Below are 144179 nucleotides of genomic sequence, written 5' to 3'. Positions count from 1 at the left end.
GGATTCTCAGAGCTCAAGTGCTTCCACATGCCACCTCTCCATCACCACAGAGCCCATGCCCCACGTGTGCCCTTCCTGTATCTCCCAAAGAGGTTAGGATCCCCCCACCCTTCCCGTTTTGGAGATGCCACCAAGGATTTGTGGAGAGGCCAGTGAAAATGTTTCACAGTTTGGAAAAACAGTGAATAAACAGCATTTTTCAATAGGAACAAAAGCAGAATGCGGTGTTCCTTTTCTCTATGGGTGTGGAAGTGTTAAAGGCTGTTAAGCTCTGCTGAGGACGAGGTAAAAGGAGTCCCCAGCACGTCTGTAGCAGTTGCACCGATGCCTGCAGGTACATGTGTTATCTGTAGCAACACAATACTTCTGCAGAGGGCTTTGGGAAGTGTGAGAATGAAACAGACTCTTTTTAATCTCATTTATTTCCTCAGGCCATCTGGATTTAGTAAACACTCAAGACGACTGACAGGAAAAAGTTGAACCTTAGCACTAACAGGTTCATATGTGCATTAAAAGCCAGGACTTTCTGCACTCCAAGCATTGGCTGGATCATTGGCTTGCTATGAAGCCTTAATAGCTTTTCTGCAGTTTATATGTCTTAAAGTAGGCCCAGCTCTGACTCCTTGCCTCATGGGGTGTTGGGAATGTTTATTACTTATTGCTGAGAGTGGACAGCATTACTGAAAAAAAGCTCTCAGACTTATCCAAGGCTCATTAAACCCTTGCGAATTTGACTTGTGCAAAGTCATTCTCAGGAGTTACCTGTTGATGTTGCTTTACACCTTGTGTGAGAATGGCAGAGCTGAGCCTTTCAAATGGTTTCCAAATGAATCTGCTCTCAATGTGGTCAGGAGAATCTTAAACTGGCTTCAGTGGAAGCATGGGATGTGGTCCAAAGTAAAAGGATCGGCGCTCTGGGAGTTTGAATGAAAACTAGTAACTAATAAATGAAAAGTACTTTTGTTTATCCATGCTGGCAGGCAGCCTGTCTGTAGTGGGAACACCAGTGCCCAAGCATGTTCTTTATCCCTTTGGATTTATACGATGCTAAAATGGGAGCCTGGCCAAGGCAGGAGGTGCCCCTGCCACAAAAAGCAAGCTTAGCTCTGAGAGCCATTTATGAAATCTGTGTGAAACAGAGCTCCCAGCTCCATGAAACCTCCCTCTTTGCCTGCTCCTGTTTGTGTCTGTCTAGCACAGACTTCCATTAAAGAGGCTGCTACGTCGCTGACCTCGGTGCAATGCTGAGTATGGCAGGAGTATTTGGATGTAAATTCTGCAAAACACCAGCTAGAGGCCTAAATGCTTTTTGGTCTCATAGTCCTTAAAGTTCCTTCACTGAGAGGATTCTCAGATGGTTGAGTCCACTTGGCTCTTGGCCTTGAAGTAGCACTAGGTGTCCAACCCACCAACCCTTGTGTGACCCTGTACCTACCCCTCTACTTGCTGGTGTCAGAAAGGGGATGAGTAAACCATAGGTTCACTTATGCTCTCTGGGGTTTAAAAGTAAACTTGTAAACCTTGATTTATTTTGATGTGAAGGCAGCAGAAAGGTTAAAGTGGTATTTTTCCTATATTGTCACCTATCTGATGCTTATCTATAGTCCTGCTGTGAGTCTTGTGTAGTTTTATTGAAATTTGTTATGGTAAGTGTTATGAGAAGGGAGATTTTCCTCTTTATTGTTCCTGATCCAGAAAACTGACGATGCAAATATTCTACTTAGACTTCAACATGTATTTTAACATTAGGAGTGTATTAACATTAGGAGAAAGAGCTATTTATTGCCTTTTCTTGGGGTTTACACTCAAGATACTGGGTTAAATGATAAAATTGGGTGTAATTATTGTATGAATGAAAAGCTGCTGGAGGGAGTTTTGAGGAATCATTCAGCTGAGCGACACCTTAAATATGTTCCTGATTTTTGCGCCTGAGCACACTAATTACAAAACCCCCCACAGCTGAAACTTGTGTAGGACATTTTATTCAAGCCAGGCATATATTAATAGCTGCTACAGCATGATACAATGCAATGATAAAACAATCTTTAGCTGCAGCATCATGGAGGGGCTTTTTAAATTGCAGACAAAAAGCTCCCACCTATTGCAAGGCATCTTGGCCAGCTGCTTCATGTCTTCCACTGGAGGTGGTTTCATGCAGGCTGGTGAATCTGAACCCTGGTTTGACACCACCTCAGTCTGAGGTTGAGCCATTTGAATTTCACGGGTATGCAAAGTGATTGGGATGGAAGGTGTGGGGGGAAGAGGCTTTCAGCTAGTTAGAGCCTTACACTGCTCTTGGTATGATGCCTCCTGATGGGAAGCAGTCTAATAAAGCTTCCATTTTCAAGTTGAGATAAAAGCATTACCTATCCAATAGATCTGTGTGTAGAGACTAATGCCTCTGCGCTTTGTTTTCACGTATTATATGTACAACTGGCATTAATTGTTACATTTTCCTTATGTTTTTCCAGTATGTTTTTAATCTCTGCAGGCTGTATTGATTTTTTTCCTGTGTTGCTTCTACACTTGCCACCAGGACCTCCTTGTAGATAAGGTGTTTCAATTCAGCGTGTGATATTTCTTGGGAAAACACTCTAAAACACTTTTTTTTCTTTTTAAATGTGTTTTTTTTTTCTTCTCTCCCCCCTTTTGCGATGTATTAAAAGGAAGATGTTGGAAAAGAATTCAGAGCACAAAGCAGGGACTTGGAATGCCCTTTCTCTTTCAGCAAACCCTTTTATTCTACTGTGAGGAATGAAACGCTCCTGTTACAGCAAACACAGACTTGTGTTTTACAGCAAAAGCTGTTTAAAAGGTTATACACAGACTGTACACAGAGTTGAGCTTGGTAACAAGAGCGTTTCTGTGTTGCTAATATTGAGAAGAGAGCACTTATTCTGAAGTCACAGTTGTTACTGAAGGAACCTTCCTTTTAGTGCTTCTGTCATCTCTTTAATTCAGAGCTGAGGGGGTTCTGGTTGGAGAGCTAGGAGTTAAGGCAACATATTAGGATGTCACAGAATATGGCTTGGGGGCTACAAAAAGGGTGTCCTTGTTCCTCTTGCCTGATGGATGATGATGGGGCATAAAGTTTGACGTGGGGTGGGTAAATCCAATGGTCCCAGATAGAGAAATCACAGTATTTTTTAGGTTGCTAAGGTTTATGATGCATTCCTTAAAAAAATTAATTAAAATTCATCATTACCTCAGCGCATACAAAAAGCAGACATGAAACAGTCTGAAAATACTGTGGAGGTGGACTCAGCTGCCATCTCCAGGCAAACAGAGCTGCCAGAGATGGCTTGTGGTGAATTGTGATCGCCAGTGCTGTGCAGATGTGATTTACGTCCCTGCCACGCATCTCCCACCCTCCCAGCATCCCAGGCAATCCGAGTGGCTCTGCCAGAAGGCAGCTTTTCCCTCAAGCATGCTGCCCTCACCTGCCCGACCACAAACTGAGTTGCTGGAACTTGGTATGAGCACAATTCTCCTTGGCACAGCACATCTAAAACAACGTGTCCCAAAGCCCAGCCAGAGGCACCCTGTGAAGGCCCCACAGAGGGGCAGGGGTGCTCCTGCTCCCCCACCCTGCTTCCTCAGCCAGCTGCTGTGGCAGCCCGGGGTCACATCATTCAGTGGCAGGTCCTGGGCCATCCAAATCACTGCTGAGCCCTCTTCAGTTATAAATGCAGTGGTTTCATTTGTCTGGGGAGGCAGAACCTTGTTCTGCCCTGTGCACTCCCCTGGGCACACAATTGCTGCCCTCTCTCTTTCCTGGTGTGAACTGTGTGAGCCTGCTGCCTTGTCTGCTGCCTGGACAGTACCCTGCTGGTTTCTGGATGTGTTATAAACAGGCTAACCCACATTTAGCAGTTAGGAAACTGTGCTTGGAGCATCATGCTGTGCACTTCCCACAGCCTGTATGATGTGCAAGCCAGCAGCCTTGTCTGCCTCAGCCATGAATCATTATCTGGGCCCTTCAGATCCACTGCTGCTCATTAGGTCTCTTTCTTTAGCACAACAGGGTCCACATGTGCACCCCCAGCATGTCAGGGACCCTCCTGGCTGATGCTGCCAGGGTGATCACACACACACACAAAACCAGGGCTCCCCAGAGATGATTTTGGTAGACCACTGGAGCTAGTTCAGCTCCAGACTGATGCTGCTCTGGGGAGTGGAGGACAGGGAAAAACAAGCTACTCTTGTTACCAGGTGCAGTAAAGACTCAAACCTGTTTCTCTCCTATTTATTTATGCCCTGTGTTTGGGTGTGTTCGGCTGCTTATGGGCCCCCCACAATGTGTGCTGGGAGTGACTGCACTGCATCCACTGCTTTTGCCAGCACTTATGTGGTGATCTCACTGCTCTGGCTCAGTTCTCAGGGCAAGATAGAGCAGAAAAAACTCCCCTTCAAAGCTCAGGGTTCAAAATCAGACCAGTATCTCCCACAGCACTTTATTGCCTGGGGAGCCTATCTCAGCTGCGCCTCCTATGCCACCAGCCTGAGATGCTCCAGCATCCAGCCTCCCACAAGCAGGAGGGGGAGAGGAGATGAACTTCCCGCCAAGCACCAAGACAAGGGAAAGAGCAGCAGCCTGAGCCTCTCCCAGTGATGCTCATTCTTTCATGCACAGTGAAAGAAATTGCCACGAGTAGGTCAAAGAGCTGTGCTCTGTTGTCATGGGCTGTACCTCGGGCAAAACGCAGCTGAAGGAAAAATCAGACACCTTCCAACCCAGTCAGCTTGGATCTTAAGCAGAGTGAGCAATGTTAGAGCAGAACAGCATTTCCATCTGATGTCCCTAAATACAAGTGATCAATTTAGAAAATAATTTAATAATAAAAAATTCAGCCACCTTAATCAGAAACAAGCCCTGATTCAACACAGATGTACCAAAAAAATGTTTTGAATTTTTAAGTCTACACCCCAACCCCAGAGAGCTAAACACTGAATCGTCACCGCTCTGAAATGCTTGTTGGCTCCTGGAAAGTTCTCCAAAAGGTGAAATGTGCTGTGGTTTGTTTTGCTTCCAGACTGATCTAACTAACTGTTCGAACTTTCAAAGAAACTGTGTAGGAGTCTGACATTTAAAAGAGTGGGGAAGAAAAAAAAAAAAAAAAGAAGGTGGGGGAGGAAGTTGAATTTGAAAATACATTTTTCTGCCCCCCTCCCCGAAGGAGAGAGTTTCTGGAGCCCTGCTGGGCTGGCAGTTCCCCCTCTGCTGTATGCAGAATTTCCATGTATGCATACACATGCAGATATATAATAGAACCATATAGAATATATACTATGATATATGCAATAGAATGTAGAATATAAGCTTATATATGAATACATGAGCTTATATGCATGCATAATATAAGCTATGATATATGCAAGTGTATCCCTCATCTGTTTAAGCATTTCTATATTTTGAGACACATCGTGGATGCGAATCAGTTGTTTGAAAGCACAATGAAAAATTTGCCAGAGCCTATATGTAACTAATGAAAAGGTGTCCCTAGGTACAAGCTTTCTGAAATTTAGCACAAGAGAGGAAAACTTGCTTTTTCCTCAGGAAATCATCACCAGGCAATACATATTCTTAGAGAAAGTTGGTTTTGTTTTCCCTTTCCATACTGGCATAGACAGACTCACATAAATTATCTGGATTTAGATAAAAACTCCAGAGGTCTGAATGCTGGCATACAAATGGCAAAGTTCCCTGTAATGTTGTTGAGCAGGTGACCATGGGTTGCTCAGCACAGCTTCACTCCCAGGGCCCTTGCAGCTCCCAGTGGAAGGTGCAGGTCCACACTGAGTGCCACAATGATGCTGTTATGGCTGGTAAGAATTCAGCTCTCAGAAACTGCAATAAATGCCTCGTTCAGGAGGAATCTGGTGGGTGTTGCTGAGGCTCGTGGCTGTGAGGTGTGGAAACAAACCATTAGGTTAAGTCCTCTCCCTTGTCAGCACTGGATGTGGGCTGCTGTCCTCCAAAACTGGACTCACACTAATTCTTCTCACTTATGTCATGCTTCCCATTGAAGTAAAATCAAACTCCAACGCTGTTCCTTTCTCTGAGCTTCCCTCTGCATCCTGTCTCTTTTGTTCCCAACAGAGGTTGGGAATGCAGGCTGCTCAGGATCGCAGCTTTCAGCACCAAGGCTTAAACTGAAAATAGTGCCTTACTGGTGAGGTGAGAGACAAAAAATATCAAATAGAGGTTAGAAAATGCATTTTCAGGGGCTTCAGTAAAAAAATGCAATCCTCAGAGGGTATTAACTGATACAACTATCTGCAGAATTTTTTTAAACTAAGTTAATATTTTGATTTATTGGAGAAATACAAATCAAGATCTCTTTTCCTTAAATAATTTCAATTTTAACATTTTTCTTTCATACAAGAAACTTGTAAATCTCCTAGTTTTATTTTTCCTTTTTTTTCCTCGCAGTAAGATGAGCTAAGAATGTTCAACAAAAATTTTTAAAGATACTTATTTACATGAAGTAAAATTAAATATGTTATGTAGAAACAGGACAGTAACAGGCTCTCTTTTCATTCCTTTTTTGATTTTTGGTTGTCACCTAGAAATTTTAGGGGTATATGCTGCTAAAATTATTTCAGGACTTACATCTTGCATATTCCAGTTATATTTAAAAATATTTAATATTATCTTAGTGGCATATTTTTTGTTATCAAGAATGACAGTCATTCACTTCTGCGTGTTTTTAATGCTGGGGTTTCTTACGTCTGGTTTATAGCTAACAAAAAGGTGTGACCTGATTTGCACCAAATTCCCTCATAACAGCAAGAGTTTATAATAAAACGTGATTGTGAAAGTGAGGGAAGCATTAAATATAATGGCAGAAAAATCCTTTTGATCATTCAGAATAGGATAAGCATGAAATGCAGCTATAATATGAATGATAATCTGAAGGGGGAAGTAGCAGCTGAAAGACTGAAAGAATTTCAATTAAAACATACTAAGCTTAACTGATGGTGCAGATAAAGCCCGGAGATACAGCAATGACGGGCACTCCCCACATGCCAGTGCAGATTCCCCGAGCACACCGAACAGTTCAATTAAAAATGAATTTCGATACAATTGTTATTTTACCCTGACAAACAACCGCAGCAGAAAGCCTCATTTCACCTTCCGAGCTCCCGGCGCACAAAGCGTTTCCCTGTCGGGTATTTGGGGCATTTACCCGCCCCGGTTTTGTTCCAGAGCCGGTAAGGGACCCTTGGAACGCGCCGCAACGAGCGCATCCCCGCGCTGCTCCTTTGTTCTGGAATTTTATCCCGAGCTGTCACGGGAGGGAAGGCGGCGGCACAGCCGGAGCCGCGCTCGGCGCAGGAGCGCTCCATCCATCCCTCCATCCATCCATCCATCCATCCATCCATCCATCCGTCCATCCATCCATCCATCCATCCATCCCTTCGGCTGTGTGTCACTGCCCTCTCGTGGCTCCCGCGCCGCGGGGACACGGGCACAGCCGGCCCCACGCGGGGACACGGGCACAGCCGGCCCCAATATGGGACACGGGCACAGCCGGCCCCACGCGGGGACACGGGGACAGCCGGCCCCAAGAGAGGACACGGGCACAGCCGGCCCCAAGAGAGGACACGGGGACAGCCGGCCCCAAGAGAGGACACGGGCACAGCCGGCCCCAAGAGAGGACACGGGCACAGCCGGCCCCAATATGGGACACGGGCACAGCCGGCCCCAAGAGAGAACACGGGCACAGCTGGCCCCACGCGGAGACACGGGGACAGCCGGCCCCAAGAGAGGACACGGGGGACAGCCGGCCCCAAGAGAGGACACGGGCACAGCCGGCCCCAATATGGGACACGGGCACAGCCGGCCCCACGCGGGGACACGGGCACAGCCGGCCCCACGCGGGGACACGGGCATAGCCGGCCCCAATATGGGACACGGGCACAGCCGGCCCCTCGCAGGGACACTGCCACCCGCGCCCCACTGCGCCTTTGGGCTGCTCCTGCACCCTCCGGCAGCCCTGGGGATATCGCCGTGGCCGTCACCCCCGCAGGTCCGTGTGGCGCGGGTGACACCCTGGAGCGGGGACAATCCCGGCCGGGGACCCGCACAGCCCGGGCCCGCAGCCGGCGGGATGAGCGGGGACAATCCCGGCTGGGTACCCGCACAATCCGGGCCCGCAGCCGGAGGGATGAGCGGGGACAATCCCGGCCGGGGACCCGCACAATCCGGGCCCGCAGCCGGAGGGATGAGCGGGGACAATCCCGGCCGGGGACCCGCACAATCCGGGCCCGCAGCCGGCGGGATGAGCGGGGACAATCCCGGCCGGGGACCCGCACAGCCCCAGCCCGCAGCCGGCGGGATGAGCGGCGCTGACCCCGCTCCGGTCCCTCGCCGCGGTGCCTCACGCTCCTGTCGCCTACCCGCGCAACAAAGGATGCTGCAGCCCTGCCTGCGTGGGGCTTCTGCAACAGTCAGGGGCTATGGGCTGTGTGATGGCTACTTCAATACCTAATGGAGCATTTCAAAGTTCCCCTGTGATCTATACATACGTGGCATTTAAAACATCTTTCATGTCTGTTTTGTTCTCATAATATTTTGGTTTTCCCCCATCAGCAGCCTCTTCCTGCCCCTTGCTCTGCCCCCAAACCGAGCAGTGCCTCTCTCAAGCTGCAGCACTCTGCTCAGGAGCAGCCAGGTCGTGGGCAGCTGCCCAGGGAGCTTCCCCCACACACATCACAACTTTCTCTCAGAAATTAAGTTTCTACCTTTCTCCTAGTCCCGAGTGTGCTGCCAGTCACACTGATTTGTACCAAACTGTGCAGTACACGTGCTCTGATACAGAAAATTGTGCCTAATTCTGAATCTCAGTCGCTTATCTAAGACTGGTGAGGAGTCAAGCTGTGACCATTACATTCAGATCACTTATGACATAACTTGATTTAAACACGTATCTCAAGAAGCATAAACCTGTGTCTTCTGACTTTACTACAGTTCTAGATGATGGTAAAAGTCAAAACCACCACTGTAATTACCCATCTATTTCTCATTGTGTTTTCTGTAGTGCCCATCACTGTAAAACCTAGGATATGATGTTTGAAAGTTAAATAAATGATGTGGAACTTAGATCTTTGTTTCAGCCAGGCATTTTTTACAGCATCAGAGCTTGAGTGCAGACTAAGCCTCGTCTGTGCACCATGTCTTTTATTGCTTCCTTGCTTGTACAGTGCAGCTTGGGGATTTTAAGGGAGGGGAGGGTGTATGAATTGCACAGCTCTGTACCACAGATGGAACAGATCCCTGATGTAATTCTGCTAAAGTAGGAGAGCTGTAAATGAGAAGGGGTTTTGCTCAATGTTTAGTATATCCATTTCACCAAGCAGTGCTCTGCCCAGCCCCTGAAGCCTCGTGCTGAGAAAGAGACAGCTGGTGGAGAGCACTTGTAGGTTTTAAAAAAAATTAACTGAGCAAGTGTCATGTTTCCTTCTTCTATTTTTTGTGTCTCTGTAAGACTATGTAGACATCATTTTTTATTTTCAGGGACATAGCAAATCAGAACCATAGCAGGTCTGAGTTTTTCCTCTGATGCCCTCCAAAGGTGTGGGAGTCTTCCATTAAGATGTTGTCGAATCACTGGTTTTATCTTCTGCTGATGCTGAACTGATGTGCCAAGTGTAGGGAAGTTTCTTATAAAGATGTTTTTCCAAAAAACAAAATAAAAAAGGAGGAGAAGAGGCACCATGACTCTACGTTTCTGTGGGGTTCTTACTGGTTGGAAATTGTGTCAGTGGAATTGAGGCAGCTCATGGAGGTAGCTGCTACTTCTGCCTGCTTTCCCAACTTTTCCAGCCATGTTAAGAAGAAATGTATCTGGTCTTGGAAAAAGGTGGAGGGAAGCAGATGGATCGCAGGAGCCAGCAAAACTTCTACTGGGACCATCCAACACATCTGGTCAGGCAGCTCTGCTACATTATTAACATAAAAGTGTGCACACACAGTTCTCAGTCTTGTATTTTGTGAATCATTAAATGGTACCTTTCAATACAAACTAGGATACCTCATTTTCAGTCTTCAGTATTTCAAGTGCCTCTAGCATTGAGTATAAAGGTGTGGAGAGAGGAGTTACTCGCCTGCTTTGTGACTAAAATCCCAAAGGACCAAGGGCTAAGGGATGTTGAGCACCCATTTCAGTCGGTGTTCCCATTGCAGACCACAGAAAGTTGCAGTTGCTGCCATAGAGATGTCAGGTGCGTGTCCAGTGGTGGGAAAAGCTGAGGGACTTTGTGTCTGCAGCCCCTTGCTGTGACTGTGAGTTGAAATGCAGCTCCCTTTGCACAGAAAAGGCAGTGAGAGGGGCTTTCTTTATTTGCCTAGACTGGAGTAAATTCTGTGTTGCCACGATTTTGCTTTTCTGTGATTCCTGTCCTACTGAACCCTATCTTGCTGCTCACTGACATTTTCTTGAATACAACTGTTACAGTCAGAACAAAAGGTGAATACTCAGAGATGTTTTTGGAAGCTGGTTGCAAAGGCCAGGTTAATGGTTATTGTGTGCTAACACAGACTCTGACCCAAATGGTGCAGCCAGAGCAGTGCAGAGCATGGCTGTCATCTGCTCACACAGCACAGGATGGCACAGCACAGAGACGACCTGGAGTAGTGCTGTCTCCTCACTGCCTCATCTCTCATTAGCAGCAGCCTCTACAGCCAGAGATGCTTCTTTGGAAACTTAAAAAGTGAGCGTGAATGCTGTTCAAAAGCCTGCTTGTTAGAAGACTAGAAATGAGTGGCAGCCTGAGCCAGAGAGATATAGAAGACTTTAAATACATATATATGAATCATATATGCCAGCCTATAAGCCAGGGTGTATAGAAACTGACCTTTCTCTTTCATCACTGCAGAGCAAACAAACTGCAGAATTTGCTCCATCCATGTGTACTTGTCCCCTCTGTGCTGTCTGTCCCAATGTCACACGCTGCAGCTGCATTTGGCAGCTTGACTCCCTCCCTCCTCCCTCTACTCCTTCTGTCCTCTGTCAGCCAGCACAGCAGGGTACCCATTCCTCTATCCTCCCTGTTTCTTCACCAAAAATATGATCCAGTTTGTTCAGGTGCAGGGGTGAGTCCTGATCAGTTGGGCAGGGGCAGGGTAGATCAAAAGGCATAGCAACACCTTGTAGGAGAGCTGTCAAGGCAGTCCCAGTTTTACTGGGACAGACAGTACATCTGTCTCAGATACAGAGGTTTAGGTGGATGGATGCTTATCTGGAAAGGCAGAGATCCTGCTCTTGGTGGAAGAAAAAAAGTTATGGCCAAGGAGAGAGAGAACAATGTAAAGATCTACCACTAAAAAAAGGCACACAAATGGAGTGCTTAGACCTGGTCTAATTCATGTTCAGGTATCAAGATTTGAGGTCACACTCAATGTCAACACATTTCCACGGTCTTTTTTGAGGATATATCTGCTCCAGCTTGAAGAAATTCCTCAAGAATTTCTTGACCAAATTTCAAATGCTTTTCCATTTGGATTCCCCAATGTTGGGGCACTTTAATATTCAGCTGGAAAGAGTGCTGGGGCATGTTGTCTAGACTGTGCTTTTGCCAAGCAATATTGGACCAGGCCCTTAATGTCCCCTTCCATCATGGTATTTATGATTCCATGACTTTGTGATTTGTTAGCTAAATTGCACAGAAAGTTAATGTTCTCAAGGCTGAAGATCTACATTTAGTTTTTCCTTGAGGTAAGCAATCTCCATCAGAAAATATATGGTTTTCACTCACAGAAGTAAACAAACATTCTACATGAAACTGATGCATAAAATAAGCAAAAAAAGCACCCTCCTGTGAGTACAGCAGCCTGCTAGAAGTCCTGAGTAAGCAGCATTAGAAATCTATTACTTCATGGAGGCTGGAAATGGTTTGCTTAATATTTTTAGCCCAGTTGACAGTTTTGCTAACCTCTCTCCCTTTAGAACATTTTTCATGTAAATACTTTTCAACAGTAAGTATAGAGAAGCAGAGTGGTGAAGGAGCAGGGAAATGTAAGAGGAGCACATGAAACTGGCAGTGCAGGAGCTGAGACCTGTGAAACACCAACTCTGCAGCCTGACCTCCACCTGCTCTCTAGTGGATGCCTGCCCGGGGAAACTTCAAAATTCCCCTGCCTACAAATAAACCTGATCTCCTCTGGGCTGCACACACATGCTTCATGCACACTGTCAGCACACAGCCCACCTCAGTGGGAGCCCTGGCCCCCCAGCACAGCAGCTCTGACCCCTAAACATGAGTAAGAGGAGCCCACGTGTTGCAGACAGGCTCCTCAGTGGTGCCTCTGAGCACCAGATCCATGGTGCCTCTTGTGCCCAACTCCAAAAGACCCAGGTGCCACTCAGGATAACAGGCTTCATTTCAGTGTAACACTGAGATCTAGTCATGAAATAAGAGTGTGAGCTCTTTGTTTGTTCTTGACTGCTGATTTCAGGCATTCACTGAGGAATAACGATCCCAGAAGAAGACAGGCAGTTATTTAATCAGCCTTTTTCTCATTGCTCCAAAAGAGATTTTTTTCCTATAAGTTTCCAGATAAAGGTGAAACCATGGCCACTGAGAATTACAGATCACAGAAAGGTCAGGCTGCAGGAACACTCCCACCTGCATGCCCTGAATCCTGCACAAAGTATTTCCTGAGCCTAAAAAGCAGGAAGAATGGTAAAGACTCACTGTAATGGAAATTCTGAACATGCACTAAACCACCAGGCATTAAGGGAGGTTTAGGTGATGGGGCTGGGGAAAAGCATTATCTGTGAGGAAGTGATGTCATAACTGGGAAAAGCATCCCTTTCCTTTGTGCTGAGGAGCAGCCTTGCAGGAGATCAGTGCTGGAAGGGGCTGTGCCAGGAGGCTGTGATGCCTCTGCTGTGAAACATCTCTGAGATCCTGCTAGAGAACATTCCAGCTAGGACAAGGGACAGACTGATGAAAATCACGTGAAGTTGTGTGATATTTGCTGTTTTCTGGCAGATTGGGTTGTTGGATGATTCAGCTATGAGCAAACCTCTGTCTCCTCCCTGCTGTAACATCAAATTACCTTCACTTCTCCTCTCTCCCTTCCTGTGCTGCTTATTTGGATGGAGGTTGATGACCTGGCATCCTTTATTCATGAAAGGAGCCCTGTAATATATGTACATTTGTTCTATGTTCATGGGGTTAATTTATTTTTGGCAAAAAATGCAGAGAAGCAGCACTGAAGATAGAAATCCTGTATTTTCTTCCCCAGAAACTGTGTTGCCCATGCTGCAGTGGTTGTCCTGCAGAATTTCTCCTGCCTCATCTTGAACTCCACAGGGAATTTCAGCTGCTTGCACAGTCCTTGGCCTTGCTGAGATCAGGATAACAGCAGCAGCCTGTTATGCTAGCCTGGTAGGTTTTACAGCTTCCCCTACCGCCTCCAGGCTATAAATTGGGTTGGGGGAACCAAATTTTTTTCCCTGGGGAACCTCAGGGAATCACAGCTGGTGACTGATGTCATCCCCTTCTCACTACCCATGGGCAGAGGATCTGTTGTCTTCAGCAATTAAATGGTGGTTTAAAAACTGGCTATCTATCCCTCTTATAGCAGGAGGTGTCTCTTTAATTGTGAAACTTAACACCATCAGAAAACTCCTGTTTGTCCCACATGAGCTATTATGGAACTTTTGAGAAAGAAGCTGCATTTGTCATTGGGGAATAATAACTCTTATTTATAGAGTACCCCATGCATGAAATCCTCTGGGCAACTAACAAAATACAGTCTAGCTTTTAAAAAAAACAACAAGTAAAGTCTGAAAAAATATCTCCATGTAGTCCAATAAATGCCAAGAGGGGTGAAACAGTTTCTTAATGTTTTCAGACCAAACATGGCCAGCAGTAAATGAGTGTCAAATGGATTTTTAACAGACATTTTCTGGAGTTGCTTGGCTATCCTCTTCCAGACAGTTGGTAGCAGTGTGGGATGATCAGAAAATGAAGAGAGAATACAGCTGAAGAGGTGATGATGTCTTGACCTTCAGCTCATCAGAGCACCCCTTCCATCTCTCAGCAACTTTCATCTAAAACTACTGGAAGAAAACTAATACAGGGATGGCTCTGCTGAACACCAAGTGACATCAATTTTACCCTCAGATGTGGCAAATTAGGAGAAAAGGCCACCTATTTAAAATATTTCCGGGTAAAGTCCTGAGATCCCATCCCAAGGGAGGAAATTTGGGGTTTTCCCTTCAGTTTATGTGAGCAGGGCAGGGCCCATTCTCTGAAGGGGCTGAAGTCACAAGGAGATCTGAGGATCTGCTGGGCCACCCTTGAGGATCTGCTGGTCCCCAGTGTCAGGGGTGGGTGTCACTGAGCATTACACAGAGACAGCACTGGGGGAAAAGTGTGAGAAAGGACAATAAGTGTGAGAAAGGACAATAACATCCAATATTCCTTTTTATCCCTGGCTGGAATACATGTGAAGATCCAGATCTGGGGACCAGAGCCAGAGGTGCTCTCCGTGTCAAGGTTCTCATCTCTACCTGCTTTTTAAAGAGAATAAGAGTGAATTCAGGATGCTATCAAAAACCAGATGATAATTTATGCAGGTACAATGCATCTCTTAATATCTTCCTTCCAACCACATTTCCTGTATGTTGCAGCTTTTATTTTAATTATTGCATTCCAAATGACTTGCCTTTCAGTCAGCAAGACCGAAAGATCTTGAAAGACCCCAGAAGTAATTTATGAGCAATTATCTGATTTTCATTTTTAGCAGCCTGTACTGTTTCGGTTTCTGTCACCTTGGAATATTCTTCTCTGCAGTGTAGGTAATTTAACTAATAGGAGGGACACCCATTTAAAAGGGGGCTTTCTAATGACAGGCCCTGCTGAGCCTGCTGACACTGGTGCTGGTAGTTGGAATTATTATGGTGATTCTCAGCATTTTCATTAATCTCTTTTGCATTCTCTGGGGTTTTTGAGTTGAAATTTGCCAGGCAAGGTCTTAGCAAAGTAACAACTTTTATTCTCTTTCCTTAGGGCCTTTTTTTCCTATTGTGGGAGTCTATTAAATAAGTTAAAAGTAGTTCACAAAACTACAAATGAAGATGGTGACAACAGGCTGAAGGCATACATAGGGAGAGCAATGGCTGTCTGCTGGAGCAGTGAATTCCCCCTTTCTCAGACTCTTGTCCTGAACATCTGGGTGGAGGAGGGTGATGGAGTGGCAGGAATGAAATGCATGCAAAGAGCCCTGTGAGGGCTGTCAGATGGGTGTCCCCCACCTGGCAGGACACGCAGAGCTGGATGCAGAGCACTCACCTTCCCTCTCTGCTTGTCCAGGCACAGCTGAGGCGTTCTCCAGCAAAAGTTGGAGGGTGGGGTAAGATTGTCAGTGGGGCAGCGCAGTCACATCCATTGTTCATGCTCTCTGTCCACCAAGTGGCCGCTAAGTGCAGGGAATTCTCTGGTCTGACAGTGTTGGCCAGCCCTGAGAGGACAGGGAGCTCATGGAAGAGCTGGTGGGACCAAAGCTGTTGCATTCCTGAAGCACAAGGGCTCCAAAGGGTTCCCTCTTGGACAGATAGCCCCACAGAGGTGGTGGAACCCTCATATCCCTTGTCATCCCCAGCTGGGCAGAGGGTGCCCACAGCTCTTGCAAACCAAGTTAACCAGAGATGCCCTGGCAAAATGAGCATTTCCTCATGCTGGTCACTGACAGAAATAATCTGTTTTCATCCTCCTTGTGTTAAATTTGCTTATTGAGACTCCTAGTGATTGAGAAGATGAGAAAATCCCACTTTTTACCTGTACAGCGCTGACTGCAGGAGGTCCCATTTTTGTGTGGAGCATTTGGGCGCTACCATAATCCAAATCACATTTTTGTGTTTATCTTGTCTTCCCTTTGATCTTTCCCACACTGTGATTGCTGATAGATTCAGCTAGCTTAGAAGCAAATATTTGTTGCAGCTATGCTCTTCCATAAATAGAAATTGTATACTTTTAATTTTATTTTTTTAAAGTGTGTATCTGGAAGCAAAAGGGAAGGAAATCACAAGCATTTAGAGGGGCACAGGATGTATGCATGTGTCCCATGTCTGCACTAGTGCCAAGCTGAGCACAAATACCACTGCTGTTCTCAGCAAACATCAGAGCCTTTAGACATTTAAACATTCAGCATGCAGAGGAAGAAAAGGCATGGCAGCTACAGCTAACTGGGAAGTTTTGTTTTATTTCTCTCTCTGTTCCTCTTGAACGCGCTTAGAGGGGATGGCTCAGAGGATTCAAACTTCCTTGCTTGCTTGTAGGGAAAAAAAATCATCCCTGCTTTGGGAACCCAACTTCTCTACCCAAGTAGGAAGTCACAGATGTAACACATCAGTAGGTAAGAGGAATGCTCACCTTGCCCCCACCCTGGCACATCAGAAGTGAAACCTAGGTCAAATCTTTTCATGTGTTGCTCATAGTTTCTTTAAAATAGTGTTGCCATTGATGCACACCAACGTGATGAAGATTTTTTCATGTATTATTAATGCATTTCTTTGTACCATGTTCCCAAAAAAAAAAAAAAAAAAAGTTTTGATTTATTCTACACCTTAAACCCAATGTGACAAACTAGTGAGATGGCAGCAGGCTGCCTCTTTCTTTCTCCAACATTTGAAAACTGAACTTAAAAGTCTGGAATTATACTCAGATGCATTCCACTCTTGTAATATTAACATTTTTTTTATTACCTGAACTATTTTCCCTGTCTCCCTTGACTCCCACAGCAGGGACTCTCATATTATTTCCTGCAGTGTTCCACCCCCACTTTCAGAGACCTGGATTTGAGGAGCTGCCCTACCGTTTATCAAAGCTTTTCCCTTGGTCATCAGAGAGAGTCTTGTCTGGTTTGGGCTCTATGAAATTGTCTGCTTCTACTTTTTTCCTTGCTTTTTCTTCCTCTTCTTTGTATCGAGTTATCTGTTCACAGCTGAGTAATCTCAGTAGAACTGCGGGGATGGAGATCTTCTTGCCTCACGTCAAAGATACAGAACCTTTTTCAGCTGAGCCAGGCATTGGCAATACAGACAGGTATTTATAAGTGCTCACACAAAGTAGGCATGAGGTGTCCTCTGTGGCAATTCCTGTGCAATATTGTATTGATCATATATACCTCTGACCTCCTCTCCTGCCCTCTAACCCTGCAGTTCACCTCCAGCAAGACTAACTGCTTTCTGTCTTCTTTACTGCTCAGTGCCTCTCAAGCTGCAACCATCTTTCAGGGAAAAACAAAAGAAAAGAAAATAAAACTCAAACAACACTCTCAAATCAGAAAAAAAAAAAAAAAAAGCTCTTTGTTTCTTTTCTTCAAGATGTAGGATTTTCTCCCAAACCAGGGCTGTAAAATATATAATATCCATTCCTAGCTGAGCTGATGTATTTAAATCTCAGTGGATTGTAAAACACATTAAATCATCACTATATTTATCCCACATAGATTTGGAAAGCATTTGTTTGACAAGAGAGAAAAAAAATATTAAGATTTAGGTAGGTTGTGAGATAATAGATTAAAAATTGCCAGTATTGTTGTACAGAGAAAAATCACAGATCATTTCTCGGTAAAACCAGTGCTACTAAATTTATAGACAGTGTCCGTCATCAGTAAATATTTTAAGGATATGATATTAGTTTAAGTGATCCAACTGCAGAGTGGTGTGATATGACTCTAAGCAAACATTTTTGTTAAACTTGCTTGGGGGCTAAATTCTTTGTGAGCTTTCAGCTCTCCTGTTGGTGATCTTTTCTTCACAAAGCAAAGCCCCTTCCCTGCCTGTGCTTTACTTCTGAAGCTCTTTAAAACCATTTCTCCCTGCAAGCCTTTCTGTGGTGCAGGGATGGATTTCACACAGGTGGAAATTTTCGGTTGTCCCTAATCTCTGTCCATTTGTGTGACAGTCCCCTGTGTGGGAGCTTCTCAGAATAGAAATGAGTCTCTCCTTCCTGAGAGTTTGGAAATCATCTAGCCCAAATCAGCACCTCTGATAAAGATGCTGACACCAGGGTTGCAGATGGCTATTATTTATTTATGTTCTTGTAACAGGGTAATGGAGTGCCCTCACCTAATATTAATAGAAATACCTTTTGACAGCAACTATGTATATGTAAGAGTACACATAATGGGAACACTACAAACTTCACTAATTAGGTCCTCTAATATTTTCTTAAACAGAAATCAAAATCTCCTTTATCTCTATTTTTTTTCAGCTATTTGGGGAAAGAAAATAATTTTTCCCCATAATATAATTGTCACATTTACTTTAAAAAAATAGAGGAAAAAGACCCCTCTTCTGCTGTGTTTTTATGTTGCAGCCCTTTCCGATCCTGGGCACTTGTGGGGAAGCTAACCACTTTCTGTGGCTACTCCAGGTGACAACTGCAATCACAAAACACTGATGTTTGCTTGAGATCCTGAGATACAGGCAAAAGCAAATTTGGAATGCTAAGTGGAATGCAAGGAGACAAAATCTCATTCTAAGAGCAACACTCGATCTGCTAACCTGACACTGAAAAGGAAACTCATGTGAGCTGTATATACCAAACCAAGATTTACCAGCATGGCTCTCTTACCAGAGGGTTGAAGGAAAGTGTATTGCTCATGGTTACAGAATACAAAATCTGCAAGGTATTAGAGCACATTTTGTAAACATGAGAAGTGGACAAAACTATAGAATAATTTATACATACTTTTTCCCCCCTTCTTTTTTCTGACAGCATAACTCTGCCCATACTGTGCTGAAAAAAAGGGTTTTCACAGATTTGTGATATTAACTGTTGAATCTATATTTATAAGTTTCCATGATGTTTCTGTAATAATAAGATTATTAACCTCCTTTTTACTTAGTATGAGGCACTAAGGCAATCAATGCATGAAGCTCACCCGCCTGTAACAGTGGCTGGTTCATTAGCCAGGGACTGCTGTAAAGACTGGTGTGAACATTATGGAATCTGCACTTATTTTTAGCAGGGACTTGATATTCTGTGTAAATCCAGCATGAGAAAGGGGAGTGGATTTCTCCTTGGCAAAGAATCCTTTCCAGAATGGCCTCATTCAAACACTTTATATCTATTCTTTCTAGTCCTGCAGCCTAAGGTGCTGGTGAAAAAGCATGAAAAGCACAGAGAGGGTTTTTTGGTGAAACTGATCCTCTGTTTTGAGTGATGTCCGTGGAGTGTGGTTCTACCAACAGCTGTGCCCATTGAATGCTTTGTCTGGTTGCCATTTTTGGCAATTAGCTCACCAGAACATCATGTTGCGTTCTTTCAAAAGCCTCACAAAATCTTCAGACTTACCTTGCTCGTGTTGAATTCTGCTCTGTCTTTAGTATCTCCTTTCCTTTCAAGTGAGACCAGGTTAGACGGGGAGGCAGCTCCCAAATCCTGGATCTCACACCCTTTTGAGAATCCCCCACCTTGGTGACACCCAGATCCCTTGGTGGGCATGGAGTGGCCTCACCATCAACGTGTGGTCACAAGGGCCCTGATTCAGCACTGGAATCCCACCCTGTCACTGTGTGGGGCAGCCCCACACCAATGGCACAGTGCTGAAAATGTTGCTTTGACAAGGACAGGTTGTGAACATTTTCAGTTCTTAAGCTTTAATTAATCAGATTGGAAGTCGACTTGATCAACTGAGGAGCTTGCAACAGCATGTGAAAGTGACAGCTCTGGAAAATGCCATCATTAGGAGAATTTCCATAGTGTCTGTGGCTCTCCATCAGCAGGCAGACATCCCAAAGCAATGCACACAGTATTTTCAAATTAATATAAAGTGTATATGAGCGGCCTTTGTAAGTTTGCTGTATATTCAAGGGAAGCTCAAACTGAGGCTCTGACCTGAATTTGGAATTGAGTGCTCCTTTCAGTTAAGTAAAAGCTCATTTTTCATGACTAGAATCCATTTATTAGGTGAACCAAAAACCCCATAAGCAGACAGTTTTAGGATTTCAAAGTGCCTTCATACAGGTTCTAGGAAACAACTTGCAAAACATGCAGGAATTTATACAGAGATGTTTAATAAATCAAAGAGACACTTACAACAATGAACATCACTCAGTTTAGGTGATTAGTTCTTTACAGTCATTAGGATTGGAGACCAGAGTGTGTGGACTAGTCTCTTTTTATAGATGATTGATGGGATGAGAGAGATCAGAAACAATATTGTAGACAACAGATGAACAGAGAATATTAAAAAAGCAATGGGGGGAGGATTGAAGCCCTGCTGAAAGATTAAAGAATAGAAAGAAGTACAAATGAGCAAATCAATTATTGTGTGAAGATTTCTAGGATGCTGTTTAATTCATATTGGCCTGTTCTATATTTAGTTTCCTCACAGTTTCTTTTTTTATTGATGTTTCTTTTAGTTCCCTCTCTGGAATCTGATTCTAAGATGCATCATTGAATCATCCTTTGAGGGGAAATGTTACAAAATGAGACCCAATCTAGCAAACATTTTCTGACATGAGCCGTCTTGCCTTAACTAAGCAAAATTCAATGGTGCTGTTTCAGAGTATGAAAATCACTCAAAGAAAAAAGTTTGGAAATATGGGCCATGGAGGGGGGTACATTATTTTGGGAGGGAAGGGCAGAGAAGGAAAGGGAAGGGGTAACTTCAGGCATACTTTTTCCTTCCTGTAGAATTTAGTTGAGTAGCCAGTATATGGGGCAGGATCCTGGAAGGATGGACCACAAATGTCCAGAGTAAAGTGGATTTATGTGCAGCATCTGTCTGTCAGACCCCCTTGCTGGATGCAATGCCAGGAGCTGGGCAGCTCCCCCATGGGAACATCTGTTCAGGACCAGCTTCAGGGGACAGGGAAAATGGGGTTTCCAGCTTCTTCTCCTGCCTGAAACCTTCATTTCCAGAGTATCCTGTACATGCTGTGAAAGATCCTTCCCTCAAGGAGGGTGTTTGCTCTGGTTTTCTGGGGCCCAGCTCAGGTGCACAAGTGAGGATGTCAGAGAGGAGAAACATTTGTGCTAGGGAGGCACCATGGTAAAGAGAAAAGTGAAAATAAATACAGTTTTTAAAAATTATATACTGTTATAACAGACCACAGACTTTAAAATAAGGTAACCATATCGCTTTGCTGTCTTCAACATGTCACTAAAGAGCTGAGATCAGGCTGTTCAGGAATCAGTTCCACTTTGGAGCACATTTGCATTAGTTTTAACAATAAATTATTCAGTTTTTCAATGCCTGGCTTAGGAATTATAACATCACTGTAATTACTTTTAATGTAAACACTGATACATGCTGCCATCCATACTAGCACCTCCACATTCCAAATTTGCAGTGAAAGCTTAGGGGCCATCTAAACCTACTGTATGAGAAGGGCTGCTTTGCACACAAAATATAAACTTTTTCTCAGAAGGTTCTTTTTAACAACAGCCAAAAGAATTCACTGATATCCTTCTTGTGAAGTATTTCATAGGAACATAGTGACTCTTGACTCTTTTCTTCTTGCTGGAAGACTATGATGCTTTACAGGGAGATTGTCAATCAGGATGTTCATGTTATTACCAAGGGTTAGGAAAGGAGGAACTTGACAGCTCCTATCATGAAACATTGTCATGGTAGGTTCATATAAAAATTTCTCAACCTTAAAAATGCTCAACTTTTGAGGCTTTGAGAAGTCTGGAGTGAGAAAACCACAGTGACTTTCCAGTGAGCTGATACAGTTGTTGGCTCTTAAGAGAAGGCTCACTGGACACTGTCTGCATTTCCCTTTATGAACTCCAAACCCTGATTTTTCATGGTGCTGGGTCTGTCTATTCCCAGTTTTTCCCTTTGAAGTCTGTGCTGGTGGTGTGGGCACAGAGACCCACTGGGCTGCAAACACCTTGCTTCCATCACTTCCACCAGGTCTGGCTCTTCGTGCCTTCCATCAGTGTATCTTTAAAGCCAGCAAGGTTTGATTGCAATGGGAACAGAAATTGGAGATTGGAAAAGGTTAAAAAAAAAGATATTTGGTAGCTGCTTGGCCAATAAAAGGCTGATAAAGAGGACCAGAGGGAAGAAGGCAAACTGTGCTGAATGCAGTGAACTAGGAGGAAGAACAAGTTGAAACTTTCACAGTAAGGTAAAGATAAATTAAGTGGAAACAGGACACAAAATCCCTTAGGATCTGCTCACAATTCCAGTGACCAGCTTACAAAGTATTACCCATGTGGTTATTGATCTGGTGCTCACATTCGCATTGCTGCTCAAGAGACAACTTTATCATCTGAGAAAGTCTGATAAAAGCCATGATCAGTTTTATTTGTGGTTGCCACTGCTATATGAAGAAAAGTGCAAACTATACTGTGTTGTTTCTGTTACAAGTTTCAGAATCTTAAATTACAAAAAAACCCCCAACTTATTTGACTCCAACTATGTTAAAAATGAGCTTGAATACTGACTCAGTGTCTACAGAAAAAACAGCTTTTCAGAAAGAAAATACAGGTCAAGTATAGATCTGAGATGAGGCAGCAAAAAGAGAAATTGTAACCTGGGGAATCTGAGCTTGAAATAAATCAACATCTTTATGCTCAACCAAATTGGCTCTGCTTATCACACCAGGCAGGCCAAGTTGAACCTGAAACCAAGATAAATACTACATAAGGCTACTCATGTCACACTTCCACAGGGAGAGCAAGAAGTTAAGGCAGAGTCTGCCACCAGGTACAGTCTTCCAGCTGGCCATTCAGAGGAATAATTCTGTCTATATGCACTAATGACCATTAGACAAGATATGAAAATTTAAAATCTGATTTATATACTTCTTTTGTGTGCTGCAGAAAGAAATCTAAAAATTTTAGGAGAATGAAATATTTGCATAGCTCTTACTGAAAATTCTTTGGCTCTGTCAGAACTGCATAGCTGTGCTCATGACATTTGTGCATCTTTGCACCTGAAGTTACTTGTCTCTGTTATTTCAGTCATTCAGACAATTCATTGAACAGCATAATTAATTATTCTGCTGAAGAATTCACAGATATTTAGTATGTGTATTACTGTATGAACCTGTTGGATTCCTTTCCTAAAAAATGATGACTCAATGAAAACTTTGTGAGTCCTTTTTAAAGTAATAACACTACAGCAAATGGGAAGAAAAATAATTTTTAAAATTGCAGTTATTATTTAATGATGTATTTTGGCGGCGTGTCTTGGGTTTTTTTTTAAACTCAGGTGTTTTCTAATTTGTGATTGCCTCTAATGCATGCAAAATAGCATGGGGGCCATATTTTATTACATCTTTACTTGTATGAGTTCCCTCAGATTAAAGTTCCTGCTCTCCACTTTGTCTGGAGAATCACCAATGGGGCCTGTGGAGGAGGTGTTTGGTAACTGGAGCAGAGAGACTATATTAGCTCTACCTTTGCAGTCTAAAAATATCTCTGTTTTAGGATGGTTGGACAGAATTTGGCCCTTGGGATTTATAGCCTAGGCAGGTTAAGTGAGTGCTGTGCACATTAAATGCAGACTTTGAGGTAGGCCATCGCATCTTTCCTAAAATGATGTTACCCTACGGTCAGATTTTTGTTTGTTTTTAATACTCTGTAAATTTACTACAGGGGCTTTGATGCATGTTTTTCAGCTTGAAAGCAAAACTGTCTTCCTTCATCCACCACTTTACAATTTTAATGCTTTTAGCAGGCAGCTCCAAGACACAGAAATGGGCTCAGAAAGCAGCACAGCTAACAAGAATATCTGGAGCTCTTCTAGGGAAGATTTAAAAGAGAACCCAAGAGGCCAGAAGAGGACAGAAAATCTTTTAGCTGAGCATCTGTCAGTCTTTGAATGAGTGCATGGACAATGCTCCACCGTGGCAGGTTGTTCTTCAAGGTGGTGTTTATGCACGTTCAGAGGAAGTTTGGTACCAAATCAATGCCAAATAGAGGCTGCTGGTCCTGGTGTGCATCCCTGGGGTGGGATTGCCTGTCTCTCCAACCAGCTCAGCTTTTTGCAGCAGCTTTGAGCTAGCATAAAGCCTTTGATGAGTTACTTCTGGTTTATAGCAGGATGGATGAGGAAAGAGCCCTCTTACACTTCCAACAGAACTTTCTGCTGCCTGCACTCATTCTGTTTTTTGCTTGTTTGATTGTCTTGAAATTTTTAACTGTACTTTTGATCTGAACCCAAGAATTGAAACCATCACTGGGAATGTGCTGCTAGAGAGAATTATGAAGCAAAATGCAACCACAACACTTTAAATGTTGATTTAAGGGATGTCTAGACCTCACGCTGGCTTTCTGCACCAAGATGAATTTCTCATAGAGAATACCCCTCCTCCACTTCCCAGATTTTATATTAAAAGTCAATTCCCTATACTCTCTCTCAACTCTAGTCCTTCTGTGGAAAGAGGAATAATAGGGCTTCTGCTTTCTTATTTTCATTTGCAGTTTGGAAAGGGCTTGTATTTAATGGAAGTGGAGGGAACACTAAAGAGGAAGCATGAACATGTGTAGGGCTTTTGAGTTATTAGGTTAATTAAAGAAAACCACAAAATGGTAGCAGTGTAAAAGACCAAAGTCAAAGCATCCATATTCCATGGCATTGCTGTTGACTCTGAAGAAAGATGTTCTTACCCTTGAAGAGTGTGGCTTGTGTTCCTGTGGGCTGATGCCAGCAAGAATTTCTAGAACTTGTGCTTTTGTTAGATTCACATAGTAGATGTTTTCATCTTGCTTTTATCTTTGGAATTTTCTCTCTTCTCTCACAGCTGTGGTGATTTGTTTATTTTGGTGTTAATAACTAGATCTGCAGTTAGTGTGTCTAACAGCATAATAATCCACATGCACCAGACACACAGAGGTAGATTCAGCACAGAATATTCATTTGTGTTGGAGGATGGAGAGGAGTTCTCAGCCAGGAAGGGTTTGAAATGCTTTCCAGGATCAGAATTCAAGTGATCTGTACAGTGGCAGAAAAATATCCAAGAGTAATATTTTTTCAGTGGAAATTCCCATTTTAAGGGGAAAAAAAGAAGGACAAAGTAATGTTTCTGATGTTTATTCTGGCAACCAAAGTTGCTCAAGCATTATAGACTATAATACTCAGTAGTAATTCCAAATAAATCATTTGAGACTGCAGTCTTTTAGGCTGGTTATTTTTTCCTTCTTTTATACTAGACATTACAGCTAGGACAGGGTATGTCTTTTGCCTGGAGCTGCTCATTAACACAGGAAAAAATAGTGAGCCAGAAGAGTTTATTATCTAAACAGACAGGACATAGTGAAAGTAGAGAAGTTACTAGCCACACTCTTATGATGGGAATGAAGGAGTATTTAGAGGAATTATTTGTTCAAGGAGGTATCAACAGTGATGCAGAAAAGCCCCAGCCCACCATAGTCCTGATCCAGTACTTCAAACTTTTGTTTTCATCTATTTGTTCTCAATTTAAAAGGATTTGATGGTTTTTATATTTTTCCCCTCCATGTTTATTGTTGGAAGACATCTAAATTGTCACAAAGAAATGCTTCATGTCTGATGTGCAAGCTAGGATGGGCTTGGAGATGGAATAGTCAATTCCCCCAAGAAAAAAGAACACCTGTCCCTGAGTCCTGCACCACCCTTGAAGCCTTTTGCCATGCACAGCAATACACTTTATGCATTCCCATGCCCAGAGGGGGTGGCCATATCCTGATGGGCAAGGAAAGCAAGACGTGCATGTGGGCTCACAACTTTGAAGTGTCAGAATGGTTCCAAAGCCTATTTTCAGTTTCTTGAAGCTCCCTACTGAACATATTTCTGGATATAGGAAAGTGAAAGAAGGATTTTCACTTGTTTAAACTTCAATCCATCTCCTAAAACCAGAAGGAGTTGCAGGGAGGTTTGCCTTCCCATTGGGTCTGACATGAGGACCACTTTGGCACTGTCAGGGGGCAAAATAAAAATGGATCCACTGAACATTCTCACTGGTCAAAATCCTCCTGGCAACACAGAGAGAGCAGCAACCCTGTGTCTTGCACCTTATTGTGTAGATTTATGTGGTATTAAAGGACCGTGAGCATTGTGCTAGCTCTCTGCACATGGAGGATTTCACTCAGCAGCTTGAGAAGGTCAATTAAGTATTATATAGCACCCAGGATAACAGGGTAAGATCACTAGGTGCCATGTAACATTTTTTTACATATCATGAGCTGTGCACAAGGGCATATCTAACTAAAATGCATAGGAAATAGCATCACACAAATATGATCTACATTTTTTCTTGATCAAAGAGGCTGAGGAAAAAAATAATTAAAAAGTAAAAGCCTTATGCAATGAGATTTAAAAGAAAACTTCCGGGGCTGATAAGACGCATCTGGCACAACTTCAAAGTCCATCAAAGTACATATAATCAATGTTTGTCAATAGCAGTTTTGCATCCTTTAATTTATCTTTCATGGATATAAAGCATGATGTTATTAGGATCCAGTCCATACCTTAATTCTGTTTGAGATTTGATGAATCAGGGCTCTATTAAAATTCAGTGCAAATCAGCTTACTCAAGGACACATTACATAAAGTCACGTGTTATCTAACTCCTTTTATCTTTCTGTCTTTCTAACTAGTTAAAGAATCTGGAATTTCATAAACTTCTATTTGTGGCTGGCCACCAACATACTGACTCAAACACATATTGCTTGTAGGCACCTGCTTAAGGTATGCACATGTGGCATAGTCAGGATACCAAATGTCTTTGTGTATTTTTTGGTGTATGAAATCTCCTTTAGGAATGTTCATGCTCCAGAGCAAGGAATCATCAGAAACAAAGTTCTCTGGCATCCAAATTTCAGCATCTGCCACTGTAATCAAGCACTCACAACTGTTTCTTTCACCACAAAATCACATTCAGGACGGGAAATTTTTAAGCCCTTGGGATTTCACTGCTTTCTTCCTTATATTTCAACATGTGAACACTATTTTTATCACTTTCTGCCTTTTCATGTTCTAAACTGTCTTGGAGAAAGAATGGTCACTTCATTTGTTTTTGTGACATGCAGCACAAACAATATCTGATCAGCAAAAGTTTGTCAGCATTTCTGCTACAGGAGGTTGTTTATTCTTGCAGAAATTCTCTGATTTCCTGAGTAGCTACCATTGTTACAAATGCTTCAGCCTCAGGAGAATAAAGGTTACTCAAGAATTTAGATTTTTTATTAAAAAAAAAAAAATCCTGGTTCTCACATTAGTGGAATAAATCTTGAGGACATGAACTCTGATTCACATCTGAAATTTAGAAAATAACCAAATAACACACTTTGATGCTCTTAAAAATAATATATTATGTAACAAGATCTCAATGTTTTTCAGGTGAGAGAGAAGTAAGTATGATTCATACTTTTTTCCAATTTAAAATAATAGATGAAAGATAATTCTAATACAAGGTAAATGCTTGTTTTTATTGTTAATTTAATCTGTTCCCATCCTTGTTACTTACTGATTTGAAACATTTGCCAGTGGTCAATACAGTGATTATCTGGACAGGATGCAATTATTTGATCAGGACAATCTGTTGAACATTAAACAATATTTGAAGCATGGTTAATTATTTGCACTGAATTAGCTCAGCCTCAAAAGACTGTGACTCGTCTGAAAAATCATAAGCAAGAAGAAAAAACTAATTTCAAGAAAAAAACAAGGATGGCTAACAGTGCTTTGACACTTCAGGTTCTTCCACTGGTTATTCTCCTAGGGACCACATGTTTGGGTGTGAGTATGTTTTTATTCTCCTTTTCTTTCTGTGTGGTAGCTCTGCTGTATCTGCATTTCAGGCCACTGAGGTGACCAAGATAATGCATCATAAGAGGGGAGCCCCATGGGTTTTTTTGAAGCAGACATCTAACAGTGTCTAGGAATGGCTCTCCTGAGTTTACTGAGTGGCCACACCACTCCGGGTGGTCTGTGGTGGGGAGCATGGTCCCTCTCCTGGCCCTGGGCACTAAGAAATGCTCCAAAACCCTGGGCTGCAGCATGGGCAACTCATCTTAAAATCATAGAATGTTTTGGGTTAGAAAGCACCTCAAAGATCATCTTGTTCCAACCCCTTGGCCATGGACAGGGACATATTCCTCTAGAGCAGGTTGCTCAGAGCTCCATCCAGCCTGGCCTTGGGTATTTCCATGGATGGGGCATCCACCATCTCCCTGGGCAACCTGTGCCACTGACTCACCTCCCTCACTGTGAAAACTTTCTTCCTTATTTCCAGTCTTCATTCTGAAGGGCCTAAATGTCTGGTTAAACAGGTCAGGCAGGCCCTGCCTTGGCAGTTTTGCAAACTCTTCTGTAAAAGGTAGAAATTCCCTCAGCCATATGTTTTGAATGACTGAATTATCGTTGCTGCTAACGTGGGAGGAAGGTTAATGGCAAAATATTCAACACAGCTAGGGGTGACCAGAGCTCTGCTCTGGCAGAGCTTGATATACTTTCCTACATCTATTCATCTCCTCTTTAAAGAAGACTGGAAGAATGACTTGTAATCAAAGGAAAGTTAAAAGTCAGTTTAAAAAAAATTTCTTTTGTTCTTCCAAGCAATCAAGTAAATTTTCTCATGAAGGAATCTGAAGTTCTTTAAAACATCTGCTTTCTTAGTGACTTTTCCTATGTGTGCAGGTTCATATTTACTGAAATACATTGCAAAAATTCAGATATTGACGTGTTTAAATTGAATTCTTTGGGAAAAATATATAGTGAGGCTGTTTAATGGATTTTTTTAAAGTCTGGAATTTGAGATCAGTGATTCTCATAACTCAGTAGAGTAATTAATAATTAGTGTATTATTAATTGGTCAGTATGGATGTAGGATCTTACTGAGGGGATCAGCTCTAGGGTACTTAAATGCCAGTTTTACAGACTTTGTGGAAACCCCATCTAGTACCAATAAGCTCATCATGAATTGGGCAGTGGTAATTCATGCTCAGTTAGGAAGAAATGGGGCCAGTCTTAGACAACATGAAGTTTTGCCCAGATTCTTTCTAATGAGTCCAAAGTGTTAGATTGATTCAATGCTTGACAGTCTTAATCTGACTTTGCTTTAAAAATTGCTATGGAAAATGTAGAGTATATCTCCCCCTGCCCCTGAAAATTCATTAACATTGCTAAAATGCAAAAGCAATTCTGCTGTCACTGAAAAGCAGCACGACAGAATATTCAGCAGGCTAGTTTTTAATAAAACATGCTTTTTCTTCATAATTAATATAACAAGGTTTTCTGGCTTAGCACTTGGCATGGATCCCAGAAAAAAAAAAAAAGAGGGAATGAGTTGCCATGATGTGACCATTGCATGACAAACAAGTTATGAGAGGATATATTTGTCTTAATGATTTATCCTGAAGAAAAAGTTGCACTGAAATAGCTTGAATGAAAAGATAATAGATGCACTTTTCTGAAACCACAGAAAACACTCTAAAATTACTAGTTTAATCCTTTTCTAGAACTATCGTTTTTATTTAAATCTGTTTTTAGAAGTAATAAGATGATTAACAAATATTATTGGTGAAATATAGCAGAAATCAAACATGGGTTTAAGCAGTAGTTCATGCTGAGTCGGTGATAATCGAACAAGAAAATACTTGGACATTCATGGATCTGACAGGTTTGGAGCAGAATCCGAAAACAAAAATTTTCATTCAGTTCTTTCATACTACCTGAAAATAAACTGGTTCCATCTGCATGAATGTGTACTATTTCCATAAAAGGCATAAAGCTGCATGGTGAGCACTGAATTTCGTCCTTTACTTTAGCATCTGTGTTGCAACTGCACCAAAGATTGTCTTCAGACATGGCAGGTCTTCTTGGGTTGGGTTTTTTACCCCTGCTTTTCATTCCACTTCTGCTCAGCAAGATGCTGTAGTAGAAATGTGCCTGCCATCAAGGTACTATATTGTTAAGTATTTCTTAATTAATTTATTAATTCAAAGAGAAAGCCAAAGAACTCTGCTGCATCTGAGTCTATCCTCAGTTATCCAGACTTGTACTGAAGCAACTTTTCTGGAATGCACTCAGATTTGAATGCCATGCTTAAATGTTGTGCTGAGTTGGGCTAGAGAAGTCTGGAATAGGACAATAGGAAGTTGGATCCCACAACACTCCAGTGACAGCTCTTCCCATACACCAGCCTGCAGCTCCCACTTAGTAGTGCTCTAAAGTGATTCAGCACATGTTTGCAGGGAAAAAAAGTTATTTTTAAATCTACAGGTGTTCAGATCAGGCCTTTTCCTTGTATCAGATATCCCTGCAAACTCACCATCCCTGGCAGCAGGGAGGAAGCCTTGCAAGGGTCAGAGTAGCAGAGGTGGCTCTTCACTGAATATTTTGGGACTTCAAAAAATTGATGTCCACTTAGTTGTGATGGAAAGTGTTTTGAAATCACAAGCCTTGTCCAATCCAATAACCAAGTGCACTTAGTAGTGGAAAGGGAAGGATAAAAGTATCACATTAAGATCAAACAATTGTAAAAAAGAAACCCTTATCATAAGGGCCTATGGAGAGCTCTTGGCACTGTTGCCAGCAGTGCAGGTCTTTCCTTGCTTCAGGTGCTTGGAGACCAACATTTTGGGGTGTTCCGAAGTCAAGTCTGTCTAACATCTTTTTCTGACCCCCAAGGGATCCATTCCTGTTGTAAACCCCCTCTGCTGCTTCCCTTACCCTCACTGCAGGGCTGCACCACGCACACAGGGCTTCACTATCTGCTGTGCTGATCACTGTGAAGAGAAGCGAATGCTGCCAAGCCCTCCTGGATTTGTGGCCCATAAGGTGTAATGCCCTTCTGCAGTGCTCTCCTAAATTTGCCTGATGCAGCAGGAAAGCAACAAAGCCCTGGGAGCGCCCCCAGCTAATTTTGCACAGTGCTCTCAGAGAGGGAAGCGTTCCTCGCTGACCCCCCAAGGCAATCAGCTTATGCCCTGCAGCATGCAGGTTGATATCCCGTGTAACTAAAGGGACTTAATGACTTTGCATAAGCTTTAAGTCTAGCAGTATAACCTGCATTCCCAGGACTGGCTGCAGGAGTGTTTGATAGCACAGGCACTCTGTTGGTGTGACTAGCTGGCTCCTGCAGCCCCCTGAAACACATTTTGTAGCTTCCCTGTGCTGTGGCATCCTAGGCTGACCCCATTTTTCACCTGGGAGCACGAGTGCACTTCAATCACCAGTGAGCTTTGAAAACATCCAGCTGCTACCAGGCCACCACTCACAGAGCAAAGATTAATTTGGAAACTTTGATTTCTTGGGAAACGGGAGCAGGTAACCCCTGAGCAGAGGACCAAGCTGGTTTCAGCGGTGCCTCTGAAGGGTCTTGCTTTTTTTTTGGATGCCTGTGGGTTTTGTATGAGTAGCTACCATGGGAAAGGTTCACCACTAAATAATCAGCAAAATAAAGATTTAAGTGTGAACTTCTCTGGGTACTCTGGGACTGGTTGATAAGGAACACACCATTTAGTCTGATGCACAAATTGCAGTTCAGTGTGAAGGCAGGAGATGTCTTGTTAGAAGTGAAGAACTCAGAGGCTTTGGTGGAATCCTTTCAGAGAATGGTTTCCCAGGCTAAAAACACAACATGTGTTGCATGTGTGCTCCAGATGATAATATGCCCTGCTTTCATTATCCTGCAGCCATGGCCTTGGCTGAGAAATACAATGTCATTGCTGGAAAAGCCACTTTCCCTTGAAGTTCAAAGACTGTCACTACCCAAGATGGTTGCAGGCAAAAATCTGGCCGATTGTAAGAGCATCAGAACTGTCGATTCCCTCCTCCTTTGGCAAGCAGCCCAGACAAAGGTTCCTACTGAGAGCTGTCAGCAGGATCAAGGGGTTCACTACGAGAAGGCAGTAGCTGTGTCTGCCCTCGTGGCTCCTTCATGGCTTGTGTCACTTGTGGATGGAAGTTGATCAAATATCCATCTTCATTCTCCAGTTCAACCCCATCCCACCTCCTTCATGGCTGCAAAGCTGTGACTGCACAGATGAACAAATGAAAGCATAATCTTTGTTTTTCTGCCACAGAGGCCAGTTCATGACAAGTTGCAGGAGAATTTGCAGGACTTTATGCAATTGAGTGAAAAAGCCAATTCCTACCAATGCAGTTTCATACTGGAATTCCTGTAGTGCTTTGTTGCAGAGTCTGTGTATGTATAGTGCTAGTTTTTGTCTCTCTTGCTACTCTGTCATGCAAGCTTGAGTGATTTCACTGTTTTCTCTGGAAGTCTATTTTGCACACATATAAATTCACATCATAACCCTGAGTTGTCACCTTTTTGCTCTCCTTCTCCACCTGCTTTTGTGTTTTAGTGATTCATTTTTACTGCAATAAGAGGTAGCAATAGCAAGACACAATAAACAGTTCAATTGCAGAATGGCCCTGGCAGCCATAAATAACTTCCCTTGAATTTGGGGCCAAATCTTCCTGGGTTTGTTCAGAAAGAACTGCTAGAGATTAACTGGACATTTTTGTCTGAGAAAGAGCCATAGGATTCCATCCTGAGATAAAGCTAATGGTTCTGTCATTCCTGTTTGAATCTATTACATATCATTGGCCTCTCTTTCTTTAGGAGTTGAAATGGAAACATTGCATATATCATGTATGTGCAATGTAATTAGTACAAAATCTATTTAGCAAAATTTTGAAGTTTCTTTTTGAAGAAATGAACTTTTAGTGAAGTGCTAATCTTTACAGTGACAAAATACAACAAAGGCCAGGTGAAATTAGGATATTTTGATTTTCACAATTTTTGTCTTGGAGACCTATAAATGTAGTTGGCTCCATAGTCAGCAGTGCACTGTACCTATGTAAAATGTCCTTTCGTTTTTTTTTTTTTTTCTTTTTACTGTTTGGGGGTTGTTGTTATCTTTCTTTCTCTTTCTTTCTTTCTTTCTTTCTTTCTTTCTTTCTTTCTTTCTTTCTTTCTTTCTTTCTTTCTTTCTTTCTTTCTTTCTTTCTTTCTTTCTTTCTTTCTTTCTTTCTTTCTTTCTTTCTTTCTTTCTTTCTTTCTTTCTTTCTTTCTTTCTTTCTTTCTTTCTTTCTTTCTTTCTTTCTTTCTTTCTTTCTTTCTTTCTTTCTTTCTTTCTTTTTCTTTTTTATGAGCCTGAAGTAGTAAAATTTAAAATTGCTCTCTGCAAATTCTTCCAGCTCTGTCCCTCATCACTGCAGAACTGCTATGAACAGAATCCAGTGATTTTATTCCCTCTTGAGAGAGCACACAAAGTATCGGTGTTGAGCTGCAGCAAGGAGACCGTTTGGTGAAACCAGCCCACGGTCCAGTTTCTTCTCCCCCCGCCCCCCTTCCTTTTGTTCAAATCCTGCTCCTCCTTGGGCTCAGCGTTGCACCTCGTCGGAAGGACAAGATCCTCCTCTGCTGGCCACAAGCAATACGGCACTGCAGGCAGGAGGCCCTGCTTGCTCTGCCCCTCCTGCAGCCCCCTCCTGAACCCCCACCCTCTGCACCCCTTCTTCTTCTGTATCCATCTCTAACATCCTGCATCCCCATCCTGCATCCCACATCCTGCATCCCACATCCTCTCCTGGAGGGGATGAAGGGGAGAGCTCCAGCACACAGGAGGGAAGGAGTGAGCTCTTCCTCCTCCTCTGCTGCTCACCACCATGGCAAGCTTCAGGCCATGAGTCAAAAAGTGAAAATTTGGCCCTCTCCTGGCTAGCAGGGGTGAAATTGCTTCAAAACCAGTGTGGGCTGGTGAGTGGTCCAGGGGACCCCAGGACAGAGGAGAGAACTCTCCGTGCTGAGAAGTCAGCTCTGCCAGAGATTTTGCCCCCTGTGGCTCTGCTGCTGCAGTTTGTGACAGGCACACGAGGAGGGAGAGCTGCAGCACAAAAGGAGATGCAGGAGCCTTCAGTAAAGATTGTGTTTAACTCCTGGACTCTATGCTGAGTGCTCCAGAAGCCTTTGTTCCCAGTAATATTTATATTGTGGCAACAGAGTGCTTTCATCCAAAAGCAGGAATCAAATTCTGAGACTCAGTCACCAGCCACCAAGCCATTGCTTGCTCTGAAGTGTGATACTGTAAACCTGCACATTGATGAGGGCACCACTTTATTGCAAGAGGGAGTTTTAGGGTACCTACCTTTCTGTGGTCAGCTCTACCCATGTTTGGACAGAGCAGCAGATGAATAGCCTAGGAAAGAAAGTAGTGTAGCACAATGCTGCATCATCTCTCATCTTTCCTATTTCCTCGGGGTATGAGCATTGTGAAAGTGATCTCCACCCTATAGCTGGGGAAACTGAGGCACAGAACAGCCTGGTGCTCCTCACTCTGCCTGGGCTGAAACCCTCCAGCATTCCCTGGAGTGCCAAGGGCTGCCCCCAGTGCAGGGACAAGCTCACTCAGTCAAACCTTTCAGAGCCAAACCCTTTCCAACCCCATAAGGCAAACATGACAGCAGGGCAGCACAGAGAGCTGGAGAGTGAGATGAAATGTTTCTTGCATCATCCTGCTCCCAGTGCTTCTTCCTTGTTCTTTGCTTCATCAGATCCTCCAAAAGAGAAGAGTACACTTGCAGAGTTTGTTTTGGTCTGTGTTTATGGATGAATGCTATCACAAATTGTAAATGGAGCAATTAGACCTTTGCTTTATGTGGTCTCCATTGGGGTCTGGCAAAGGATCTGACAAATGCTGTACCTGCACTCAAGAAACATATACACCAAGGACAGAGCTTTTACAGCCTTCTCATTTACCATCATCTCCACACTCATTCAGGAGGGGCAATTGTGTGAGGATGTGTGTCCTTCCAGCTGCAAAGGATTTAGTTCTGTATGTGTGTGGCTCACTCAAATGCACCTGGGAATGGGCTCTGCTGAGTGGCTCAGGGGACATTGCTCTCATTAAAGTCAGTGGGGAAGGGGAGAACTGGAGTTTCTGTTCTCCCTGGCTCAAACACAAGAGGGATGCAAAGGCGCCTGAAGCAAAAGTTCATTTATATATTCCAGAAAACATTCACAAATGTGAATTCTGAGCTTTTTATTTTGTCCTGTTTCTTATTCGTTGCTTCTGATTCATTTGTTCTTAGTCTCAACCAGCATTATCTGAGAATGTCTTTCTTCAATGTATAATGTGCAAGTAAACAGGGCATATATTTACAACTAATTGTATCTGTAGCAATATAGAGATGCACATAATAATTGCATGTGTATGCTGTCTTTGCTATGTGTGTTAAAGTGTTAAATTGTTTGGAAATGCATTTTACTCCCTAAAATTATGTGAGGGATGAAGAATAGCACTTCAAATCTCCTTCACACCCACTGTTAGGATGTGTATCCTCACTGCAGGCAGGTAATCCTGTCCTCAGCTGGGATTTAGAGCAAGAGGAAAAGCAAACGGAAATTGTCACGCTGGGGATGCGTCCTGGTGTAAAGTCAGTGCCTTTCCTTTCAGACGAACCTCACTCACACTCTTCAAAGGCTAAGAGCTGTTTTCCTTCTTCTTCTGTTCCCTTTTGTTGCTTGCCCTTGATCATGAGCCAAACAGGAAAGGCTGGAGCCCCACGTTGAAGGTGGGACACAGAGTGCCAGAAATATTCTCCTACATCCAAAGATTGTTAACAGCCTTCCAGCTCAGGGGTCCAGGTCCCACTGGGTGCACCAGGTGTAAGGTGCTGGGCCGTGCTGCACTGCCCAACATCCACTCTGCCATGCCCAGGCACCTCCCAGCCTCCAGCTTTGGCAGCCAGCTGGAGTGTGGCCTCTGTCAGCATCTCAGAGAAGTTGGACAAATAATCAGTGTGCCACCACCTCATAAGCAAAGAGAAAACTTAACCCATTCAGGTCATGTTTGCCCCAAATCAGACCAGCCCAGCAGCTTAGGTGGTATTCTTGGAAAAGCCAGTCCTCTCTGGTGGGTTGTTGACATTTTGTTACCTTTTTGAAAGAGCTCCAAAAATCTAGGTCAGTTGGCTCCAAAGTGTGGGGGGGAATAGCCTTATCTGGATGTGCAACATTAGGGGCAAACAGAACTTTGTACTGTAAGCAAAGCTCCGTGCTGGTTTCTGTTTTAACCAGAAAATGACTCTCTGACCTTTATTGTCTCATGCAGGCTACCCATTCTTCCCTCTGGGCCAACATGATGGAAGGTAAGTGGTTTCAGTTTCATCATTTCAACTTCTGCCTGCCACAAAACTGAGAGGCTGGCAACCTGCTTCATCAAGACCCTTTCCTAGTGCCCAGTGCTGAATTATTTTAACTTCATGAAGAGCCTTGTTGTGCTTAAAATATGGTCTGTGATCAAGTAGAAAGTCTGTTTGACTTTGGACAAGTAATATGGTGAGTGCTTTCAGACCTCCATGTGTGCTGCAGGAGACAGCAGTGCATCATGTCCCAGCCAGGAGTGTGTCTGACACACTGCAAACAAAAACAGAGGTACAGCAGCAGTACCAACATACAGCTGATCCCAGGGTTCTCCTGGACCACACCTGCAATTCTCAATTCTGTCCCAAACCATGACTTTTCTGCCACTCTCTGCCTTCCTGTGCTTTGGGGACCAGTAGGTGACAGTGGCCCATGGTCTGGAGGAGAGGTCATGGTGCTGGGCTGCAAACCTCACAGAAGGATGAACAAAGACCATAGTTGGGGATCAAAACTGGAGCTCAAATAAATGAAGGCTGACTTTCCCCTGCAGCATGCAGCTAACTGTGGAACTTATCTCTGCAAGGCTTTGCCCCAAGTGCTAGAAGATTCAGAAACAAGCCCATGCAAGTAAAAATCGTTAAAGGCTGTGTCGCATTAAGATGTTGATAAGGGAAAAGCTGTGATGAATATTGTGTGAGGATGTGTAGGATGTTTGAGGATTTGTATATCCTTTCACAGTCTATGTGGGCCATGTAGAAGATTATGGTTTTATTAAAAAGTTCCGTATTTTTGCAGGTAAGCCCTGCTCTTTCTTCTCTTGATTTCAATGTCTGAGTTTATAATGCATATCTAATTAAATGTCACAATAATTTTGCTGATTTTCCTGCAAAAAAATATGGTGAATGTTAGTATACCATTATTCATCTGCATTCCTGTTCATTTCAGTAGTATTTGGGCTTTCAGGTTAAACCAGAAATCTTATCTCTCATACAGCAGTGCCCAAATCAATGTTGCTGTTTTGTGTGTAGAAAACAAATTTCCAAATCATTTTTATGTCTGAGCTCAGTATTTGGGCTCTGCAAATATTTGATCACAGTCATGCACTTGATTCAGGGTTACACAGCCTTGTGCAAACTGGTTGATCTGCCTTTTGATGGTAGCTTTAACAATTTCTTAACTCATTCCCTGCCTTATGGTGTATGGTCCTTACATCTGTCCCCCCACTGTTCCCACAATCTTCTTCTCCCCATCCCCCTTAAAGTTTCCACTCCTTCAGCCATCACGATTCCCCTTCACCTGCATCCATCCCTCTGAGGAAAAAAGTGCTGCAAAACTGCTTTTAAGTAACAGCCACAAAACTATTTGAAAGGCTTTCTGGCTTTGTTGTTAGCTGGTCTCCCTTCTTTCTGAAGCTGCAGCTACTCCCAGCCACAGCTTGCTTGGAAGGGAGGAAATACTGTGAGGTCTCATCTCTGCAGAAGTAAATGGGGAATATCTCATTATTTAAAATACAGTCAGGATTTCAGCCTCATAAAAATAACACTGCAATAATCTCAGAGCTGGGGACAAAAAGTATTTAGGGGGGTGGTAGGAAAACTCATCCTGCTTAAATTAGGCCAGATTTCAGTCAGTCTCCAGAGGTTCAGAGAGCTTGAATAAATGCTGGGTACTTTCTGGCACTCTTGATGTGTGTTGGTAATAGGCTTTAACTCTGCACATCACTCATCTTGACAACTGCAGTCCAACAAAGTTACCTCGCAATTCAGGTCACCCGATGGCATCCTAATGCATCACTTTCCCACTTGGAACATTAGTCATCACTTGATCCAGGGAAGGTTTTGAAACCAGTGTGACTGTCGGCGTTGGGGTATCTGTTCTCTCCGTAACAGAGAGCCCGTGTCAGCTAATGAACAAGGGGATATTGATCAGAAATCCATCGCTTGATTGACAGCTCTTGGCAATGTGAAAAACTGCAGATGAAAGCTTGCACAGTTTAAAAGATCACCCAGACCTCAAAGCTGATTTGAAGCTTTAAAAGTCAATCTCTGTCTATCAATTACGGGGGGATTTTTTGTACTACACAGAGGAAAGTTATTCTTTGAAAATTTGCATGCAGGATGTCTAATTTAATTTCATGTAATAGTCACATTTCAGTGACAAATGTCAGATCACTGCTTTTTTAAGCATGTTAAGGTTTTCCAGCACTTACAAAGAACGAACACTCTGATTTAGTAATATGTTTAAATCAACCAGTGTATCAGACTTTGTGCTTTAATTATGTGCTCAGATAAAAAAAGTGTTGTTTTTACTTTACTAAACCTATGGCTTGTTATGAATAATTTAAAAATTTGGAATGGGAGCACTTCTTAAATAAGAGATGTGGAAGCCAAATAGTTATTTAGTGTCAAAACAGTGATAAATAAGAAGACATCTCTTAGTTTGATATCATATGCCCCAGTGAGGGTTTTCTGGTCTTTGTTTTTCATTGCTCCATGCAGCTGGAGCAGCTGGGAGATGGGAAATATCACTCATGTGACCTGTAGGAGCTATGTCTGTGTCTCAGTTTCATGAAGAGGGATAGCAATGGGGAAAGCAGGGACACTGGTCATTTCTCAGATCTGCTGCACTCTTACATTGCCTTGGCTGGTCTCCTAGGTAGTAGCCTCAGCTTCCTGACTCCCATATCCACATGGGGGACAGGGTACCCAAAAGGCTTTGCTCATGTCTTCTGAGCCCTTTCCACATGCACCCTGAACTCCATTCCTTGGCCATTAAATTTCTTGTAATGGTAATGCCAGCCCTTGAGGGTTTTGCCCAGGGTTGCCTGCTTTACCTCAGCCCTGGCTACCTGAAGCTGCCCTCCTCAAGGGCAGCTGGGTGCCAAACTCAGCAGGTGTGCTATAGCCTCTCCCAAAACTGCCCCATCAGTGCACATGGGGGATTGTGCCCCCAAACCTTGTGAATTACATCTTGGCCATCTTGTTTACAGAACAGCTGAACTTAAAAATCATTCATAACCTGTCAAGTAATTACATAAGTATTCTTAATAAATGACTAATCTGTTGCTGAGAAATCATGCCAAACGAAAGTCAAATGACAGTAGTGTCATTTCTTAACAACACACACAGAGCAGTTGGCTTAAAAACCAGGGTAGATTATTCTGCAATGGCTTAGCTATTTGCCCTCATTCAGGGCACTAATTTTTCCTCTGTTGACTCAGGAGAGTCCTCTGTAAAGCATGGTGGCATGTTTGCACTGCGCCTTTCGCAGCCGTTGCTCCCCTGTTCATCCTTCATAACTTTAAGCAGGTATATTTTTCCATAAAAAAGGATACCCCATCCTTCAGACAGCATCTGTGGAATAAAAGCCAGAATGCCCCTCTAAGATTCTGAAAATAAACAGGGCATAAAAAATCAGACTACTTCAGACAGTTCCCTCAACCTCAAGTCGTTTGCAAAATCTCCTCTCCAACAAAGTGAACTTGGAGGCTGCATTTCAGGCAAAACTTCCTTTTTGTTTTTCTTCCTTAACTACATCACATTAATTTTAATTTTTTTCAGTGTAGACAATGTCCTTATCTTTCAGCGAGATCCTTCTGTTCCTCAGCAAGGCGTACACTTCTGCAACACTTGCACATAGTCGAGACTCGGCTCCTGTGGAAATAATGAGCTGAGGAAAAGGAGTCTTGACTTGACATAGCAATAAATGAGGTGAAACTTTCCTCTATTTTTTTTTTTTTTTTTGTGAGAAACGAGAGTTGGCATGTAGGAAAAAAAAAAAGAGAAGAAAAAAAGACGGTTCTATTTTAATATGAAATATAAAACACCCATTGTACAAACGTGGAATTTCTTTCTTTTTTTCAGAAGCAAAGAAAGAATAAAGATAAAGGCTGCAAGTGAACGAATGAGGAGAGAAAACTAAGATAATGCAGTCGATAATCAGTTCAAGGCAGAGCATTATCCATGGGGCCATCGGTCCAGCCCTAGGGGAGAGCTTTTTAAAATGTCTCTGTACGTAGCTTAGCTTTGCTCATTACCATAGTTTGTCTTTGAAACACTGGAGTGGCTTCCACTGGCAAGAGCTGTACCTGTGGCAGGAGCCGCCAGTCCACTTTAATCAAACACCCCCTGTGTGGTTGGCAGAGCCGCGCTCCCTGCAGGGTCCATGAGGGCTCCGGCCCCTGTAGGCCATAGCTGCCGAGGCAGGGATGGGCTCCTCAGCCAGCACATGGCTGCAGTGCCAGGCCCTCACTGTCAAAGGCTGCTTTGTGGGTGAGAAGTCACAAACTCGTGCAGGTGGATGACTCTGTCCCCCCAATTGCTCTTGGGATGGGACTCTGTCCCCTCACACAGCAGGGCCTCCATGCTGGGGAAGGCCCTGCCTCATTCTCTGCAGCAGCGGTGATAGTCAGCAAAGCAGCTGGACAAAGAAAATCCCTTCTTCTTATAGGAGCCTAAATCTCTTTTTGTGCTGGTGCCAGCCTTATGGTCAGTCCTGGCTGTGGTACCACACTCCTTACGCCTTTGCCTGGAGACCTGGCCTGCATTCCCTCTGGGGCATCCTGGCTGTCACCACCGGAGCCAGCCGGGCAGCCAGAGCCCCAGTGCCCCTCAGGAGCATCCTCGAGGGCAGCACTGGGGCCAGCTGTGCTCAGGTGAGCTCTGTCTATGCCAAGGAAGAGCTGAACAGCATCTTTGGTCCTCAAGATGGTTACTAAACCCACTGACATCCGAAATCAGCTGAAAGGGAAAAGTACTGTCCATCTCAGGGATAACTTCTTTCACAACTTGTCTGCTTCCAATTTTAATTCCTGTTCCAGTTTTAATCCTCTGTTCTTTCACTCTCTTCTCACCCCTCCCTGCAGATGAGACTGAGGACTATGAGAACTACGAGAACTACTACTATATAGAAGCAAATCAGGACACCAACCTCCAGCAGGAGCTCTCGGAGGAATTTAGCTGGATGGAGAAATCTGTAGGCGACTTCACTTACAGGAGAGGTACCTGTCACGGGTGGGCAGGAAGGCAAGGAAGGGGTAAAATCTCAACCCTGTGCTTGAAGCATGAGTGTGGCAGGCCTGGCTGCCAGCCTGCTCTCGAAATGCCTGCATCAAAGGGATGAGTTAGGAGAATTGTTTGCAATGTTCTTCTTTGTATTTCCCTTGTAAGGATCCTGTGTTTTATCTCCAGGTTTCACAGGGTGGATTCTGATCATGCAGAACATTTCTGATTGCTACTACAAAAAAGCACAGACTTATTTGTCTATAGACACAGTAAGATGTAATTGCTGTTTTCATGGGATATATGTTCTGTATTTATGCTAGGAACCAAATGTAGAGCAGGTTTTTTCTTTTTTTTTTTTTTCTTCTTTTATCAGTTGCAGAGGTTTTATTTCATTTTCATTTTTTGTTTTGCTAAACTTCAGGAGAAGAGGAAAGGATGCTAGAGATTGCTCAAGGGACTCAAAAGGGGAGGCAGGGAAGTTGCCTGTAACACTCTCCCAGTTATCCCCTGGTACAAAGCAGCAGAGCTGACTTTGGGCTGTCTCCAGTACCAATTGCTCCTGGCAGCCTGAACTGCAGTAGAGATGTTATGCACAACGTAAGGAGCAGCACATGAGTGACTTTAGCATGTGCCAGCTCCCTTTAGGCAAGAGCCACACAGAGGTTTGGTAGAGTGCAATGGTAGTGGTGGCTTTTCCAGAGGAGATTTAATGCTATGTTCTAAACAGGACATTGCCAAATCCACATCACTCCAGACTCAGTCCATAAAGGCAGACTCAGTCCAGAGACAATGCCACAGAGACAAATCTATCTCTGATCAAAGGAAGGAACTTGCCCCATTACAACTCTGTAATAGGGGGGTAGAGGATGTCCAGACCCAAAGCCATGAGCCACTGCAGCTTGGAATAAACTCTGCAGCAACTCATACCACTCCTGTGGGTGCTGAGTTGATGCACAAGCACAGCACTTGTTACAGAGGATGCTGTGCCCAGGAAGACAGACTCTGACAACCACAAAATGCAAGAAGAAAGAGCAGGTGATGAAGGTTGAGATGCTGAAAGATCTCCATCCTTACCTCTACAGACTCATGCTACTCCAGCCCCTGCAAGAATGGTGGTACGTGTGAAGCCAAGGGAAGTGACTTCAGCTGTCACTGCCCCAAGCCATATGGTGGGACTACATGTGAAAAAGGTAATGCCTCTTTTGCTAACCTAAAGTCCTCATTTTGGCAGGTAATGCTACTGTTGCAACTTTATAAACCCGCTGTTTGCTGAGCTGAGTGCTCGAACAGCCCGGAGCACTCATGTCCATAGCTCTTAGGACCTCATCCAGGCCAAAGTCTGTCTAAAGAGCATCCAGTGAAATAAACTTCAGGAGTGCAGAGAGTGCTCCTCTATGCCCTGCAAGGTGGGCAGTGGGGAGCTGCTCATTGGTTTTTTGCCATAGATGCTGCGAACAAGAAGTGAGACCCAGAGTCCACATCTGCCAAATGAAAGCTTCCTTAGAGCATCAAGGGAAGGCACCTTCCTGTGATCCCTGCAAGGGCACAGCTCCTGTGCACACACAAATGCTGATGATGTACTTTATGTGTGTTTTCCACAGTGGAGGACATGTGTCTGGAGAAGAACTGCCACTTTGGTGACTGCCTGATTACATTAACAACACCCTATTTTAAGTGCAGCTGCAAGCCTCCCTACAAGAGACCCTCCTGCCAGCGTGGTGAGCGCTCAGCTGGGCACAAATTGTGGTGGGGACAGCACCATGGCCAGTCTGCAGTGGGAAATCACTCACTGCAGAGGGTGGTCCTGCCCTAGAAATGCTGCTGCTCCCATCCATCACTGGCCAGTGATGAGTTATGCTTGTTTTGCAGGGTGGTGGTTCAGTCATTGGTAAAACCCCCAGAGATATGTGTTTTACAAGATTTCATGAGAACTTAAAGCCAACAGGCTGAGTGGGAGCTCTCCCCAGTGAGAGTGTCTGTGTAGTGTTCAGCACATTGACAAGGCTGTTCTGTGTTTTCCACATTGGCAGCATCCAAACAGTGCAGACCAAACCCTTGCAAAAATGGAGGCACCTGCATACGGAACAGATACAGATCAAAATTCACCTGCAAGTGCCCTGAACCTTTCAGAGGGAGATTCTGCGAGATCGGTATGTCACAGCCCCTCAGGGGGAGGAGTGAACCTCCAGGGAGCAGGGGCTGCTTCCCCCTGCAGCCAGACCAGCTGATGCTATTGCTGCAGCATCCTGTGGTGACCTCCTGTCACTGCTCCAAGAGCCTGACTACACCGGGGCACCGGGGACCTTGGAGAGAGGGTTAGGGGAAGAGGCTGACTTCTGCTGCTGCTGCTGGCAAAGGGGCTTGAAAGAGTTCCCATCTTGGTGTTTTCTAAGTGTGCTTTGGCAAGGTCCCACTGGTGCATGGTTAGTGAGGTCCAGAGGTCCTCAGAGGTTATACATCACAAAGAGAAGAAATGTCAGGATTTCCTTAAACATTCAAAATCTGATGTAGTGAAGATGCCTGCCTGTTTGCCTGTGACTCCCCAGGCTGAGGGGACTGCTTCTGATGAGTGACATTTAAAGTCAGTCAAGGTAGAAGATGGACAGATGTTGGGATATTATTCTAATTTCTGGCCTGTGCACAATAAGGAACATAATTACTTGGTCCAGTAGGTACTTTTGATCCTCCATAAAATGAATGTACGACAAGGAAGGGAAGGAAGAGGAACCACTTTGAGCAAGGAACAACACAAAAGTCATTTTCATAAGTTCATTTCAGTCATTTTCTTTCTACAGGACCAAATGATTGTTATGAAGAGGACTCCTCTACTTACAGAGGTAGAGTGAACCAAGCAGAAAATGGCAGGACCTGCCTGCACTGGAATTCCCACCATCTCTTGGACCATCCTTTTAATGCCTTTATGGAGGATGCTGACACACATGGCATTGGTGAACACAACTTCTGCAGGTAATATTTTGAAGACGCATCTGTAGAGGTCTGTATCAAAGAGATCCTTGAGGACAAACTGCTCATGAATTTGAGAAACTAATGGTGTTAAAATCTTGCATCTTTTTAGACACTACCTGCCCATAAAATACCAGAATGTTAGAGATACCTTCTCTAATCATGCTGATATGAGGCTTCCAGAAGCTGCCCTCTTTGTTTTGAACCAGTCCCACATTTTTCTTATGGCTAATATAGGGAGTAGACATGGCAATAGTAATATGGCAGTACTGTATGCCTTGCTCAGGCATCTTCTTTGTCAATCTTATGAAATATTATCTTTTGTTGATCTCCCATATGGGAACATGAAGCTTCTCCCTTAGAATCCTCAGCTCCTTCACTAGTTTCATGGAGATTTCCCCATTCCTGCTGGCTGATTCTCTCAACTGTTCCCTTCAGGAATCCTGATGAGGATGAAAAACCCTGGTGCTACATCAGGAAAAATAATGAAGTGGATTGGGAATACTGTGATGTTTCACTCTGCGCAGGTAAAGAATTAGAATCAAGTGATTTGGTAGCACATAGGTGGTCTAGAGCAGTAGGGGACTCCCTGCTGCTTAACTCTTCCAGTCTGATATTAACTCTGCATTATACATCTGCTGTCTCTTCCAATGCAGCTGAAGAGACCCCAACAGAACCCCCTACAGACCCCCCTGAAGTATTCCAAACATGTGGACAACCAGAAGTTCGTAGGACACTCAAGAAGATCTATGGTGGATCCAAGGCTACACCTGGAAAACATCCCTGGATGGCATCTCTGCAGATACAGACTCCAGATGGGAATAAACATTTCTGTGGTGGAGTGCTAATTAAATCATGCTGGGTTCTTACTGCTGCACACTGCCTTGAGTAAGTGCATGTCCTATCATTAGGGTAGACAAATGTATAAAAATCGGGATAGCTAGTAAAGGCAGTTTGGTATCAAAATTATTTGCAATCAAATTAATTGCTGGGAGTCAAATTGAAAGGAAAACATATATGTGGACAGAAAAAAAATAATACATGCATAAAAATGTTTATATACTTGAAAATGGTGCTTGCTGAAATAACAAACTTAGGCACCACTTAAATAAAATGAGCTGCAAAAAGTTGTGTGACAGGAAAAAAGGAGGAAAGTAGGAAGATTTTGCAATGTGTAAAAGAAGAACTCTATGCAAACCTCAGGAGATATTGGGATGCCATAAGCAACATCACCTATTACATCAGAATTAAGTTCTTCAAAACAGTCAAAATATGTGTGTAGCTTTAATTTTTTTCTGTGTCAGCTAGCTTAGAATACTACATTTCCTCCAACATTTGTGTTGAATCAGTTGGAAACCACCACCCTAGTAAACAGGTAAATTACACACTGGAAATAATTTAAATATACTCAGACACTGGCAAGCAACTCTACTGCCATGGCTACATGAGCTGCCTCTCGTCATCACTGCCACAGTAATAGACTGTGTGCATGCTGCTACTCTGCCCTAAAAGGGAAAGAAAATCAGCTTAATTACAGCTGATTGCAGGTTAAAATCACTTTATTTCATGACTGCAACAAGTTAAGAGAACATGCATTTTCCAATACCACTACTTTCCTATCTAAGCCTTCCTATAATGATTTTAGGAAATCTTCTGGCCAAGCTTTACAATAGAAAGAAATATCTTGAGTTCCTGTTACTAAAAGTGCACCCCCACTGATAAAAAATGTCCGTACATAAAGAACTTTTTTTTTTTCCGCAGAAACCTAGAAACAAAGATCCAAGTAGCCCTTGGCAAACAAAACCTCAAGAAGAAAGAGGATCATGAGCAAATATTTGATGCAGTGGAAGTAATTTTACATGGCAAATACAGAGAGGAGACGGGTCGTGCCCTATACAATGATATTGGTAAATCCTTTATTTGATACTCACATGGCTCACCTCCAACCTTTGTTGTTTGAAGTGCCTCTCTCCCACCAAAGTGAATGTAAAATTCTCATTGATGCTATGCTCTGCAAATAATCAGGCCAAATTTTGACTTAGACCCGCTTGAATCTCGGGATGTAAATTGTGATGGGCAGGCAGAAGTCACTGCTCAGGAGGAGCCAAACAATGGGAGCAGGTCCAGCATAGGGGGGCAAATGGGATGCTGGGTTTATGCAGCTTGGCATGGTAACAACTGCTCACAATAGTTAGGGATCAAAATTAGCTCCAAATATTTTTGTAATTGTTTATCTCCTCTCCAGCACTGCTTAAACTGCAGCCTGTTGATGGTTACTGTGCAGTGGAAACAAAGTATGTGAAAATAGCATGTCTCCCAGACTTCTTCCTTCCTGCTGGGACTTCCTGCTTCATTGCTGGATGGGGTGACACAGAGACAGGTACTTGTGGGCTAACTGGATTTTGGTGGGTACTCTAGTGGCATGGTGGGCTGCTACTTCCAGTAGCAATTTCCAGACACAAATGAGGATCTAGACACTGGTGAAACCAAGACAGGGTATTAAAAAATAAATTCAGCTAAGCCATGCCACACAAATTACTCATTAGCAGAAATCTCTAACTGCTAAATCAACCAAACCTGTTAGAATTCTGATAAGATGCCTGATGAATTTTTTAGCCTGCCATCCAACTCTCCATGTCATGGTTTTATCTGAAGCCAGCTACAGAAGCAAGGAAGTATCAAGAGAGGCTATCATATAGCTTGTGTGTTTCAAGACAGCACCAAGAAAGACGGGAATTTTCACATGGTTTTCCAGCCCATTGGGTAGGATAAAGCTTTTTGGAAGCAGCATCTGGACCCTCAGATGTACTGAAAAATAAAAAAAAATTTCCAAGCTTTTCAAGTTCAACCAGCTCTATCCAAAAACCTTTCTTGCCCATGGTAAATCCTAATGGGAGAAATTTTTATGCTTAAAAAATGATAATGGCAATTTTCTGAAAGATGCATTTTCTCATGTTCTGATTGATATTTTGCTGTGAAGCAGCAGAAGGAAAACCTGTCACTGAGGCTGCAGTAGGTGTCCTAGTGCTTAGTGACTGAAACAGCCTAATACAATTCATGAGCTTCACATAACTCCCATTGAAGTGCACAAGAGACAAGTGTGTTCATTTGATCAGAATGCACCAACAGAATTTAATGGACTTTTTTTAAAGCTCCAAATAAAGTCTCTCTTAAAAGGGTAAGGGGGATTTTATGGCTTTTCCCCCCAACAAAGAATATCAAGTACCCTGTACGTGTTCAAACTAAATGGCTCCTTCTATGAGGAGAGCTATTATTAGCATTTCAGGAAATCACTGCAGAAATGGAATATTTCCTGAAACTCAAGCAGAACCAAACTTATAAACCACCTTTAATTATCTACAGATGTAGTACTTTGAAACTAAGGCTATTGCCTTTAGATGTCAAGTTATGTCTTTAGATTCACTGTAATTAATCATTGCCCTTAAATATTGTATGATTTTCAGTTTTCATCTGTTTCATTAGCTTGCATGTTAAAGCATCTAATAGAACCAGTCTGAGAAGCACTGAGCAGCTCAAAGTCCCACGGGGACCTCTGGGAGCTGCAGAAAACCAGCACCTTGGAAAAGCAGGATTACACAGAGAGAGCTGATTGGAACCAAATTCTGAATACCTGACTTAACTTTAATTTAGACAACAACGCTGTCCTGACTGAAACTTCATGCTCCAGCTCATTGGAAGCACATTATTTCAGCCAGATAGTTTGTTCCTTCCCAGGCTAGAACATGCATCATCCCCCCTTCTCTTCCCCCATCCCGTTTTTTTGACCAGCAAGCTTGCATTTTGAATAAAAGACAAATTTTGAATATGACAGGAATGAGAAGAAAGTGACTCCATTTTTTTGGTGCACATCCCATAGGTGACCCATCCAATCAGCTGTTAGACGCCAATGTCAGGCTGATTTCACAGAGGAAATGCAATGAACCCAACTTACATCAAGACAAACTGGATGACAGCATGTTTTGTGCAGGACGTCTTCGGAAACCCGGAATTGATTCTTGTCAGGTGTGTGGCTTTTTCTGTATTTAAACACTATTTTTTTGTGTGTGTAAAGAGTCAGGCTGTGCAGAACTTTGGCAATGTGCTGCATATGTACCTGTTCTCACATCAGTGTATTTCAACAGCCTTTCTGCAATACTCTTGAGCTGTACATCCTTAGAGCTAATATTGCCAGTGTCACCTACAGGCAGATCTGTGGAATCAAGATACTTCTGAGGCAGTTTGTCATAATAACATGAAAACTTGCTCCTTTTGTTTTTCCTCAGTTTTGTCATGGCCTCTACCTTGACTGCCAATTCTAATCTGATTTTCACTATCAGAGCTAAGATTGCAAGGAGTCAGTATTGATGTTTCTCTTTATTACAGCTAACACAAATGTGAAACAAGTTCACACTTATACCATTGAAAGGTAGGAAACAGTTTGGACAACAGTTCCTAAGGTGAAAATTACCACTGTAAAGCATATTTTGCAATAGAAATCAGAAACAAAACAAACAAAAAAAAAAAAAAAAAAGGCAAGTAAGCAACTCAGGCTATTTTGAGGAGTGTGAGACAGCTTGGGTTTTCATTAATGCCAGGGATCCCATCTTTATCTTTCTGAGTTCAGGCTCTGAATTCCTGATACTTTCATGCCTGGGAAATTTCATGTGATCTTGTCAGATTTATGTCACAGACTGGAAAAAACTTAAAACTTACAGCCAAAAAGTCTGGTATCATTTGACCTGGTCACAGAACTGCAAGTCCACTTAGGGGCTAAGCAGCATCTGATGGTACATCTGTCAGAAAAAAACCATCATTACAGCTTCAAAGTCTTGTGATGAGAGAAGCATTCTGATTTTCGTTACTATTTTGCTTCATGCTTTGAACATGTGTGCTTTCCTTCCTCAGGGAGACTCTGGAGGCCCACTGACTTGTGTAGCAAATGGCTCCTACTACGTATATGGCCTTGTGAGCTGGGGAGAGGGATGTGGGTTAAAAAACAAGCCAGGAGTTTACACCCAGGTGACAAAATTTGCCAGTTGGATTAACGCTGTAATTCAGGATTCATCAAGGTCACGTCAGTAGGAGAGAGCTTTGGAATGACAAATGGTAAGTAAGATTGAGAGTTTTACTCATTCCCTAAATGCCTCATCTTTGACAAAAAATATGGCTGATATTTTCTCATGGCCTACATGGGGCATCCTACATCACCATCTTGAAAATAGCCTTAAGAGTGTTAGCTAGAATGTCAGTGACAGTTTTTCTGTTGTGGGCTTTGAAATAAGCCCACATTTTTTAGCTGAGCAGATTAGAAAGTAAAGCTACTCCATTTCTTCCCCAAACAATGAAAGGCCCTGATATGTTTCTAGATCTGCTTTTCAAGCTGTGAAAATTCTCCCAGCTCAGCTGCTGCCAGACATTTCCTCTTCTCCTCATGCTCCTCTCTAAGGTGTGTTTTTTCTCCACTCATTGAACCCTGACACCTCAAAGCTATCAGTGTGTGCTCTTAAAGCCAGTACCATTTTTCACACACATAAGAATCACCATGGGGCTGAGTTTGCAAAATTGCAGCCATTGGAATTTCCTGAGGAGAGAGGATCAGTCAGGATAATTATTTTTAAAAGCCTTTTGTGAGTAAATAACTACAAATTTTATTAGTGATGCATTTCATATTGATAAACCAAACAAACTTTCAGAACTAGAATCACCCACTTTATTCCTGACTAGAGAATAATGACATGCTATGCTCCAGATCTACAATGATTTTTATGTCCTTAACCAGTGAGAGCTAGTAGTACTAAATGCTACAAAAAATCTGTCTAAAGTCATTGGATAATTTGAGAGTTCTCATAAGATGTACCTGTCAGATTGTGTAACTTTTGCCCAATGATTCTGCACAGAAATTTGAAAAACAGGGATTGTTATTAAATGAGGATATAAAGAACAGACTTGTTTGTGAAGAGTCAATTTCTTAAAATAGTGATGTCATTCTCACTTGAATTCCAGGGTTTACAACCTTCTCTAAGCAGCTACCTAATCTGTCAATAGCTGCAAAGAGCAATTCTGAGTTTTTAGTACTGCAAAGAGTAATTCTGATTTTTTACTTGGGAAGATTTGGAAAAAAACTGAAGAACTGACTGTGACCTGAATACATCCTGATAGTCTAGAACAGATTCCCTGAGCCTGCTAGAAGGCCTGCCTTTGGCAAGTCAGTGATAACTTTTCTCCCACTGGCCTTTGACTCGTTCATCTCTTAAACCACCTGAATTGTGCTTTTTTACTCCCTTAGGTCAACGGTGTCAATATTCCAGGAACATAAAAATCTCCAAAAATTACAAACATGGAATAAGAGTCACCTGATTTATTAATTATAAATTATTTAATATTCTACCATCCATGATACAAAGCTGAGCCTGCCAGTCATCTAGTACTAATTTCATTTACAGCTTTAAATAAATAGCAGAATCTGTAATACATTCAGTGAGAAATCACAAAGTATCCACACAAAATTAAAAAGATCAGTTATAAATTGCAATGTTTTGGTTACCTCTTAAAACAAAAATTCTTATATGCCATCTATTGTGTTTCACATAAACCTGAAAAAGCTACAGGATTTGCAGGACAAGATGAAAATCTATTTATGTTATGTCATGTTTCTGTTTACTTCTGATAAAGCTGCATTTGCCTTCTCTTGACTTGCAGAATTTCTGAAGCATCAGGATTGACTCCAGCTTGCTGAGATCCTTCTGTCCCCAACTGGTCCTGTAAAATCACAATCCAAAAAATTGTGAAACCTGCCAGTGGATAGGGGAGGGCTTAAACGATTATTCTATGACAGTATTTTCAGATTAAAAATTACACAACTGGCAAAAAATAGAGGAAAATCTAAATCACTGTTCTGCAGAGAGCGGATTTCTGCTGTGGAGAAGTGCAAAAAATGGACCTGTTCATGTAAGTTAGATACCTCACATACCAAAGGACAAAATGTGCTCAAGTCCTGGTTTCTGTTTTGAAATAAGAAGCAAACCAGCAAACACCTGAGTTCCACATGGACTGCACACCTGTAGATTTCCCTGGGACCATCATTATCTTACCTTTGACTTATGAAGATACTGCTACTACTCTCAGTGGCTCCCACTGCCTCCATTACTCAACCATAGTTTTCACTTATTTCCTGAGTAGCTTTTCAGATGGGAATGTAAATCATGGGTATGTACTGTTTCTCTTGGTCTGGATTTCTTACCAAAGTTAATAATTAAATGATCAAAATATTTGAAGTGCAGTGCTTCTCTTTTCTTGTAGCTGAATGGTTCCTAACTGTAAGGGCTACGAGATTCCTGTATGGATTTCTGCTCTCTTGTACTGGGACACTGCAGACTGGGAGTCATCCCTGTGACAGAAGGAAAGCCTGGAAGATTCCTGCTTGTAATATCTTTAACCTTGGGCTGGACAGAAGCAGAGGAGGCTGGAGCATTGCCTCTTTGCACAAAGCCTCCCACAGCACATATTATCTGTCAGGAGCCTACACTCAGCCTGTCAATACGGCTGCCAGTGGAGATTACGTGGCAACACTGAATTACATGGCAACATGTGGTTCCTGATGAATATAGGAAAAGAGAATGGGAGTCGCATGGGGAGTCCCTTCTACCTCTGCTTCTGCTTTCCTCAGTGGTACTAGGACACTTGGAGATCTGACATCATCCACAATTTGGGGAAAACACATCCTGACACGACACTACTGAACTCCCTTCAATGGTTCCTTCAAATTAAGACGTGCACTAAGGCACAAAGCTTCATGAGAGAAGTGCACATATCCTGTTCAGGTAATAGGGAGAGCTGTAGACTCCAGGGAGCATTCAAAAGTGTTGGACAGGATGTGTGCAGGTAAGGAGCAGAGCTGTGGGGATTTGTGACAAGATGGTTTGCTCTACTTACAGCTCCAGGTCTGTACTGAGCAGAAGGCTGCAGCAATCCCATTTCCCGAAGGTATGCCAGCTCAGCAGCTCTTCTTGCCATTTCAACTTTGTGGGAGCCTGGGGGAGTCCAGCCAATGCCTCTGAGCCAGTTCAAGTCAGACTTGTATTTTATCTGAGAGAATGAAACATGCACCAGGATGTATTATTTTGTTGAGCTCTAACCAAATCACATGCCCTGAGTATTCAAGACAGAGCATATAAAGGAGCAGCAGGGTCAATAATAAACAAATTATTCATTTTTAGCAAGCAGACTGTGGTTCTTTCAAGGTGATCTTGTTGGCAGGTAAGGTTAGCAAAGGAGATTGCACAGATAGCCCCCAGTCCAGGGAAGTACCATGTCATTTGGCCACACTTACATCACTCTGCAGCTTGTAGGCCTGCTTTGCGTGTTTCACATTTAGCTGCTCGGGGTCACAAGTGTATTGGTGCAAGGGCTGCCTGTAGTTAACATTGCTTGCAAGCTGCTGGCTTCTCTTGGCATGGAGGAATCCTGGCTGGTTGAGGTGACTCTGGAACTGTGCCATGTTCAGGGCACAATCACTCCTGTACTGGAGGTCACTCTGGAGTTTCCCCACTCTGAGGACATGTCTGATTTTGGGATCATCATTTGCACTGAGGAATCCAATCTGCTGGCCTCTGTCTCTCAAGAAGGCTTCTCTGTATTTGTACTGCAGAAAGTACAGAGGAAAATCTCATTTTCACATTCAAATTACCTTCAAATTCTATTATGAAATAACTTATCCTCCTCTGCCTATCAATCATGTTTCCTGTAGTGCACAAAGACTGAGGGTTTGTTTGATATCAAACCACATCTCCTAATCTAACAAGACACTTTAGAAGAATTACTTTTGTGCTCATTTTTAAAGGAGTGGAAAGACTTAGGGGGCCCAAAATGCTCATCTCTCAAAAGTAATCAGAGATCCTCCTACTGTTGCACTCTTGGGTACACACAATACAGAGCTCAACCAATGAAGCTCCTCCATCTTTAGCTTTCTTGCCAGCTGTGGTCTTCTGTGTTCAAAGATAACCCACTTTATCTTAGACCATGCTTTAACTATTCATAGCCTAGTATCTATATTATTTGATTAAATCATAATATGTCTTCTTCCCAAGAAAAGCTCTTGGCACATAAGAACAGCCTGGTATTGGACATTATTAATGGTAGACTTTAGTTGGAAATCTTTGCACTTAACCAGCACTTTGTTTCATTGGATCACCAATTTTCCATACCAGAATAATGTTCATTCATGTCAGACTTCGCCCATTTTTGCCGGATGGGGTGGCTTGGGAAGAGGGTTGGGAAGTGTTTGAAACAGAACAATTCTTACATCACTAGCAATCTCTCTTGAAGCCTTTGCTGTCTGGAATGGGATGGCGTCAATCCTAAAATCATAGCCAGATGCCCTTGTCTGTTCCCAAGATGTTTTATACAATTTCTGTGTTGAAAAGAAAAGAACAAAAAAGTCATTTCCCCCTGCAGTTTCTTAAATGCAGTCCCATAACTGCAATAATAAATGTTTTATCCTACTGGGCTTATTTGTATCAAGAGTCATCAGTACTATCTCCAAGGTTTTGATCCAGTTCTATAGCACTTCAACTTCTTTTCTATTCACCATAATGATAAAATGCCTCATCTGAAAAGTGCCACCAGGGTTTCCTTTTGTACTTGAATGTGGTTGTTTTTGATGTGATTTAATTTCTATTAGAAACTGTGATGCATCAGTCACATCAATATTGCATTGATATTGCCCTTATTCTCTCTTTTGATGCATCCACTCACAGTGTCTTGGGTTTCCTGGCATCCTAATTTCAATACCAGTTATTTCAAGCTTTTCAAATGATCCTCATCTCTATCCTCAGCCACATGTGGCTTCATTAACTCATGTGGAATAACAGCCGGTTCTAATGTGACTTTGAGGCTGTGAATCACATTTACATCCTGAAGAGAAGTTGCTCTAGATTTGGTTCTTCTTCCATTAGTAGCTTTCTTAAAAGAGCTTCCAGTCTGCAGGTCCTACTACCCAGCCATGGTATCTTAGCTGACACTTCCAGCTGTCCCCTTCAGATTTTATTCATTTGCTTTCTGTAAGTCTTTGATTCACCCCTCCTGGGGCTTGTGACCATAGGAAAAGGAGCACAAAATCCACTCCACATTTTAAGACAATCTTCTGTTTCACTGGTGGCTGTACTGCTAGGTGGTAATAAATTTAAAAGTAAATTTAGATGCCAGAAATCCTGCAAGACAGCCAGGGCAGAAGCAATATAAGCATCACTGTACAACCTGCTAACAGGGATGACCTTTCCTTTGTGTGCAATCCTTGCACATATTATTTGACTTTTTACATTTTCCTCTATTGCTTCAAAATGTAATTTCTACTTGTTTCTTTCACCTATCTCAAAGCTCCTAACAAACTAAGTCATTCTGACCCTACAGGTAAAGACAACAGCTATTTAGTCAGGGAACAGGACATTAGGAATAGACTGAGTTCCTCTGTATGAGATAATGTGGAAACAAATTCTCTTTAAACTAATTCCCCTCACTGATTCAGTTACATTCAGATTGATGACAACTATGCCTAAGGGATCATTTCAACACAGTGTTGCAGCTTCAGAAAGGCAGAATATATAGTCTAGGAAAGAGGATTCTTCCTCCTTCCTCACCCAAACAAAACAGAAAAGATTTTAATTTGTAACTAATCATATCTATAATGAAGGTTTGAAATCCTTAATAATATTTTACTGCCCTATAAAATTAAATGAATGCTCAAAAGAAAAATTAGCAGACTTTACCCAACTCCCCCAGCCCAAACCTAGCAACATGTTGGCTGTTCACTGCCTCTGGCTTATTTTAGTTCTGGTCAGGCTCAGAGAACTTGGCTTCTACATACATGAAGGTTTTTATTTCCAGATAAGTTTACCAAGCCAGCCCCCCAGAGGAGAAGGTTTACTTACATCACTGATGTAGAGTGCATTTTGGCGGGCTCGGATGAAATCCGGATGATCGGGAGGCAGGGTGTACCTGTGCCTGTCTTCAGAACCTCCAGCCTTGTACAGCCTCTGTGGGGCCAAAAGTCATTGAATGCAGGTCATACTGGAAGCAATGTCAAGAGCAATTCTTTCATCCATTATGGTACAGCAAAATTAAGGTCACTTATACATTAGAATGAAACCTACGTCATTGCACTGGAGGTAGCTGTTTTTGGCATGAATCAAACTCGGAGAGTCAGCCACAGCAGTGAACTTCAGACTTTCTGGCTTCTGACGGTACTTTATCTGAGAGGGGCAGGAGGCAACAAAAACAAACAAAGGAAAAAAAAACAGGAGATGTTTCTGTTAATGATATATGACAATTCCAGGAGTGTGTTAACTGGGGTAAAACATAAAAGACACTTTCCTGAGGCTGCTGTTCTGCTTTAGTGTCAGTTGCTCTTTCAGCTAGGGACTGGGGATGCCTTTGTATCAGGCACAGGACTTTTTTGTGAGTGTGTCTATGTGAGTGTGTGCACAAAAGACTTCCCACTAAAATTGACATGCAAAAAGCTTTTGAACACTACGCTTTTGACAGCTCATAATTTTTCTCCATTAATGCATGATACTGAGCAGGCAAATGCCCCTTCATTGTGGTTGTCAGTGCTGTATCTTTCTACACAACTTCCATAACCACCTGCTTAGAATTTCATAATGGAGTTTCCTGCATTTATTTATTCCTACATGTTTTGCCTATACTCTTGTGTTTCATTTGGAATGGAAAATATTCAGCAGGTGTCACACAGTGGACTTGCGTCTCCCATACTGCTTCTTGGTAACTTACACCTTGTATAAACAGGCTCCCACATCAAAAGGAAATGATAAGCTACATTCGTAAGTGTCATGTAACGAGGAGCCTTGATGGTAAACAATTCCTACAGACTTGCTATCCCATGAAAGATTTATCAGTTACCTCACTGATGAGCTCTCCAGCCTTCTTTACACTTTCTATCTGCGGAGATCTCAGAGCCATCCAACCAACTCCTTTCATGAAGTTCAGGTCTGATTTATAGCGATGCTGTTGAAAATGAAAATTGTTAACTATCAGTTTTGTATCCACAGCTATTAAGGTTTTTTAAAAAACTCCCTGGTTCATATTCACATTTGGAGGTATTTCATTTGCCATGCACATATCAGATCGTAAAGCCAAACTGTTTGCATTTGTTCGTTCCACCAGGAATTAAATAATGTATCATATGCAAGTTACAAGAGAAGGCCCCACGAGTGAATTAGTATGACTCAAAGCAGTAAGTAATAACCTGTTTGTACTGGGCGTAAAAGAATCTCTTTTGAAATAATTTTATGAGGTGAGTACAAGTCAGGAATACTAATTATTTTATCTGGTTCATGGTTCCTCGTTAACCCCATTTCTAGGAGGACACATTACTCTTTCTTTACTTACATTAAAGGCTTGCTTTTAGCTCCTAATCTATTAAAGAAAATCAGGCAGACCCAATAAAAAGCGAAAGTCGGCAAAGTGCCCACAATCCCAACAATCCTGACTTCACTTCAGAGTCATGGTGGCTCACTGTGTGACTTTAATCCAATCATCCAACCTTCATTTTTGTTCTCCCCTATATGTACAAAGGACATGACAATCAACTAACTCATGTGTGCCATACATTACTCTACTAGGCAATGAGGGTATCAGGCAAAACCATCATCACCATTTGTTTGGATTCCTGATTTGGGGTTCTAAAGGTGAGAGCCAAGTGGTGAGGCTCTCCCTCACATCCTATTCAGTCCCTCATCCTATCTTGTCCCTCTCTAGGCAGGATCAGGAGCAGCCTGAGCTGCTGGTACATCCTACTACTGAGGCTGGTAGTGTCCAAAAGAAAGATTTTACCTCACTCTGCAGCATGTGGGCTCTTTTGGCCCACTTCATCTTCATGTCTTCGGGAAGTGCCGTAAATTCATGGAGTCTCTTTTTGTAGTCTTGATCACTTGCTAAGGCTTGGGCTTTCCTGGCATGGACTAGATTGACCATGTCCATGGGCAGATGAAACTGGGACCACACATCTTGGGATCCCTTCTTATACTCTTGTTCACTCTGTAATTTGGCGGCGTGCAAGCAGTGCAGCAACCTGGCGTCATCCAGAACACTTCTGGCACCAATGCATTTTCCTCTCTCCATCACAAAATTGTGTTTATATTGGTACTAAAAATTTAGAAAAGGGGGAAAAGAGAAAATGTGCCAAACTTAGACCAGCTATTCAACATAAATAACTTAAGATAAATTACTAAAACATCTATGTTTTCTGTAATACCAGTCAAAGTATGTAGCAGTAGAAAGCAATTGTTTGAATATCTCATTACTCTCAAATTTAAATACCACAGGAGCTGCAACATTAAAGTTAAGTGCATCTCATTGCATTTTCTGAATATGCCCAAAACATTGATCATGTTTAACCTCAAATCATGTACTTTTATTATCTCTCTAAGAATTCTATTCCCATCAGAATAGGGAATGAGAATATGAGAGAAACAAACAAAAGACAGAAGAAAAAGAAATCTATAAAAAAGCAAAACACCATGCACTCTGTAGCCTTCAGATTTGCAAATGCCACCCAGCTATTTTAAAGAGTAAATTCAGTTTTCCTGGAAAGAATAAGAACCAGCAACCCCTCATTCTCATCTTAGCTGGGACTATGACTCTCCCTGTGATCTTGCATTTATCCTCTCTGTGAAATAGTGATGATGATGATAATGCTTATTTATACAGCATCAACAGGGTGCTTAGAACTTTAAAGGGAAGGCCTGGGCCCTGAAGAGTTCATAATGTAGTTGAAATGGGATAATAACACTTATCTACCACACAAGAGAGTTGTGGGGATTAAATTACAGCATCTAATGTTTATAAAGTGCTTCCAAGATGAAGGGCCAAATTCAGATCTGTTGTAAGTGGATGTAATTCTATTACAGACTTGTACCCTCTAGAGCAGATCTGAAGCTGTAACCAAAAGCACTCTGCAAAATATGGTTAAGTACATATTATAAATTACAACTAGAAATGGTTGCTTCATTAAAGAAACAGGTGTGAAATATATTCATATTTTATCACGTAAGAGATAAAGTATGCAACTAAGTACCACATAAAATGAAGACTTTTTCCATCTTCCTAGAATTTATTAAATATCTTGTGAAGAAGGGATGAACTTAGGCTTTCTGAGAAATGGGTATCACCATGTCTGAGTGTTTTGCATACAACAATCTAAATTATAGAATATTTATAAGAATAAGATTACTTGTTTCTTCTTTTTTAGAAGTTAAGGGGATACATATTTACAGGAATTTGCACTGATTTTTACTTCTTAACCAGACAGGGAACTCCTGATTTTTGGAGATTCAAAGAACCCTCAGCTTTTTCTGACTTCATTTCAATTTGGAAATACTAAACAGTTCCAAAAGTCACCTCAAAACAGAATGCACAGAGTTAGTGGGCACTTCATGATATGAGGAGCCAACTGCCTGAAAAAGGGCAGAATCCCTTTTCTTTCTGTTTGCAAATACTTTAATTCATTTGCTATTTCCCACTGGAAGATGTTTAACCTGGCTTGGTTCCCGATTAGCAGCAATTCTTCCTCATCTTTTTTTTTCCTAATTCACACAAAGAATCTCATTCATAAGTAATATATTCTGTCTCACACTTGTCTCACATGATTATGGAGTTGCTTTAATTCAGTAAAATCTGCTTTAGACATTGTTTTACATGAAGTTAACAGAAATTAGGCAAGAAGGGAGGTTGAATCATTCAACTCACATCACTGGCAATTTCTCTGGAGGCCCTGGCAGTCTGGAAGGGGAGTGCTTCCATTGTCAGCTTGTAGCCTTGAGCACGTAGATTATGCCAAGATTCTCTGTATTTTGCCTAAAGTAGGAAAGGCACATGTAGACTGCTGCTTTACTTTTAAATGCACAAAGGAACAAACAAAGGAACCATCTTTCATTTGTTATTCTGTGTTACAGTCTCATTCTTTATAATCAAAGGAATTTTTTTTTAAATTATCTTTGGGAAATCCTACTAACTCAGACAAAACATGTCTCGTTCTTTATGTAGATTTAATTTACTCACAACTGTATACATGCTAATGAAGATTTAATTTGATTATAATCAAATCAAGGAAAGCATAAATAGAATAGACCTCAAATTTCCTCTACTTATTCATCTTCCTTCCCACTGCACAATTCATCCTGCATCTGAAATAAGTTGTAAGAAATACAGAACAAATTCTTACATCACTGAGGTTGGCTGCATTTATTCTTGCCCGTGTAAACTCTGGCAGACCCAGTGTTGGTGTGTAGTGATGCTGACTGTCCTCTCCTGCTGCTTTATACAGGCGCTAGCAAAGAGATGAAAGAGACAACTGAAATTAATTTTCTGTCTTGTTTCAATAATACAACAGCAGTACTTAAGTTGTTAATGACTGTGACAACTGTAGTCAACCATCATTGAAAATAGCTGAGGATATCATTGAAACTGTGAAGTTTTTTTCTGGGCATAAAGATGTGGGGCTTTTGCTGGGCATAAAGGATATTTACACTAATTTTTATAAATATATGATGATGCCAAACCACTACATTCTCAGCCTGGCATTGTTATATTCCCAGCAAGGCGAAAGTAGACCTAAGAATGTCAAGGGCAACATGAATGTGTGTGAAATAAAAAGGCAAATATTTCTGGTAGACTGGGCATATTTTCTAGTTTGAATTTTTTTCTTCAAGTTATTATATATGATTTTGATAATTTTTCTATAGGTTTTGGGGTTTTTTTCTGAATTTAAACCAGTGATTCTTCTCTAAAAAAGAAAAGGCTCTTTGAGAAGCCCTCAAAGATGGATCATACTATGCAAATGAGTTCCCTCTAGAACACCCCACAGTCCTGATTTTTGAGTCTCCATTTCATACAAAAAACTTGATAATGGAACTCTGTTGTTTGGATACTATGTGAGCTTTTTGAAAGAGATTGAATTGAAAACGGTATTAAATACTTGGGGGAAAAAAAAAGTGATCTAACTGTGAAAAAGCACAAACCAGTGATGCTTTCACCTTTTTTTGATGCATTTTGCTTTCAGAACAGGGTTGTCTCTTTCCCAGTTCTCCATCCCCAGCTTGCTGCATTTTGAAAAGCATATTTTCTGATTCACGTTAGGAGAGCCTACCTCATTAGCAATCATATTGCTGAATTTTGCATGAAGGAGGCCAGGAGAGTCTGTCACCGATGTGTACTTGAAGGAATGTGGCTGCTGACGATATTTACTCTGAGTTCACACACAAAGAAAAATGAGCAGAATAAGTAAATTGCCTTGTCAGATAAGGGATTTTTTCCAATTCTAGTGGAATTTCACTGCTTCTTGTGCTTAAAACTCTAGTTTGTCTATTGATCCTTAGACTAATTTACCTTTTGCTATTCTGAGTTAGGTGCATTCAAATTTCACAGGGAACATGAAAAGTAAATAAGGAAAAAGACATGAAAGAAAAGTGCTGCCGTGCTGAATATGCTGAAAACAGTAATGAGATTATTTCATCCCTTGGTGTCATTAACCCAGGGTAGTGGAATTAAAGCAAAGGCAATCCAGTCCAGAGAGAGAAGAAGCTGCACAAACCTACTGGATTTTTTGTGAAAAGGTTTCACCTGGCCTGTGGTCTGATGCCAGAATTGTGAACTAAACGACTACAAGATCACTGCAAGCAGGAACTTGTTCCTTAGAACACAATTCCTACTTTTCTTCATTTCACATCTATGTGAATATAGGCAAAAATGCAGGATTTAAAACTATGAGAAACTGTACAAAGAGAATATGACAGATGAAATAAAAGTCCAGTTACAGAGGAAGAAAAACGACAACACACAAAAGCAGCAGGTGAAAAAGAAGACTGACTGTAAAACAGGTGTAGAGATGAGGACTCTGTAATATTCTGGGCACTGCAAAGCTCATTCTAATTTTGGAGAAATAATACAAGGTATTTATTACAGATAGGCACAGCTTTACTTTTAGTTGAAAAAGCCCATTTAAATTCCTAAATAAATAACATAAAATAAATACCTCCTGGGTCTGAAACACAGGAGAAAAGACTTGCAAAATAAGTTAGCAAAGTTTGCAAAGCCTAAACTCCATCAGGTTCACCCATCTGCAGTTAGGACACGAGTGGAATGATCAAACGCAAGGGGAGGGAGTCTGGCATTATCCACTGAGTCACTTTGCCAGCCCAATCTAATAGAAAGACATCTGGCAAACTCTTGTTCGTAGTGGAGAAATCAAACCCCTCTTTTGTTACCTCGCTGATGAGTTCAGAAGCTTTCTTCTTCCCTTCAATCTCCAGGGCCCCTGGGGTAATACATCCAACGCCTCGCATAAAGTTCATGTCAGAGCGATATAAATTCTAAGGAAAACCAAGCAGAAGTAATTACGAGTTTGCATTTGAGATGCCCTATATTTATTCACCCAAAAATATGCAATAACTCCATTAAAATTAGTATCTACCACAGAGAGTTTGTACACATTGCCCTAAGATCTTGTGTTTATGAATGTGTCTGTGTGAATACAGCCCTGGCAGATCTACAGCACAGATGCAGGATTCTGAGGACTACTGAGCCTCATGAACACCAAATGCTACTTGAACTTCTGTCTTCCATTTCTAACCTTGAAAAAACTTTTTTCAGGTACATGAATTTTCTTCATATATAATACATAAATCACAGGTAGATATTATTGATTTATAAATTTACATAAAATGAGACCAGTTTGTAAAAACATAGGAAAATATGGGTTTTTTCTTTCTCTTTTAAGTAAGAGAAACTGCAGACAAACTAACCTTGATTTCTAACAGTTCTGAATGGTCATAATATAAGCAAGGAACACTAAGGAAAAATAGCACTGAACCACTGCATACACATCATTAAAATATATTCCAGACCACCAAACCTAGCACTGACTTCCTGTAAATATTAATATTTCAAAAGTTACCAATCGGTTCCTGATAAATACATTATAACAATATTATTTCATTTCATAATGAGATGGATGAGGAGTAGGATGGATAGAAATCTGCCTCAGAATGTCTGATTATGTGTAATCCAAATTAGGATTACACTTGTTTGGACACATCCTGTCATCTCTGTTTGCTGATATGTTAAGGTGATATATAGTAGCATTTGTGGCCAGGTAGGTTTTTAAGATACAGCCCCTCCTGAGGACTGAATGTGATCTATGAAAAGCCCTTTGTTCAAGGCTCTGCCTACAGATTTGTAAGGCATTATTAAGTTAATTTTACTCAAGACTATGTAGGGAGTTAAGCTCATCCTTAGAATTTCAATGGATGTGTCTTGGGCCAGAGCTTATAGGTATCCTACATAAGTATTCAATCTTTCTTGTGAAAGTACACATGAAATTTCACCCAGATCCAAATCAAGTTGTAAACACCAGTTGGTAAAGGGTTTGCATTGTTAGAAAGACCTTAAAAAGGGTATTTTTACCAACTGTCCAATCCTCCTCACTTGCAAACCCTTCTCTACCCAGTCGTCAAAGACTACTTTATCTCTAGTTTCTACTAGACTTTATTCTTTTTACTATTCTATTCAACTATTCTTTCTTTGTTCTTTCTACTACTTTATCTCTAGTTTCTCCAGTTTCTACTAGACTTTATTCTCCAGTTTTCACTAGATACTCTAATAGTATCTCTACTACACATTGTTCCGCTGCGCAGTGAGACAAACGCCTCATTCCTCCACGTAATCGAGGGGGAACAGCCATTGTTTATCCCTCAGCTCTGCCCAAACACTTGCTGCCAGCTGTCACGAGCTGGAGCAGAGCTGCTTTGCCCCAGAACCAGCAGGAAACATGGCAGTGACACGCTGCAGTCACCTCACTCTGCAGTCTGTGGGCGTTCTGGGCGCAGCGCAGCCTCACGTCGTCGGCCAGAGCCGTGTACTGGTGGAGCAGCTGCCTGTACTCCTGCTCGCTGACCAGCGACTGCGCCCTCCTGGCGTGCACCAGGGGCATCATATCCAGAGGCAGGTGGAACTGAGACTTCGTGCCCTCAAAACCTTGCTTGTATTTCACCTATCAAGCGAGAAAGAGATCACATAGATATCACGGCAAAGTAATTAAAATTCAGGTTTTGATCAGGAGAGACGTTCCTCGTATTTCTTCCATTTTGCAGTATAAATTATTCTTTTTAAAACAAGCTCCCTAACTTGTTTAACCATACTGTGAAAGATCAATAATTATAATTAGAATATGTGGCAGCCTATACTTCATCAAAAAGTAGCCATCTATATTATATTAAACTGAGATTCTTTATTTGTTAAAACTTGATACATTGAATCTATAAAATTAAGCAAACTGGCAAGAGAAGTCCTAATTTACTGCATTTTTTTAAAGTACCACAAGAAGAGGCAGCTACTGCCCGAGTAAAACATGCAAGCAGCTTATTTGTTGATTTGGCCAGTTTAGTTTCATAATTCTAGACTAATATTTAGTGCTGGGTTGGTTGTTTTTTACTTCTTGTCTCGGTCCAAGAGAAGAAATGTGCAGAAATCTTCAAAAAACTTTTTTCACATGACATTTCCTAATCAGATTATGCAAATTTGAGATGTTCAGGCTGTTCACCAGGATAATGGATATCCAGAGTTATTGGAGTCATCAAATGACTTGGAGTAACCTGACAGATGGATGAATTCTTCAAACACTTTCTACTAGCTGTTCGTCTAAGCCTGCCATCAGTACAAGACCAAGCACTTCTGAGAACCATGAACACACTCCCATATATTTCACTGCTTTCTGGATCAAGTCAGTCTTCAAAATGCACTGAAGAGTTACAATTCTTATAAGCAAACAACAAATGATGTCATTCTTAGCACATGTCAAGACCAAGTGGGAATCGTTCCCCAACCAAAAAAGTCCAGCTTGAAATTCCATAAACTCATTCCTACTTTGGTCTTCCAGAAAAACAATAAATTGAAAATCAACACTGAATTACTAATTTCATTTACTTCTGTACAAAGACCAGTGCTAATTCTCATTTAGACCTGCTTCTGAGTGATGCTTTCACAGAGTAAAATATTCTGTGATAGGCAGTGGGGGTATGAAGCAGAGGAGTGTGAAGCTGGAACACAGGCTTCCTTTACTGTCAAATTAATGTTACTCTAAATAACGTAGAAGAATGGCAAGAATATCACAATTATATTAATATATCTGGAAAGTGGGACAGAAAGCCTAAGTTTAAAATAAGTAGGCTATTCCACAGCTAGTCCACAGCTACGTGCATCTTCCTTGAGGAACTATTCTCAGTTAGGAAACCAATTCAAGAATGCCCCCATCCTCTTCCTTGTACTTACATCACTCTGCAGAGATGTTGCACGGACTGAATGAGCAATATGAATGTCACCATCCAGGCCACATGAGCCAGCCATCTGCCCTTTCATTTTCTGAAAGGCCTCCTTATATTTGTGCTAAAAAGGAAGCAGGAAGAGAAATGTGGGTAGGAGTAAAGAGAAGTATTAGTCCAGCTGTTAATATCTGAATAAAAGGGCTTTCATAAGATAGCCAATTCTGACAATATTCAGTACGATAGTAAATCTGAATGAAGCTTTAGTGGGCTCTAGGAGGACCTCACCCAACTGCAATCCCTGTGACTGTGCAGTCTCTGCAGCAGGTAAACTGTTCAGCTTTGCTTTCACAAACCTGCCTTTGCTTATTTAACAAGAGCAAAGCATTTTGGAGGCTGCACTTCCGAAAGCAACGCTAACTAGTCTGAGGAGACGTCTCCCAGATGCAGAGCTGGCTGGACATGCTGTTCCCATGAAAAGTCACTCAGCAGGGCAGATGCAGTCTGGAGTGACTGGCATGTCCTACTGGACAGCATCAGCAGCAGGTTCACGTACATCACTTATGATTTCACCCGAAGCCTTTGCTGCCTGGAAGGGGATGGCATCCAGCTTCAGCTGATAGCCACCATCTCTCATCCTTCTCCAGGACTCCTTGTAACGAGTCTAGGAAATACAGAACAGAAATAAAGAAGAGTTGCTGTTCAGAGGGTTGACATTGCAGCATTATTGAGACCCTAGAAATGTTACCAGATGAGTTTCATTCTATTCTAATGCAGAGGGCAAACACAAATGAAACCATCAAAGCACAACAGGAATTATTGCAAGACAAATGTCCATTAGCAAATACTATCTATTTGATCATTCCTAATATTTCTAATGTAGGTGAAGTTGAATAAGAAGTTTAATTTCTCACATTACTTCAGAAGTATTTAGAACATACCATAGAATGATCATATATGGGGGAAATGAAAGAAATCTAGTATGATTTCCTATTTAGGAGAAACAGTGAAGCACTATCAACATTTCCACTTTCCTTTAAAATATTAAAAGTCAGGTTTATACCTCACTGATATTCATAGCATTTAATTTGGCCTGCAGGATTTCAGGAAGATCTGTTGTTGGTGTATACTGATGCTTTATACTCTCTCCATGCTCCTTGTACAGCCTCTGCAAACAGAGATGAATTTCAGTAGCAAGTACTCTCTACATGTTCAATCATTAGTTCAAACAAAAACATTAACAATTAAGTTTATGGAAAGCAAACACTACAGAGGCTTAATAAATACAGGTAATTGTATCAGTCAAAATGGATTCAAAAGCCTTTGGGATCTGATACACTTATCAGCTAGAGTATGCTAGAGAGGAGCTCCTTGAAGTTTTGAGTGTGTAAATCAATGTATATGAAAATTTAGATATCTTAATATTAATTTGATAAAACTGCTAACATATGTGGTTGGGAAGAAGATAAATAAACAGTAGTTATTAAGGGTATGCAGCAATGAGTGGCCCACTAACACTTTGAAATTCTACAGAAATACAGGGAGTTGAAGACTCCCAAACACCTCTCCAAAGGTGTTCAATTTTAGCAGATAAATTGGATGGTAATTATTTGTGCAATTACTCCAAATTTATCTCCAGAGTCAGTTGCAAAGGGTGCTCAATAGTCAATGGGAAGAGATTGCAACACCTCAGAGTGTGATTTATCCCATCACAGAAGAGGTGTCTGTGTGTGCCACTCACATCAACCCTTGGAGGAAGAGCACAGAGCTGGCCCAGGACCAAATAACTTTCAGATGTCTGCAGACAGGTAAGAGGAGTTCCATGCAATTAACTGGAACTGGAACTTCCCCTACAACGGCTATGCAGATTTCTCCTTCTCATATTACTTTTCCTTACTAGCCTAGTTTTCTTCTTTCATTGACACCACAACTTTCAGATGGGTACAGACAGACACTTTTCTTTCCTTGGCCTTAGATCTGACCCATGTCTGCAGCACCTCACTTGCCTTTTGCAGGCTATTATTTCTCCAGGAGAGTTTGAGACCCTCTAGATGAGAATGGACTCCTCCATTTCACCTGTCTGACACTTTTTTAGCAGCTGGGCCCACTTGTATAGCAGCCCTCTAAGAGGAAAATTAATGAGAGCTCCATGTGTGAAGAAGTAGAACACCAGACTGATTTTGACTGTGGCTCAGTGAAACAAAATTACTTATATTTATCCTGCCTGAGATGTAAGCCTTTTGGATCTTATTAATTACACCAAAGGCACAGACACCAAAAGTATTACAATAGCATGTGTTTTACACAAAGTCTTTCATCTTCTCCTTCACTTTAAAAATATCTATTTTCAAAATAAAACATCCTCTCATGTTTGAAACTTGTCTTTTTTGAGTGACTTTTGCTTATTATTCACTTCTGTATTATCCCAGTTAAGTCTACAATATTTTTAAATCGCTCTTCTATTAAAAATAAACATGTTTAAACACCAAACAGCCTCAATTCTTCCCTTTAAGGTTTCCCCTCCTGGATTTCTCTCTCAGCAGGATGACAGCTTGAAATAATTTATTTTTCCTTCCTTGTCATGCTGCCTTACGTTTTGTTTCCAAAGAATACACAGAAACTGAAATTTGAAAGATCTGTCTGAAAAGGGGAAAGAACCCCAGACATGTTCTTCCTTAATCAATATCAGAAGGCCAAAATTCTTTAAAGGTCAAAGGTCAGTCTTACTCCTAAATTTTACTTCTAAAGATAAGTGGGACAGAAAGTGCTTTCTGTATGAAAAGCCCATTCACTTCTGGGGGATCTCTTCCCAATCTAAGTTAGAAACATGCTCTTTGTGGGATGCACCACACCAGAATACAGAAGTTTCATGGTTCCAAAGGATAATCTCAGAGAAAGAAAGAGAGAGAAAGCCAGTGCTTCAATCAGGTCGTTCAAAGAGGATACCACTCTTATAATCATAATGTATATACATTATAACTTACATCCACAGCCTGGTTATAACTAATTCTAGCCTGGATCATCTCAGGAGTGTCTTTAATACTGGTAAACTTCAAAGCATATGGATGCTGACGGTACTTCTTCTGTTGAGCAGAAAAAGATCAAAGCTGTGAATTTTGTGCTGCTCTTTCATGCTATTTGAAAGAGAAAAATCATAGGTTGCTGGAGATTAGAGTGAATTTGTGAACATAATTATTATTCCTCTTTCCTCATCTTTATGTCCTAGGTACTTTCAGATTAATATTTGTTTCAATTCAACAATAACCTTTTGCCAATTAATATTAATCCTTAAATATAAGAAAAATATTTCAAAATCAGGTTCTGCTTACCTAAATACTCCAGAACTCAGGATTTTAAAATCTTTTCTACATTACTTCAAATAGAGTATGACCGATTGTATTTTTCATTTCCAGTTCCTTTAGCAAGGAATGATAGACAATTGTAGTGTTTTAATAATGGCAACTATTTAACTTATTGGTTAGGGGTTTAGGTTACCTCCTTAAACCTGCAGCAAATCCGTGCAGTGGTTGACACAGTACCTAATTGTTATGGCGTATCTTCTAGATAATGACATTAATTTTGCTTGCTGCTAAGAACTCATAGTAGCTTCTGAGAGCTTCTTGGTTTTGTTATATATACATAATTAAGGTGTAGGCAGTTCAGTGGAAAAAATGACAGTTTTTCCATTTGGACAGGCCACTAAAAGCTACCTTTCCTGCAGGAGTTGTCTTAAATCCATCAATCCATACCTTTATCACTTCTCCAAATACCACATAAATTTTCCAAATGCATGAGATAAACTCATGGCTTGTCATTTTCCTTTAAACTGAGCTGTGACCCACACAAGTTTATTTGAAGCAACATCTTGACCCTTCGAAGACTAAAATTACCAATGTAAAACACACAAACACTTTAATGCATTATAAACTTATAAGCAATGTTTTGGTTTCCAAAAGTAATATCCTAAAACTGAGCAATCTTACTGAGTTTAACAGGGAACAAAAGTGGTTTATGCCTTGTCTTAATCAAATTTGGAGACAAAGCAGAGTTGACCAGAACATCTCTGCAAAAAATTGCTAGAGAGGCAATTGTTTTTTATCGTATATGGTCACTATATGTATGAAAGGACAAGGCTCAGAGCAACCTAACATTACTTAGTACTCACAAAAATGTTGAGATGAGCAGCCTAGGGAGTCAAATTTCTACTCAGCAGTTTTCACTATTGAAACACCCAAATGGAATTCACAGTTACTATTCCAGCTGGCATTACTGTGGAAGCTTTTATAAAGCTACCTTGCTTGACACTAGCTGAGGATTTCATTTATTGTGCCTAAAAAATCATCCTTCTTCACATGGGGGGGGAAATAGTGTTAGCAATCAGCCAGTTGTGAAAGGATGACTATTTTTCTGAGACACCACAGACTGAATGGACACATGATTCCTGCATTACAGTTATTGATAAATCACAGGATTCCATCTCTTACAACAACAGATTTGGCCAGCAGGACTACCTCTGAAATAACAGAAACAGAATACTATGAACCTTTTAACCATTTACACCAGAACTTCATTTGAAGGCCTCATTGGACAGGCACAAAATATTCTGGAGTCTGACTTCTCCTGTAAGTGATATTGGTTATAGGGAGAAATAAGGGGTTGATAGATAACTGCAGACAGAGATATCTATATGAATTTCAATGAATATATATGAAAAACGAGCAAGAAGGAAACGTGTATCTGTTACAAAAGGAGGTTCTGGGTCCAATGGCTCCATCTTTTCATCATCTCTCCTGTTTTGGTTCATTAAAAAGGTAGGCTAGTGGGTAGCAATTGAGCACTGTTTGATTGCCATTATTATTCATAATATCATTTGTCACCTACTTTGTTTTTGCAAAGGCTATATGGACTCCTACTGGCATGTGTTTGGTATCTGGTTTCCCTCTAATTACCAGTCCTATCCCTGGTTTTGAGGGCTTTCATGTGGTATGCCTTTTTCTTTCCCCTTTGAGTGGAAATTATTTTAATTTTATACAGACATTTTGCACGCATTATGCAGCAAATTCTGTTACATGCTGTCATGAAATCTCACCTCACTAATGAGTTCTCCTGCCTTCTTAGCCTGTTCCACATTTAATGACCCAGTGGCTATCCATCCAGCTCCTTTCATCCAGTTCAGATCTGCTCTGTATCGGTTCTGACAAAGAAAAGAAAATGTCCTATTGTTGGTGTTCACACACTTAAAATGCCATTAAAGGATTCAGACATCTCCAGAACAACAATGAAGTCAAATTAGCGCCTGCTTTTGTTTTATTCACTATTGCACAGTTGCAAGGAAAGCAAAAAAAATACAGAATTAAATAGAAGTATAAGGACTCACCAGCACTTGTGCAATATGCCTTGCAAGGTAATTTTTAAAAGTGGTCTACACCTTACTGTTGTTTGCAATTTTTACTCTAACTACAGTTTTATTGCATATAGAACACTCTTTAAAAGATCATCTGTGACGTGCAATAAAAAGAAAATGACACTTAGCATTTCCCAAAGCATACCCTTTTGCTTTACTGGAGAGAAAGCATTTTGGGTTGTTTGTTTTTCCATATGTCTTTAAGGAAAAAGAGTACAGTAGCAATTCTCACTTTCCTCACAAAATCTCTCCTACCAACAGTACTGCATTTCAAATGTAAGTCAGGTTTCTCAAGGATGTCACAAAGGTTTCAGCAGTCATACCTCAACAAGGCCTTACACATTTCTGTCTCAGTCTTCTTGAAAAGTTCTGACTTACAACCTCAGAATGGAAAGCTTAACTTAACTGTTTACAGTATCAGACAGTTCATCTGATGGTTACATGTGGTCCCCATATGGAATTTTATCACCAATTTTATCACCATACATTATTTAACCTCCCTGCACATTAGGAAACAAAAATAAATGTACACCATATAGGAATCCTAGTGTTTTATTGGCATTTGAAGTAGGCTTTGAAGAAGCCATGCTCATAAACAGAGTTATAACCCTCCTCAGAAACATTGCATAATTAAGTACACCTCTCGAGGAAATAAGTGGTTAATATTTACTGTTAATATTCACTGTTTAAGAGCTGAAAAATTAGGTGCATAAAGGTGTCATGGCATTACAAGCATAAATGTCTGAATAAAGCCAGCCCTAAGTGGGCTGGGAATGGGCAGGATGAGAGAGGGTTGAAAGAGGGGAAGCTTTGGACTTACATCACTTTGCAATCCATAGGCCCACTTGGCCCATGCCACTTTCCTGTCAGTAGGCAGGGCTGTGTACTGGTGCAGAGAGGTCTTGTATCCTATATCTGTGGCCAGATTCTGAGCCTTTTTGGCATGAACAAGGTTAACCATATCCATGGGGATCTGGAACTGGCTCTTGGTGCCCTCAAAGGCCTTCTTGTACTCCAGATCACTCTGCAGCTTTGACATCTGCAGGGAGTGAGCCATCTGCGAATCTTCCTCCACAGCCTTTACTCCAATGAGCTTACCCTTCATCTTCTCATAACCCTCCTTATATTTAACCTGTGAAGAAGAAAACAGACCAAGAGTTAATGATTTAGGCTGCCAAACTGACAGCTCTGCTGGGAGCAAAGCAATGGTCTGCCATTGGTGTGGCATGCTGGGTCCTCAGTACAAAGATCATTTGCAAACAAGAAATGGAATGCCTTAGAAATTAGTGTCTATAAAGAATAAGCCCTTTTTTGATAATAATATGTTCACAAAAACCTGTAAGAAATATTTTCTTTTTGATTCTCTCTAGGAAAAACAACATTCTTCAGGCATAGAGGTCAGAAGGTTCTTTCAGGAATTTTCTAGCCAGGCAGAGGCAGAGATGTATTAAGTTATGATGTTTCACAGGAGATTTCCACTTCATTTTGAGTTCTAAAATTCACCCTCAGGTCAAAATGAGAATAGGAAAACACAGTCAGCATGTGGGAAAAAGCTCTGAATTGCTCAGAGCAACCCTTCTGACTAATTACAGAATGCCAATCACCCAGACAACTCCTCCATCGCTCCTTAGCATGAATCGAGTGAGGGTGGCTCAGGGCACTGAGACATATGTGACACATCCCCAACACTAGCAGCAACCTGGACTGTCAGCTGTCCTGAGAAAAAGGAGGCTGATGGAGACCATACTCACATCACTTGCCAGATCCCTCTTTGCCTTAGCTGTCAAGAATGACAAAGCATCCAAACGAAGCACAAATCCTTTTTCCTTCTGCTTCTCCCAGCTACTCCTGTAGAGTTTCTAAAGAGATGACAACAGCACAGTTTCTTTATTATTTTCAATCCTTTCTATTTCTTCTATAGTCACAGTGAAAGCTCTCAAGTAATGAGTCCCTCCTGTACTCCATGCCCAGAAACAGTATTGCTACAGATCAGAACCTGGTGTCCTCCCTTAAAAATCCTGTAACTGTGGATGCTGTGGTTACTGAAACCCCAATATCTCACTGGTTCCAGCGAAACTGTCAGTGTGCCACTTGCCTGGAAGAGTGTGAAAAATGCACAGCTCCAAACTCTAGAAGTGGCAGGTCTTCAGAACAGCAGATTTGACCACGATTTATTAGGAGCATGGGATTAAATTTCAAGATTTTATATCTAAAACATGAGGACCTTCTCTGAGAAAGAACATAACTTTCACATACATAACTATTCACAGGAGTGAAGGAATCACACAGTACCTCACTGATATTGGCAGCATTTGCTTTGGCCAGCATGAAGACAGGGTCATCTTTGCTGATGGTGTACTGATGAAGAAACTGCTCTTTCCCTGACCTGTAGGCAACCTGAACACAGGAAGCAAAGCAGAGTCAACAAGCAGTACTCCACATTTAATGTTGAAAGAATAGTGGTAAAACATTCCAATTATCTAAAGATTTGTAAGGGTTAACTTATTTGGGAAAATTATTCTTTAGCATCTTGAACTTTTGTGTTAAATATAGAGTTAAAAACTGACCTACAGAGTCAGGTTGAATAAACTACTCATGGTTAAATTTCAAGGAAGATGTGAAACAGCACATATATCAGGATATTTTATTTCCCAAAGTTAGCTATTTATCTAGCTATAAGGCTGACAGCAATTCATACTCTATACAAAATGCATGCAAGAGCATATTTCACCCAGTGTTAAACTGCAGCAACTTCTTGTTAATAGGACACAGAAACAGAGAATTCTAGGCATGAAATGAAGAATACTATCAATTGAATCTGCAGAGAATATTTGTGACCTAAATGTAATTGCTGACACAACACTCCAGTGAGGACTAACATTAAAACTTTGAATGAAAACATCAAGGACCTTTTATGTTTGGAGTAGAAATCATCCCCATTTTATATCCCAGGGCTACAACAGCAGAGAAGTTAACTGCTCTGTTTTAGCCCATGAAGTTCTTGGAGGAGCTGTTGAAAACTAGGAAAATATGCCCCATTCACAAAGTGCTACATTTCTTACATCCCACAGAAAAAGAAGCCCCTACTGTAAAGCTCAAAATCTATGGTTACTATTTTGTTTTCAGCACACAAGAGATAAGCACACAAGAGATTCCCAACGGTGCTGGATTTTTGTTGCTGTTGTTCTAGTTCAAAGAATTCAAGGAGAGAACTAATCAAATAAACGAATAAAACCCCTTAGAATTAATCTGAAGAAACTTTATACATTGAAAGGCTTTATGACTGGGGGCTCTCTTACCATCACACTGTGTCATATGTCAGGAATGACCACATTGTGCCTAAGCTGCTTGCAAAGAGACAAATTCAGTCAAGGACTCACATCACTTTGAAGTTCCTGGCTTTTCTTGGCGTGCTTGATCTGAGAACTGTCAGCCACACTGGTGAACTTCAGAGCATCAGCCTTCTGCCTGTACTTTTTCTGCCGCAAATTAAAGCAAGTTACACAAAATTTTCTACAGTACTTGCCCTCCCCTAAAAATGTATCACTTTTAAAAAGAACATGAGTGACAGAGCCAGAAGTGCCCTGTAAATTCCCAGGAGAGTTTTAGCACAGGAATCAATAAGATAAGCTTCCAAGAACTACCCACTCCTTGTACATTGAGGTGACTAGGGCAGTGCACAAGCGTGTGCCAAATGCCCTGCTGCTGACACTGCAGGAATGAATATCTTTGGTGTCAGATGTGCTGACTACATCTCTTACAGGACCTGGGCTGCACACCAACCAGTGAGTGGTGTTCAACCTGGGCATGACTTAAGTCAGGAACCAAGAGAGCTGATAGGCCACACAGTCATTGTTACTATCTCATTTCCTTACAAGAGACTTCTCAAGCACATGCATGGATGGTTCAAACCACTGAACATATCTTACTGAGATATTTTTAAATTATTAAGATGATAATTAAATTAGAGCGAGCAGTTTCAGAGTCCTGAAAGTAACTTGAATTCAAAATCTTGCTCTTTTCAAAGCAGAGCTAGGCATAGACATTGCAGTCAAGCCCTTCTGGAATGAACAGCTATGAGACACCTCCACAAGGCAATATTTTTTCCCATCTCTGGCTCAAGTCTCAGAGATGGGAAAAAATATTGTTCTTTTTTCATCCTCTGGTGCTTATATAAAATCTGTTTGAATGGACAAATGTGCATAGAAACTAATATTTTTAGTCTGGTAAAGAAGACTGTCCATAGTTTCATTCCATTTTGCATTTTGTTTTACATCTGAAACACACTGAGGTGAATGGAAAACTTTAATTCACTTCATAAGGCTTTAGAACAGGCCTGTTTTAAATTGATGTCATTGCCTAAACCTTTTGCACCCCTCATTTGAAAGCAAGCTAAGCATCCTTTCTTTCCTTGAGATAGTACAAGGAAAGGCAGGACTCTGTTTCAAGACCACATTGTGACAGGGGAGACCAAGCAAAGTTGTGTTCTCTAATTGAATTCTCATTCTACCAGTTCAGTCATGAAGTGGGGCATTCCACCTAGAAAGGGTGTAAATGCAGTTTTTTTCTTTATCTAGCATTTCAGGAGAGAAATTCTTCTGTTTGAACTGATGGGTGAACAGATCAGTTTGCACTGTGTCTCTGCCAGGGGAACACAAAATAGAAGTTAAAAAAGCATGCAGCACTTCAAAGAGGTGCTCATCGCTTTATTTTAGAAACCTGGAAGGGAGGGCGGCAGATTAAAAACAGCATGTTTTGTCACCTTGCATGGAACACAAGGTAGTGACATCCTGCAAAGAAATGACAAAACACCAGGCTTTGTATGGCAGTAGAGATCTCTAAAATAATATCCACCAGGCTCCAGTTCAGGTGACTGGCAGCCTCTCGTGGCCTTGCGCAGCGCTGGAAGGAAAAGGCAGATCATTATGGATTAAATATTTGTGGAAGTAATTACTACCACAGCACACCCCAGAAGCAGGTGTCAGTAGCAAGACACCAGATCTGAAGTTGCTGCTCTTCTTTTGTTTCTAAGATGTAATTTTTTCCCCTTGTAGGAGTAGTGAGAGGATGTCAGAGACCCAAGGTGTCAGAGTGTGATCGCCAGTAACTAACTGGCTTCTGCTCCTCCTTCCAGAACTGAGTGGGATTTTATCCCTCTTGTCAAACTTCCCCTAATTTATTCTTCTTTCTGTTCTCTAGTTTTCCCAGCACTAGTGAGGCTGCTCAACCATAGCTAAGAAGCTGAGGAAGTTTACTTCCATAAGGTTAATGGCAGTGCAAAGGCATGAGTTAATAAAGCAAAAGCAATGAAAAGCAGGAAAAGCTGAAGCCATCAGTAAAGTCACAGCCCCTACTTGCCAAGGAGCAAGGAAATTTTCAACTATGGCTGACAAATATCTAATTTTTCAATACTGCTCCTTAAAGCCTTTTTGTACTTCATGCAGCACGTGAAACTCAATGGAAATTTAATGCTGATCTGCAACATGGACAGGAGAATGAAAAGAGGTGGAACCACAAATACAGGGATGTCTACCTCACAGATTAGTTTGATAATTATATAAAGGGAAAATGTCATTTTAATCTCTAACCCAGGATCTTTTAAACTAAATTATGCCCATCAGTTTTTCCATTTCTCAGATATTCCTTGTTAGGAATTCTGTACTTATTCCACACAATGTGACAGAGTAAGTGTGCATGAACCTCTCAACAAACAACAGCCAGAAGCCTGAGAACTTTGCTTACCTCACTGACTAAATCTCCTGCCTTTTTGGCTTGCTGGATATTAAGACTTTCTTCTGTGATACATCCAGCTCCTTTCATCCATGTCAGATCTGCCCTGTATTGGAGCTGCAGAGGAAAATTACATTTATTGGCACAGAGAACACAAGAATAATGTTTGCAAGTGAACATGCACCCATTCCAGTTGCAAAGCCATTGCAAAGACACTTTTAAAAGCCATAATACAATGAGGCAGTGTTCACATGAAACAAGAATTAACATCAAATGGAAAAGGTTATAATCTCTCGTGCTGTTTTTAACAGTTGAGCTGGCTGTACATCATCTTACATCACTCTGGAGATCATAGGCCTTCTTTGCCCACTTGGTCTTCATATCTTCTGGCAGCACAGTGTACTCATGGAGTCTTGTTCTGTAATCCAAGTCACTGGCCAGTGCCTGAGCCTTCTTGGCATGCCTCAGGTTTATCATGTCCATGGGCAGATGGAAATGGGCCTTGCTCTCCTCAAAACCTTTTCTGTAGGCAATCTAGACACAGCAGTGAAAATAGATTGTCTGTATCAGATATTACAAAGCTGTCTCAAGTCCCCTCTCTTCTCTGGTATTTACGCACATTAGGCAAAAAAACCCCAAACATATTTAGAAATCAGGTCCTAGGAGGGACAAAACAGATGTCAGGGTAAATTTTCTAAATTCTAGAGACATTTTCTCTATTATAGTAAATCTTACTTTTAAACATACCATTACAGACTTAAAAGTTCTGTGTAGAAGTGTTTATACTGAGGTTTTAATATGATGATATTTTATTCATATTGAGGTTTTAACTGGATGTTATTTTCCTGCCCCAAAATAAGGGTGCCATTGCCCAAAATCCGCTGCTGTCCAATCATTGCAGATTAACAGATGGTGAAGGAAACCAATTTTGTTAAATGTTTGCAAGAATTTCTTACAGTAAGAGCAGTAACAGTGATAGATCACACAGTGTTGCTGAAAGTTTCATAATTATGAAAACCACCTTTTGAGTAAGAAATAATTTACCTCACTACTCATCTTGGCCACCTTCAGAGAGTGCAAAAGTCTTGAATCTTTGGTTTCAGTTGCTTTTCCTTTTGTTTTTTCATATTCTTCTTTATATTTAATCTGTAAAAAAATAACAGCATAAATTACCCATGAAGTAAGCAATACGTTTTTCACTAGTGATTTGGATGTTCAAAATTTAGAAGAGCTTTGTCTGATTCTCTCATTGTCACTTCAAATTGCCCAGATTTTCTCAGAAATTCCAAAGATGCAAGATCAGTCTCATTTATGAGATCTTTAACCTCATTCCTTAAGGCTCAGCCCTCTGAGGTGAATATGCTTATAAAATTTAATTCTCCTGATTAGCTAAATTATCTGGCTCTTAGAGGCAAAAATAAGAAATAAATCCAAGCAAGGAATTCAAGACTTAATTTTTTTATGAGGTGGTAGTTTAGAATCCCCACTACTGATGAACATTTTTCAGCTGCAGAAAAAGTATCTCTCTTTTCTCCCTCTCCATGGGTTAAAAATCTTGATATAAGTTGTTTAGAAAGCTTTTGTTTGGCTTTTTTTTTTATATACATCTCTTTATGTTAAGGAAGTAGACTAAAGAAATATGCATTCCCTTTGTAGTAGATGATAATACTATTTTTGAGGCTATAAACAATTCAAAACACTGAATTTCACTATGGGTTTATTGTGTAAATTTAGCTTCACTCTGTACACATGATTTTAAAAAAAATAATTTTCGGCAAGTGAAATTTCCCATCAGAATCTCAACTGCTCATTAGCCATTGAGAAAGATGGACAGCCAAATGCAGGATTCAAAAATCCAGATGAAGTGAGCTATGCTTTATTTGTCTGTGCTATAGCTACTAAAAGATAAAGAATAAAAAATAAGAAAAACATAAAGAATAATCCCCAGGTAACTAAATGTAACATACATCACTGGCAAGATCCCTGGAAGCTTTGGCAGCAAGCAAAGGCAGAGAATCCAGTTTCATTTCAAAGCCCTGGCCCTTGCTCTTCTCCCAGCCTTCTTTGTACTTAACCTGAGAAAGGAAAGACAGCAACATGTCACTAACACAAATACACACGATTTTCAAACAAACATGGAAATGACTCAGAGAAAAAGAGAAGCAGAAATATGCTCAGTCCACAAACTGGAACCTTCTTAAGTCACAGTTCATTGTCATTTTGAGCTAATTAATTGTCTAGGATTGAGTCAAAATTTTATTCTTGGAGTTCACAGGCGCTTAATGTCCCAGAACATCCAGCAATAATTCTCAGTTTCAGACAGATATGGAGGAGGGAGGGTTTTTCAAAATTGCCTCTGGTTATGTCTACCTCTGAAAATAGCATAGATGTATAGGAGCTGATCCATAGGCAGAACATCTAGTGCTGAGAACCTGACAACCTTCCACTCATTTCAGGATTTTTCTTTCCCATCCCCAAACTATAAGCAGTCAAGCTCCACACACAGAATTTGAAGGTGCAGTTCTTTACATGAGAAAGCATTCAAAGGGAACCCAGCTGGTGTGCCCTGAGACCAGCCCACAGGTGAAGCAGAGGTCAGGGCAGCATCCCTCATAACAATCTGATTTTCTTCACAAGCACACTCGTGAGCTACACTATCTCACAAACACCATGAAATGCATGAGAATCACATCCTTCACTTCTGAAAGTTGGTGGAATAAATAATAGTTTTTTAAGTAATAGTTTTTTAAGCTCTTTTTCAAGATTCCACTTGAAATTCCATTAAAGCAAGACCAAGCATGCCTTCATCCATACTCTGTATGCACCTAATGAAGGTAAAAGGTTCTCAGGAAGACCCAGTTTCTGGATTTGGCTTTTTGCATGTTTATATTTATCCTGATCTTTATCAAGCCCAGCAGTGAGCTTGATCCAAGCTGGCTGAAGTCACTATTTCTTTCCACTGACTTCAGTGGACTTTGAATTACTGGAATTGTGCAAATGTTGGTTCTTCATACAAATTTCACCTCAGAAGAAGTTAATTTTGTTGAGTGAATACTGATTTACTGATTTAAAGAAATTCAGATCATCAGAAAATATATTGGAAAAAAAGTCTAGAGGTTTCACTGCCCTTGAAATTGGATGTCTGTCTATTCTGGGAACCGTATTTAATGTTGTTTAGTACAAAGACAAATGCTTCCAGAAAGTGTGCCATCATCTTTAAATGAATTTCAGTCTATTAACAGCACCATGAATGCCAGTATTTCCCCAAGGCTAGACTGACCTCACTGTATAATTCAGCATTGGCTTTGGCTTTCACTAACAGTGGTACATCCTGAGGTAAAGTGTAATTTGATTTTGTCTTCTCATACTGGGCTCGGTAGTTCACCTGTGTATGTTGAAAAGGTCAACAAGAAACTCAGTTATTTTTAACTTAAGAAAAATATAACAATTAGACTGAATGATTGCTGTTAAATTTCAGGTTATTGATGCCATAAATTATAAATACATTCATAGGAATTACTGATGCAAGCATGAAGGCTGTAAGGCTAACTTTTACTTAAGCAGTAGGAAGTAGAAATTTACTCTATAAATAAAAGAGCCACTGATTATCTTTAAGTACAAAAGATATAATTTAAAACTTTGCCTTAATAAATACACAGAAAATAATTTCCTAAAAAAGCACACTGATACAAATCTTAAAAGTGGAGACAAATCTACTGGTATGCTTGCCACATTTTTTCAAGTGATTTTATTCAATATATATTCTTGGTTTGGCTATGCATCTGCTGAAGAACTGTCAAGAATAAAACACATAAGGATACAAATGCTATGAAATTAAATTATCTCATCATTCTAATGAACAACAGGAGCTAATGATGGAACAACTTACATCACTGAGCTGCTGTGCATTTATTTTGGCTTGAGCAATTTGTGGAGTGCTGGCCACAGAGCTGTACTTCAGCTTGTCTATGCTTTGCCTGTAGTTTACCTAATTTAAAATTAAATAAAAAAAAAAATTAGTAAAGGAAGAAATGGTCAGACCAGAAAATGAGAGATTGAATAGATGAAGCTTTGCTAATTAATACTCTGGATAAAATATTACTTAAACCATAATAAAACTCATTTTCTTAACCATCATTTAGTCCATTTTTGTCTTTAGCAGACAAGAATTATTGTAATTGTCTATGAAGAGCTCTGTACAGTGCACCACTGGGTAGAGCAAATGAATTCTCTTATACCTGGTCTTTACTGAGTTTTAATGCAATAAATTAACCACAGAATTCCTCTGTGTGGTCAGAGTTTTGTGTGGATGTTGAGAAAATAAAAATACATACTTATATACAAAAAAGTAATTTTAATGTCAGCCAACAAGAGGACTGAAACCCATTAAATTGCTAACACATTAATATAGTAGCAACAACAATAAGTTATAAAAGAAATATGTTAAAGCCCCAAATTATGCATGATAAAAAATCACATGATGCTTCCTTTCAAACCTGTTGCAGCAAAAGAACTCATTGCTATACTACAAAACACAATTATTATTCTTTGTAGGCCCTCATTAATATTCACTGTAGTTAATCACCACTTTGCAAATACTGCAAATCACATTGTTTAAAACTAGTTTCTTAAGAACACTTCTTTCCAGTAAAGTGGAGCATATTTCTGGAGACTTTGAGTTACTGAAACTATTTCAATGCAAACCTTCTTATCTCCCGTATCCTCACATAAACTTCCTCATTCTGCCAGAATGATAAAAGCTAGGAAAAAAGGCCTGAATTATCTCACAGGTCCAAAGTGATTAAGGTACTTAAAACAGTGCATTTACTTCCTCAGAGACAGAGAGAATTTTAATTCCATGGAAAGGGATCATTCCTTTTAACTGAAACTGAGTATTTATTGCTACTTGTGATTGCTTAGTGTATGAGAGAGGTGTATTCCTAAAAGAGTTCAGAGTGAGCACGTTGGTTATTTGGGAGTGCACAAGCCCTGGGAATAATGTAAAATCCTAGATCAGGACTGGTGAAACTGTGTCTCTGTGGCCAGTGGAATTGTGTGTTTCAAACCCTGATGCTGATGCAGAGCCACTGGAATTTCTGAGATTTTTTTTTTACATTTTGGACATGAATGTATGTTTACCTTGAACTCTTTAAGAACAGAGCTTTCTCACACTGTAAGCAATCAAACACTGAATTTTACTGTTTTCAGCTTTTACAAAGGCAAAGCTGAAATTTATGCTACAGAGGCAAGAGTTCGTCTTAAGAGTTGAAGCGTACCCAACACTTCCCCAAAAACATCAGGGCTCCCAGTTCTAGCTCTTCATGCTACCATCCTTGTCTGGGAAGAGGTGTTTATGCCCAGATAAATCTCACATAATGTTAATGACCTCTCTAAGGCATAATGCTCCTGGATTTTTGTAATTTCAGTGTAAAGACAGGGTGTACCTGCCTTAGGAAGTCAGAAATGCCCTGCAGAGCTGCTGCTCTCCTCTGCTGAGCTTGTAAGCAGTGCCTGGCGTCTGTGCTCCTGACTGAGGCACAGGGTGAGCCGCTAGAGGAGATCAGCCAAGCTTTTAATGCCTGTGAGCAGTGAGGGTACCGTCCTTTCCCTTCCCCAGCCAGGGGCACAGGGGCTCCTCTCTGAGGAGCTGGAAGGGTCTGTGACCAACCCATTCCCCTCCAAAGGGGAACAACAGTCCCAGGGAATTCACAATGGATTCACAATGGAGTCTCCCTGCGCTTTCAGTGCTTGATGCTGCTGCTGAAGCTGCCCCAGGGTGGTGAGACTTGTGCAGCACAGAGCTGGGATAGGGCAGAAGTCACAGATTTCACATCACTCCACAATCTGTGCTGAGCTGACCCAGCAACAGGACAGGGCAGCACTTTATACTGCTCTGAGACCTCCTGACACTGCACTTTTTTGGTTTAACTTTGTTAGCAGTGTTTGCTCCTGTCATTAAATCATCATTTGACACATGCAATCTATCACAATCTCTCCTACAGACAGATGATGAGCTATGCAAGTCACAGGAGGGGGAAAAAAACCCAAAAACTAAAACATAAAATTATTTACATCTTTCAAAGGGACCAACTTTCTTGTTGTCTGGTATGAAGGAGTGAGAGTAGCTGGGTAATTGTAGTCAACACCATCATGTTTGTAATCAGACTTATAGGCTATCTGAAACACAAGGAGAACAAAAAAAAAAATAATTCTTTTTTTTTCAGCTGTCATTTGTTTGAATAATTATCAGTCAAGCGGAAAAGGGAAACAATAATATTAATATTAAACGCAAGAAACAAAGTAAGTTCAATGTCATGAGTGACAAAGAAAATGAAATTATTTGCATAGTTTAGCCACTAATTGATTCTTTTTCAGCTTCTCAATTAATCCAATGCCAACAGTGGGAGCATTAACTTAACTTCCACCTATGACACATCTCTTTTATCTTTCTGCTTAGTTCTCAAGCTTCTTACAGATTTGTAAATAATGTACTTGAAGGAATGGTATGTAATGAAATAGCTTCTTGACTAACCCAGTAAATTAAATTGGAATCCAGAAATCTTCATTAAAGACTGTTTTTTCCAGCAAAGGTCTGACCCTGGGGGTGGTGGCAAACAACCTTCAGCATCCTACTGATGTCAAAGAAAACTGAAGGATCTCAGTATGTTGCCAGATCACTGAAATTTCTTATTTTAACTTCTTCCACACAGTGAGCCATAAAACAGTGCAAAAGGGTTTCCAGAATTTCCCCTCTTCTCAACACATCTGTCCATCAGATCCCCAGTACAGTATGATCTAAAGTTTTCTATCAACTTAATTCTGGAAAAACTGAAAGACCGGGATGCCACAAGCACACAAGTGTGATTAAAAGGGACTCACATTGCTTGCCAAGCTGCCAACCTTCATGGCATGGAGCATCCTCTTGTCCATGCCAACACCCACATAGTGACCTTTCATCTCATTCTGGTAGGTTTCTTTGTACTTAAGCTGTACCAAAAATTAAAAAAAAAAAAGAAGATAAAAATACTCTGAGAAAATATATTCAGCTTTTCCAGTGAAGAGTTTCAGCTTTTAAGAGTTTCCATATTTTACAGCAGGGAGACAATTTTTACAGCTCTGGTCTACTAGTGCTGCTCCAATACAGGAACTCATTAGTCCACAACAGACTTGGTATTTGAAAAAAAAAAAGCTAAAACTCTCAGTGAGTTTCTTTTACTACCAAATATCATTTACTTGCTCTTCATATCACCTAAATGCCACATAAAGATAACATCAGTGTTTCATTAGGAACAAATGCTAGAACAAAGTCCCAGGGAGACAATATTTGTACATTAAGAAATGAACAAAATTGGGTTGTTTTGGTGCATCTTTCACCAACCCCAGAGTGGGGGATTTGACAAGAAAAATTGATCATTCAGCCACCTCAACTGTATGGCAAAATATTTACTCCTCTGGGATTTTAGAGAATGCACAGTGAAATAAGTAATAATTATGACAGACTAGAGAAACAACTCTGCTACTTCTCTAGATCAGCAGTACCTGGTAAGTGTCTTTTCTTCCAAATACCATAATAGTTCTTTTCATAATCCTAAATGAAATGAGCCCCAGCTATACATCAGGACACATTAAAATGAGTGTTGTACAAAAATGGTCTAAAATGAGTTATAATCACATTTCCAGCACACATTTATATGAAACACACACTCCCAGATGACCCGTGATTCCAGCAGCTACTATGGCAAGTAAGCCACACACCAGGTACTGAAAACTTACATCACTGGTGAATTTTGAGATCTTGCTCGTATTCTTGAATTGTGGAGTGTCACAGTAGTTCATACTGTAGCCTTTGTTGTTTCCAAGATCCTTCTTGTACTCCACCTTAGTGACAAAAATGCACAACGGGAAGCTATGGTAAAACCTTAATCTGCTCTATCAAGTTCCTTCTCACACTTTTTATTAGGCAGACCCACTGTTCAGAGATTTTGACACATGGTGTTCATCAGATGGCATATGATGAAAATTAATGTGAAGAGAATATTCATGTACTCAGTTCTCATTTTACAGGCAAGAGAAATACAATTTCATCCTCTGCAAACTACACAAGACAGTGGCAGGAGGGAAACTATTAACAAAAACAATGATATACAAAGAAATTCTGAGGTGAGCATGCAGCAAATGAACATGTACAAATGTGCCATGTACCAAATTCCAGCAAGACCTCAGCAAGAGCTTTTGTACTCATACAGCCATTCCTGTTTAAGGAGCTGAGCCTGTAACAGCTGCAGTGAAAGACTGAGAGATGAGAGGAACTCAGCTTGCTTGGCTGAGGAAATCAAAGGCAGAGAGAAGAAAATGATGTATTTGTAAACCTCTCAGAAAAGTAACCATGCAGGGAGAAGAACTTTTTAAACTAAAGGGCAACGCTAGCACAAAACACAGTGGTAATAAAGTGGACAGGAATAAATGTAGGCTAGAAATTGGAATAGGAGGATTATACAGTGCTGTGTTGAAGCAGCAGGAGCCAGGAATCATTGGCCCAGGAGGCCCCTTCCAGCCCTACTTCCAGGGGTTTTTCATTATTGAAGGTTTCATACTTTGACATCTCAAGAGTATAAGTTTTTAAAGTGCCATAGGGAAGTTCTAGAAACTCACATTTATTAATAGTTTTATAGCTGATATGACACTATAAATAAATTAATAATTCAGAATCTACTGAGAATTCTCTTGCAATCTTCCTTTATCAAGCAGAAAAAGAATCAATTATCAGTGACTCACAGTCTTTCACAGGATGGAAGAAAACAGAAATCTGCATAACCAGAATGGTTTAAATTTTGTCTCTGTTCTTATTTTTTTATTATTAGAATATCCTCTGAGACACTCTAAGGTACACACCAAATTAATCCTAAAGCTTTATATATTAATATCATATTAAAAGCACAATTCAGGTTTGGAGTGGGTTTTTTTCAGTTTTCAATTTTTGACGTGGTCAGAACTAAAATCACTCTCCTGGGGTTAATTTCCCACAGTTTCATAGAGATGATTGGAAGGGCCAGAGGGCTGCACCTAAAGATCTGTTCTTGAGCTTTTCTCTCCAGTTGTTGTGCTACACACAGATGCTTTTTTTATGTACAATGCAGGAAGAACAACAGCTTTATTTTTTTTTTAACATGCACTCCTTACTCATCAAACACAGATGTTTGTATGAGCTGCTCCCAAACTTGTTAAGAGATCGATTCAAGCCCTTACCTCACTGACAAGCTTGTTAACACTTTGGGCTTGTTTAAGGACCAAGTTGTCTTCAGCTGTTAGGGAGTGAAAGTGAGCTGCACCTTTCATCTTGGAGAGGTCTTTCTTGTATTTTATCTGAAAAGAAGTAGGGAGAATTATAAAATAGATGTGCATCTTTTCATCCTTACTATTTAGACTGGCTTCATGAGTCAGGATAATATCTTCCCCGTGTATGGTTTGATAAGTAAATGGAATTGCCATGCTGAAACACTGTATTTACTACCTTGAATAACCCAAATATGACTCCATAGCCCTGCACAGTCCCTCTCAAGACATTTTACTAGATAGCATTTTTCATAAATTTTTGACATGGACTGAACAGCAGTGGTTGTTGTTCATAGCTTGAAGAGATTACTAGCAGAATCTTGGCTGGAGCTTGTGTGCTCTTCTATTAATGAAGTTAATCCTCAGTACTTAATTTTAGTCAGAGGATTACAGATAGTCATCAAGCAGTCTGCAAACTTTTCCTTCTGTAGAAACCAGCTTTTTTAAAAAGCTCTATCTTTTTGTACTTTCAATGTGTTTAAGGGAATTATATTTCTCTACAAAATCAAGATTGAAATAAGGGAATTCTAAATTAAATTTAGACATCAGGTTTTTGACATAAATTGGACTTGGATGGATGAAGAGAGGTAGTAGTTGGCCTTTTATAAATTATTTCACATGAACTGACATGCAAAGTGGTTTGGGTTTTTTTATTTTCCAAGTCTGCACACATTTCCTCAGGCTTTAAAACTACAAGGCAAGTTGCTAAGTACTGTAGTGTGCAAATGTTACTTCCATGAAGAAATCCTCCTCTTCACTCCATGTATTATAAATTAATGAGGAAACTACTGACCATTAGCATTTTCAAAACCCATCAAACTTTATCTGGAAAGGTTAAATATTCCATGTTTAAACAGGGGATCACTGAGTTTGTCCCCAAACTGGGATTGGTCACAGAGGATTTTTGGTGTTTTATATTCTCCCAGTGATTATTAGCTCAGGTAACAGAACACGACTGATCCTTTCACTCCGGTTTACTGCTCGTGGCCAGCCCACTCTAACACAAGCTGAAAGGCTCCACCATCTGCTCTCTGCCCACAAGACAGACTGAGCTCATCAGCCCAGGCAGCCCCAGCGGGGACAGGTGCCCACACTACAGAAGCTGTCACTCACAGGAGCCCTTCAGAACAGCCACAGGGTACTGACCTACAGACTGACCCATTGTTTTGTCTCTGCCAGAAATGGTCCTCCCAAATAGGGCTGAGGCTGATGGGCTGGATGCAGGAATCACACACCACCACCTCTTTGCCAACTCTTCAGTTTGCCACCCAAAACCAAAAATCACATCCCAGAAATAAGCTCACTTTTGTGAAGTGACAGTGTCACACTCTCTGCTTCTTTTCCTCCATATGACTTGCTTTGTGCTGGAGGCATGATACATCAAAATATCAAAACCAGTACAGTTCATTCATCCTCCATTTATTCACTACTGGGAATACCACAGTAGTCCACAGGATGATTAAGGCAGTTGAAGGTTTCATTAATAATACAGGTGCAGATTTGCCAGGAGGGTTAACCTAACAGTAGGGATCCCCATTAGTTGCTACATGCATCTCCTCCCTCATGCAAGTTGGAGCTGTGCCCCCTTCTATTAATGGATATTATTAATCCCCTGAGCCATCCAGTTCCCAGCAATGCAGCAAAATGTCACTTTTGTTTACTTCTCAAGTGCAATTTTAGCATCCTCCTCCCAGGCACTGCTCTGACAAACTGCTGTTTTTAATTGTTTATGAACTGTATTGATTCAGGTTTCATACTTACATCACTTGCCAATTCATTTGCTTTCTTGGCATTTTGATAAGCTGGAGTGATCATAGCAGGAAAGCTTCCTTTCCCTCTGCGTTCCTCAAACTCATCCATATATCCCTGAAGAAAATTCAGATGTTTACACATGAGCAGGTGGGGCCATGGGTTATTTTACAAAGCCCCACAGTCCTTGTTAGTAGGAAGGTTCACAGCTTCAATGACCTTTTTTTTTTTTTTTTAATGAAAAATGACCAAATATAAGAATAACTTGACCTGTTAAATTACCTATGCCTCTGAAGCTACCTGTGCATCATTCCAAGAGAAATTTAGATAGCTATTAGCTGTGGTAAAGATAGCATTCAAGTGTACAATGACACACACCATTCTGCTCTCACCTCATTTCCCACAGAGATGATATCTGCTTGACTCTCTGTTTGTCAATACATGTTTTCCTGGAATTTTATAAAAATAGCTAATGGCTTGGTTAGCCAGGCTAACTTTAAACTTTACACTTTACACTTTAATGGCTTAAAGTTAACAAGTTTAACATAGGATCAGCCTTTCTTTGTGGTGTTACAGGAGCTGTTTGATCTTTCCATGGTCATTTTTCACATCATAATTGACCAAAAATAATAGTTCACTAGTGCTGTGATGTATTTTGAAGAGGGATAAATAAGTGAGACAGAGATACCTAGATATCAGAATGCCAAACTCCTTAGTGAACAAAATCAAAAATTCCATTTGTCTGATTAAAAAAACCCAATTGTTGTGGAAGTATCACCCTTAAACTCATCTATAGATAAGTTTATGTGTAAATATCTGACAATTTGAAAGCCATTTAGATAGTTTAACTGCAAAACACTGGGGAATTTTTTTTTAATGTAATGGACAATAATAATCTCAAAGCCTTCTATGCCAAGATCTGGGGAGAACCTGGAGTACAAACAAGAATACAAACAAGTGAGATAAAGGGTAATGTGTCTTCTCTGCAATATTTTGTAAATCTTTTGTAGTAGAGGCAGTTTGAGTGAAAATAGAATGTGCCATGAATAGGATGCATGCCAAGAATGCCATGGAAAGCACAGATAGGAATGGCTACAAATATCTGGGATATCTCTTTTGTGTGTTGTCAGTGCAAAACCATCCATTGTAGGTCATTTTGGGCACCATCAATGTTTTAAAATAGGTCACACCACAAGTTTGTGGACATTATGATGCACATTGGTGAACAATATTTACAATGGCATTAAATTATTCTATAAACAGGCACTGAAAAGAAAAAATATAGTGGAATAATCAGCTGAGTTAGCTTCTTAAAATACCATTAATGAGTTTGAATTCTCCAGACCAACCTGTCTTTCGCCTCTAACTTTCTTGAATACCTTTTAATATCATTTCTAACATTGTGCATATATTTAAACTATTCATATATTCAACTATTTTAGCCACTGTTAAGGTTTTTAAACATGAACAAAAATATGTTCAGCACAAGAATTTTACAGTAAGATTCCTTAAAGTGTCTCATGTTATATATATATAAATATGCATGTACATATATACATTTATCTATATCTATATCTATCTGTCTGATGCACACTCAATTCATTGTTAATGATCTCAACAGTTAGAAATCTAATCTCTTTACCCATGTTAAGTCACAATTTACTCAGAAAATTCCATTAATTTCAGTGACTCTGTGTTATTTTACTAACAATATCAGTATCCAATCTATAAAGATTAAAACTCAAATCGAATTTGAAGTCCATGACTGAAGTTTCAAAGACACTTTCAAAGAAAGAAAACTTAAATTAATTCTAAAACAGAATCATTCTAATGCTTGGAAATGTAATTAGTGCTTTTTCAAATTCATTTTATTTGTTTATTCCTATTAAAACTTGTAGCAGTTCAAAAGACAGAAGTAATTGAAGGCTCCACTGCTACAACACTAAACTCATATTCTTCAAGGATGGTTTGCTTTCCACAGAATACTAAATGTAAATTTCAACTGAAGAAGTGAAGAAATGTAAAATACCAAAGGTTTTAGGAAAATACAGCCCCTATTCCTTCATTTCTCCAAAGCGTATGGACCTACTGAGGAGCAGAACAAAAACCCCTGAATTAACCATATAGTTTTCTTTATATATAAACACCACTATTCAATTCCTTTCAAATTCCACTTAGCTGCATTCAGTTCTATATAGCTGTGCTATTCCCCCAGTCTAATTGGAATTTGGGTGCATTTTGGGCAACCACAAAACCAATTGTATTCCCTTAAAAATGAAACATAAGCAAAACGAATGCCACTGAGCAAATCAGAACTAAAGCCTATCTGGTTCCACAAATACAGAGCTGCAGCTTGTCAGGTTTATAATTCCTCTTTTGTAGAGGAGGTGAAATCTAAGAGATTGTGTATCTAAGAGATTCAGTGCTGTTCACACATATTTAGAGCTGCAAAGCTCCTAAGGTTTGTGAAAATACCCACAGGGAAAAGGCACCTAACTGTCTGCCAGCTTTCTACCATTTCACAACCCTTTAGCTTTTCTCCTGACTGAATTTCCTTATTCATGGAATGGGAATATTTCCTCGAGTAAGCACATTTCAGTGTGATACATAACAACACCCCAACAGAAATGCAGAGTGCACACAGATAAATGCACACAGATAAAATTTGCCAAGGTCAGTTTTTAGCACTGGCCCTACCATAAGGGTCATGCAGTGGCAGTGCAGCCACCTTGCAGTCACATCTTCAGGTGCCAGTTACAGATACATTACATTTTAGAAGCACAGTACTGTTTGTACGCCATCCTTTCCCTTGAAACTTTGTTTTCTCACACAGGAAAACAAAGTGAAAAGAGGTGCCACCAGTTTCTGAAGCCTTGAGCAACCAGCTGCAGAAATGATCAACACCAGCATGACTATCCCTTGGATGTTCCATACCTGTCCATGCTGCTCTGCATTTTCTCTTGCAACAGCAACATCTGTTCCAGCTGCGTGGCTGGCTTTTCCCTTGATCTCTTTTTCATATCTTTGATGATACTTCACCTAACAGGAGAAAAAGGAAATGAATAATCCAGGTGAGTTTAGTCTGGTTCACAGATGCTGCACAATAAATTACAACCAATGGCATGCACATGTTGTCAATAAAGGATTGTCAAAATTCCCATTGCCACCAACCTGCACAAGTCAAATATGCCACTTGAAGGTATAAAAACAGAACTAGTGGTGCATTAATAATGCACTAGGAACACAGGACTTGCCATTTCAACCCAGACCATTGGGTCAATGTGTTCAGCATCACCTGCTTGACAGTGGCTAATCCCTGATGCTCCAGCAGTTTAAAAAAATAGAACTGATTGTAATGCAAATTCATGGTTACCACAGAGCACTTTTTTACCACAGGGTCACCTGAACCCCATCAGTAAATGGGTTTGTTTCTGAAGATGCTTTATCCCCGGTGATAAAGAGAATTTAAGGCAATCAACCTTCAAGTTTAGACCAAGATTTGCTCTACATTTACTGAAGTCAAAATAATGCCTGTAACCTGATGCTGCCCTTTAATCACCATGTGTGTTTTCTGACAAAAGTGAAGGGTTTTCCACAGATCAAAGGCAAATAAAAACATGTAATTGTTTTAGAGTCAGTTGCTTTTACCTTCAAAATTATGGATCTCTTATTTTCCTCAATGACTCTTAACAATGTTTTAAATTCACTTCCTTTGAGTTATATGTTCTTCCATATGATACCTTCTCCAACAAAAAGAGCTTTTCTTTTAGTTTCCAATAACAAAGCACAATTAACTGTACATTTTGAAGGAACACTGATATCTTTTTATGGTGCTTATTAAAGAGTTCAGGGGTGTTGTGGTTTTGTTATGTTTGGAAAGGAAAAGAAAGCCAGTGAAGATCAGTATGCCATGCTCATGGAATTTCTGCCAGCAAATGTTTTAATTCAAAATCTGTGTGACAGTTTAATATTTTCTTTCTCAAAAGAGACTTTTCTTTGGACACTTACATCACTGGCTAATTCATTTGCTCTCTTGGCTATTTGATAAGCTGGAGTGATCATAGCAGGAAAGCTGCCTTTCCCCTTCCGTTCTTCAAAGTCTTCTGTGTATTTCAACTGTAAAAAATCAAGACAGTTCAGGAGCAATTAGAGCAAATATGTCTTGATTGCACACCTAATCAATCCTTAAAGTTGCAAAGTCAGGTGCTCCATGGCTGTCACCTGCCAAAAGGAAGATGAACCATGAAGTCTGAATCTTTGCAATTTGGTCTTTAACTACACAATCACACATCTTCTGCAAGGCCCCTTTGTCTTGTTCAGGGTGTAGGATGAAGAGATTCATTTAAAGAAAATACTTAAAGTCTCTGCAAGACACCTTCTCTATTTACATTAGAGTCAGGCAGCTTCTTTCTTTAATTTTCATGGCAGCCAGTTGCTGGGTATGGATCAGACTGGTGCCCCAGCTTCTGTTCTGACAGCCTAAAATGGCCTCAAATTGAATGTGGTCTTTGCAACTGAAAACATTAAATGCTTAATGGTAAAATGAGTCTGCCTTTAAAATATTAATTTAAAATTTTTCTTTGTGTTCATATTTGCAAGTAATTTATAAATCCCCTAGGAACCACTTGCAGAGCCAAAACCAGATCAATCTATTTTGTTTAACTTACATCACTTGCAAGGTGTGCTCCAGCCTTTGCATGAAGTATATCTGGAGTGTCTACAACAGAGGTGAACTTTGAAACTCTCTCCTCATGTCCACGCTTATATTCCACCTGAAGAGGAAAACATATATATCCATATTACACCAAATAAGCAGCAAAAGTACATTTCCTATCAGAAGGCTTCAAGAGAAAATGAGCAACAGCAGTCATGACACTCCTCACTCTCCACAGTCAAGCTATCCATATATTTAAGGTCCAATTTCCTTAAAGTGAATACCAAAACCAGACAGAAATGGACTCAGGTGTTCAAATTTTCACTTGATGTATGTGAGCCACACATTTGATTAAAATACCATGAGAATAGTCATTAATGTCCCAAGATCATACTGCAATGATCTTGGGATATGTAGATATTATCTGCACAAAACAATACTATAAAACCATTGTTATGAGATTTATTTTTACTTATATTTTCATGTGAATAGTTCTCAAATAAACAAGCAATTTTCTGTGCATAAATTTAAAGTAGCTTTTATGTGAATTAATTTCAATCTTACAGCTGTTTGCTTTCACAGAATTCACAGAATGACTAGGTTGGAAGAGACCTTAAAGATCATCGAGTCCAACTTAATTTCAAATAATAAAATTAAAAATGTCAAATGTAAATAATTTGATGAATACAGCCCTAAAGGTAATGAATTAAATGAACATTTCAGTGCAAGTCACAATCTTTTTCAGATTGTGATAAATTATGAAAAAGTTGCTACATTTTCCAGGAAATATCTACATTGTCACTTATTTTATATGATTGTACTCCCAGGCCAAGTACTTTATTAACCTTGTTTTCTGCATCGTTACCATTTTCTCACTTTGTAACAGTATAACAAATATTCACCACCGAATCTAACATCTCAAGTGGATGGCCTGAACCCAGGATTCTCCAAATTCAGAAGTGCAAAATATAATTAAAAACCCTTGTGACTTACATCACTGCTTAGCTGGCTGGCTCTCTTGGCAACCTGGTAACCTGGAGTGATCATAGCAGGGAAGCTGCCTTTGCCTCTTCGTGGCTCAAACTCTTCTGTATATTGAAACTGGAAGATGAATTTGTTTATTAGAGAAGAATCCACTGTAGTTTTTACAATTCTTCTTCTCCTGCCTGCTTCCTAAAGGTATATATCACTTTATTTAAAAGAAAACAAATTAAACAAAAGAACTTCCACTTTGTAAGTTGTTAGTTACAGCTACTTCCTACACAGAACAGAAAACATTTCTCATTTGTATCAATTATCCACTGTTAACTGCCTACGCTGATTAGGTCACTAGCCTGTTGTATGGACACAGTCATAATTTAGAAGTGATTTTCATCAGTCATGGAAATTCAGTCAGTGAAAAGTCTGGTCTGTGGAAAATGCAACCCATTTTTCATCATGAGTCCTGCTCTAGTGAGAGAAAGAGCACTGCCTCCTAGATCAGATCACCTCAGTTTGGTCAGCAGCTGAAGTGTTTCTGAGTTATATAAATATATAAATGTGTGATGGCAATAGAACTGTTATGTGACCTTAATTCCTTACATGGCTAAGTATTGTTATTGACAGAAATAAACATGTCAGTCTCTCCTTTGGCAACATCTTGACAGACAGACCCTCCAGATACCCCTCCCGAAAAGCCTGGAGGTGACTTCTTACCAAAGACTGACTTTCATGTATTTTTAAGTCTTCAGAATAGGATAGACCATGAAAATAAAGCCAAACATCAGTCCACTTACATCAGACAGAGCCTTCTGTGCCTGTGTTATCTTGACCATCTCAGGATCTGGGATTGTTCCTGGGTACCACGATTTTCCCTCCTCATAGGCAGCATAGTAAGCATTCTACAAAACAGGAACTAAGTAACTACCTATCTTCACTCTGGTTTTGGCACTCAAACAGATGATCAAACAGGAAAAAAAAGGAAGCACACAGAGCAGTGGAAGTGAAATTGTGCAGCACAAGGCCTACATTCCACATCCCTTCAGAGTGCCAAGGCAGAACTTGTACAGCAAGAACTGACATCAAGATGACAGGATCCAGGATCCTGGAGTGAAACTCAAATAACACCCCCTGGGAATCAGATCTCCTGCTGTGAAGCTCCAGTGCCAGTAGAGAGAAGACACACAGACTGTGGCTGTACATGCAGCAGCCCCAACAGCTGACTACAGACACTCTTCCTTCCCCACCTTCTGATTATTCTATCCTAAGCTATAGTTGAGCTATTTTGTCTTGAAAAAGCCAAATGAAAAGCAAAGGCTATTTTTTTTTTTAGCATTGAAATGCCATGGTTAAACCCCTGACAATCAGGGCCAATCCTTGGTGTCCTTCAGGCTCCTGGCTGGGAGACTCGAGGGATATTTCTTACCTGGGTAGCCAATTGTTGGGCTTTATAGACACTTTCGATTTCTCTGGACCTTACATCCCACTGAAAGACTGATTTGATTTGTTCACTCTCTTCTCGATATTTTATCTAAAAAGAAAAGATAATGACTTGTTTTAGTAGTTTCTTAGGGCATACTAACACTCACCCCCTTTGGAGAAGAATAAGAGAGGCAAGGTGATGATTGCATTTAGCCCCAAAGCCAAAACTCTGTTTTCTAGTCCACCCCAGCTTCTCCCTAAGATTTCTGCCAGTATAGGAGCTGCACATCTGTAAAGGAGCAGCATATTACACCTGAGACCTGGCATGTCATTCTGAAAGAATAATTTGATCTTTAGATAGTCCTTTTGGGGGAAATAATCTGTTAGAATTGAAATCCCTAAGAAATTTAAAGCAGGATGTGTCAATGCATTACATGAAAAAACTATTACCAAGTAAGCAGTATTAAAATACTCTCCTATTTCCCTGCACAGTGTCCAAGAAGTGTCATATCCTAACTGTGCAAATGTAAATGACTACTATATTTGGTCCTGGGTCATTATGTTCTTAGTGCTACTTTTATCATGCTAGCATGTAGAAGAAATCCAACTGAAATCACAGATCTGTTATACAACTCACTCTCTACCCAGAGTAGAGAATTTAAACTGACTGGACAGAAATATTACTGAGCACATGTACCATTATTCCCATTTATAAATTAAGCACAAAGGAGCAGAGAGCTGAATGACTTGCCTGATAACACAAAAATTCTGTATAGAGAAACCTAATTGTTATCTCTGCATTCCAGTTGATGTCTCAAGACTTATGTGAGAACATCATATTGGGATTGAAACAAACATTCTATTTTCTGCATCGTCAGAAATAAACTTCAGTAAAAAAGTTTATTTTTTTACTGAATAAACTTCCATAGTAGCAAGAGAAACCTTTTCCCAAGTTATCATTTTTTATACATTTACTAATGAAACATTTTCCTGCTCTCAATTTTTACAGAAGTACTCCCTTTAAGCAGGTACTGCAGATTCAGCTTCTTTACTACCCTTAGCAGTTTTCTCTCTGGAACAGAACCTCATTATGTGATTGAAAAGGACAGAAGGTGTTTAAGGTGTATAAAACAAGGGAAAGTGATCTTTGAGCTATAATTTCCCTGGCTTGTGTACTCACATGCACTGGAAGTATCAGTCTCATATCTCTGCCTAAACCAGAAATAGAACCTGCAGTAATCCCAAACTCATTCCTGAGCAGATCTGTCACACACAGTTTAAAGTAAGTGCGACAGTCATTGCTGAAATAGTTACAGCCCATGATACTGCAAAAACTGAGGCATAAGAATGCTGTACAAAATGATAAATTATAGTGTCTGACAAAGACTATTCTTGTGCATCAAGGTTTTACAGCTAATAGAGGACATCAGAATGAATTCAGCATGCCATAATCCAAGAAATACAACTTTCTTTGTTAATTTTAGTGATGGCTAATCACACCAAAACACATTGCTTTGCCTGTGAAATACATTCACAAGTAATGTTATTTTAGGATATAGAAAGACATGGCATTCAAGAAATCAACGTTAGGCAGAGGAGTGAGACAGCCTTCGATTATTGGGCGTTCCTGTATTTTTTATTTCACCAGACCCCTTGCAGTGCAGGTTTGTGGATGATGTTCTGGAAGGAATCAATGCAGGGGTGGCACTGGGAATGCCCACAGGCTGGAGCATTCCAGCTGCATGGGGCAGGGCAGAGCCCACAGGGAGGATGCTCCTCCATCCCCAAATACACCTCCAGCAAAACCCTGCCAAGCTCCCTGGACCGGCTGCTTTACCACCTCAGGTTCGGCAGAAATACTCAACAAAAGTATTTACGGGAACTTCTCTGTGTGCCCCACCTGGTTATAATTTATCTGATGTTTCGTGGCAGTTTCTGATGAGATCACAAAGCAAGTGGGTTGTTCTTGCTCCCAGAGGTTGTGAAACCCAGCTTAGTCACCAAGTTTGCACAGCTCTGGGCAGTTTAGGTGAACTGTGCTTCCGTACAGATTATCAGATAAACAGGTGAGCAGCTCCAATCAGTTTTTCCTTCTGAGAGAAGAAGGAAATCCAGATCTAAGACTGTTTTCACATGAGTAATCGCATTGAAAAAATTATGACTGAAACCCAGCTGAGGTTTGAATCATACACAGGAAGGTGAGTAAAAAGCACGTATTTATACTTACGAAACAAGAGATGTTATCAATATGTTATCAAAATGTAGAACAAACACACTTGACCCTCAAGCTTCTTACCTCACTTACCACTTCTGACAGTTTTTTTGCATTCATATTTATTGGTGTTTCAAACACACTCGTGAATGCATTGTTCTTTGGATTGTGCCTAGAAAAGGGTAAGTGCAAAAGGATATTAGGAATGTACCAGACAGCCCACCAGAAAGGTTCTCTTTGAGCACTGAAAACCACAATATCAGCCTCCACCCCTCTATGCACATCTCTTCCCCCACTCACACAGAGATCTTAGACTACATTCAAGTTATTACTGTAAGGAGTAGGTGCCTAGAGCAAAATTAATTTTAATGATCATCATATCAATGCTGTGATTCTAATAACAAAAGAGAATAATAGAATAAAAAACAACTGTCATCTCTCCTTTTTCTGCTGACAAATTTGACAGGAATTGATCATTATAAAATAAAAACTTCCTAGAACAAACCAACTCCAAAATCTGCATTTTATATATTTTCCTTATGATTAGTTCAACCTTGTTTACTCTTAACCACTGATTTCGAAAGCACTGAATTTTGTGGTTGGTTTATTTTCTTCTCACAATACTGAAAGGGAACATGATTTGGTATCTTTTAACACACTGGCCAAATGAGGAAGCTTTATGCATGGTAAAAAGAGTTTCCCACCATTTGTGATTCACATAAATCCAAAGATATGCATGAAATCACCAACAATAACTAATTTTGCATCACACACAGGACAGACTGAGTCCAAATGGTGATCTTCCATTATATTAAAATTACTAGCCAAATTAAACCTTTGCTTAAAAAAATAAAATGGAAGGAATAAAAAAAGGAAATACACTTACGCTTGACAGTAAGGCTTTTTCTCATGGCTAACAAAGTTGTTTACAGTTAACATCATCTTGCATACTTCACAGTGAAAACAGGCTTTATGCCACGTCTGGACACGCCACAAAAGAGAAACCAAACAGACATGATTCGTATTTCATTATTATTATTCTGCTAAGTTTAAAATCTCACTATTGATCCTTACCCTTCATTTAATGAATCTGACTATTTTTTTCTTCAAATATATACATGTTATTAATTCATTTCAGTTCTGAACCCAGTTATGAGCAAAGAACTTTTGGAACTGAGAGATTTGCACTGTGTTAGAAGTGCCAATCTGTACATTTATTATAGTCCAAAAATGATAAAGAAAGAGAACTGACCTGATCTATACAGTTAATCTTCTCAGCAGGGTAAACCCCATAGCCACATCTAGCACACGGCTGCACATTCATCTTGAAATCCACAGAGTGAAAAATATATAGGTTTATACAAAAGGTTCAAAGAGTATGAAAGTGACTTTTTGGCCTGTGCAAAGCACACTCTAGACACTCCAGTCAAGGCCTTTTGCTGTGGTCAATGGCTCCCATTAAAGCTCTGAATTGAAGTCTGTTGCTCCCTTTGCTGACCTTCTGTTTCAAAGTCAGCTGCAGGCTGGCTTTTAAAGCTGCCAGTTAGTAAGAGTGGTTATTTTGGCAACTGTGTCAGTGCAGAAGGGAGGGCAGCAATATCTTTCTCTAAATAGAAGAATGAACTCAGAGAAACGAATCACATCCATGTGAATGTTAGAGCCTGGTCATTTTGTATTTCAGTTTTGCAGTCACAGGCCCAGGATGAAGAGAAAAGTGCACACAGCAGCAGCATTTACCATGAGTTCCTCCTCACCCTGATAAACAAGTGACCTCATGGGGGAGCATTTTGTGTTTAGGAGCAGCCTCACAGCAGAAGGAGGTACCACCAGAGATGGAGGCCAGAGATGGGTTTGAAGATCCCTGGCCCTTGGGCGGATGTAGAAGAAGTTCACTGCCATTGTCCCAGACAAGTCATTAATGTTTTCCCTTGGTGACAGCTCAGTTTCACCTTGCATATTATGTCAGCACACTCTTTTCTCATATCTTCCTGTTTCACTCACCTGTCACTCCATCTCCAGGTGTAGCAGGATGCACTGTGAAGCAGGCAGAGCCTCTTATCTCAAAGAGCTCTAAACATGATGGGTACAAATCCAAACTTCTATCTCCTACAGGAAAAACTTCAGAAAGGAACCATTTACTTTTTAATAGAATGAACAAAGCATCTATTTAACAGTGTTCACCAAGAGTAGACTGCAATAGATCAGAATATAAAAATTCCTTCACCAAAAAATGATAAGGAATGTCTGATATTAGGATTGAAGCAAGCTATTAGGGTTGTGAAGTCTGCTCTGAACAAAAGAAGCTATTAAATTCTACCAGCTACAAATGGTCAGGATTTAAGATTTACATCTTACCTAATCATAATGCCTCCAGCTGCAGGGCTCCATAACCCTGGGACACAGCTAAGAGTTATCTCAATCTGAGTAAAAGTCTACTTAGTCATCTCTGCATCTGCCCCACTGCCTGCAGCAGTCCTGGGACATTGCTAAGCACTTCCCTTTGCTATAAATTGCAAACAATTCCATCAAAATAGTTTCTGTCTGAACCTTCTGGGTATGCTTAGAGAGCCTCCTATTCATCTCTCTATTGAGAGATGCAGTTCTGCCTAACTTATTATTGCTACTTTTACTGAATGCTGACAATGTACTGGCACAATGTCCTGTCAGCAACTGGTGTGCTGAAAATAGAGTCTCTAATCTAAAGAGCAGTGGCACTAAGTCCTGAAAACACTTAAGGCCTTTCAAAGTAACTAATATCAGTATATAAACAGATGCATTTTCATTTTTTAAAAATGTCCCCAAAACATAATTTCTTACACTAAAATAACTGCTGAGTTACCTTATGATATTCTTTTTGGGATCAAGAGAGATTTATGTCGACAATAATATTACATCACAATAATATTTATCTCACTTACTCCCATGAACCAAAGTAATTTGGAAGGCTTCCAGTTCCCTTCTCACACAGCTTTGCATCTTGTCCCAGATTGTCATTCTGTTTATGCAAGTGACCTGTGTTAGGGTCACAGTGGCCAGGCTGTCTCCTCCTCACTTAGCACTTGGCACACTACCAGTTGTCACCTCTTTGTGTTCCACTCCAAGAGTCACCATACTGTGTATTTTCTAGACAGTCCCAGAGGTCTCCATGCTGTCTGAAGCCCATTTGGAGCCCTTGTCTCCCACTTTAGCAAGAATAAGGGTGCATGACCTGCTCCTGGCCCTGCATTGCTTAAGACCCTCCTGAAATGAGCTCAGAGAAGTGGCGAAAGCAGGACATCCGTGAACCACACCAAACTGTGAAGACTTGGCAATTACAGAACAAATAATTAATCCAGGAGTCACCCAGACACTGATCACCTGGAGAGGACTCCAGCATGGATGATCATGCTGTCCCTATGCACTGGGTACCCACAGAGCACACAGACATCCTCGAAGGCAATGAGACTGTGTGCTCCTTCCAAGAGGAAGGAACAAATAAAGCCCTTTATTTCACAGATAAATCCCACTTCATTTCAAGACATACAAAGCCTGTTTTTCTCTTTTCACAGTGACAGATACTACCAGTTTGGCTGGAAGTCAGCAAATGCATTTTCCAAGTTCTGCTTCTCCCAAGTTACAGCACGTTCAAAAGAAGTGTGGTAACACACAACATCCTCCACAGCCACTGTCTTTCCCAGCCACACTACTTCCCTCACATCCATTGTGCACCAGTTCTCCTGGAGTCTCTTAGAGATTTTCCCATTTCTGAGGACCCCAAAGCTGTCCTGTTCTTCATCACCCTGGATTAAAGCCGAGTTGCTAACAAAAAAGGGAGTTTATTAAAAAGTAAACATTGAATGGTCTCATTACAAAGTACACGCTGCATTTTGATCATACAAGGAATTAAATCACAAAACCAGTGCAAGTTTGTTATCTTGACAAATCTTAGCAAGACATTTTCTCTTCAGTTAAAAGCTCATTGTGGCTTTTTTCCTCCTTTAGTAAGGCCTCATAAAGGCTTTTTGATATCAATGAAAATCTTGAAAGGCTTTACTTAACAGTAGAACCTTAATCAATGTGGTTTAAAAGTACTGTGGTTACACATAAAGTACAAGGAGACAGTACCTTGAAAGTGCAAATTAGTGGGAAGAAACATTGTTACCTCTCCAGCCTCCTTAAATTCGTTGAATTAACTGCGCAGAAAACTTGAAGCATGTCTGCATCCTCAATCTGGTTGTAAAAAAGCACATATTAGTTACACAAAGTAACCTCTCAAGAGACATTCAAGTCAGGGTCACCTCCTCTGTCACTCCTGAATTGAAGCTGCGCCCTTCCAACCACATGAAGGACAGGAAGACAAACATCACAAATTATGACAACCCCATCTTCCCTCTGTTTGCAAAAATATCCCAGAGGTGCTGGTTTACTACAAAAAATGGGAGTTTTGTCCACTGGTAAAAGCTGCCTGTAAAATTTCAAGCACTCAACCAGCCTTGTCTATGTTCACCTTCTCTGAATGCTGTGGTTAATTCTTTACCTGGGCTCAGGGCCTTTTGCCTCATACAATCTCTCCATGCTAATCAAATTTAGCATGGTAGGAAATACAGCTTGGAAAAACATTGAAAGAGAACTGGAAAAGATTTATCAACTCCAAAATCTCACAAGACTTGAATAAAAGCTTCTAAAGAACCTTCCAAAATTATACAGCTGCTTTTTTCCTTTTTTGGAAATCAACCAACAACTGTTTATATTTCATGATTAAAAAGTTCATGCTTACACTTTCCCCTTGTTGCCAGTGTCAGGAAAACCTGAGAATGTAGGGATTTTGCAAATGCTTCTAACAGAGTGAGATAAAGTAAGAGAGAAATCAAAAAAAGAGCGAAGGGGATAAGAAGATATCACTGTTACAGAGCAGAGAAAGAATGGGTCAGGATGTGCTACAATCTAAGCTAAAAGCTTGAAGAAAAGTGTGAAAAACATGTAGAGCACAGCCCACATCATCACCAGTGTCCAAATATGCCCATTCTTTGTGTATTATAACACAAATAAGACTCAAGTTTAAAACTCACAAAATATGGCATGTAGAATATTCTCATCTCTGCCTGATTACAGAGAAATCCCAACAAAACACATCCATCAAGCTGAGGTGTATTACTCTGCAGAATTCCATAAAGTTGCAGTGTGCCAAATCACTCTTCCCTAACCCAAATTCCTCACAGCATTCCAAAACCATCCATCCTTCCTTGCAAAACACAGGAAAATCTAACAACTGTTGTTTGGAAGGGAACACACTGTGAGTCACTCAAGCTGTCCATCCTAAAAGCATCCCCACACCTCCCAGGTCTCACAAAAGCCCATCCTTGTTTTCACAGCTGTTGTGAGAGCACAGGACACAGTTGTTATTCCAGACAGGTACTGTGCAGTTGCCTCAAGCCTTCTGGTTTGTACCTGCCATCCACCTTCCAGTTTCCCAAAGGCACACCCCATTTTCATCCTGCAGCTGCATGCAGTGGTTAAACACTTATTTTCCTCAATGTAAATATCCAGTCAAAAGCTCCATTATAAATGTTTTTAAGGAGGAGGCTGAGTCTCCAGGGCAAAGGAGATGAATGGTGATGCTGTAGGTATCATATTGCTGGCTCTTTCCCCTGCCCAATAATGCACACAGCCAGCTGTGTCATATTCCACACGAGAATTCTTTTCCCTTTCTGACCCTTTCCTAGGTGGCAATCACTCCATGCCCTGAAGCAAGATACTTCCTTGTATTTCTATTATATTTCTTATTTTCCCCTTACTCTATACTGAAAACAAGAAAGATTTTCTGAAAAAGAAGTCTAGCACCTTGTACTGCATTAAAATTAAGAGGTATTTAAGAAAGGTATTGCAGCACACTGCGGAATCAAACTTTTTCTTTGTGAAGGCCAGAACCCAACGTGAAAAAAAAATACAAATATAGAAAATAAAAAGAAAATAGAAAGAAAACACCTTGCGTTTGAGAAATTCCCCACAACCAATTCTAATAGTAAACTCTTGAAACTTGGCAAGCATTATCAGACCACTTTTTTGATAGAAATACAATGATGTTTAGAAAAAAGACATTTCTAGGTCTGCTACTTTGGACGTGGTGACCAGATGGCAATGGATAAACATTTTCATGAAGATATAGAAGCAAACAGTTCTGTATTTTTTAGGTGACACCCATACATATCATCAGAAAAGCATATTTGGATGTTCTGAATTTCAGGTGCCACTGTCAGTCACCGCTGGTGATTACAGAGTTCCTCTCCTCTCCTCTCCTCTCCTCTCCTCTCCTCTCCTCTCCTCTCCTCTCCTCTCCTCTCCTCTCCTCTCCTCTCCTCTCCTCTCCTCTCCTCTCCTCTCCTCTCCTCTCCTCTCCTCTCCTCTCCTCTCCTCTCCTCTCCTCTCCTCTCCTCTCCTCTCCTCTCCTCTCCTCTCCTCTCCTCTCCTCTCCTCTCCTCTCCTCTCCTCTCTATACATTTGATCTCTACATCATGATCTGTACATTTCCAGTGTCCCTGCTGTCCATGGTGATCCATTATGGATTTGGAAGTGACGCTGTCCCCTCAAAAAGAAGCAGCTAACAGATGGCATGAGAGGAACCATGGGATTCTGCTAGTTTGATTTTCAGGAGAAAACTTTGGCTACACACCCAGCCAGGAGCCACAGGCACAATCCCAGGGAGCAGGGAGCAGTCCCAGCAGCAGCATGCAGGCGCACGGCAAGAGCTCCTCCATCACATGGAGGCACTGACCTGTCGGGGAGCCAGAGCCTGTTTGTTACCATGCCTGTGTTTTGTGCCAATTAGGAGGCATTGCACTGAAAAATGTCTCTTTGATGTAAATCTCTTCAGGTAGTGAATGTTAAACACCAAGCACCGCTGGGTAGGTGTATGATTTTGCAGGATTGGAGCCTGCATCCAGGAGTAATTAGCAAGACTGTGCCAATCTTCAGTCCATGTACTGGACCGCTGGGCCTGATGCTAGGGCTGCACAGTGGGATACTGTAATTAGCAGAGATGCAACACGCACAATAATTGGGAGGATAAGGAAATGCCCCTGAAGTTTATATAAGGGGGAAAATTTCCTTAGATCTAGACAACCTCGTGTCACCATGAAACTTTCGACTCTTCTTTGGCGGGGGTGTGCCAGAGCACAGCTATTAAAAAGTGATAATTTCGGTTTTGCTGTGATGGGGCTGTCATTACCTGGGCAGCGGGGAGGGCCCGGGGTCTGGGTGGGACAGATGGGGACAGGGATGGGGAAAGGGATGGGGACAGGGATGGGGATGGGAGAAGGGTCAGAAATGGGGACGGGCAAAGGGTCAGGGGTGGAGACGGGGACAAGGGTCAGGGATGGGGATGGGAAAAGGGTCAGGGATGGGAACAAGGGTCAGGGATGTGAACGGGAAAAGGGTCAGGATGGGGATGGAACAGGGACAGGGATGGGGACGGGACAGGACAGGGAGCAAAGGTCAGGGATGGGGACGAGAAAAGAGTCAGGGATGGGGACAAGGGTCAGGGATGGGGACCCGCCAGGGAGCCCGCCCCGCCCCGGCACCGCCCCGGGAGCACCGCCGGCCTCTTTCGCTTTCAGTGTTGCTTTAAGTTTCGCTTTCGCTCCCGCTCGGCCGGACCCAGCACGAAGGCAAGCCCCGGGCCCTTCCCGGCCCTTCCCCTGCCCCTGCAACCCCCCGGCCCCGCTGCCCGGCCCCTGCCCTGCCCCGCTCTCCTCCCCTCGGTGCCCGCTCCTCGCTGCCCGGGCGGGCCCCGCTCCGCTCCCGGCACCGCGGCCTGCACGCCCCCTTGCTCTGTGTGTGTGTGTGGGTGTATGTGTGGGTGTGTGTGTGTGTGTTTGCCAAAGCCGAGGCTGGACACGGATTTGGGAGCTGCTCTTGTTCTGGGGGAGCTCCCAAAGCTCTGCCAGGGCCCCGCTCCCTGGCTGGGTGGTGCAGCCATGGAGCCACTGGTGAGCTCGGGCTGCTGCTGGTACCGGGGTGGTTTTCGATGCAAACGTGTGCTCTTTCCAGTAAATGGGTGATAAAAGCGAATGGGAAAGGGCAGGAATCGGTGCTGATTTTCTGATGAAAGTCTGGAAGCAGAGACCCGATGTTTCAGTCCATCCCACCCTGAGCCTGCGTGTGTCCTGTGCCTCTGCTGAGCTGGCGCTGCTCCTTCTGCTGTGGTTTCCCCATTGCTTAATGATGAAATTAAAAGTACCCACAGGAAACACACAGGACTCTTTCACTTACACGCATCTGACCATGTATATGCAAATGAAAACACTGGATCCCTTGCTTTCATCCCAACATGCTTCTTTCCAGACCATGGGAAACTATGGAAACTATCTGGGAATTACTTGTGTGATGGGGACAGCTCACTTGGGTACATGGCAGGGTACTTGGGATTACCAGGTGCTGGACTTTGATGATCCCAGGGGTCCCTTACAACTCAGAATATTCTATTTTATGATTGTATTCTATATTCTGTGATCTTTCACCATAAATTATTTTTGATTTTGCTGTAATCTGCATTTTTGAGAGTGATTTCAGACAAGTTCCTTTTGGTAACTTGCACAAGAAAATAGAGATGCCTGAATGTGTGCAATGCCATAGCAACTCAGGACCAGAAATCCGTAGCCACTCTTTCCTCAGGAAGTATTGTACAACAAAACTGACTGTATCTTCTGTACACCAGACCATAAACAGTCTGGTTCACAGAAGTATTTCTAAAATGTCAGTGCTCACTGAGGGACACTTAACATTCTTGTACTTTCATTTGTAGATGTCACTGGATCAGCGTGGTGATCTCCCTGCTGGAGAGGGAGAGGATGAAAATGGCTGTGATGTAGTTGATGCAAGGCCAGACAGAAGGAGCAGGCTCTCACTTTTTGGAAAGTAAGTTCCTACTTGTACTCCTGTTCTTCTTGTATCAGCTGCCATGGTGCCCTTTTAATCAAAAAAAATAAAAAGGCTTGATTTGGTGTTCAGTTTGCCATGTCCACAATGTTATTGATGGTCTGGATGGAAAGATGCTTTATGTTGTATGAATTTAATGTATCTTGTCTGTACCTTAAAGCATTTCTTTGTAATATCTTCTATAGGGAAACCTATAATATCTCCCATAAGTTTTATTTGGCAGCTAAGAGACCACCAAGTTAATTTAGCATCAATTACAGCCCCACATCTTAAACATTGACCTTTGGCAGAGCTGGGAATTGAATATGCCATTAATTATCTATTTTACTGCACTCAGCTCAGCTAATCTCCAGCATCACTGGAATCCCCTGCTGGCTGTCTAAGTTACTTTAAAGCCTGGATGTGCCATCTAGGCTGTAGCCTCACCAAGTCTAGAGATGTAACCCCTTACAGAACACATTAAAAGCCTTTCATTTTAAAGCATAGCAGTCACACTGAAGCATAAGCTTGCTTTCATTAAACCAGTGGGAAGCAAGAACTATTTACTGCTTGTCCGTGCTCCTGAAAACACTGGATAAATGTGATTGGAAATGCAAAAGATGAAAAATGAACATGCAAAGTGTATAAATACTGTTGAATGTCAGCAAATGGTTACTTCAGTTGGATTTGGTGAGATTTTGCAAAAGATATTTGATGCAAAGTCTAATGCATTTACAGAGAGGTTTTGAGTTTTTAATATTGGAAATTTACATTAAAGTGAGCAGTGTAATTCAGAGAGTACATGGCTAATATACTTTTATTTTTGCTGTTTATTCTATGAGTTTAATGGGGGTAACAAATTTGTGAGAGAAGTGAAGATGCTTTAGTTTTGGAAGATTTTTGGTGTGCTGTTAAGCAAATCACTGTACTTTGTCTCATTTTATCATTCCTCAAATATGTTTCATGATGTGTATGTGTATTATTAATTGTAACGAATAGACAAATGTAACATTTGTTTCTAAATCTTATCAAATATTTTTTCAAAGGTTTCTTTTCAACTTTATAAAATGTGTATTTTGATATTTGATTTGGTCTTCTTTATAGAGGTGATATGCTAATACTATTACTAAATTATGCAACTCAAAGTTAATAATTGCCAAAGAAAAGGCAATAATCAGCATTTCTATGACTTTTTTCCATAAGAAATTTTTCAAATAATTTGGCTATTCATCAGTTTGAGACATTCATCTTTTGGGAACTCCTTGAAGATGCAATTTGCAACACTTCTCTTTAGAAGTAAAAAATTGCTCAGATTAAGTATGAGGCAATTGAGAGAATTCAACTTAGATTTTGTAGGAAAAAAATACTTTTGAGAAATCCAACAGAGTTTCTTGAAGAAAGTAGTGATTTCTTAAAGAGGAATGAGATGCTTAACAATTAAGTTATTTGTCTTTGTGCTACAGAAACAAAAAGCCTTTGGTCTGAAGGAAGATAGGGGAGGAATGTGAGAGGATAAAGGAAAATGGGATCTGATCTAAACTATGATTGTGACAAAGGAGGAAGTGAAGAGAGAATGATCAGTCTTTGTGCCTCACAGGGAATTTTGGGGACATGCAATGAAAAGTCATGCAGTAGGTTTAAAACAAGTGTTAATATATAATTTTAACATAGTGCAGAATGTCGCTGTAGCCAGGGGATATGCACGTGTCAAGATTTTAGGTAAATTCTGAAGAGATTAGATGTGTGTGGAATAAAATTCCAGATGTTAGCATCTTTGGTGAAGATGTTCCTAAGTCACATCTCTGTGAGGATATTCTGTATCCAGTTTCTTTTGTTTGCTTTCTTCCCACTCATTCCTAGTCAGTACCAGGTACCAGGCTAGATGCATTTGTACTTGGACCAGTGGGGCTCTCTGTCCTGATTGCCAAAGCTTCAATTTGGCAGCATGAAGAAATACATCTTAAATAAGGTGTCCAGAAACCTTTGGAGAGACTACAATTTTATTGTCCCTTTTTATTTGTTTTATCCACCCAGTCTTTTACCAGTTGTGCAGCACCCTCAGTGAAATTCTTCACTGTATTTAATGTAGCATTGCTTAACATAAGTAAGTTCAATAGGAAAGCAAGGAACTTGTGATGTTACACGAGCAGGTTAATTTTAATTTGAGAGAACAGAGCAGTGAGAATCCAAATTGAAAGCTGTGCAGACAGACCAGCTGTTTCCAGGAGCTTCACAGCTCCAATTTGCCACTCTCTGGCTGTGACTGGAGAGCTGCCCTGTCACAGCATTAACTAGAAGTAAATTAAAACCGGTGGGGAAAAGAGTTGGAAGAAATTTTGGATTAAATGTGCCAGCCGGGTTTTTATTTAGCCACTAGATGGCAGGAGGGGATTAATTTTGTGTACTGCAACAAGAGCAAAAAATGGGCTGTGCTGCAGCTGAGCAAAAAGTTATGTTCCAGAAAGCAAATGGTGCACAGGCACATTTTTGGTGCACAGCCTTGCACATTCTGGCAAGGCTGTGCACCAAAAATGTTTAAAACACGTTTAAAGAAAGATTCAGCTAAGGATTTCAAATGTGTATTTTATTTTTTTAGCTAACTAATAGAGTTTTTCCTATACAAGTTGGGGCTTTTTTACTATGCTATATGTGCTCCTTTGACACTTTCAAGGCTTTAAATATAGTCTTGCTTATCTTCTCCACAGAATGATTTAATATCTTCATTTAGTATCTTTTGGGTTTTATTGGGGACCTCCATTAGGGAGATTGATGGCAGCAAATGCATTTTAGCATCCAGGAAAGCTAATGTGACATGAAATGGAATAAAATTGCAGTTGCACTTTGCTAAGTAGAACTAAGATTTCTCTTAATACTAATTAAAGTTGGCTTTTTTGAAAAGCTGCATCCAGAAATTCCCAAGACTTACATTTGCACTGTCAAAAATTCTGACTGCTTGTGGGCTTCAGTGAAGGAGCAGTGCAGAAGAGTTTTGTTATGAGTAGTATCTAGGCACCAGTTTTATCCTAATTTAATTGTATAGAACCATTTGTCATCTGGTTACTTTTATCTGCTCCAGCCCTACTGTCTTGTTTTATAGTCAATATTCCCCTTCTCATCTGGAGACAGAAAACACAATTTAAAAATTTAAATATCTATTAAACAAATCTTTACAAATACTTAGTTACAAAAGGAAGTGTGTGATTCTATGGTGCCCTCAATGCAGACACATTATAGGGATTGTAAGAAAACCCCACTAAGAAATTTCAGAGGTTCTGTGGGGCTTGTAGTTGCCAAGAATATTTTAGCTGTTTAACATTGCAAATCCAAAATATCTGTAAGATATTTATTTCTGTCAAGTCCCACCACTTTAAAGTTTGAGACTTTTGAGTAATTTGGAAATTTCCTGGAAATGCCACCTTTCATAGTTCAGTGGTTGTGATAGTTACATTGTTAAGATATTTACCAGGTTTGTAAATTAGTATTTAGATGAAACAGATTTATGGATATATACCTTTTCTTTCCATGTGTACAGTGTTTATTTGGGTTGTAGGACATCAAAATGAGGAAGCAAAGATGTTACCAAAGGCTGTCTGTTTTAAATTCATGACCCTTGGTCTCAGTACAGCCATATTTCTCAACATAAATAACCTTGTCCTTCAAAGGATAAATACTCATTTTTGAGATTCATCCTTAGCTGAACCTCAGGTCTGGAGTTGTAAAAGGTGTAGAGAGTTGTCTTTGTTTCAGCTTAGCTTTTCTGGTGTTCCACTTTTCACAGTATCACATTCATTCTGAATTGGAAGGGACCCACAAGGATCATCAAGTCCAGCCCATAAGTGCCTGTATGGGCATTATCAACAGCTTATTTTTATATTGATTTGTAAAAGAAGCTGCTTTTCAGGTAAAACTTTTATGGAGAACAGCTTCACAATGATGCAGATACTTACGTTCTCCAGAGTTGTCCATTCTATTCCACATTTTTCAGTGTCAGAATATAACAGATCTTTCAAAATAAATATTGCTAAGAAAAGTATCTCTTTTATCCTTAGATAGACTAAAAATAGCAAGCTACTTTAAAGCAACTAACAGCTGATGAATGATTATCTGAAGTTATGTTCTGGGCTGCAGCTCAGATGTCTGAGCTGACCTCCTGTTTCAGCCTCATGTTTCCCTAATGTCTCGAAGGAAGTCACTGTCACAGCTCCAAAATCTGTCACAATATAATTTTAACTTTGTTTGGAGTTTGCTTGTTCTGCTTAGCACAAGGTAAATATCAATTGTATATGTTCACCTGAAAACAGCAAACATAAAATTTCAGAAATAATTTTTAGTTTGGAAAACTTCCTACAAAGACAATTAAGAAATTGTAATAAAGAAAGCAGGGATATTTCATTTTTATTACTCTTTTTTAAGTCGGAGGTTGTTCTGGTTTGTTTTGGTTTTGTTTTGTTCATTTGTTTGGGGAGTTTGGTGGGGATTTTTTTTTTTGTGTGTGTGTATGTGTGTGTTTCTGTGTTTTGGAGGTTTTGCTGTTGTTTTGTTAAAGCAATTTTTGTTAGATCTGGAACTCAGCTTCTGGAGAACACTGCAGGAATATTTAACAATGGGTGGAAACTGTGGCCAGTGCTTGTACTTTCCCTTGGATGCTTACTGCATTTACCTCATAGGAAAAGCCCAAGTATCTTGAAATAGTATTTAGTCTATATTACAAGAACTCATTGATTCACAGTCAATATTTGTTTCCAGTCTCCTTGGAGCCTTTTTAATGTGAAGTACAGCAAACACTGTGTTATCCAGGAACTGTATCTGAAGTAATCACAGTCAAGTATCCTAATTAAGTTTTGTAATTAGTGTAGTAATTTATTTCCTTCATTACAACAAACTCTGGGCTGTATCATACAGAATTTGGAGGACAGTTATTTTGTAGGGTGACATTTAAGCTTTCAGAGCAATCCAAACAAATTTAAACCAAATTTATAATAAACCAAAGCTGTTTGAGGGTAAATATGTCTCTGGATCTTTTAGGTCCTCCCGAGATTGTTGAAAGTCTCTTTTCCCAGCCCGGGTGCTTGAATAATGAGCCAGAGCTCTTCATTTCTTGGTCTCAGGGTTGTTTATTGTATCTTATCTATAAAATTCTTTCTCCTGCCCTGCTGAGGTCCATCCAGCAGGACAGTTCCAGGCACTCTGCCTGCCCCCAGGGTGATGTTATGTCTTTATACTAAAAACTACGTGTACAATGTTTACAATTACTTTCCAATACCCATCACCTATGTTAGAAAGTGAGCTTCTGCTCCAAACCAATCTGTAAGTGCCAACATTGCAGCAGAAGATGGAGGCCAAGAAGAGGAAGGAGAAAGGCTGGACACGCCCAGATCCCTCCATCTTGCCTCCTTAACCCCCATACCAGAAACCCCAAAATCGGCTTTTTCACCCTGTGATAACTTCACTGTTATTCTGTCTAGACTGTTGTGGCTTGCTGATCTTCATATAAGGCTGGTGATTTGCTCCACAGGTCATAATCAAACCCACAGGTGTTCTGGGCTCCGTGCCAGGGCTTCTGAGCCCCCTGGCAGGGGTCTTGGCCATTCTGGGGTGTTCTGGGTTCCCACAAATATGTAGGAAGTAGTTGTATTAGTTAAATATAGAGAGGCTTTGTAAACTATGCGTGTTAATTTGCATTATTTTGCTGGAAATATTCATTGTGTGAATATTGCAGCAATGGTGAATCAGGTTTTGACAGAAGGAAGACGAGAAGTCCGCTGTCCCGCCTCCATCCCAAAATCTCTTTTCCTGCACTCTTGCACAGGAGCAGAGATAGAGTGAGTGATGGGAGGGTGTTTTCTGCCTGTCAGCAAAGGTGGCTGTGGCTGCATGAGCTCAGCTGGCAGGGTGCTGGCTCGGGGGCTTTGAATGGCCCCACAGAGCAGAACAGTCCAGCGTGACCCAGCGCTGACACAGGCGAACGCTGGGGCCCGGGCTCACAGAGCATCCTGCTCTCTCTGCAATGCTACCCCAGCATGGTGGGCTCCTAGCAGTGCCACACAGCACCAGACTTGCTCCCCAGCACGGGCTGAAGCTGCTTTCAGATGCAGTGTGGAGTACCGTTTGATGATGAGCCAAGGTACTGTGGGATTGTTATTTGCCTCCTTCCTTCTCTGGCACCTGTTTGGAAAAATCATGAGTTTATAGCCTAAAACAGTTCTGTTTAGCTAATTCTAGCTCCACTGGCATTTTGCAATTGCTAATCCTTGCCAGAGTGTTCTCTGAGCATTAGTGTTTGGTGGGCTTGCTTTATTTTGAGTCATTTTCCAAGCAATCCATATGTACTTGTTAATTTCTCTTAGTACCTATGGAAGGTAGGAAGGTAGAAGAACCTTCATCTTTTTTTTTTTTTTTTTTTTGCATATAATTGTCAGTTGCCTATGTACACTGTACTGCCTAGGGTATGTTCATGCAAGATTTCAGTTTCCAGAACACCAATGGAAGGTATGGATGTGCAGGTTTTCTAGAAATGAGCAGAAAGCCTTTCAGCAAGCAAAATTCTTTATTTGTAAAAATTTACCTTTTGAATGCTTTTTGGCTGTTATGTTGCATACAATATTGTGAGGCCTGCATGGCAGATATCATGTAGCTAATTGGGGAGCTGGATCTCAATTATAAAGTGATGATTGAGAGTTTAGAACTCTGTTTTGCAGGCATCACACCGCAAAATTGTCATGTGGGTTGTAAGTGAACCCTGAAATATTAAATGCACAAAACTAGGGCACTGCCACCTGTTTTTTTTCTTTTTGTTTTTGTCTTTTTTTAACTGTTGAGAAATGTGGACAATATTAGATATTTGTCTGTTGAAACTTCTTGTCCAAAGTGCAACTGGCTTAGTCCCAATGCACTTGGTCTGCTTCATTTGTCTATAATAAATTAAATTGCAGTTGTGGTTTTGATTTGAATTAGTTAAGGCCATCACTAACACATACTTAAAAAGACAGGAAGGCATATTTAGATTAACTATCAGAACTTCAAAAGATATTTACAAAGTATGCCAGAAGTTGTAGTCTGAGGCTTGTTCTTTCAAACGGCTCAACTCTTACATTATACTGTGAGTTGTCTTGGACTGAGTTTCTCAGTTTTCTAGGTTTTTAGAGAAGATTCTGTCTCCTAATTGGAGATGGATCTGAAACTAAAATGGGACAAAAAATCTACAAGAGTAGCTTAGGGTCTGAAAAATGTCTTATAATGAAGTATTGAAAATGTATCCAGTGTTTCAATTGATGTTAAATAGTCATACAGGCACTAGCATTGTTCTCTCTTCAGGGAAACTAATGTGTAAGAATCAAAGTTAGGAATTTGCTTCTGGACTGAGATCCACTGCAAACCTCCATGGTGGATGTTTACAATAAGAATGCAAACAGTGACTTTACAGTAAGGATGGTTTGTTCAATGCCCTTTCTTTCCAGGAGGCACCAGTCAGTAAGCTAACCCACACACTCTAGACATAAACATGGCACAGATGGACAAAATATGAATTTTAGAATTATTCTGCACTGTACTGGGCAGAATCCCTGAGTGGGTCAGGTTGGAAGGGACCACATTGGCTCCTCTGGTCCAAGGTCCCTGCTGGAGCAGGGGCATCCCAGAGCACAGGGCCCAGGATTGCCCCTGAGATTGGCTCAGCTGGTTGGAACGTGGGGCATCCATCAGGTTTTGTACTACCCTCCCCCTGGAAAACAGCCACATGATCTGCAATTGCTTTGCGAAATACCTTTGTTTAGGCTTCATTTTGTGATGGAAGAACTGAGACCAAGAAATACAGAGTTACTTTCCCTAAGTTATTCCACAGCAGAAGCGCAACTCATTTTGGTTTGTTTAATAACTTTCATCAAGTTAAATGGGCAAAGCAGAGCTAGCATATGGTCTTAATAAATATATTTTATTCTCTGTTGTACTCTTAGATGTGGTATTAAAAAATGTAGGGAAATGCCAGGATTTCTGTAAGTAAATTGAAGAGGTTTATTTTGCAAACTTTCTGTGAAATCTGTTGCACTACTGCTTCATGTGTCATATCAAGAACAAAAGTACTTTTTTAGTATGACATTATTTGTTTTGGATGAATGAACTCAGTCCAGTCTTGGAAAGAATTTTTTAATGATAGCTTAGGTCCTTCCCAGCTCTAGTATTATCTTGATAAGTTCAAGGAAATAATCACATTGTTTACCTAACTCCTTTCTTTTGATACTTCTACAGCAATATTTTCTGTTCAAAATTACTGTGTTTACCATTATTTCAAGGGCCTGTGACATGAGTTTCCAGATGAACAAGGGGCACTGTCCTAGTGGGTTCCTGACTTCAGGTTCATTTAAAGAAAAGGCTTTGCCTCTGTTGGCTTTGTTTAGTCAGCTGACAGTCTGATTCCAAAGATGCCCTTAAGGGGTCATGAACTAAGTCATGGGCAGTTCAGAAAGATGCTGAAGGCTGATTAATCCTATGGCCCTGTTCTTGAGAGCATTTACAGTCATTATTTTATTGCCTGAGCAGTCCTGTTGCTCCCAGGAGGAAAGTGGAGTGGGTTTGTTGGGGGCTGTGGTGTTCCAGGAGCCACACTGGCCATTTCCCTTCATTCCAACCATTTCCAAAAATGACTTTCAAAGTTCAGACATTTCAGCAAAGCAATATATAAATAGGCAAGGGCAGTACAGACTTCAAATATCATGAATAAGTATGAATTTCAGACTCCAGTATTATCATCTTAGCATGTTTCACTGAAATTTTGAATTTCTTTAACAGATGAAACAAGATCCTGACAGGGAACAGAAATCTAGGAACACTGGGGTTTTTTGTGTGTGGTATTGTGTTTATGTTTGCTGTTCCAAATTGCAGCTGTCAGTTTTCATGCCTTTTTTGTAGGACATCTGTGTGCCATGGTAAGCAATGTAGGTGAAATAATATTTAAATGCTTTTTAGGGAACTTCTATGTGCAGTTTTGTAGGATCACTTTTCTTCTCTCTGCTAAATGAAGACTTTCTATTGTGTGGAAAATATCCTGACTTTAATATTAGAAATTTTTTTTCAGTTTTCTTTTGACATCTATCTGGCATATATTTTAAAATAACCTTCTAAAGACTGGTGATTTTGTTGGTGCTCATCTATCAAAGTCAGCAGTCCTTTGCTAACATTTGCTAATAGGGGAATTGAAAGTATGCAATGCTTACTTGAACTTCCTGCTATTCACTTAGTATTGCCCCTCTTTCCTCAGGAGTCTTCTGTTTCAGCTATTCAGCTTTTTCTTTCAGTTTCTCTCATGGCACATAATTTGCAAGCCTGAGTATGCACTTTCAAATGCACTGTAATACAGTTTTAGTATTTGGTCTAGACCTTGTGGTTTAGTCTTTGTCCCATAAAATTTATGTTTTCTGATTTTTGACAGTAAAGGAATATTCGTTTTTATGAAAGATAACTCAAGTAGTGACAGTCTTGCTGTTCTGCCAGCCTAATGCAATATTAATGGGAAAAGGCAGCAGGATAATCTGTTATTTGTATGCAGTTCTAAATCTGTGTGACACTACCAAAACAGATCTGACAAAGAACAAAGAGTGTGGCTTAGAGAACTCAAGATCTAAAAAGCTCTAGTCAGGTTTAACAAGTGTTTTTTGCTTGATATTGCCCACAGGGTTCAATAAAAAAAAATACGAAGTGGGGAGAGTGTACAGTAATTAGAGGTGTATTAAATACAGTGAAATTAGACTGGATAAAGGTATTAAAGCTGAATAAAAATGTTAAAGCTGGTAGTTTGAAGAGAAGTTTATGTAGAAGTAGGAGATCCTAATGCATGATCATCAGAAAGCATCAAAAGTATGAATTATGGAGCCCACATCAGACCACTAATTATTGAGGCTAAGATAAAAACATAGAACAAAATATTGAACTTTGTTTTGGTTTATTTATAGATTCTGTTTCGTGTTCAGTTTGTTTTTTATGAATAAATCTAAATTGATCTCCAGCACACTCAGTTTTACTGCACATAGCTTAGTGATGCCTTGAGAATTCAAACACAATTGTATTTGCATTTTCATTGTTTTCTGTCTATCCTTTCACTGTCTTTTTAAATAAATAAGTCCAGTCCAGGATTTTTCCCCAGGAGAGCAAACAGCATTTGTGATGAGCAGTAGTCACAAACATAATTCATATTGTGCATGCAACAATGGAAGGAAAGTGGGAGTTTTTAGGCAGAAAGGGCAACACAGCTACACAAACTGCATAAAAATAAATCAGCAATATGGGATTTTTAAGTTTCTTTAGAGGCCTTAGAACTAATGCACTGTCCCATTTATTCCCCAATACTGTAACTTAATGGGAAACTTCTTCTAATGAAGCCTGTAGAGAGTCCCCAAATATCAAAAGTCCTAAGGGAAACATATCATTTGTTTGTAATTGATTAAAGAGCGTTGCAACTTAAGACACCTTGCATCCCACAACACTTAAGGGTATGAAAATTCTGGTGGTTGTCAGTGGAGAAAATGTTTATACTGTCCACTGCTTTGAACCTGCCCAGACTCAACAGAAAGGCTGAGAACGTGACAGAAACTGGAATAAAACTATTCACCAATGCCAGAAAAGCATTTGGACTCCAGAAGGTGTCCTGAAGTGATGTGTTTTGCAAAGACACCATGTTTTCAAGGGCAGATTTTCTTTTTATTGGAAACATGTTATCAGTTATTCAAAAATTATATTGCACATTGTATACAAGAAGGAAGCCAGAGTAAAACTGTCAATCTTTTGAGATATTCCTTTTCAAGGAAAGTCAAAGTTTACGGAACTGATAGAGCAAAGTAAGACACAGTTCTCTCCTTTTGTGTGTTTACTTCTAAAAGAAGTGAATGGAATCAGTGTGGCCTTTTCCACCCAACTCTGAATGTCAGCTCCCTTAAATAAATAGTCTAGAATTGTAGAGTTTTTTTAATCTGCCTACATTTTTCAGCACACCAGCAAAAGACCCTAATTTTCCTGGGGGAGAAGGGGACCATAGCTTTTTTTAAAAACCTACATATCTCTCTGTAATACCATTTTTAGAGCTTATTTTTAACAACTCTCCCTGGCCTTTGTCCTGCACATGGATTCTTAAATGTTGGTATGTCACACTAATATATGGTAGCAGCAGGGACTGAGGAAGGTGGCTGTAGAAAGGAAGTCAAAGGAGAGAAAATCACAGCTGCTAAGAGACGCTGCTTTATTTTTTCTAAATAATCTTCAGGTACAGTTAAATGTTGTTGGTGATATTTTTATCCTTAAATCTTGAACCATATTGAAACAATAATTTATTCCAAGTGTAAGAGAAAAGAAGGTTTGTTGTGATAAGTACCAGTCCTTTATATGATCATGTCCACTGCTTGTGCAAGGGAGGTATCTCCGTTGAGTGACAGAATTTTAGCCACTCACGCTGATAGAACACTTTACTACTACTTAAAAGTTCAGTTTACAAAATGATAAATAGAATAGATAACTTTAGTTTTTTGTTTGAAAAGTGAGAAGTTGATAGTAATGATTTTCTCAGGGTTGATACTGACTGAGTCTAGACTTGCTGCAATCACATTCCCAAATATGCAGTTGGCAGGGCTGAGACCTGGATTTAGAGACACGGTGAGGATGAAAATGTGCAGCTATATGAGAGTGCCAGAGTGGAGTTTCAGTTTTTATGAACTTCTAACCAAAGGGAGAAAACATGCAATACATGACAGCAATAATGGGGAGAATATTTCTGCATAAGGGAAGGATCAGTGACTACTAATGGTGTGAGGAATAATGGCACAGCTGTAATTAAGACCTGAAGAATGAGTAAACAGTCATGAAATTCAACTTTCTGTTTAGTCCAGACAAGTTTGAATCCCAAAAGAGGGAAATTAAAGTCACTAGATGTCAGAGAAGCAGAAACAAATCAAGCAGAGGGCACATAGTTTAAAACATTTTATAACAGCATATAGCCAATCAGTGGAAACCCTTTTGGAGAATACAGTAATTAGAAAGCTTAGTAAAAGCAGCAGGAAACATTTATACTAGCTGCTGTCCAGTTCAAAGTTCAGAAAAAAGATATAAGCCTTCAATCATAAGTCTGCCTGTCACTGACAGGAGATTTCCCTTAAGGCCTGATTATTACTTATTCATAACTTTATTAGTTATCATTACAAGGTCTGATTTAGCATGTTGAACGTGAAAAGTTGGGCATTGTGCTGTCAGTGTAATCCAGTCAGGCAGTTCCCATATTGTGCTTGGTTGGCACAGGAACCAGAATCTTGTCTGGACTGCAGCTCCAGGCTCAGTGCAATCCACAGCCTTTGCTCCCTTATTTATTCACTTGGCACTGATGCCAGAAGATTTCTGGAACTTTTTATTGTCTGCCAGTAAGGAAGTGATGGGCGTGCCCATGCTGTGGGGTTTTGGGTATCTCATTAACCTGGGAGGAATCATTGGAGTGAAACCACAGTGTCCTGTGGAAGGGAATGGGGAAATGAGCTGCCAAGGCTTGTCTGTGGTGTTTGCCATTGACTGGCGCAGAGCTGCTGGCTGCTCCTGAGAATTCCAGCAGCAGGAATTACATCCCTTAAACTCACGAGTGTTTCTGCATGAATGAGTGCAAACTATTGACCTTGGGAGTGAGGTGGTTTCAGAGAAGTTGTGTGGCTGCATTGCTGTGCCACTTAACCCTTGCTGCTGTTTTCAGTGGGGTTTTTTGTGGGGTAATGTGGCTGCCTCATTTCTGGGCTGGATTAGGTCACTTCCAGCATTTTAGAAGAGCAGACAGTGCAAACATGATACTGCTCAAATGGGTCCATCCCTGAGTGCTGACAGCTGTTCATGGGTTGGACATAAACAGAAATGTGTGCACAATCCCTTTGAAAATATCCCATTTTCTATAATAGCCACTGTTGAATGGCTTCTTCGGGAAATCACTGAAGCCAGATAAATCTGTAGAAACTGGAACCTGTGGGCTGAGGAAATGCTTCTTCATGGACATGAGTGGTTTATTTGTTGTTCTGAAGTTTCTTTTTCTGTCTTTCACAAAGAACTGTCTGGTGATGGAGGATCAGGGGAAATTTTAAGTTAAAATAAGAATCCAAAATCTCTTTGAAAGTCAAATGTAATATCACCATCATAGAGTTCTGACTGATTCTTTAAAAGAAATAGTTAAGAATTGGTTAAGACCTTTTCTTGAGGCAAAGCATATTTAATTATTGCTTCCAGAGCCCTCAAGAAGCATATGCAAGGAGAATATCCGTACTTGCAATTTGTCAGGAAAAACCCCCTGTATTTCCAGACATAATCCTCAAGTAGATACGGTTCAATATCTTGTTTTTCAGTCTCTAAGGGAAGTCTAAAAGAGGACATGATATTAAGATGGTCACATGTGAAAAGAGTATAATGGAAGCCTGCCAGGTGCAGCTATTTAATTTGGCCCTTTATAATAGAATGTGACGGCACTCAAAGATAAGAAGAAGCTGTTTTGAAATTGAATTGCAGTAGCATTTATACATGATGAATCATTTAAAGAAGGTTTATTATAGATTCCAGTTGGTCTTGTCCTTTATTAATAAAAAAGAGGACATTTAAAGCTAAACCATTGTTAAATCAGGCAGGTAAGAAAATAGATTACCTGAACAACATTTAATCAATTCATAGCAATCTCATGTCTACAGGTTATTATTGAGCAAATAAATTGGTATTTCTTTAGGAAGATGTCAGGATGAGAATAGTGAAAGTACTTAAATTAATTGAGGTTATAGGAAAAATTTAATATTATAACCAAACTGTATTATACAATTCTTTGTGCTGTGAAAGTAGTTTATGTTTTCCTCTCAGACATCAGCACTAGATACTATTGGAAGCTGGGTGCTGGAACAAATAAGAGAGGTGCCAATAACAACTTCTGCCCTTTCTGAGCATTGTTTTTAAGTGGGCTCCAAAGCTTGCTTATAATTCTGGGATTGAATCAGACTCCTTACAGGCTCTTACTGTAAGACAACTGGTTTCAGTTTTGCTTGAGGAAATCTTAACCATACCAGAAGCCCCCTGCTTGGACCAAAAAGTCCACCTGTAAAAGCAAGTACTGCTGAGTTCCTCGTGCTTGTCCATCAGGTGTGCATGCTGGCTGTAATTGATTTGGTATTCATGCTTTTTTTAGATTGAATCTGTGAGTAATGTCTTTGCTATCCCTTGGCATCTTTTTCTAATCCAGTGTAAGGCTCCAGTACACAGCAAAATGATCAGTACCAGAGAAGATTTATTAATATAACCCATTAACATCATTATTTTAATAGTTTGATTTGTTTTTTCTTAGGTTTTATTTTACAGTGTTCAGGTATCAATGGTTACATTGAAATGTGCTCGGGTCTTTGCGTAGATTCAGACTGCTGTTTGGCAGACCAAATTAACACATGACTTGTTCTCATCTGTAACCTTTTTCAGTAGAAACTACCTACTTCTTAGTCCTAATCTGCACAAAATGTAGGGATGATGGGGATTCAGTAAACAAACCACACAGTTGGGTAAACTGCCTATCTTCATGTTCCTGGAGAGGCTACTGAGGGAAATGTGTCTGTCCTTACATTAATTACTTACAGTAAAAGTCAAATATGTCCAGAAGCAGTTTGCAAAAGGTTGCTGGCAGCCTCACTTCATGCAGACCATTTGTTTTATCTCTGGGTCAGGATCTGTGTCCTGCTTTTGGCTGCAGCTCACTCCAGAGTTATTTCACCTCGTCAGAACCCATCCGCACACAATAATCACTTCATGGAAATCGCGAGATCTTTATCCCTCAATCCAAAATGTAAATGAAGAAAACAAATATTGGGGAAGGAGAAACACTGGGCAGGGCTGCACGAGTGGTTTGAATTACGGTAAATAGGCCATGCATGTGACTGGTCACTAACAATAATTTCATTTGGTTCACCTAGAAAAAAGAAGAATGGAGAAGAAGAGCAGCCAAAGCCCTCTCTCAGTAATCAATACCGAATTGTTGCACCCACATTCCAGTATAATATGGATTACAAGAAAGTTGGCAAATGTATTATTATAAACAACAAAAATTTTGAAGACAAAACAGGTAATGTTCTTTCTTTGATGATACTCATTACAGACCATAGAATTTTTATACTTTTTTATTTTTATACTTGTACTTTAATCAATAAGTATTCTATTTTTAGGACATGGTATTTTAATGAATGTTTTTATCTTTTTTTGATAAATAGTTGTTCCTAAAACTTTTCCTGTTCTCTAACACCAATGTTAGAGTGGCTCTTTTCAACATCTTTTCAGTATATGTCTCAAACACCATGTCTCCTTGCTTTACCAACTTCAAACTAAACCTTTGTTCCAGAGTTTAAAACTATGTTGTTAAAATTTGAACTTTGGCATCTGCAACCCATATTATAAATTCCCAGTCCCTGAGCTGCAGCTATAAGCTACAAAAGCTAATATCTGTAGGTGTGCTCTGTTCACACTCCTGCATTCAGCTTTCCAGACCACATGTGGTTTCAAGGTAGACAAATACTAGTGTTATAATCAGATTTGTAGGATTTTTCCTGTACACTTAGCAAACACAGTAAGTTGTTTTCCCCAAAGATTCTGTGTCAGTTCCTTTTACTGGGTATAATAGGGACACTTTTCAGCAGGTTTCCCGTGGGGTGCTTTGTGCCTGCATAACCAAAAGGAGCTGGATCATCCTTAGAGCGCCTGTGTTGCAAGGTGTTGGGGGCATGCCAGCATTTTTCAGGATAAGAGATGTTAACACTGAGCATTGCCTTGTTTTTTAAATCTCACAATTTGTTCTCAGTGCTGCTAGAGGATTATTTTAAAAACATGTCACCGAGACATTGTTTAATTTTATCAATGATAAACTTAAACATTTGCCTTTGAACACGTGAATCACTTTGAGTTGTGTAATGTGCAGTCAACCATGTTCTTTGTTTCCTGGCAGGAATGGGCACACGCAATGGCACTGACAAAGATGCTGGAGACCTTGCTAAGAGCTTTAAAAACTTGGGCTTTGAGGTTGATATACACCATGACCGAAGCCGTGATGATATGGAAAAATTACTGAAGAAAGGTAGAAATTCAGAAGCATAGAATAATTTAGAGGGGAAAACCTTTGGAAATCACTGAATCTACTCTCTGCTTACAGCAGGTTAAATTAGAGCAGATTGCTTAGGCCCCACACATACAGTTTTCTGTATGGAAGGATGTGTTTTCTGAATGGACTGGGCTTAATTCCCCACCTCATCCCCCAGCATCAATTCAGAAATGCACAGTGTTCTTGTGAAGCACTTGTGTATTAGCTGAAGAGCCTTCATATTAGATAAGGGGTTCAGTCTGTTGATTCCAGTGGGCTAAACTCTGAGTGAAGGATGCATCCATGTACTCAAGGTACTCACCACATTGTAAAAGATGATCCTCTCCTCATGCCTGACAGTAGGAGCCCAGTGTATATTTAGCTTCAGAAAAATGTGTTTGCTAAATATAATTTCCATTTAAAATGTGGCTTCTTTTTGACTCAGAAGTGTTTGCCTTGCAGCTGCTGAGGAGAACCACAGTGATGCTGCCTGCTTTGCCTGCATCCTCCTGAGCCATGGGGAAGAAGGGCTCATCTATGGCACAGATGGACCCATGGCTATCAAGAGTCTGACTGCCCTGTTCAGAGGAGACAAGTGCAAAAGCCTTATAGGCAAACCCAAACTGTTTTTCATTCAGGTAATAGCCCTGAGGTGAATACAGTGTCCTACTGCTGCAGCAGGGAAAACATGCTCTGTTGGTTGTCTGCCCTAGAAAATCCCTGTAGCTTCACTTACTGAGTGTTGCTGGAGGTTTGTGAAAAATGTGTTGACATAAGTTGTCTGTGGGTCAAATTATTGTTTGTTTTTAAAAGATAATTTATATATGAGATTCACAGGTGTAAATAATATTTTCATTTTAATTTTCTACATGGTTTTTCTTGGTAATACATGAACTTCAAAGTGAAAAGATAAACTCACTTTTCTGCAGACAAAGCTAAGGGCACTACCTGATTTTCCATAGCAGTAATACTGTCCAGGTCTCTTTGAATTAAGGCTGACTCTACAAATCACTGCTTAAAGAAACACTTTTCTTTCCCTCAGTAGCCTAAAGATTTATATTGCATTTTTAAACTAGCATGTAATTAATTGTACTAGTTAATACAATTATTAGTTAATGTATTAATTGTATTAGTTAAACTTTTAAAGACAACTGTTTCAAACAGCAGTAACTGACATATCATGGGTCTGAATTCTCTTTTTTACATTATACATAGTATTATTTACATACATGAGTTGCAGCAGATGTGGTTTTCCCTAGGCTATTCCATCAATTAATCCTCATCCTCAAAGTGAAAACTGTTTTAGACTCTTCATACTACTGAAGTGCTGTTTCTTCTAATTACACTTTTGAAATGGTTGCTTTATAGACTTTAAAATTATCTTAATAAAGGCAATCAGCCCTCTTACATAAGCCAGTCAGGCTTGTTCTTTTGCAAGAGCTGTCAGTCAGAGCTACTGATCCAGAGCTGAAAATTACCCACCAGGACCATTGTCCCAGTGTGCCCTTTAGCTAAACCCATGATTAAGAGAAAATGAAGAATCAAAGAGATAAGTGGAAAAGTATTAAAAACACAATACACTCATAATGGGTGGTCAAACACTAGACCACATTGTCCACACTGTAGAGTCTCCACCTGCAGAGTCCACTGCCAAGAAATTGTCCTAAAGTCACACTGGACACAACATTATGTAATAATTGGGTGCTGAGAATGACTCTAGACTGGTAAAATTAACCATGGTTAGAATAAATCAGTGCTGACATGGCACTTGTTGGGAAACAGCTAAGACTGAGGCACAGCCTCAACACCTTTGCCTCCCTCTCCTTACAGGATGTATATTTTTCAAAGGGTAAGCTAGTAACTTTGTCACTGAACAATTAGATATCCCCCAGAATTGCATCTCTGCTTTTAATACATTCAAAGTACTGCCTAGAACTGAATCCAGTAAAAAACTTTGATGAATACCAATTGTTATAACACCTTGTTTTTGCTTTCTGGAAACATTCTATTTATATACTCTGCTTTCAGGCCTGCAGAGGCTCTGAATTTGATGAAGGAATACAAACTGACTCTGGACCTGCCAATGACACCCTGGAGACAGATGCCAACCCGAGATACAAAATCCCAGTAGAAGCAGATTTTCTGTTTGCTTATTCCACAGTGCCAGGTAAGGAAAAGAGGGTCAGGATGGGGGTGGAAGCCTGAAAACTCACAATCCATACTGACTGGATTGGAGATGGACCCCCTGATGATACATTTTACACTGATGGACAAAGCACAAAGGCTTGGTGTACATTGGTTGTCCATCCATCTACACAGGCTCCAGAGGAAAAGAGAGATTACAGATGGCAAAGGCTAAAGGATTCCCTGTGTTCTGGGAATCTTGCACTTCCATGTCCTGGAGTGCTGAATGTGTGATGAAGGCAGGAAGAGGAATAGTTCAGTATTTATTCTCAGTACAGTACTTATTCTCAGAAAGGAAACCTGTGTAATTTTACTTCTTGCAGATTCACTAATGCCAAAATGTAGAATGGCACTTAAGCAGTGTGAGGTTTGGAGAGTTAATACACATTATTCTCAGCTTTAATGAAGTAGGATGTGTAACACAGCCATTAAGAGCTCAGCTTTCAGTGTGTGCATTGTCAATCTTTGCCCAGAGTCCTTCACACAAAACAGCAAAAATCACTCCCTGTATTTTCTTCCTCTTCTTTTCCTGTCAGGTTATTACTCCTGGAGGAACCCTGGAAGAGGCTCCTGGTTTGTGCAGTCTCTGTGCTCTGTGCTGAACGAGCATGGGAAGCAGCTTGAGATCATGCAGATCCTCACCCGGGTCAACTACGTGGTGGCCACCAACTTCGAGTCGCAGTCGGACGATCCGCGCTTCAGCGAGAAGAAGCAGATCCCCTGCGTGGTCTCCATGCTCACCAAGGAGCTCTACTTCTGACAGGGCACTTCAGTGCAGCCCCTGGGTGAAGGTCAGGCCGTGGTTTTGGGTGGACATGTGGTTGTGGAAAGGAGTAACACGTTTTTAACAACAGACATGTGGTAACACGAGGTTTTTTGTAAGGTGGGGTATCTGATGGGTGCAGAATATGCAATATTTTTAAAGAAGCTGTGGGCCAGCCTGACAGCTATCATTAATTATTGTGTCTTGATTTCTCTTAGTGTGGCTGTCATGGTTTATGGCTACTGAAGATGTTTTTTTTCCCAGAAAGTAGATTGTAAATTAAGAATAAAAACAAAAAAATCTCGTGACTCCTTCTCGTTTACTGCTAGCTCATGGAACCATAACCTCCTTGGAAATTTCCAAAGACCATCATATTATGGGTATGTCCAGTAGTAAAACAGTTTGTAGGTATTTAAAAGGGTGTTTCTTAGTCTAATATATTAATTTCTTTTTAATGGACATTATTCATGAAGGCTAATGGTTGCTCTGTGCTCAATCTAGAAGTCAGTTTACTTAGTCATCATTCTAGCATAAAATGAATGTACAAAAAAATCAATATTTTTAGATTATTACCTGAACAGGATAGGAATGTAACAAATAGAACAATCAAAATTAAAATCTTTGTGAAAGACTGGCAAATTTTACTTAGATGGAACCATATTAAAGTGCCTTTGTAAAGATATTTTGCCTTGCAAATGATAATTGACTGAGAGAACAACCTGAAATGGTGGTTTTGCATTTCTTCTGCTTGCAGAAATAAAAATGTCTGCTTCATGATTCAAAAGTTAATGACAAGGCTTTAAGACATTAAAATTTTATGTTAAAAAAGGTAGAATTCTATGTTCCAATGACAAATGTATGTTTAGATTTAACTTCTAGTTGCCAAAACTGGAAATGGTTACTTGAATCAGAAACCAGAAGTGCCTTCTTAGTTACTGTACGGTCTTGATTTTGTGTTTTAGAGTTTTGTTGGTGATCTTTATATTTCTACTTTTTATATTTCCTTTAGTTGGTAGCTAGGTAAAAAAGAAAAGTAAGTTTAATGATTTGTTTAAACTGATAAATAATTAGTTGTTCACCCTTTTCCCAGTTAATGTACTCTATGCTCCTTGCAATCTGCTGAGAAAATGAAAACCAAGTTAGCAAATTGTTAAGTTTATTTTCTTACAAATACTGTGAAATAGTGAGACATATATTTTTTTCATAAGTCAAATTTACAGTTGTTTGAATTAAATAAATTATGATTTATGGAAATATTGAGCATTACATCAATAAAAGCCTTTTTTAAAAAATTTCTTTTGTATATCTTCATGTTTGTCACTTGATCTGGTAAAACAAAAACCAACCAAGATATGTCCCAGTCCTTTTCTCTTTAAGGAATGCAGGTGGTCTCTGCCATCTTTTCAGGAGGAGGTTTACAGTGTTATTGGAAAGGTAGATTAGAGAAGTGATTTGGCATTGGGTGACTTGGGTTGGACAGGCCTCATCCTCTCTTGAAGTAAACCAAAGGTAGTGGAAGTATTTTATTGGAAATACCATGTTCCACCAGTGCTTCATCTTGCCCTTTATGCAGTAAATTGTGCAGTGCTCTAGCAGTGCATGTGAAAGTGTTCTCCCTGTTGCTTCTGCTCCATCTTAAGCTATTTTCTGGAATTAAGGATGTTCCAGGTTTACCACGGACAGCCGACATTTCAGTATTTGTTACTTTTCTAGAGGCTCTTTTATGTCTTTTTAGTTCATTCGTGTTTATTTGCTTGAGGTCTAGCCTGTTTTTAAATTTCTGTGAACAATATTCCCCTGTCTCCAGAACTTCAGGCCAGTTCCAATATATGAGATATAGAAAGATCAACATAAAATACCTGAATACAGTGCCTGAGAGGAAAGGAGCATGGAAAGATTAACTTAGAGAAGAAGTGAAAGACAGAAACACATCCCCTTGTGTCAGGACCAGGATCTCTGCTAGATAAGATTGCTTTAGATCATGTCCAGATAAAATTAATATTATATTTAAAAAGCAAATTGTGTACCACCAGCCATCAGCCCTGAGTGGTGATGCTGACAGAGCTGGGAGCTGTGCAGCCCATGAGCCCACTCAGAGTGAGGAGCCCCTGACCCCTTCACTCCAGCAGAGCCAGCTTGCTGAACAGTGATTTAAAAAGCTGCAGGGTGTTTTAGCTTTTTTCCCTGGTCAAATTTATGACTGTTTTCTATTGGAAAGCAATTCCCTTGCCATCTGCAGGATTAGCCAGATGGTTTAGTGTGTAAATCCACTTTCATTATTGATACACTGAATGTTTCTGGAGAGAATCCCAAAAATTCACTTTCAGCCAAGACTAACACTGAAATTACATTGTCATGACAGAGGCAGCACAAGAAATCCTGCTCCACCATTGTATGTTTAACTAAATGCTGTTTAAATCTGAAGTTGGTTTCAATTTATGATACTTTTATGATCTTTTAGGGTTCTTACTGCCACTGTATATTCCAGCCATGGGTGGAAATTATGATTTAGAAACAGCTCAGGCAATGAGGGGACTGTTCAGAAAGCTGAACCAACAAAACCAGGCTGTGTCTAGGTTGTTTTTCTATGTGGGAGACATTTATCACTGCCTCAAATGTGCATATTTTTCATTGCTTCTAAGTGAATATTAATCTTCTGGATTTCCCCTTTCCAGAGCAGTCTTTCGTTCCTTCCCATGCAGAAACAGGAATTTCCTTGTGGGTCATATTTCAGGTGTTTGTATTTATACAAGGACTGTAAGAGGGCAGTCACAATGCAGGGTGAGGACTTGTCGTATTTTGCTGCAGGAGGCAGTGCAGGGAATCTGGATTTACCTGAAAGTGTGTTTCTCTAATAACCTTCTTCACCATGAAGACATTTTGCTTGTAAGTATTAACACAGTTTGTTTTCCTTGTCTTGGAAATTTTTGAAGTTTTATAACAGCTTTCATCATAATGATTTGAGGCATTTTATTTGCATTTTAACTGAAATGTCTCATTGCATTTCCGAAGGTTTGAAGCAATCAAATCCCTTAATGACTGGCATACAAAAATCTGAGGGGGTATAATCATGGAATTGGCATTTTCTGTTTTGAATTAGGCATAACCTGTTTACAATGTTGCTTTCAGTTGAAAAGACAATTAGATGTAACAATTAAAAAGTTTTTCCCAAAAGGCAGAGTGAGATAGCACAACTAATCTCACGGGTCTTTGTCTTCCTACATGCAAATCTTGACTTTTACTGATATCCAGAAGAGACTTTTATCCTGCCAGAGACTCTTGGAACATTGTTTTGTAGTAATTGCATCGTTTGCCAGTTGAGGTGACTGTCAGTCACACTGAACAGAACAATACATTGCCTTTCATTGCAACCCCAGGTGTGTGCCCCTACTATTGACTTTGTGTACAGTCATTTTTAGTTTTGGAAATTGCTTTTTTGTCCTTTTATTTTTCTGGTAGGCAACAGATGAAAACTCTAGAAGCAAATTTCATAACAATTTATCATGGCATTTATACAACAAATCTTTCTTCCCAAAAAGAAAAAGTTGCAAAGGTTTCCCTGAAAAAAACTCAAAAAAATACAGACAGAAATGTGCAGAAACCTCTGATGGGCCTAAGTTTGCAGTGGTTCATTCCCATTTACAGCCTGGAACAGGAGGAATGAAAGTTTATAGCTTTAGGTGTGTCTCAGGGGTAAAATTCCATGTGTAACCCACTCTACTCCTGACTGGACCATGTTTACTTTTGGCACCATGGAGCAAATCACTGAAGAAAGGGAGACAGAGGAAAGCCCTTAAATCTCTCACTGCAGCCAGGGTTCTCAGTAAAGAGCCAGAGAACAGCACTTGTAATCCTTCAGAATTTCCCAGGAGAGGCTCTGTGGCTTCAGGTGGCACAAGAGGGTCTGTGTAACCTCCTTGTAGGTACAACTTGCAGCCAAGACCTGATTTTGCAAGGAATGAGAGTCTTGAGGTAAGGCAAAGGGAACTTTTGAAAAGGCATTGTATGAATGAAACAAATTTTCAAATCATTAAAATTGCCATAGTATTAAAACTGTATTTTCTACATATATATTAAACTCTTTAGGCCAAGTTATACCTGATTTGTACAGGACTAATCATACTGGCAAAGCAGTGTCAGAAACATACATGAGTGCAGTATTCCTAGGTTACAGGTGTTGTGACTAGTGCAAAAGAAAGGGACAAATGAAGTTATCTTGGCAGTTCTCATCGCTTCTAAGCAAATTGTCTTTTTGGCTTATAAAAGTAGATAATATTTGTTATTTGTAATTTTGTGATTGTATTATAAAATAACAAATATAGCACACAGTGTATAATTTAATATTATATAAAACTATTTCTGAATATATTTAAATTAATAGTTATTATGGCTGTTTTATGTATTTTGGTCATCAGTATGAAAATTAACCATTGTAAGATTTTTTTTTTTTCTCAACAGTAATTGTGTGTGCAGTGAAATGCTGTTCTGCAGCAAGCAAACTGAAAGGAATTAGCTTCAACATTTTTGCGCTTTTTGTTATCTGAGTGAAAGAAACAATCAGGATGGCTTCTACAAATAAAAGAAATTCTGCAGGTACAAAATTTCTTATACTAAAATTTGTCAGTGGTAAAGCTGTGAGATGATCTATCCTTACCTGAATGCCATCTATTAATTTCTTTTGGGGTGCATTTCAGATCACTAATTATGAAGCTAAATAAGACCAGACGCCAAAAGTTAAATAAGATCAATTAAATAATGCAGCAGCTCATGATATCTTCTAAACCCCTACATTTTCACTACCATTACTTTGCAGTTTGGGCCAGTTGTCAGCATTAACACCAGGGAAGCAGGGCCTGGCTCTATATTTTATAGCCTTGATTTATGTTTGTTTTATGGCCATTTAAGCACAGAAACCCAGTGCTAAGCAACAATTTCCAGTTCAAACAGGTCTTTTTAAAGAGATTAATTGGCAGCAAGTTCAGTAATGGTGCTGTTCATTTCTCTTTGATTAGTGAGAATTCAAAATACATTTTGCCCTGAAGGTGGAGTCTGCAAGCACGGATTCCTCATCAAATCACCACCTCTGCAACTTTTCAGCTCACAGGTATACCAGCACAGATTAGTCATATTCCAGCAGTCCCTCATATCTGCTGTCCTGAATTTTAATGACACAAATTGCTTTCTCTTTGGCAGAATTCCTGGAAAAGGCGTCTGTTTGTCCTGTCCAAGGCCGGCACAGGGAATTACATCCTGAAGTATCTGAAAGGCCAACACGTGAAAGGCTCCATAGCTGTTGATCAGTATGTAGCTAAAATGCATCACCTTTTTTATTTTGAGTCATGTATCAGCACTCTGCAATGGCCACTGATTGTGCAAGCACTTGAACAAATCAAGATTGCGTTCTTGGTTCAAACCCAATGAACTCCACAAAAGAGTCCCTTGGGATTTGTAGGCTTTGGGTGCAGTTAAGATAAATGTAGAAGTGAAAATCCTGAATTGCTTTGTTGTGATTTGCTTTTGTGTGAGTGACTGTGATGTATCACCCAGTGAGAAACCTGGCCTGGCTCCACGATCCCATAGGCTGTGTTCCTGCATCCCAGGCTGTGTCCCTGCAGTAAAACACATTTCACCTCCTGTGAGACAGGGCCATGCTTTCACTCACAGGTCAGTCAGGACAGGCTGTGCCACTCTCAGCTGTGGCACACACCCTTTCCCAGCTTGCAGCTCCACAAGGTGCTTTGCAGCTTTGTGCAAAGGTCTCCTGGCTTTCTCATAACCCTTTGGGCTGATCATGGTTGCTCACTGCCTCCTGTTCTGCCAAGAAATCGCCCTGCTTGGCCCATTTAGGTTGTTTTTTTCCATCCTGTCAGCACATGCCTACTGCAGCAGGACTGAGTGTCACTGCCTTTGGACTGGCATCCTTTACCATGCCAGGGGTGGTATGAAATATGCGCAAGGGAAACAGAAAATTTAATGGGAAATGTAAATATTTCCTGTCAGATCTAGAGGTTAATACTCCAGGCTCCTGGAATTGTTAGGCAAAGAGGTCACTCACCACATTGCTGTTGTGCTTCTTCCATTAAAAGGATTTACATTGTGAAGATTTTAAAAATACTGCAGCTTGCTCAGTGGTCTGTGGTTACATTATTACCATAATTATTGTTGTTATTACTTTTATTAATTTGGCTTATTGGAGGTTAATGGAAGTAGTGCTTCAAGTATCCATTAAGAGTATTTCTGTTCCTCTTCCCCTCCATTAAAACTCTATTAATATACAATTAGTTTCAAATCATTGTTTTATAGTGGTTAAAAAACTTCCACAATAATTTTTTTCTTACTATTGTTTCTTTTCAAGATTCTGAATTAAACCAAAACCCCCTTTTTCCAGAAATGAAGATCCATAGTCTGGGGACTTGGGAAAAGTTAATTTTATATATTTTGCCTGGAGACTTTCTTTGTTGAAAGACCGCCTCTTTTGAATGTGTGCATTTGTTTTCTTGAGCAGTTTTTTCTGTGGAAAAATGTTTAACTTTCCCCTTGCAGATCTCATTATATTATGCTGTGCTCAGAGTAAAAGCTGGACATGCACACATATATGTGTGTGTCCATTTGTATGTGACTGTGTAGAGTTATATAGGATGTTTCCTATGGTTATCTTCACAGAATCATAAGTATTCAAGTTGGCATAAGTAATGCTGAAATTATGGAAATGGTGAGGAAGATGTTTAAATGCCTTCCTGAGCAGGTGATGTCCATCAGCACTGGAAACAGATGTTACTACCTCGTTGGGGACAGCAGGTGGGCAAAAGCAGTGGGACAGTGCTGTTAAACCACTGCAGCACTAAGCTGTGCCCCAAGAAAAGGTCCTGCTCCATCACAGCCTCTCCCTTCCCTTCTGTGTCCCAGCTACTGATGGCCCAGCTCTGGGATGAGGGGATTCAGCTGCCTGGTCCAATGGAAAACAGCTTTTTTCTGTGGCATTGCCTCCATTTACTCATGGCTGGGTTAATTTTTTGCTGGTCCAGGCAGGTGAGCTCCCCTTCCCTGCAGCCACCCGGTCACAGCAGCCAGCATGTGAAAGCAGAGGGAGCGCAGGGATGGCAGGGGGATGGCAATGGCAGTGCCATTTCAAACTGTGCTGCTCAGGGCACAGGAAAGAGCAGAGAGCCTTGTTTGCCTCCTCACCCAGAAGCTCCTGGGAGGCAGAGAAGGGTTCTGCTCCTCATGGATAAACCACAGTATTGCCTGAAATCTAGGTTATTAATCAAGGGAAGCAGACTGAAGGCAAAGCTTCTCCTGAAGGAAACAGATCCCCAAAGTGCTGTCTGGGGCTTTTGCTGCAGCAGGGGGGTGCAGTTTGTGCTTTTTCAGGCTGGAATTGAGTCCTGAAGAGGGGCAGGAGCTGTTTCTGTGGAGGTGACCAGCCAAAGCTCAGGTGAGGGAGGAGGTTGGTCACCCTGCTCCTGTACTGCTGGTTCCCAGCATCTCCTCTTCAGTTTCCCAGTCACAAGCACATCAGGGGGAATTTTTGCTTTTTTTTTTTGCAGAAGATCAGCTGATGTGTGAAATTCTGATAAGAAGAAAAACACATACCTGGGTGCTGCTTGCGCGTGGCATCCAAAGCTTCCCCCTGGGGCGCGGCTCTCGCAGCCCACGCTCCTGGGAAGCATTCCAGAATTAATCCAGCTAAATCCACTGCAAGCATGAAAAACAGCTTCAACAGCCCTTCCATGGCAGGTTTCTCATCCTGGTGGCCCAAGTGCATTCATTCCCAAGCCTTGTTAGCTCTCTGAGTCAGACTTTGCCATCTGGCTATGACCACACAAGCACTCCTTCCTGAGAGGCAGGTACAGGGTTTTTCCCCTTGATCTCAGGAATTTTTGGTTTGGGCCCCATAGGAAGAAGTAAGTAGGCAAAAGAATTGGCCTTGTGTGTTACCTGTCAGTAAGTTTTCACTCCTCTTGTTCCCACTTCAGGCAGGAAATAGATGACTGGGTCACTCTGATATCTTCAGTCTGCAGGGAGGACACAAGAAGTGGATGCTGCCCTCAGGTGACATGTTACTGTACTTTATTGTAGGGAAAAAAAAAAAAAGGTATTTCTCTTTTTCATTAAAAAACTGTGCAAAGGAATTTTCCTGATCGTTGCCTTGCAAGTTGCCTCTGACCTTGGTTATTCAGAAATTCATTTTCATATAAATCCTGTGCCCTGGCTTTATGCATCAAGCAGGCATTGCACAGTCTGTCTGCACAGGGATTGATTTTACACTGAAGAAATCTCTTTGAAGAGTTGGCTGTATGGAAACGAGGGGAAGGTTGATATTATGCTGCAATGAACCACACCTGTGATGCATCAGAGTGAAAACTTGTGCGTTATACTTAGGGTGTGGATTTCAGATATATTTACATGTTGTTTTACATCAGTCTGTCAATGTCATGAATCAGCTGGAAGCCCTGGTAGTTCAAGCTCAGGCCCAAGTTTCTGCACTTTGTTAACCAGCCAGGGCCACCAGTTTAGACTCAGCACTAAGTGCTCACATCCCTGCAGCTTCCACACAGCTCAGAATGCAAGCAGGGCACATTTATGTCTGCCTGAAAAATGCCTTGTAGACAATTCCTCTGAGCCATTAGAAATAAAATATTCTCTAGTGAGATGTGTCAGTACATTTTAGCCCACACCCAGCAGGTGCCTGTTTTCTTATACTTCCTTTATTTCTAGAACCAAGATCTTCCAAATCCAGAAGTCAGAAGTCGGACTTCCTCTTTGCCACTATTCTTGAGTTCTGTAGACATGGCCAGCTTTCCAGACAGGCAAAGCTGCCAGAAGGTAAACGAATTAACTGTCCTTCATCATGACTCTGTGCCTAGGCATGACTGTGACATTTCTTTTGCATAGTTGGTTTTTCTCCATCAAAAGTTGTTCAGAGTTTCTGCAGTGGGTGCCTGGGTGGTCTCTTCTGGTGGGGTTCCTGAGCAGGACCTGGTGTAACACCACAAAGGAAATACTTTAAGAGGCAAGTCTGCACGTAAATGGGGGCAATGAGAGATAGTCCTCACTGGTTGTCTCAACTGACTGGCAAATTTTAGTGAACATTAAGTAAACTCCTGAAGATTTGCTTTGACATGCCTTGGCAGAGGCATGTGATGATTGTTTTGGCAGCTGCTAGCCACATTCCTCCTGATTTGTGATTGTGCTTTTATTTCTTTCTCTCTTTTTAGGCTGTAAAGCTTAGAGGAGAGTTCAGATCCAATTCCTCTCTGCCTTACTGACTTTCCCCTCAATATTAAAATAGAAGGGATAGAAAGCATTGCTGCTGTCCCACAGCAATTGCAGTCCAGTGTCAGGGTGGAAGAGCAGCCAAGGAATTGCTGAGTTTCTGTAGTCACAAAGCTCTGTGAGGAAGCTGAATGTGGGTCAGGCACCTCCAGTGTGTCTTTATGAGGAGTGAACTTTTTTCCTTTTCATCCAGGAGAATGGTTCCTCAGAAGACAAGAACAGGCCTTATTCAGATCCTGGCCCCCATCAGGCTCAGTGTGACTCACCAAGAGGAGTTTGTCCAAGCCTGGTGAGCAGAGCAAATCAAACAGCTCTTACCTTGTTCCATCTGCACAAGTGAATAATTTGCTTTTATCTCACCTGGATATCTGTGACTACAGATTATCCACCTACTTTCCCAGCACATCGAGTTGATTTCCACTATTAAAACTTACTAAGTATTTAGTCTGTTTTCTTGTTTATCTTCTAAAACTTGCTTGAAATACCTGTGTTCAGGTGTTTTGGAGTCAGAGCCCCAGAGTTTCTGTGCAGCAACTGTAAATTGTGGCAGCTCTCACAAACTTGATGAAGAAAGCTCTGCATTTGCACTGGTTGAGGATTTGTCCCTCCCTGCACATTTCTCAGCTGTGCCACAGTTGTTCCTAAATGGTTTATTTCTTCAGCCTTTGCCAGTAGCAATCGAGTCAATGTAACTAAATTACAGAACAAGAGCTTGTTAAATTGAGGCACGTCTTAGAACTGACCTTCTGTCAGCATTAATATGTCCTCAAGTGATTTCACTTCCATATCTAGCAGGAGCGATTTGGAAAGATAAAAAGACGAATGTTATCTTGTATTAGTGGCTAAGTGTTCTGACCTGTGTTCCCTGAGCCAGTGCCTGCAGCAGTTTTCCTCTGCTGTGGATTTGCAGCAGAGCCAAGAGGACAGAAGGCACAACCAAGGCTCTTCCATACCCCTCAGCAACTCAAACCCATCTTTAGTGACAGCTCATGCATTGAACTCTGGCCTGGAGTGGCTGGGATGCAGGGCAAAGAGTCTGTTCTGCTATCACAGCTAGCAGGGTGGTAAATCACACGCTGCAATCACCATCCTTGTATATAGGCTGACAGCAAGTGTGAGATAATGCAGCTAAATTTAGTGGAAAGAAGTGAATAGTTGAAACTACATTGCAATGCCATGGGCAGTCAGCATAGCCCAGCTGATGCACAGCACTTTATAAAGTTGCAGTAATTCACTTGTGAGTCTGAGCTCTGAAATGCACTGAGTTAACCCCGGGTCTGATTTTAACCAGTCCTGCTGTGGGTATATGTCAAGAATTTCTTTGTGTCTCTTCCTTGTGCATACCTTTTCTGTCTTATTCATTAATTCTTCTCATTCCTACAATGCCTCTGAGAGCAGGTATTATATGCAGCTGTTCAAGCTGGGACAGGCTGACCGTGAGGGTTGGAAGATAAGGAATTTGGATTTTAGCTTCTTAGCCTGAAGCAGAGGGAATAGCACAAAGCTCATGTTTCTGGTTTGGCATGTGTGAAAAATAAATACACTTGCTGTATAGATAACAAGAAACAACAATATTTGTCCATTGGATAAAAATATTTCTCTTGCCTCATACGTTAAACATCTGCTAACATCTCTGGACCTATTCTCTGCTCAGTGACATGCAGACAACTGGCTTCCTAACTAATCCCTTGTATTTATTTCCTTTTAGCAGTGTGAGTCCCCATTTCAAGCATCTGATGTGTTCTTATTGGTGGTTCCCTCATCCAGGCCCAGATCTTGAAAACTCTTTGTTAAGTAATTGTCACTCATGCAAACAGGAAGTATCTTACCATGTTTTCTGTGAATATTTGCTGATTCTGTTACTTCTCCACAAAAAGGGAAAATGCATGTTAATCTGTACAACTGAGCCTGTTAAATACAAACCCATTCTTTCAGCAGGATAAAATTCTGGGAGGAAGTGAGGAAAACCTGCTGTTGTCAGATCCAGAGGAAAACATGCAAAAGGACGAAGAAGATTATTACCAAACTCCCAGCGGTGTTTTAGCTAAGGTAGTTTATCAGCTGTGGGTTCTGCTGCCCTGTTAACATCTCCAAGGACACAGGAGACATTTAATGAGCCAAAGAGGAGCTGGTAGGAGGAACCACTTGTACCTTGCAAAAGGAATACATAGATAAAGCACTAGGTAATAGAGCTTTCATTTCTACAAGAAAACAAAATACGCTAGACGCATTCAAAGGATCTTCCTGGTGGAAAGTGGGATTTGGACAAAAACATTGCTGATTTTGTTGAAATTCCCCAAATTGACTGTTTCATTGTTAATGGCTTTTGCCTGTTGTATAATGGGGTAGGGTTGGGGTTTTTTCCTGAAATTGGAAGCTTCATTTAGAGAATGTAACAGTACATTAGTTTTATGTATTTTGAAATGTAATTCTGTTGAAAAACCAGTACGCTGCATAAAAGCAGTACTTTTAAAACACTGTAGTACATTTTGGTATCTGCATTTCACTGTGAAACAAGGCAGCAGGAGAAATCATGCTGTTGATTTTATACAAATTTTGACACCCAATTTGGGAAGCTAATTTGAGGAGAAGATAAGTGGTCAGGAGAAGTGGTCAGTTTTCTGCAGAAGTCACAGGCTGTACATCAGACTGAAGGACATTAAAAATGGTGACGTGGTGACGTGGTGACATAATCTAACTGCTTTAAGTCAAGCATACCCAAGTACAAGTCTCCTTTTTCAGCCTGCTTAAATTAAAAAGCAACAATTTTTTTTGCCAATAATTCCAGCATTAACTTTTAAGTTTCAAGCACCTTTCTAGCTCCCAGTTTCTGGGAATTGACTGATTTGAGGAAATCCAGGCTAAATTAGCCAATATGTTTAAACAGCAGGAGCAGAGAACAAAATAAAGAAATCAATGGGGGTTTCTTCTGTAGGCAGGGCAGTGACATTAATGTCCTCTATTGCTGTGTGTTTCTGACAGTGCACTACTGAAGTATCAAGACCTGACCCTACAGCTGAGCCTGATGTCCCTGTGCAAGAGAAGCCAGAGCAGAACAGCCCAGTAAAGGAGAACATTTATATGTCAATGAAATCAATGTAAGTAACAATTTCATTAAGGTTTTGGAAATTTAATGTGGCACAGCAATAGAGATAGAGCTGACATCTCTGGTGTTTGTGTAACAAGATCTAGAGGCTGCATCTTGTTTGAATGAGTCCTTGTTGGGTCTTAGTTCACAAAGTTCAGCATTCATGGAAACACTGGAGTCAAATTCAAACTCATTAACATGAAATTTAAGCTCACACTGCAAACTCCTGCATTTTCAAGGCTCTAACTGTACAATGCAGCACCTTTTGTTGACTCACACTTTTTCTGGGTTTTCGTGACAGCCGCTCACCACTTCACTGAGTCACTGCAGCCAAACTCCAACAACCTTTCAGACCAGTGCTCTCCAAAGCAGGCAGCATATCTAGAGGTTAAAAGAGAAAGGTAGAGATGGGGCATTAGCTCCCAGCTTTTCCATGAAGAAGTTGTGTGAGTTGGGACACATCCTCCCTTTCATTTTGCCATCCAAAGAGCAGCTCTGTTGCTGTGTGTTTTGAAGGTACAGTGTCACAAAGAATGACCTGAACTTTGCGTCACAGCTCTAGGGCCACAAGGAAACTTTACAACCTCCACAATACAGCACTGAATACTGAAGAGAATTGTGCCTGCAGGGTGAAGTTCCTCCTGAGCCAGAGGAGGGGTCAGTAGCTGTGTTAGCTGTGGCCTGACACCTACAGACAGTCAGATCTTGGGCCACATGGAGGGAGGCAACTCGAAATGCAGACCCACTAACCAGACAATCCCAATAGATTAATTCAAGCTTGTCTGTGTCTTTGGGACCCCCCCAGAGGGAATAACTATAAAAACTTCACAAGGTTAGGCCATCTGAGTTAAAATTTACCAAGAGCAGCTTTTGCTACTAACCCCAGTCTTGTTTGGGCCACAGTGGGGAGTCAGCTCCAGGCAATATAAGGCTTATCAAATAAAACTAAAATGATTTCAAGTAGTTCTCAGTTATCACATCTCTCAAGGGACAGCTTTACATCCCTGCAGAACCCAGCACAGCCAAGGCCAATAATCTGTACTCAGTTTCTTTGTCAAGGCATGCTGTTAGCTGAAATGTTTCCAGGCTTAATAAATAGTTTTTGCATACTGAAAATGTTTATTTTGAGATTTATGGTCCATTTTTAGAAGGGCTGTTTATTTTACTTCGGTTTTATTTTGTCCACTGGATATTCTACAAGAACTTGTTATTCTTTGCTTTATTGAGGGCTGCTTGACCCCGCTTCAAACACAGCAAGAGTGCCTGGAATTGCCAAACCCCTTAATTTTTTATCATCATTCCTCTTTAGTAAGCTGCTGGACGAGACATGCCAGCTCACGTGCAGGCGTGATGGGCTCCCATCCCCTCCCAAATGCCAGAGCAACAGTGCATGTCCAAGAGACCTGGAAGCAGAAAAAGGCACAAAATTCCCAGAAAGCAGCACCAGCCTGCAGCCAACCCTCCAGAGAAGGCAAAGCTCATTACCCCTCTCAGTGGTTCACTTGTCCATACTGCTCAGGTAAGTGTCTTCTCCAGCTGGTAGCAGAGGAGACAGACCTGTTCATGGGTTTCACTTTGCCAAGCCTGTCAGCATTTCAGAGGCACTTTAGTCATGCTTTTAGTCGTAGCATTCAGTTTTAGGGGGTCTGCAAGGAGCAGGGAGTTGGACTCAGAAATCCTTATGGGTCCCTTCCAGTTTGAGCGGTTCTGTGATTCTGTGGTCTCTGATGTTTTTCTCTCACAGTCAAGTTACAGATGAGATGCAGCTGCAGAAATTGGATATTTTCGTACCCCTGGCTGATATTAACAATTACCTGAAACTTACTGAAGCAGCAGGACGAATATGGTAAGTCTGATGTGGTGTGGCAGTGCCTGTGAGATGGGAATAAGTGTCAGGCACAGAAGTGTTCAGCTGCAGACACCCATGTGCAGTTTTGGCAGGGCAGAACAGGACAGAGGCAGGGCTTGCTGGCACTTCAGTGATTCCTTCTGCTCTCTCTGATTCTTTTTGTACTGGAGTTTGTATTTCAAATGCTGTTGTAAAGAAGAATCCAGCATGCTGTGGAATAATTAGTGATGGTGTCAACCAGAACCAGATCAAAAATGTGCAAAGTCATTGAACGTGTGTGTCATTTCCAGGGGGCAGCCCCATAAATGCGCTCCTGTCCAAAAGTGCAGTGACACAGGACATCCTGTGTGTTTCCTTTGCTCTCTGCCCTCCTCAGTGTCTCACAGTGGGCTGGTCCTCTCAGGCTGGGGTGCTTGTTCAACCACGGAGACCACGTGGTGGCTGTGAATGATCTGCAGCCCCAGGGTGTGGAGGAGGCTTTCTTCTTCATCAGCAGGTCCACCAGAAAGGAGGTAAGCTTGACTAATCTTGACTCAAATGTATGAGCCAAATGAGAAAGCAATTCCCTTTTTTGCATTTCAATTCCAACCAGTTTCCTCTGGTCTAAGTTTGGCATGGATAACTCCAGCACCCAGTATCTCCTCAGCATCAGTGTCTGTGGGGAACACAAGCACTGCAGAGTTTGAAGAAGAGTTTGAGCAACACCAAGAGATGTTACTGGGCAACCATAAACTGGAGTTACTTGGGATATTTTTGCCTAATGCATATAGATTGCAAGTTTTGGGAAATAAACCGTTGCCTCCAGGGATGTGTGGTTATAGTGGTTTGGGTATTGAGGGCAGAGCCCTGGACTCCTATGACCCATTGCTTATCAAGCACTACACGTGTCCTTGTGTGAGACTGGGTTTTTTGAAGAACATGGGACATTTCTAAGATGTTCTTTGACCCAGCTGTGATCCACGACGTGTTTCTGAACTCATATTTCAGTATCAGGTTCATGACCCATATCCAAACACATTCATATTTGAATTCTGCTGAGAAGGTTGAGGTCATGAGATGCTGTTGCCATCTAAAGAAAGGAAAGCCAGTCTCAGCAAGGAAAAAAAAATACTCATCTCTCTTTATGGAGAATTTTTATTTAGCTAGTTCAAACACAAGTCAGATAATTTCACGAATATTGACCAGATATAACAAGCTATAAAAATATTCCTTTTTTTTTTCTTTTTTAAGGTGAAACTTACTGTATGTAGGATTCCACATTCAGATACCTTTCATGCTAAAGGCTGCTCATGTTCCTGAAAAAAAAAAAAAAAAAGACCTCAATGATTAAGTAAGTGCCAAAACTCAAGGGGAAAGATCAGGGAGGAAAAGGTGATATATGTACAGATAATCATCTTCCTAAGCTGCCAGACATCTTTTGTTGCTGGAGTACAAAGAGCAGAGAATGTGGATTTTGATTTATGTCCTAATAACTTATTTTGTGCCATGAATGGCATGTATTTGGCTTATATTTCACGTTGCCATGTATTTCTGTTACCTGGAAGAAAATGAGGGTCAGATCATTTACATGACCTTTGCACTGTGTATATTTTTCATTTCAGCAGGAAATACTGGTTTGTATTTGTATTGCCTCTGCTCGCCTCTTTACACCGAGTTACTTTGGTTTATTAGTCAAAAGGAAATTGATAAGGAACTTCAGGAGAGCTCCAGGGGGTGCCAAAAGGGAGTTTTGTCCTGTCCTAGAGTGACCTCTGTTGCTTACAGCACCATGGTGTGACATGGCAGAGCACATTCCTGTGCCCTGCATGAACATGGACACTTTGTGTGGGAATTTTCACACACCCATACTGCTGTAAAATAGATACTGCCAATATACAATGATGTGGCAACAGACAGAATCACTGGGTGTGAGTACTGATCATTTCATCTTGGCAGACACAACCAAAATAACTACTGGGTTTAGCAGGCACAGAAATACTGATATTAAGAGATTTATATAAGTTTGATTAGGATGAATTTGGCTCAAAGGAGGTATTTATCCAGCCTCCAACAGAATAAGGCCAGGTTGACTATTACAGTAAGGAACTACACTCACTAAAAATGAGCATTGGTGTAACTTACTTCAGTAGTAAATTTGACAAATTTGCTGGGCTTTAAAAAAAAATTGTTATAAGATTTTATTCAGCTGAAGATGAAAACAACATCATGTAACTCAAAGCAGGCAAGCACAAATATGTATATAATCTATTCAGACTCAGCTCCTGTTCAAAAGATTAATTTCCAGAGTGAATGTTTCCACAGCCTGTCACTTCTGCCTTTGAGATAAGAGTGTTTGTGACGTGCTTGTTTCTCAAGGTGGAAAGGATCACATTTTGATTTTTCTGTTTCAGCGCTGTTCAAAGGCCTGCTTGTGCTGAATTCTGCATAAATACAGAGGGAACTTCCAGTTCTGGAACTACAGAGGCTGAAAATGGAAGAAAACACATTCCTTGGGAGCTCTGCTCCAAGGCTGCCATGGGAGTCCTTTGCTCTGCTGCTTTGAGCACAGCAGATCCATTTCTGCCCAAGGAGCCCCTGAGGGGATGGATGGATGGATGGATGGATGGATGGATGGATGGATGGATGGATGGATGGATGGATGGATGGATGGATGGATGGATGGATGGATGGATGGATGGATGGATGGATGGATGGATATCACTGTCCAGGGCTTCTTCCAGCCCTGAAACTCTGTCAGTCTGCTAGGACAGTCCTCATGGCCTGAACCCTAAAATCACAGATCACCTTCTTCAAGAGCCTCTACTGAGGATGCCATCCTCAGCCTTTCCTGGCCAAAGTTTGCCTCAGCTCTTCTGAACTTTGGAAGAGGAAAGTCCAAACTTTTCTGTCTTGTTCCAGGACTCATCTCTCTGTAAAATCAGGAAATTATTTGCTAATATTTATCCTAGACAATTTTTTTCAGAAAATTAACTTGATTTTTTCTTGCCCTATTTTCAGTGGGCATAGGGAATATTTGGATTGCCACTGTCTGTACAGAAATCTTCATTATGGAAGATGTTGTTTCTACCTATTCTCCCTTCTCTTTTTCTTAGACCAAACATTCTGCATTCTTCCATCATTTTTTCAAATACTTCCTGAAATTGGTAATGCAAGACAAATGCCTTTTGTTTCCAGTTATGGATGAACAGAGGAGGTGAGAAATTGAAATGCAAAGAATTAAATTCAAATTGAATTCAAAGAATTCAAATTCTTTTTGAATTTCATCAAAAAGAAACCCAAAGCCATGAAACAATTTCCTAGAACTTCATGGAGAAACATTTCTCCAAAGAGGTGAATTAGTGAAGATGGTGGTGGGAGAAGAGCCACCTGCATGGAACCTGCTTGTTGAGCACTGAATGCTGCACCTCTCAGCTATGGAAGAATGTTGATTTTGGACAAAACCAGGATTTGGTTAGATATAGCATGCACAGAATAATTCCAGAATATTTTAGAGTACTGGGGGATTAATTCTGAACTTTAGTAAACAGTCAGCCCATAATGTGTTACTCCATAATTGATCATTATGCCAGTTTGTACAGTGCTAAATGCAGATAATTAATGTCACATATTGGCTGATTCATAACACTTACAGAGGCACAATATGGAAATGACATTGGTACAGTAAATTCGGGTAGGATGTGTGAAGTTGTCTGCCTACATATGATAAATAAATGTCCTAACACTTTACAACACATTGTATGCTGCAAAACGCCTCATTTTCTCCTAACACAGCCCCTCCTTGCCCTGCAAAGATTACCTGTAACTTCCCAGTAATCTGCAGCTGAGTCACTTAACAGCCTATTTTTAAAAAACTACACTTAAATAAAGATTTAGGTTGTTTCCCTGGCTGTTAATTTGTGGCAGGTTCCCATGCTGCTCTCACTCATTAGTGGCTGCTAATATTTCCCCTTGGATTCCCAAACTTGACTCATGCTCTTTCTACTCCAGCATCCAGGAAGATGGCAATTGCCCAGGAGAAAAGCAACTCCTGGAAGAGAGATAAAGTTGTGGTAAGGGAAGTCTCAATGTTGATGTGAGGTCATTGAAGTCAAGAAAAATGAAAAGCCCATTGAACAGAAAGCACAAACCAGAGCACACAACCTCCACTCTTCCTCCCAAGGGCAACGCTCCTGAGAGCTGGGCTTGGAGCAATAAAGTGATGAAGAGAGCGCAGGTCCTGCAGGAGAATGAGTGCAGCCAGGGAAGGTTGTCTGTGCAGTGCCCACCCTGAAATGAGCCAGAGACAAGCTCTGTGTAATGCTTAATTCTCTTTCTAGAGTCCCTCCAGCCTCCAGGGGATTGGAGGGATATCTGTGTATGTAATAGGGATATCTAAATAAATACCTACATATTTAACCAGGGTATCTAAATAACAACCAGGCATACTTCAGTGTGGCTGGAATTTCTGCAAAGGGGTGCAAAGAGGAGCAGCTGCAGTAAAAGAGAGCGATGAGAGTGCAGATACCCTGCACACTGCAGGGAGAGTGGATCCATGGTGAGCTGGGGACACCAGGTGCTTAATCTGTGCTTTGCCCCAGATTTTCTGGTGACCTCAGGAGAGCCATTTCCTCACACACACTCAGTAAAACTCAAGGAGTGGTTTCAGACACATTTGCATCGTGCTGTCTCTTACCATCAATGTGGTCTCCAGCACTGCATTCTACACTAGGAGTTGCTTTAGCTCCCAGAAAATTCCTGGGAAAGCCTTCATCAGACCTGCATGTTACAGGCATGGGGTGGGTTAATCAATGCCCTGTGCTATGGGGAGATGCTGATGTGAAGCCACCCTTGATGTCCTGCAGAAACTGGCTCACCTGAGTCCCTCCAGGCACTCTGTCCTGAGGGAACGTGGGGTGATGCTCCCACTGCCCTGCCAGGAGCTGGCTCACATCACCTGGGCTGCCCGTGGAAAGCTGCTCTTGCACAGCAGGGATGTGGAAATCTTCCCAGCCACAGGGATTCCTCCAGCATTTCAGCCCCTTTAGGGGACACACGTATTTGCAAAGGTGTTTCCCTGTTGGTGCTCCCTGGGTCAAAGCATGTCACAGACATGGTTTGTGAAAAATCCTTTCCTTCCTGAGAAGCTGAGAGGCCTCAGGAACAAAATGTAAATAATGGTTATCTGCTGCTGTGGAATGCAACAGGTGGATCTGTGATTGGTCTCATGTGGTTGTTTCTAATTAATGGCCAATCACAGTCTGCTGGCTCAGACACAAACCTTTGTTTTTCATTCCTTCTTTTTCTATTCTTAGCTAGTCTTCTGATGAAATCCTTTCTTCTATTCTTTCAGTATAGTTTTAATATAATATATATCATAAAATAATAAATCAAGCCTTCTGAAACATGGAGTCAGATCCTCATCTCTTCCCTCATCCTGGGACCCCTGCAAACACCACCACAAGAGCAGGGGCTGGAAAGTGCATGTACTGTCTGCCTAGGGTCTCTGGAGATGACAGGGTAATCTGAGATCTCAAAGGGCTTTTTTGGTTTGTTTTCCAGGGATTTCTCCCCTTCCACGTACATGCCTCACTGTAGCCAGCCACTTCCCTCCTGCAGGCTGGCCAGCAAGTCACTGTGAGGAACTTGGGGCATGCCAGGCAGTTCCTAGAAATGCCACTGGAATTTTGAATGCTCCTTTTGGCCCCTTACCCCCTTATAATTTATTGCATCCCTTAAAGAAGTGGAGAAGCCAGACAGGGTTGATACAAATCTTTCATTCAGGAAAACCCCTTCAAATGAAGCCATCCCTTCACTGTGAGGACCCTCCGTGACCAGGAGCCCTGTGCTTGCTGCAGGCAGCTCCTTGGTGGCTCCATCAGAGCAGGACCAGCACTCTGGGAGGCACCAAGCTGCTCTGGTGGCAGCAGGACTGGATTTGCCACAGCAAGTGTCTGGCCATGTTCAGTTTTTCATCCTGAGTTGATCTGTGCCTGAGAATTCATTTTGTTTATAACCCAGCAGTGGAGGATGAAATGAAGCATTGGTGGGAGCATCAAGATCACAGCTATCAGTGCTGCTAATCTCCTTTTTAAATGTTGGATGTTTGTGATAGTCATCAGTAGGGACATCACTGAGCTACATCCTTTTTTTTATTTCCTGCCTATGTAAGTTTTCCCAGGAAATCTGCTTCTGTTTGTGCCTATAAAACACA

General features: G+C 40.8%; 5 protein-coding genes across 7 annotated transcripts; 4 read left to right on the top strand and 1 right to left on the bottom strand.

Annotated features, from left to right (window-relative positions):
* Positions 1–7517: 7517 nt before the first annotated feature.
* Positions 7518–8495, top strand: LOC134421714 (tetra-peptide repeat homeobox protein 1-like). The gene has a single exon (XM_063162888.1). It carries the CDS (start codon positions 7518–7520, stop codon positions 8493–8495), a length of 978 nt encoding a protein of 325 aa, XP_063018958.1.
* Positions 8496–27561: 19066 nt separating this feature from the next.
* Positions 27562–51306, top strand: HABP2 (hyaluronan binding protein 2). The gene is made up of 14 exons (XM_063163172.1): positions 27562–27706; positions 36034–36070; positions 40930–41064; positions 42151–42258; positions 42670–42786; positions 43099–43218; positions 43864–44035; positions 44471–44559; positions 44689–44920; positions 45794–45939; positions 46278–46412; positions 47910–48055; positions 48938–49138; positions 50732–51306. Exons 1-13 carry the CDS (start codon positions 27638–27640, stop codon positions 49112–49114), a joined length of 1683 nt encoding a protein of 560 aa, XP_063019242.1. The 5' UTR covers positions 27562–27637; the 3' UTR covers positions 49115–49138; positions 50732–51306.
* On the bottom strand, positions 50376–97363 carry NRAP (nebulin related anchoring protein). Its single transcript, XM_063163173.1, has 42 exons — positions 97094–97363; positions 96728–96822; positions 95926–96013; positions 93634–93738; positions 93005–93109; positions 92223–92330; positions 91243–91347; positions 90584–90691; positions 89510–89614; positions 86588–86692; positions 84740–84856; positions 83267–83371; positions 82373–82480; positions 81566–81670; positions 79383–79481; positions 78774–78878; positions 77461–77568; positions 76538–76639; positions 75830–76027; positions 75506–75610; positions 73144–73242; positions 72056–72160; positions 71515–71622; positions 70584–70895; positions 69449–69553; positions 67344–67442; positions 65423–65527; positions 64916–65023; positions 64370–64483; positions 62895–63092; positions 61309–61413; positions 60192–60290; positions 59268–59372; positions 58793–58900; positions 56879–57190; positions 55946–56050; positions 55180–55278; positions 54958–55062; positions 53334–53441; positions 52362–52673; positions 51965–52117; positions 50376–50791 (listed from the first exon to the last, which is right to left on the bottom strand). The coding sequence occupies exons 1-42, from the start codon at positions 97163–97165 to the stop codon at positions 50690–50692; spliced, it is 5214 nt and encodes a 1737-aa protein (XP_063019243.1). The 5' UTR covers positions 97166–97363; the 3' UTR covers positions 50376–50689.
* Positions 97364–103397: 6034 nt separating this feature from the next.
* Positions 103398–125062, top strand: CASP7 (caspase 7). 2 transcript variants are annotated; one of them, XM_063163171.1, is made up of 7 exons: positions 103398–103484; positions 104621–104733; positions 119676–119824; positions 120698–120826; positions 121292–121467; positions 122858–122996; positions 123550–125062. In XM_063163171.1, exons 2-7 carry the CDS (start codon positions 104621–104623, stop codon positions 123771–123773), a joined length of 930 nt encoding a protein of 309 aa, XP_063019241.1. In that variant the 5' UTR covers positions 103398–103484; the 3' UTR covers positions 123774–125062. The 2 variants fall into 2 exon arrangements, with proteins under 2 accessions (XP_063019241.1, XP_063019240.1); XM_063163170.1 differs by lacking the exon at positions 103398–103484 and adding an exon at positions 103696–103805.
* Positions 125063–126546: 1484 nt separating this feature from the next.
* PLEKHS1 (pleckstrin homology domain containing S1) lies at positions 126547–141720 on the top strand. Of its 2 annotated transcripts, none has more exons than XM_063162827.1 (15): positions 126547–126662; positions 128235–128369; positions 128789–128880; positions 128970–129076; positions 130440–130574; positions 131753–131828; positions 132495–132602; positions 133246–133341; positions 134991–135101; positions 136035–136150; positions 137450–137659; positions 137885–137986; positions 138366–138501; positions 139220–139319; positions 140380–141720. In XM_063162827.1, the coding sequence occupies exons 2-14, from the start codon at positions 128339–128341 to the stop codon at positions 139286–139288; spliced, it is 1389 nt and encodes a 462-aa protein (XP_063018897.1). In that variant the 5' UTR covers positions 126547–126662; positions 128235–128338; the 3' UTR covers positions 139289–139319; positions 140380–141720. The 2 variants fall into 2 exon arrangements, with proteins under 2 accessions (XP_063018897.1, XP_063018896.1); XM_063162826.1 differs by having other exon boundaries at positions 134988–135101.
* The last annotated feature ends 2459 nt before the right edge of the window (positions 141721–144179 follow it).

Source organism: Melospiza melodia, chromosome 9, assembly GCF_035770615.1.
Source record: "Melospiza melodia melodia isolate bMelMel2 chromosome 9, bMelMel2.pri, whole genome shotgun sequence".
Taxonomy (NCBI): Eukaryota; Metazoa; Chordata; class Aves; order Passeriformes; family Passerellidae; genus Melospiza; species Melospiza melodia.
Note: the sequence above shows the minus strand (reverse complement) of the source record. Positions and strands in the feature narration are given on the sequence as shown.

Bases quoted from the DNA above. Each gene is read 5' to 3' on its own strand.
- LOC134421714 (XM_063162888.1), top strand. From the start codon at position 7,518: ATGGGACACGGGCACAGCCGGCCCCACGCGGGGACACGGGGACAGCCG.
- NRAP (XM_063163173.1), bottom strand. From the start codon at position 97,165: ATGAATGTGCAGCCGTGTGCTAGATGTGGCTATGGGGTTTACCCTGCT. The intron at 65,528-67,343 runs GTAAGTTATAAT...CTCTGTTTGCAG, and splicing joins GTTATAACCAGGCTGTGGAT to AGGCTGTACAAGGAGCATGG. The intron at 52,674-53,333 runs GTAAGAATTGTT...TACTTTCTGCAG, and splicing joins CAAGAGAGATTGCTAGTGAT to TACAAATACAGAGAAGCCTT.
- HABP2 (XM_063163172.1), top strand. From the start codon at position 27,638: ATGGCTAACAGTGCTTTGACACTTCAGGTTCTTCCACTGGTTATTCTC. The intron at 27,707-36,033 runs GTGAGTATGTTT...TGTCTCATGCAG, and splicing joins TAGGGACCACATGTTTGGGT to GCTACCCATTCTTCCCTCTG. The intron at 43,219-43,863 runs GTATGTCACAGC...TTCTTTCTACAG, and splicing joins AGGGAGATTCTGCGAGATCG to GACCAAATGATTGTTATGAA.
- PLEKHS1 (XM_063162826.1), top strand. From the start codon at position 128,339: ATGGCTTCTACAAATAAAAGAAATTCTGCAG. The intron at 128,881-128,969 runs GTATACCAGCAC...TCTCTTTGGCAG, and splicing joins TGCAACTTTTCAGCTCACAG to AATTCCTGGAAAAGGCGTCT. The intron at 136,151-137,449 runs GTAAGTAACAAT...ATTCCTCTTTAG, and splicing joins TATATGTCAATGAAATCAAT to TAAGCTGCTGGACGAGACAT.
- CASP7 (XM_063163170.1), top strand. The intron at 104,734-119,675 runs GTAAGTTCCTAC...TGGTTCACCTAG, and splicing joins AGGCTCTCACTTTTTGGAAA to AAAAAAGAAGAATGGAGAAG. The intron at 120,827-121,291 runs GTAGAAATTCAG...TTTGCCTTGCAG, and splicing joins GGAAAAATTACTGAAGAAAG to CTGCTGAGGAGAACCACAGT.